A 138,115-nucleotide genomic window follows, 5' to 3' on the forward strand; every position below is an offset into this window, starting at 1 on the left:
TATTTTCCATAAAGCCCGGAGCACGCAGGCCGGGTAAATGGCTGCAGCCCCGCTCGGTGCTTCCCGGAGTCCCTCGCCGGGCTCCGCGGGTTTTGTTATTCTTATTTGTCTGCCTGACAGAAGCGAGCCGTTCCGTGCCTAAGAGCTGCCTGCGGCGGCCAGGAAAGAGGAAGCCCAAGTGCTGAGCCAGGCTTTAGTAAGCTAAGCTGGAGCGGGGCAGGCGGAGGAGTGCGCTGTAACTCTAACCCCTGTGCCACTTGAAGATGTCCTAAGCGGTTCGAGCGATTTTCTAACGCTTGCCTGCATGGTTTTTCTGTTCCAGACGTCGTTTCGCATCCCTCGGACGCGAACTCGTACAGACGTGGGAGAAAGAAACGAGTGCCTTACACAAAGGTCCAGTTAAAAGAACTCGAAAGGGAATATGCTACAAATAAATTCATAACCAAAGACAAACGGAGGAGGATATCGGCGACTACAAATCTGTCAGAGAGACAGGTCACAATCTGGTTCCAAAACAGAAGGGTCAAAGAGAAAAAAGTGATCAACAAATTGAAGACTACCAGTTAATGGATTAAAAATGGAGGAGCAACAACTCAAAAGTTTCAGAACTTTTTTTTTTTCCGTGTTCAGATTAAAATAATTATTAATAATAATTAAAAAGAGAAAAGACAATGAACCTCTTCTTTCAGAACAAGAGATCTGTATCTTTGGAATTATAGCTTTTTTTTTTTTTTAATATTGCTGTAGCAAAATGGTTAAAACTGACAGTTCTCCTGAAATCCCAAGCAGCCAGCCAGTATCACTGACAGACTGTAAAGCCCACACGCCCAGCCCCGAGAGATACACTTTCAATTGAGACACGATTTTCTGAGAAACTTGTAAGTACTTCTATGACGTTACTATTTGAGAAGACTCTTCGTGGCCATGATGCGAGAGCTGGTTAATGTGAGGAGGTCGATGTGGACACATAATCTGGTTTTCTTCCATTGCAATCCAAACTGTATGTTGAATGACTGCTCAGGTAAACCATAGTGAAAAAAAAAATGTACAATTACTGTATGTTTTTAAGCAATGCATTTAATGTCAAAAAGTAATAATAAACCTCGAAGGTACTGAATAAGGATTTCAGAGACATCAGTAATGAAGGAAGCTCTGTGGAGGATCTATCTTGATAGCAAATTTAAACCATCGCAAAGTAGTGGGGATAGAAAGGAAAATATTTGCCTGGAGATGTCTTTCGGTTTTATTTTTTATTTTCAGCAGATGATTTCTTGTCATCTGAACTGGGGGGTTTTGTTGGTTTTAAAATTTTTTCTCCTGCAGATCGTACAATAGATACTTTTTAAAGGACTCTGCCTATTATAAACCTCAAATAATCTTCAAGAATTAATATTCTAAGTCCCCGGAAGTTTTTAAATATTTGACTCTGGGTGGATACAAAAAACGTGAACATTGGCATTTCTTTACAGTAGAAAAAAAACCCCCACCATTCTGGAAAAAAAAAAATCCAAGAACTTTGAACTGAAGTACATTTTTCCCCAGAAGTATTTTGATTTATATAATCTATATTTTGATCTATAAGTAATTAGTCGTTTCTCCTTGTTTATTGTCTGTTATGAGGCCGCAGTAGAACGTTTAGGGATTCTTTTTACAGCACCTTTTAATCCAATCAGTTATTTCAACCAGCACATTATTTTGTTTTTATTCACTATAAGAAGCTATCTTGTAAATAAAAAAAAAAAAATTCAGCGCACTGTGAAAATGTACTTGTGCACCCTCATTTTTTTTTATATTTCTACTGAAAAATGAAAACCCAAGACGTGTAGATAGGTATAGTAGCATTAATACTGTTAATAAAATAGTCACTGTAATAAAACCTGAAAGAAATACTCTTTATTTTTCCATACCTACGTGCATTTCATAAGAAAAGTATAATGTATCTGTCTCGTAATTGTAATACTCTTGTCTTCCGTTGTGCAGCTTGTGTGTGTATATATGGTGCAGGTTTTTTTCTGGACGGTGTTTATCTGGGGGCAGGCACGCCTGATAACCGGCGTTCCTAAACTATAAATGTTTCAGTAATGTTAAACAGTGGTTTTGCAGCGGGGCTGGGGGCCGGGGGACGAAAAGCGGGATGATACAGCTGCAAGCGCTGCAGCCCTCGCCGGGAAATGGGAGTCCGGCCGCCGGCCCCTGGGATGGGGAGGGGACGCTGCCCAGCCTGGCCGTGCCTCGGCGGGAAGGTGCGGGGGGAGCTGTGTGGCGATGACAGGACGGGGAAGGCCTGAAACCTTGACCTTGAGGGGAAAAAAAGCCGATTTGTGACCTTGACTTTTGACAGCTCCTGGCGCCGGCGGCATCCGCGGGCCGACAGCGCCACCTCGTGGCCGCTGCCGCGCCGCGCCCGCACCTGGCCGCGCCCGCGCAGCATCCTCCCCGCGGGCGGGCGCGCACACGCGTGGGACCCGCGCCGCCACGCGCGGGGCCCGCCACATATCCTTTTAGCGGGAGAGAGAGAGATATACACGCCCCTATATAATATGTCTGAACTTGCAAGGCAGAGCGCGGGGCGGGTTGTGCTCCGCTACTTCTCTGGCGGTGGCAGGAGACAGGCGAGGCTGGCCTGGGGGCAGAAATCGGTAAAAACCGGTGCCCGTCTGGGCAATGCCGGTGCGGTGCAAGGAGCCGCCGGTGTTGTGAGCGGCGGGGCAGTTTGGTCGAGCACAAAGAGAGGTTTGCTTTCACCGCCTGTCTCCTGCGGTGGTCTGCAGCTCTAATTAGAGCTATTGGGGGACCTTTACGGTACATTTAGAGGGTATCATATACCGCCCTAGCTGTGTGCTTCTAGCCTTACATTTCTGAAATTCAAAAAGACCCACCTCTGCAGGGATCAGCGCAGAGCGCTTTTCGACCCTCAGATCTGACTGGAACGCATTGCGTGCAATAACTTATGTGAGAAGTACCTGCAGGAGCGGGATCTGTTTTCCCGGAGGCTGTCGTGTCGGGGGCTTTGCGCTCCGTGCGGGATTTTAGCTTTCCCGCCGTGTGCGGGCGCGTTCTCCGCCCGCAGCTCTCGGGGTGCGCAGGGGCCGCGGCGCGCTGTGGTTTCTCAGGACGCGGGAAACCTGCGGCCGCGGAGCGTGGGAATATGGACTCTGTCCCTTCGGAGACCAGTCAGGGACTTTCTGAGCGAGATTTCCCCCGTCCCGCTGCGAAAATAGCCGGGGAGAGGTACTTAAGTGGCAGCCGGTTTCCAGGCCGTGCAGTTGGGCTGTACTTTGGGGTGACAGCCTGTCCCCGTGAGGTGACGGGGGACAGCCCCCCTGTGACAAGGGCCCGGCCTGTCCGCGGCCTGCGGCGCCGGGCGAGGGACGACGGGCAGAGACCCGCGGGCGCAAGAGCGCCCGAGGAGGAGCAATAACCCGTCCCTGGCGGGCAGGGCCTTGGGCTGCCCACGGGCGAGGGGAACCGGGTGGGACGGCCCTCGCCGCTGGGGAGCCAGCAGGCTCCGCGACCCCCGCAGCAGCCCCGCGGCCTGGGATTTTCAGCGGGGCTGGAGCAGGCAGCAAACCCCCGTGCTGGGGCTGCCGGAGCCGCAGGCGGCCGCTCTTCCCGCTTGCACTGTGCGCGGAGGTCGGGGGCTGCGGGCTGGCTCCGGGGGCTGGTCTCCCACCGGCCGTACCTGCCGTCCGCGGGCAGATAGCCGCCGGGCTGCCTCGGCTGCAGGCACCGGCCAGTCGCCTGTCCTCCGCCTCATTGGGACGCTTTCTCCCGAAGGAGCTAAATTGCCTGCAGAAAGCCACTTGTGAATTACACTTGTTCTCGCTCCGAGTGAATAATTCTATTTATTCCGTTATATTTCGCAACCTGTATAATTATTGCATGAGACGCAGCAAATTACATGTGTTGCAGGTCGGAGATGAGGGTGATAGGCAGGATTCGAGTCCTCTGTATCTTAGGCAGAATCTTTTATTTTCACACCGTGCCCCAGAGCGATAGAATTCAGGGGCTCCTTGAAAGAAACCCACAACGAGAATATGGCCGACATTAGTAAAATAACAGCTTTTTTTTTTTTTTAAAGGTAACTCTTAATCGGAGCTAGCGTTGAAGATTATGTTTTCACACTGAACTACCTACCGTTCAAATCTGCTAAGCATTTGTAGACTGACCGTGGATTAGCGAATCTAAATTCCCACTACCGTTCAAATAGCTCTGCCGCATATATATTTCACAGGGTAAAAAGGGGAGCGTTTGACTCGCGATCGCTGGCAGGAGTAAGGTAACATTTTGGATCGGACCCCTGCTACCCTGGAAGTCAGCGTCGAGGCTCTCGCAGGCTTCAGCAGGAGCAGCAGGTCCTGTTTCCCGGCCCTGCGGCGGAGGAGAGTCCCCGGCGGGGGAGCAGGATCGGGCCCGCGGAGGACCGGCGGCGGAGCTCCCCCACCCCGCCGGGGTGTCTCCCCCGCACACCCGGGCGGGCGGCGGCGGCTCCGCGCCCGGTCCCGCGGGGCCGATGGCTCCTCTCGGACCCGCTGCCTTCTCCTCGGGCCCGGCTCCAGGCTCCGCTCGGGAAACGTCCCCCGGGGGCGAGTGGCTTGGGCAGGTGAGTAAAGGCCGGGAACTCCGTGCCTTGCTCACGCGGGCACCCCCAGGGAGGGGGGGTGCGGGCAGCGGCGGTGCCCGGCGGAGCCCTCCGCGCCGCGGCCGTGCGGCGATTCAGGGCACCGAGACGGGGGGGTCTGCGGTTTTCGAGTCGCGAAAGATTCCCCGTCCGCTGGGCTTGCGTGCCCGCCCGCCCCCGCCTCAGTCCTCCCGCGTGTCTGCCCACCCACGGCTGCACCCACGCGGCCCTCCGCGCCCCCATCCCGCCGGCCCTCCGCCGGGCAGAGGTGGCCTCGGAGCGTGCGTGTAGGTGTGTGTGCTCGTGTTATTTATTACCTTCATTTACCGTCCAAAAGCTGTTGGCACATACATTTTCAAGTACAAATTGCTGTTGTATTACATATTCCCCTCTCACCAATCTGCCGCCAGCGTCCTAAAATACATCCCTAATATGTTTTACAAGTAAATATATCACCAACGAAAATAATTAAGCAACGTGATACATTACTTCACGACGTCCGTCCCTGTACGCCGTTCGGAGAGAATGATTATTTATATTCCCCGCGTTACCGAGAATGTTTTAAAATGGTGGTGGGGAACTTATTGTGCCTGGCTTGCTGCGTAGAGTTATATGTGCGAGGAGTTTTATTTGCAGACGTTAAAAAAAAAAAAGTGCCGGAAGAAGGATTTGAAAAGAAAACAAACACAAAATTAAAAAACAAAACCTACGTAGACAAAGTAGGGTCTCTATTTTCTCAGCTCCCCTAGAAATTAAAATGTTACGTATAACATTTTAGCGGATGTGCAGAGGGACGCAAGGGACAGAGGGAGCAAGTTATTACTGTATATTTAGCGTATTTATTGAAACATTAATGTCAGAGCAGTATTTCATTCCCAGTCTAAAACGCAAAACATAATTAAAGACAAAAAAGATTAGTTCAGTTTCACTTCAAGTAATTCTTGTGGGATTCACGACATATACTTTAATTCCCAGTGTCTGGATATGTTGGTTTATAATCACCTAATTCTGGGCGTCCTTGGTCCCTCAGATTTGAAATTCCCATGGACAGAACGTGGCCTTACGTCTTTGATGCGGATAGACGGGTACAGCAAATGTTTTGTATTTTTTCCCACCAAGAAAATAATCCGGTATTTTATTTATCCCCGCCTCGAGCTCTTGGCAGTAGCAAAGGTGGTTTGCTATGGGAAATAAACCTTGACAGGAGCATATTTCCGAAAAAGAATGATGAGTAGAACTGCAAAGCTATATCTTTTTCGGCCGCATTTTGCTCAGAAAGACTCCCGCTTAAAAACCCTCGCTAGCTGTGATGGCCTCTGAAGCAAACAGAAAAAATATGGTGCTCCATATCGAAATGCTCAGAAAAGAAAATCGCCCATGGATTCCAGAGCAGAGACTTTATTTTGTATGCGTGTGAACGAACGGGTAAGCATCTCGGCCTTTAGCCTATAAATTAAAGTTATTTAGGAAAAAAAATGGCTATGGCTTAAATAAAACCCCATTTCTGGTGCATTTCAGCATTCTCCGTGGGCAGCGTTAGCAATAAAATCAAGACAGCGTTTAATACAAAAAAAATATTGGCAGGCGCTAAAAGGCCGTTTGTTGCCATTCATAACTTTTAGATGCGTTTTAATGCACTTTAATGATGATTTGAAGAGATGGCCTTGCCTGTTCTCGGCCGGTAAAGGAGTCCAAAAAGGAGGGGGGACCAGGGGGTGGCTTTTCCGCGTGGGCCGGCGGGGCCGTGGGGCGGTGGGTGCCGGCCGGGCCGATGTGCCCTGGCCGCGGGTGTTTTAACTACGCCGTGAGCCCTTCCCTGCCCCCCGGGCCCCCTCCCCCTTGAATGCAGTTGATTCATGAACTAGGGGACGAAATGCAAATGTTCATTAAGTCTTTCCTCCCTCCCTCCTCCCTCCGGCCTCCCTCCCGCCTCCGCACCCTCCTCCAAAAAAAAAAAAAAATAAAAAAAAAAAAAAATTTTTTTTTCGCCAGTGAATAGCTCCAACATGGCGTGCTGAAAGGCAGAAGCTTTGCCCGTTCCTAGATCTGAACTGTGATTAAACATCCCCAAAGAGAGCATCTCTCTTCCTCCCGCCGCTCCCCCCTCCCTTCCCTCCCTGTAGCGTAGAGGAAAGCGCCCTCTTCTACGTAGGAAAGGTCAAGTCCTACAACGCACAACCCACGGTCATTACTGTACTGTGACCCAGGGTGTACTGGGGAGGAACGGCCGGGTGTCCCGTGATCAAAAACACTGGGACTTTTTTTTTTTTTTTGCCTCCTTCTCGTGCAATGGGAATCCGTGGAATTAGACAGCATTTTAAGCCTCCTGCAATCACCTTGTGTGCAAATCGCCATCGGAAATCCTAGGGGACCAGGAGAGACAGAGAGAGAGGAAAAAAATAAATAGCAATAATAGTAGTAGTAATAACAGCAATAACCGTCATTAGCCTGTAATATTGCTGCATTTTGCCTGAAGCTGGCAGGAAGGACGATGTGCCCCAGTGGCTAGCTTTCTCTCCGTCTAAAGGCAGACCAACAACTAGAACAAAAAAAATATAAAACCCCAAATCAACAGCAACCCGAGTCACTGAAAGATCGAGAAGGAATGTTTTGTGGACCGGGTATATTTAATCTGTAAGGGAGGAAACCAAAAAATGTGCAATCCATCCTCATTGATCTGGAGGTCTACTGCCCAGCGCGGGATCCTAGCTGTCAGTCTCCGTGGGGATATATTTTTGCACAGGCGAGAGACTTCTGGATGCTGGGGTAAGATTTTCATGCTCTTCCTGGAAGCGGCTGAATGTTTCTCCTTTCCCCTTGCTCGGTGGTGAATTAAGCAAACAAGCCAACAACAAACACCCACTCTGTCCCCCCGCAAAGCCCCCTGCATGACTGGAGCAAAGTCTTTTGGAAGGCCTTTGTGGAGGGTTTCCCAGGCCCCCGCTCTACCCCCAGCCCACCCACCCACCCACCCCGCTCCCTTTCTCCCACGGTGTATGAGGCCGAAGTGCCGCTTCTGCTGCGGGGACCTGGCTAAAGGCGGCTGCCCGGGCTGATGCTAATAGAGCCGAAGAGCCAGTTGAGAAAAGTAAGAGTGCTTCTCCTAGCCTGGGTGCTGGCTCCACCTTTCCCAGAGATGCTGCTTCCCAGCCTAGCATAGGTGGAAAGCAAAGAAGGCTCTTGGCAGGAAAGTGGGCCAGGAGGGGCTGGGGTCAGAGCCCAAGACGCGGACAGGCTTGCAGATAGAGCTGCTGGTTGCTTGGCTTTGTGCTGCGCCGGGTTGTCTTGCAAAGTTGGGTCAGGCTGCATGGAAAAGCGGCTCCTGGATTTTATTGCCGGTTGGTTTATTCCCTTGTGCTTGCCTCTGAAATTATTTTAATCGTTCAAGAGCCGGGGAGGAGGGTGGACGGCTCTGTGTGGAAGAGAGCAGGGGAAGGATGTTTAACCTGCCTGCTTTTCGACGTTGCCTGCACGTATCTAGAGAGAAAAATGCCAGCCGGGCGTTGTAACCTGCCAGTTTAAATTAATCTGAACTTCGTCGTAATCGCCTTGATTTGAACGCACCAAGCAAAGTGCTTTCATTTATTCCTGATCGTATAAATCCGCCTCTCTAGTCGGCTTGGGCTAGGAGTAATGGAGAAGCAGGGGGGTTTAAGTCTGGTTTTAGCCTTCGAAATGCCCTCGGGCGGGCATAAAAAATGATAGATTTTAATACAAAGCAATCTCGGATGGGCTTCGTCTCCAGCTAGTGGTTGGTTTATGTTTAAATATGTGAGGGTTTGTAAAATGAAAATACCGTGCTGTATGGACACTTGATGGGAAAATAAAACCGAAAGAGAAAGGGCGAGTAACCCACATATCCCACCTGGTCTCATTCGGGGGATTTTGCCCAAATTCCCCCGGCCTGAGCAGTGTGGACTTGTCGTGCTGATGCGCCCCGATTTCTGTAAGAAGTGCTATTAGTATCGGCGGTTTTTGAAGAATCGGGAAAGGGAAATAAGCGGGACCGTGAGCGCGTTTCCACCCCGGCATAGGCAAAGCAGCCATATTAGGCTTAGAGGGAGAGCTATTTTTATGGGTATCTTTGCGTGCCATATGAAAGAACAGAGAAGACGGCTGAGCTGTACGTGGGCATACGATTGCATCCTCAACTGCAGCGTGTATTTGAAGCTCGTGTTAGACAAATAGCTCCCTGTAAACGTTACACAAGTTACAGGTACCTTCATTACAATGCAATTCTAAGAGTCTATCAAAATATGAAGTTGGAGCTTTGAAGTCGTTGATTTGACAGCCCCAGTATAGTGATACTTCCTGTACCCGCCCCCTAAAACAATCCTTGATGAAGAAATATCTTTACTTCGGTGGGTTTCACGGTATGTGAATAAGGCTCTCCTATAAAGTTAGCAGTGTGGTACAGTAAAATCTGATGTGTTTCTTGGCGAGTTGGGCAAAATAAAAAGAAAAACAAAAATTGAAATACCTTTATAAATCATTGTTAAAATTCAGTGCGCATTGGAGAGAACCTTATATACTGTAAAATTCAATTTAGCTTAGAATCCCAGTCGATTACCTTGACTTGAATTTCTGTGGCAAAGTGTGGATCTTGGCATCACAGGAAGAGCCTAGCTACGACGAGCTTGTCTCGGCGTTGAGGCAGTTCACTTTCTGTAGCTTTCTGCTCTTAATCTAGAGGGTACATTATATATCTCATAACTCTGGTGTGTTGTTTGCATCCTAAATTGGTAGGCAGAAAAATACTCGTTTGTCAGAGGCAACGCAGTAGGATTTTTTTCCTCCCACTGAATATATTTCCTGGATTAACAAATCTAAGGTCAAGTTCAAGGCATCATTTGTAGCAATACTTTTAAATGTAAGTCGACATGGGAATGTTTTGGCGGACTTTTTTTTAACGTGTAGGGTAAAGCGGCATTCCGGGGTTGCGGGTGAACTTTGCATGGGAACATCGCCTGAGATGTGGCCGTACGTAGTGGTAACCGCGTCGTTTAATAGCACCGCACTTTCAAGGGATTGCTGGGGATGTTCCCTAAACCACTCTGATTAACTCCACATAAAATACATCGACATGAAAGGGGACTGGTACCTACTTACTACAAACGGCGCTAACGACGCGGTTCTTCGTGGGTCTGGGTGGGAGGCAGTGGAAAGTGCCTGCTTTTCTGTACCGGCGGGTTATAACCAGGGAAATTTGCTTTCACACTCGTTTTAGAGCCCGCCGCTTGGTCTAGACACCCTTCTCCCGCACCCTATTGTTGCCAGAAGTCTCTTGCACCTGTATCTGGATAGACGGGGAGGGAAATGAATGACTGGACGTGCATTTTCGTGTGTCGGAAAAGTCTCGCAGAGCATTCAAGGGGAGAAAAAGAGACATTTATGGTAGTAGCATTGTCAGTCAATCAATTTCTGATATACTTGGCCGCCTGCGAAAATATCTCCTTATGTCCCCCTTATTGCCAAATCTGCCTCCATTCTCTTTCAGGAGCAAGATAAGAGCAGTAAATATAAACAAAATTTTAGAGGGGTTCGGCGCCCCGGAGCCTGGGACGCGCAGGGCTGGGGAACGGGGTGGGGGTGGGGGGTGCGGAGACACGGCGTTAGGAGAAACTCCCCGCGCTTGTGAAGGCGGCGGGAATTTGCTACAACAACAAATCGTTTGGCTGCAAAAGGGCAAGAACATAGTTCTCGAAAAAGAGAAGTTATCTGTCTGGAAGAAGCTTCTTCTCTTGAAAAAAGCCCTCGATATTTCGGCTTGTCGTAGCTATCGGAGTCAGGGTCTACCTTCAGATAGAGCCTTCGGATGTTCATCAGCGCAAAGGGATGTAAAATATCATGGTTGATCGCCAACGATGGTTAGATCTCTTTAGGTCCGTAGCCGTTTAAACCTAATGGTCAAACTAAACTGGAAGGTTGGGAGGAGGAAAAAAACCAACCACCCCCTGAAGTTTTTCCATCTCAGCGACTTAAAAAGATAGAGAGGGTGACAGAGGAAAGGAAAGGATTTCGGTAATTGATATTAAAAATAAATCTAAAGTATTCTATGCCCAGATGAGCGCAGCCTTTTGAGACGTTCAAGCCTGTGAAATAATGTAATGCGATTAAATACAACCAAAAAAAAGTCAGAATAACCTTGACTTGAATCCTGTTTACATCTGCCCTTTCTCCTTACACGTATTTTGCAGTTTCCTAGCAAAATCACAGCCTTACGAATAAACAGTCTGTCCCATATCACAGCACGAGGCTTCCATCTCGCCGATATCGAAAATCACCTATTATTTAAATGATTTGAAAAATCTTAGCTAACTATTGTAACACTACCTTCTATTGCAGTGTTAAGGGAACATATTTAGTTTAAAAAAAAAAAAAAACAACCCCAAAACAAAAGATGGCTATGTATAGCTCCTTTCCATAACAGACAAAAAGGCAAACAGAAAAGAAGAAACGCCAGTTAAGAACCTCTGAGCCCAAAATATTTAAAATCCAAACAATGAGCAGGCTTTCCTGAAGCTACACCCCTGGCAAATTTTGCGAAGAATTATCGCCTTCTGGCCTTATTTTCATTGGAAAAGGTGGGAAGGGGTTGCGCGTTTCGTTGGCAACAGCGTTGCGAATTCCTTAATACTACGTTTTTGTAATAAGCCTTTGTAGACTGCAGTCAACCCGCAAGTTTACAAAACACTGTCCTAATTCCCGAGATATTTTCTCTTGCTCGAGCCGTAACAGCCCTCACCCTTCCTACGCGAGAGGAGCAGCAGCGATTGAAGCCAGCGATCGTGTAATATTTTAATTAGCTCCTCTCGACGCAAATTCCTTTTAGCACACGTTTCTCCTGTTAATTACAGGCACCCACCCTACTGGCAAGGTAAATGGTCGGCTTCGAATTTTTTCAAGCAAAACCCGGTACAAAAAGACAACAATTTAGACACTATAGAACTTGACCTTTTGGAGACGAGAGGTAGTAAGTTAAACAGTTCCCTTTGCACGCCATCTGTATATATAAAAGCTAGGCTATCGAGGCGTCCCAGCTCTGTTTATACTCCTCCAAAGAAGAGATGTAGCTTTTTTCCCTCGCTTTGTTTAGCTTAGCTATGGGTAAATGTGCTCACAGTCTCCCCACCTCTTGGCCACGCTTGTCCTTTGCAAAAACGTCCTGCAGCAGAGCTCCCAAATTCAGAGCAGTTTTACCCTCTCTAAATCCGGCCGAAATACATGGGAAGGCGTAACGAATGCATTTTGCTTCTCCAAACGAAATGCCTGCCTTTGTTTATGTTGTTTTCAGAGAGGTTAGCGAGGGGAAGGCTCGATTTCCCCCCTTCCTCAACGCGGAAGTCCCAATTACTGTATTAAAAGAGCAATTCAACATTAGACCAAATAATCAACATTGATAATTGTGCTGAACACAGCAACTTAACAGCAGGCTCCCTGCAATTACCCACACATTCCGGGGCTTTAAGCGTACATTATCTCTGTTTCACTTAACAGCAAATAAAGCAGAGAACAGCCTGTGCCTTGGGTGTCTACTCGCTCCCAGACGAGCTGCGCCCCTCGCAGCCTTCCCCATCACCCTCCCCACTTGCTCTGCAGGCGGGACCGGGAGGCATTTTGGGGTCCCCTTGCGTTGCAAACATGCTGGAAGAAATAGGTTGCTTGGTTGGGGGGGGGGGGGGCACAGCTCCAGCCGTTCGAAAGCAGGCATCGGGGCTGCACGTGTGCACGCTGTGCAAGCACACATATGCCCAGCCACACGCACACCCACGCACAGGCACACACACGCCTACTGCCAGTCGCCTCCTCGCCCTTCTTGCCTTAATTTCCCTTTGTTTCCCAGAGGCAGCCCCGACCTCTGGCACGGCGGAGCCTCGCACGGCGCCCCAGCCCCGGCTGCAGAGAGGAGCGGGAAAGAGCCCCATACAAACCTGTGCCAGCTCTGCTCCCCATTTCTATCCCCGAGGTTTGAAATTTATTGAAATGCAAGGGGGGGGGGGGTGGCTGCAGTGAGTCCGAGGAGGTGGCGTCCCGCGATTAAGCGTTGGGCAGCTCTGTCATGTCTGCTCTGACACAAGCTGAAGTTGACTGCCAAAGTGCTATAAAACCGCAGGTCAGTCTAGAACTGTTTTCGGTTCTCCTAGACGCGCCGTGTTCAATTATAGCCTTAAAAGCCCTAATACAAGTGCAAGAATTTGTTTGCCATCACACAGAGGCGGGGCGAGGCTCTGCAATGGTGGCGCCTTTGTTATCTCAAAGTCACTGAAATCCTTATACATTCCTTTTTGTTTGAAGGGAGGGGTGTCTGCGTGTGTGCAGGGTGTGGGGAGAGGTTTTTCATCGGCGGAATTGAAGGGGGACACACACACACACAGGGAAAATAAACAGTGCTCGGATACCAAAAGAGAGCTTCCGACCCCTCAACCCCACCTCACACACACACACCCCCCGCAAAAGCTAGAGGGGAAAGTAAATGCGAGCAAAAGTATAGCGTTAAGGAAAAAAGCCAACCAGAGCTCTTGCACACACCTCCCCACCCCCCCCCAAGATTAAAAAAAAAGAAAAAAAAAAGAGAGGAAGAGAGAGGGAAAACCCCCAAACTCTTTTACAATCCCTAAACGACGCTGCAGTCTTCTGCTAGCGGTTTTGACGACATGCAATCTCTTTCCATCCACTTTCTAGCAAATATGTCAAGCTGGAAGATTAATTCATTAATTTCAAGTTCAGCTCGCAGACATGCAGTAAGCGTAAGAAGTTCTTGCAGCAAACCAAAATAAAGAGTTCATTACAGGGATACGTCCAGAGCATTTGATTTGTGAACGGTAACCCTTGTAAAATAAGAAAAAGGCATATAAACATTAATGCTAATAAATTAGTTTACTCCACTACAAAGTAATTACTTGATAATATTGAATTTACAGCTTGAATTCAAACGCAATAGTTAACTATAATGTAGGGAAAATACATAATGAGAATATTTTCTCTGTGCACAACATGATTAGATTTGTTATTGAGTCAGTTACGATAAGCTAAGCAATAAATAAACAAATCGATGTTGACATTTAAATACCGAAGATCTCCAGAATTTACTAGAGAACTTTCTCCGGATATATAAATACTTCCACAGCATTGCAGAGGAAGAGGGGGGAAAATCCAAATATTCTTTCCCTAACATTTTCGTTTCCCTTCCATTAGCCTCCAAAGTCCACGGGGGCATGGATCTTGAACTACGTCTAATTTCCTAAGAGCACCGACTTCACAATAGCCTTTTGCCGTTCTGTTTTTCTATTTTGATGAAATCCAGCCGGAACCCAAATATTTCTTTTCTGAAATCGAGCATCAGAATAGCAAAAAAATATTTTTTCCGAGAGCCTAGGGATGTCCGTGCCTCAAAAGGTGCTGTATTCTTTGGCGTATTTCTCTGTTTTCTTTGGCTCTGCTCATTCGGTGGGGTGTGCATTTTTATTGGCAGAGAAGTACTTTTTAGGCTCTGCCCTGTACAATCCGCTTTCTATATCATCCCTTTCATGCAACAATAGTAAAAGTTTAACCACGTTTTTGAAATAGGTCTCCCTGGGTCTCAGCCTTCAGCGACGGTATGAAGCAAAAAGGAAAGTATCTCGGTACGGCAAGTTAGTTTGTTCCTAGAGGTTAACAGTATGTCAAATAATTTTAACTAGGCTTCTGGCAATTAAACTCGGAGTATTTGTCAAGCCGGGGTAGCCCAACGTCCACTGGTTTTCCAAGCATTTAGCGGCAGCGGTGAGGCGGAGAGATCGGCAAACACTCTTTAGCTCCGTGGTCTGCAATTTAAAGGGCTTTCTGGCATTGCGAGTGAGGTAAGGGACGGTTTGGAGGGGGTGAGGAGAGAGAACCTGCGTCCTGGGAACCCGACATTGTTAACTACCTCCAGTAAAGCTTGGCTGAAGCCTCGCGGGGTATTTGAGGTTAATATGTAAGTAAGGGAAGGAAGACACTAAGCGCTTCGGAAGTGAACATGAATGCAAGCATGTAATCTATTCACCATGAAAATCAGTACAGACTTGACCCTGGCACATTCTTCCTAGTAACGTTTCCAGAAAAACCCTGCGGGGCGAGGGCTTTTTTTTTTTTTTTTTTCCCCCCCTTTTTTTTGCGAGGGGAGGGGGGAAGCCCAAACCGCACCAAAACAAACTAAAAAAAAAAAAAAAAACAAACCACAAAAAACCCCCCAACACACCAAAGCCCCAAAAAACCCCCCAAAAAGAAAAACTCCCCCAAAACCCCCAAACGCGGCCACTTTCTTCAGGAGCGTTTCCTGCTCGGAAGCAGCTTCCCAGAAGAAGCCGTGCCCGCATCTCTCCTGTGCCCTCCTTCCTTCTCGGAGCCTGCCAGCGAGCCGCCGAACGCCCCAGCAAGCCCACAAACAAACAGAAAGGTCTCACCTAACCCTGGGGGGGGATTGCTAAGCCTCTCTACTCCAGAGCCAGTGGGTGCCACGGGCCGGGCGGCTAAGTGTGGGGCAGTGGCAAGGCGGCTTTGTGGCCCCCCAGGCTACCCCCCCGGCCGACCTGCGCTCGGCTCGCCCTTAGGCGCTGGCGACGAGCTGTTGCTTCCCCCCGCGATGGCCACAAAGGGAGCGGGGCCCGGACCCGCCGCTCGTCAATGTCAACGTCGGGCCACGTGACCGCACCTCCCTGCCGCCGCCGGGGAGAGCTTTCCACGTCAGCTTACGTCTCCCCATCTCTTACTTCACGGATCTGCTTCAAAGAGGCAGCTGCGTTAGAGAATCATGTTAAGCTCAGCTAATGCGGAGAAGCCGAGGTAGCCCTAATGATGGATTTTGATGAGCGTGTTCCTTGTTCCTCTAACATGTATTTGCCAAGTTGTACTTACTACGTCTCGGGTCCTGATTTTTCCAGCCTCCCTTCTTTTTTGCCCCAGACCCCGTCTTCTCGCCCTATGACATACTCCTACTCCTCCAACCTACCCCAGGTCCAACCTGTGAGAGAAGTTACCTTCAGGGAATATGCCATTGATCCCTCCAGTAAATGGCACCCCAGGAACAATCTGCCCCACTGCTACTCCGCAGAGGAGATCATGCACAGAGACTGCTTGCCTGCCACCAACACTGCTAGCATGGGCGAGATGTTCGGCAAAAACACAGCTAACGTCTACCACCCCAGCACCAACGTCTCCTCCAATTTCTATAGCACGGTGGGCAGGAACGGGGTCCTACCCCAGGCTTTCGACCAGTTTTTCGAGACGGCTTATGGCACGGCGGAAAACCTGGCCTCGGCGGACTACCCGGTAGACAAGAGTGGCGAGAAGGCGCCCGCGGCCGCCGGGGCGGCGGCGGCGGCGGCGGCGGCGGCGGCGGCGGCAACTTCAAGTTCGGAGGGCGGCTGCGGCAGGGCGGCGGCGGCGGCGGCGGCGGCGGAGAAGGAGAGGCGGAGGCGGCCGGAGAGCAGCAGCAGCCCCGAGTCATCTTCCGGCAACAATGAGGAGAAATCCGGCAGCTCCAGTACGTATAAAGGCAGCGCCCGAGCGCTTTTAGGAAAGGCAGCTTGAAATCTAGCGCACCGCCGCTGTTAAATTTTTATATGCTGTTTTATAAGCATATAAGGTTTATGAAGGGCCTTTAGATTTCCCCCAACAAAACTTTGTTATAAAAGGCGAGATCACGTGTTTAGTGCTGAAATTGGCCGTGAAATACCCACCGGGCAATGGATGCCTTAAAAATTTTTTTTCTTTCTCCTTCCTCTCCTTTTTTTTTTTTTTTTTTAATAATAATAAAAAAGAGCTCTGTGGTCAACTCTCGAAAATATAATAACGTACGTTCGGTGCCTGTAAATTCGGCAAAAAAAGGAGATCCCGACTCCTTTGATATCAATGTAATCCAGTGATTTTATAAAAGCCATGTGTTGCACCAGAAGTCTAGTTAGGAGCTGAATTCAAAGCCTTCGCCGTTTTAACGATTGCACTAGAATAGCGTTTAACAGATAAAGTAGCCGCCTGAACTGTAGCAATATATTAAAAGAAACAAATTAACCTAAAGCTGGCCTTTTTGTCTAAAGGAAGCCATTTTACTAAGGCACTGTGGCAATTACGTGTTGCCTTCTGTCCAACAGTTTGTTACTTACAATTGTTATTCAATCTGTCAAAGTCTGATTTTTTTATGTGGACTTTTTAAAAGGCAAAGCTCGTACACGGCTCGGGGAAAAAAATACCTCGACAATGAACTGTACCAGAAAAGGAAGTTTTTAAAGGCATAGCAGCTACGTTTCGTGTAAAGAGCTCCTGAACCCTGAAACCTTTTATATTCTGCTTAATGAACTTTAAAACCGTAAGAGCTAATCGAGAGGAGAATACCTCGATGCGGTGCAGAGCGTGCTTTAAAAAAAGCCGGCGGGGGGAGGATGAGGCGCCTCAGCCCTGGGCTCAGGGGCTCTTCCTCCGCTGGGGACGTAGAGCCGGGGTTAGTCTAGGGAACGAGAGCGCGATCCGAGCGGGCAGGGGCTCGGGGAGGGCCGGGCGCTGGGTCCCCCTGCCCGATGCCGCGCTGCCTGCTGCAGGCAGCCAGGTGACGGCCGCTCCCTGGGCAGCTCCGTGTGCGTGGCGCCCGGCGGAGCAGCCTACAAAGGCTTTCCTCCAGCTCGTGAAATCCGCAGGAACCCCCCCCCCGCCACCACCCCTTCCTCCGGCCGCCCTCCCCGCGGAGGCGGCGAGGCCGGATCCCCGCGCCTCGGCGGGGGTTTCGCCCTGCCCGCTGCCCGGGGCCGCCGCGCTGCGGGAGCCGGCGGGTCCCGGCCGGTCCCGGGGGGTCCCGGTCCCAGGCTGCCCGCACCCGCCAAGGCGGAGGGCTGGCGCCCGGCCTCGGACCTGCCAACGCCGGCCCCGGCGCGGGCAAAACGCGTCTTTTTCACATTAAGGTGTTTTGCCTGAGTGCCCCCCCCCCCGCCCCCCGCCAGCCCCCGCCGCCCGCCACCGCCGGGTCTCAAACGCTTCTGCCTTTTTTCGCTCCACAGGTGGACAACGTACCCGTAAAAAGAGATGCCCGTACACCAAATATCAGATTAGAGAGTTAGAAAGGGAATTCTTCTTCAGTGTCTACATAAACAAAGAGAAACGCCTCCAGCTCTCCCGAATGCTCAATCTGACCGACCGCCAAGTGAAAATATGGTTTCAGAACAGAAGAATGAAAGAAAAAAAAATTAACAGGGACCGATTACAATATTACTCAGCTAATCCACTACTTTAAAACTCACAGCGTTTTTTCAAGACGAGATTAAATTCAGATTTCGCCCTTGACAAGGTCAAGCCACGGGGTTACGTGGAGGAAGGAGGTGTGTATCTGACGGGACTAGAAGAATCCAAGGTTTTACATACATGTAAATCTCCTCTGGAACTTCAATGATGGGTTTTTTTATATATATATATATATATACGCATATATATATATATTTACATATCAACTGGAAGCGATTTGATTTTGACACACATGGCATCCATTTCCAAACGTGCACGTCACCTCTGAGTGCAAAATCCATACCTCTTACCTTTCGAGGCACTGCGGCTCACCCTGCTACCGCTTTCGGCAGCCACAGGCGGGGACGGCACCTCTCCGTCCCCGGACTCGCCCACCCCCGGCCCTCCCTCGTCCCTGTGCTGCTGCGGAACAGCTGGCTGGAGACTGCCAGGTCGAGCTCACCCAACCAGGACCACTGCAGAATATAAACTCTGAGAAATAATCTTTTGTCCTTCCTTAGGGGGAAATGTCTAGGTTAGAGGCAGTGCTGCATTGCCCATGGGTTGGAAAGGAGAATTTAAGGGAGGGGGACACACACGCAGAATTAAAGGGAGTGTTGGGGGGGGATGACATGCCTACACCTTCCCGAGGCCAACCGCGAGCAGTTGTAATATGGATGTAGTGATGGTTACAATAGTGTTTCCTTTGGGGGTGTGGGGAGGGACGGGGTAGGGGGAAGAAAGAGAACTAAATGAAAGACTTAATTATTTACTTTAAAAAATCAGGTATAAATTCGCCATATATCGTAAAGAAACAATCACTGAAAAAAAAAGATTTAGCAAATTTTAATTAGCTCTCGTTTTATTTATGACAACTGACTAAGCGTTGCCATCTTTTCTGAGACAAATCATATTTAAATACTAAATATAAAACAGCAAAAAAAGTGTGAATTTCAGCGTTTTAAAAGAAACAACTCCATAAAGGAAACTAACCTTCTGGCTTCTGGCTCGCAAACTTTCTTCAGGAAATACCTGTGGAGAACGACAGTTTAGCAAATACCACACAACACTTAATTGAAACTTGGAGTTGTGCAATGCACTAACATTGGATCATTAAAATAACTCGATCGCATGTTCATTTAAAGGTGACTAGTGAGGAGTTTAAACAGAAGCCAAACAATGTAAATATGGTAATTTTGTTGTTGTCTACTTTAAATGTCACGAGCTCTACTTTGTCGCCCAGTCGACATATGCAAAGAATGGAGAGTTGTTCGGAGTTATTTTAAATATCTATAAATATATATATTTCCCTGCAGGAACCAAAGCGTGAAAAAAAAATGCAATTTAAAAAAAAAAAAAGAAAAGAGAAAAAAAAGGAAAATATTTAAAATTCTATATCAGTTTACAAAGGATACGGTGTTCTATCGTTAAGGTAATTTGCTGTTGAGAATATCTGAATGTATATTTCATACAGGAACGGTGTTTTACAAGACTTGTAAATAATAAAAAAAGAACCCATGACCTATTTTGTTCGAATGCCTTTTTTTTTTTCTCCTGTTTTTTTTTTTTTTTGTTCCTTTGGGGCTAAAGGGTGTGGGATTTCTTTACATGTGCAACAAAGTGGTGATAAGAATGTTTTTTGATTAATAAATTTGCCAAATGGATGTAATTTCTTTGACATGGTTCACAAAATGCAATATCTTTATATGACATCACTGTTTTCAATATGTATCATCTATATGTATATACAGTTTTCTTTTAATATGCGAAAGTATTTGGTTGCATGTATACAGTGGAGCAGCGCACAAGGAAAATAAAAAAATGGAAACTTTATATTTTTACTCTGGTGTTACGTTACTGCATGTTCTTTTATCCGATGTAACTCTGGGACCCGAAATTCCTCATGACCTTGTTCAGTCATTTGGGGTGAACTTTGCGGTTGGATCTTCTACTCTGGAGTTAACAAGTGAACCTAGGCTTGTTCAAGCATCGTTTCAGTGGGTCACAGGAAAAGGAAAATTAAGCATGTTCATAGCTCACTGTGTGTTAGGCCTTTTCCTTATCCTGCCAACGCCGGCAGGACAAGGTCCTATGCTCGAGGGTTTGATGTGACATTGCTGTTTGCTCCCCGCCACATGTGTCCAGAACTGCTCGGGAAATCTTTGTGGTGTCGGTAGCATTTGGGGCAGATTTTATAAGCCCGGCACCAAAGGGAAGGTCCAAGCCAGACGATGGATGTGGCCAGAAGCATGAGAGCCCTAAGAAAATGGTTGTCTTTGAAAAAAAATAAATTAAAAAAAAAATCCGCATGGCGGTGTGGTGGAAATGGACTGTTTGAAATTGTCCTTGATCTCCAAGGCAGGGAGGGAGTGGACTGAGGCGGGCGGGGGGGCGAGGGGGAGGAGGACTGGAGGAAGAAAGTTGGGGGGGAGGGAAGAAAACCCCAAACCCCAAACAATAGCTGAGATAGGAATGTGCTTTGGGAAGAGTGTTTGAATCTTTAATGTTGACCCTAATCCTAATTGGGAGAAGAAAGTACGTTCTGTTTTTGTATTGTTTACTGGCTTTGAACTTCTGTATTGCTTGGACATCACCCATAACCTTGAGGTGAAGGACTTGGTGACTTTGGGCCTTTGTTGACAACCGCCACCCGGCCAGACAACGGCTACCCAAAGGAAATGTTAAAAAGTGGGGGGGGGGGGGGAGGCGAATTTGTTTGTTTGTTTGTTTGTTTGTCTAGTATGCAAGGGGGAATGCCAGTTAAAAGAAGACAGACAGATGGATGGGCTGTGGGAGTGGGACAGAGGGACGGATGGAGAGCTGAATGGCAATGAAAGTTAAGCCAGCAAGCTTCCTTTCCTGGTTAAAAATTAACTGGCATTCATAGCCAATCCCAGAGACAGTTAAACCATGGAGTTTCTCTGCTCGGGGTTTTGATTTCCTAGCCCAATAAAATCGCATCCTCTGTGTTGCTGTGACAATGTGGCCGTAAAAAAGTGTCCGTGACTCGTCCGCTCGCCTGTACTGAAATGCATCCCTATAAAGGCAACGGAGCTTCGCCAGGAGGTTTCTATACCGGGAAGGTGAACGGACACTGCCCTCCCGCCGCCGTCCGCCCGCCCGCCCGCCCGCCCGCCCGCCGTCCTGCCGCGGGGCCCCGCGGCAGGACGGCGGGCGGGCGGGCGGGCGGGCGGGCGGACGGCGGCGGCGGTGGTTTTGGGGTTGCTTTGCCACAAGATGGCGATCTTCAGATCAATGTCAAAGCCGCCCGGGGCGAGGGGAGCAGCCCTGCAAAGGGAGGAAAAAAAAAAAAAAAAAATCTTGGCCTTTGTTCATTTTGCATCCCTGGAGCCGCACGGGTAATTATTGCACTTAACCGGGCTCCGCGTTACAAAAAGGCGCTCGGGTTGCCGGGGGGGGGAGCAGCTGGGGCTTGTCGGTGGAGTTAAAATTTCCTAAAAATTAGGAAATGCGCAAAGGTAAGTGTTTTATACGTCTACCCTGCGTGGAGAAGGGCGAGAAGCGTGGGGTGAGCTGAGTGGTACCTAGCGAGCTGGGGTGGCCCCTGCCCCGACCACTGAGCATGGCGGAAAAAGAACCTTAGGGAGGGGAAGCGATGCAAAAAGTTGGTGATTATGATGTGAAATAATATAGAAGGGACTTTCTAAGTTGCAGCTGACCTTTTATTTTCTCTTCGTAAAGTTTTGGCCAGCCGCGTGGAAAATCCACGTTATCTGGAAATATTTTTTCAGAGTAACTTGTAGCTTTCTTCCAGTTATAAAAAAATTGTAGCACTGGAAATATTATGAAACTTGACATTTATGTGTGGAACAGTAGGTGTCTTCAATCAAATAGATCTATGGCAACGCAGACTGCAAATGACAGACAATTCTGACGGTCTTATTGGACTTGAACCGTAGTTTAGTTGGGGTCGTTTGGTAACTTTAAAGGGTAGTCTTCTTTGCAGCTGGACACAGATTGTGGTAAACAAGTTTTGACACACTTATGCTAAAAACTATTCATGTGATTGCATATTAAGTCAATGTTCGTGCAAGACCAGATTTGGATTTCCTCTATCTATCTATCTATCTATCTATCTATTTTTCTAAAGCAGCACATGGGCTGTAAACAAACAATAGTCACACATTCTCATGTGCTCAGGGCTGGTCTGGGTTGTAGCTTTGAAACTCTATCCTCGGTACGAGTATCCCTAACTCCAGGTTACTTTTCTCGCCCATAAAAGTTTCACATGTTTTTGTTATGTCTCCATTTGAGAAGGGCGGGAGGAAAGGTGGTATTATATGGGGGAGATACTGGTTTGGCTACGTATTTTAATGCACATGTTTCTTAGGAGAGCGTATACAATTTTTAAATATCTGTCCGAGGGGGGGAAAAAAAACCGGGGATCATTTTTTCCTTGCTCTCGTATGTAAAGTAATGCAACTTGCCTGCAGTATTTTTTAAGAAAGCGCCCTTTAAAATTGTGCTTCCAGGGAACTGTTGCAAGTGTAGTTAAAAGCACATGCTCAGTCGGCAGCGAGCAGTTTTTAGATGATTATCGGAACCTATCGATTTCATCAAAGATGCTCCATTAAAAGCTCGGGGACGTTGATCTCTTTTGACCTCCCCTCGGCAACGTCAGGACGTGAGAAGCCACGTCTCGGGAAGGAGCAGGGCGATTTGAGGGTCCCTTTGCAACATTTCATTTTACACCAGTCAAGTTAAACTCAGCATATTTGATCAAATATTTATTTTTCCCCTTGTTGTTTCCCTGCCCCATTCAATACTCGGCTGAATAAATCAAAGGGACCCCAGCAGCAGTTAAAGCGCCCTCTGGTTACGAATTGTTTACTGACGTCCGCGGTCATAGGATAATATTTAAAAAAAACAAGCTTGTTTCTTACAATAACTGTTTATTATTTCACATGATTGGGGTTTGCATGTTTTGGAGGGAAGACGCGAAGCCAACTTAGTGTCTACACTGTGTTTAATTAATCGTGTACTCAACTTCAGCTCACATACCACATCCAAACCCCTGGGAGGCTTTTTCATAAGCTCTTTGGGTTTGTGTTTTGTTGGTTGTTTGGTTGGTTTTTTTTTTTTTTTTTTTTTTTTTTTGGTTGTTGTTGTCACAATCTTTTCATTAAATGCTCTGAAATCGAAACTTCAGGCCAACGTGTGTGTCTGAGAGCCAAGTTATACCGCAACCAAAAAAGATATTTGTATATGCATCCAGATCTTATTTAAAGGAAAGACAGCTACAAAAAGGGGAGAAGGGATACAGTTTCAAATGCTTAATACAGCTGTGCGGCCCATCTCTAGCAATAGAAGGGGTACACTTAAAAGACGGACTTGGGCATGTAAGATTTTCCCGACACATAGATAACCCGATACCGTTGTTGCTTCTGCACGGTGTTTGGGGCTCTGCGGACAATAGAAAGCCCCGTTGTTCTCGCCAGTGCCGGAGGAATGGCGATGAGATAAAGCCCTAATGAATTGGTTTGGGTGTATTTTGTCTTGCCGCACGCTAGAATTCGGAGCTCGTCAGAATTACTTGCAAAATATGTTCCTAATCCAAATGAGTAAAACGATACACATATACTATAAAACATAGCTAGGAGAACAAGCCTCCGGATGGCTGGAATAAAATTAAATCTCAGCCTAATTTTTAACAGGATAATCCGCCAAAACAAGCCAACCTCCCCCACCACCACCACCAGGGTGAAAGAATTTCTAGTAAAGATAAAATTAGTGGGGCCGTCATTTGTCACCTAACTTGGCACAGACGCAGTTCCTAAACCTCCTGTTTGAAATCCGCCTTCTTTGGAGCAAATCCAGAAAAAAAAAAAAAAAAAAAGAAAAAGAAAAAAAAGGAAAAGAGGAATCTGGCACACACGCACGTTCCTGACAACTGACAGTTCCAATATTAAATAACTATACCCTGATTGCATTAATTTTTGGATCTGTATAAAATGTAATCCACGGCTGTATCCTCAGACAGGCGGCACATGCACTCCTGTAACAGCCGGCAAGGCCATTTACGTTTTCACAAATTGCAGTTTGCCCGTGTCTACAAATAAAAGCATATTTTAATTAGCTCGCAAAATGCGTCTCTGGATTAACAGCGCTGATCTTTTGGGTTATACGGGCCAATAATAAAAAGATAAATCACGGTTTAACACGGTACATTTTGAGATTTCCAGTCAGAGTTTGCTTAGGCTGAGCTGTCGTTTTTTATTTATTCCCTTTTTGTTTTTAATTTTAGTCCAACCAATAAAACGGCTTAACGACGCTATTAATGCATCTATTATATTTTTCTTAGATCAATAAAGTTTTATTTTGATAGTGTTGTCTATGTACGCCGTGAATTTAGATTCTCCGCGAAAGCACCTTCTCGCCGGTTTTGATATTTATCAGAATTTTATTTGCTCGGTTTTATAGACCCTCGGATAGCTTTACTTACAGAAGTAGAATTAAAAAGAAAGTATTTCTCGTCCCCTGGCGTCCACAATATTCTTTAAAATTTCTTTTAAATAGGGGTTAAGCTCCAAGGGACACATTGTTAAGCGCTGGAAATGCAGTAGCTACACCCAGCGCATGCCAAATTAGCTCACTTTAGTCAGAATTGACCATTATCTTTTATAGTTACGAATCAAGTGAACATTATTAGTTTTACTTCACTGGGTTTGATGATGCTGGTTACTATTTGCCTTGGCCTTGTTAGCGATTAAAGAAAGCGGAGATAAGGCAACGCCGAGCTGAGTTCATGATCTAGACGGAGTCAGTGCCTTGACCATCACACCGGCATCGTTCACTGCAATCCATACAACCGCACACGGCCTCGCCGACGGCAGCTCCCGCAGGACCTGACACCGGGGGGCAAACCCCAGCCCTCTGCCGCAAAACCTACGAGGGGAGCCTAAGAGAACTTAAAACCTTCAAAATCGTCCCTGGCCTCCGCGCCTTTTGTCTGATTTCCCTGCCTTAGCTTGCAGAGAGGGAGAAGCAGCCAACTCCTGTTCCTTCCGATGCATTTCTAGTCGTTTTAGTCCGCTGGGGAGGACTGCAACGTACTTTTATAGGCCTTCCCCCCCCCCCCCCCCCCGTTTAATCCAATTTTTAAAAGGGAGCTGCTTATTTTAAAAACAGCTTTGGAAGGATTTCAAGTGTTGCTCCTCGGTTCCGTATGGCTTTTAGGTTTGCAATCCATTTCTATTTAATTTGGCAAATGCAAAATAAACATACCGCAAGAGCGGACTTCCCCGGAGTAATTTTTATACCTGACTTGTGTAGTGAAATGTATTTGGAAGGCGGCGTTGGGGCTCACGTTTCATTTTATTTAGATCTGTATTTATAAGGCTAAGCCTATTGATAATAGCCTTCCTGTACACCAGCCAATAAACCGGTGCCTTATACGGTATTAATTTTGTTAGCAGTGATATGGCCCTCACAGGAATCTGATAAGGGTTTGTCCATCGCCCATTAACACATCGCCGGGTTAGCCGGGTTGGGGAAATACAAACAATATTACAGGAGGAAACGTGGGGGGAAACAAAAAAACTCGAAGGGTTTCTATAGGCTGTGGGATCTACCCCTGTCACCGCATGCCACGGACCGGTCAGAAGGAAGCCGCACTGCGATGCTCGCCCCATCACACCGGAAAAAGTCAGACGCCTTTCCGTACAGCTTTTATGGGTATTGCGAAGTTGTAGCAGCCTCTCTGCCTGCCCCGGCGCTTCCAGCGGGCGCGGAGGGAGGCCGGGGAGGGCCCCGCCGGCTCGGCTCGCCCGCGGGAAGGGACACTCGCCTCCCGCCGCAAGGAGGGACCCCTCCGGGGGAATGTCACGCCGTGGAAAAAGCATTTCCTCGGGGCAGGCAAGGGCTGAGGGACGAGGCCACGTGGGGTTTGACAGATCCGTGGGGCGGGGGGGGAAAGGGCCTCCCCAGCCCCTGCTCCGCGCTGCTCCCCGGGACGGTTTGAACGCCAAGGGTAGGCGCCGGGGGATGCGGGGCTCCGGGGGATGCGGGGTGTCGCGCCCGCCCCTCCGCCAGCCCGCCCGGCAAGGCAGCGGTCCCGCCGCCGCCGCCAGCGCCCTCCCGGGCACGGCAGCCGGGTGCCAGGCAGCGGCTCTGGCCGGGGACGGCGCTGAGGGCCGGCAGGCAGCCGCTCTCCCCCGCCGGGCCTGCTGGAAGCGGAGCCCGGTCGGCCGCTGCTGCCCCGGGCAGCGTGGGGGAGAGGGGAGTTATCCCCGCTCCGCAGAGATGGGCAGCCAGTGCCGGGCAGCCCCAGGCTCCCCTTGGACTAAAGAGCCCTTAGCTCCGCGGGCCAGGCGGTGCGGCGACTTCAAAATGGCATGAGCGAGAGATGGTGGAAGTGAAAGCAAGCCATCATTAAGCGATTCATTAGAAAATCTATCTGTCTCTCTGCGTCCCTGTCTGTCTGCTATCTGTCTGCTACCTCCGCCACAATTGCATATTGACTGGACAGGGCTGTCTAGTATCTCAGGATTCATCTACTCACTCTTCCTTCTATTATTTAGTACATCGCTTGTGAAAGAGACGGTGCTTTTGAAGAGGCGAAAAGCGAAGGACCCAAATGGAGGGCGTGTGGGGGGGGGGAGATATAAAAATGATCGTCCAAATATAAACACATCAATAAACAGGGTGCGCAGCATCCTGCGAGGATCTATTTGAACTGCTCGCGTCTGGATTCTTTCTGTGGCATATGCCTGGCTTTATATTTTAAATGGTAATCAGACCTCGGGAAGAATCCAGAGTTAACTAAAGCATTAGGAGCTGCAACCGCACAATCAATCCTCCCGGAGTGGCATTGCTCCCTGAGAGATTCTTCAGCGCGGCAGCGAGCATTTTATCTCCAGGAAATTTAAGCCCAGCCTGGCGTCGTGGCGGTGATGTTAGGCTGGAAGCAGCCCCCTTCCTCGGTAGTTTAACGCGAGAGGCACCAGGCCCCTTTACGGTTTCCAATGATCCGTGATAAACAATAACACGTCTTTTATTTCTTAAAAAACGAGACAATCAAATAAAATGAGCAGAGCCTGAGCATAAAACACCGGGCGAGCCGTGGCTTTATTAATTTCGTGAGGCACACAGGCTGCGCAGGGAGATGAGCAGGCATTGCTGCCGGAAAGCCCAACCGCGGGGAGAGAGGAGCGACAGTAAAAGCTTCATCTGGACACCGCTTCAGCCTAGGTATAATAAACATCAGGACCGCCGGGCTATTTTATAGCGGTGCGTGCGATAAGAGGGGAGCGAAACTTGGAGTGAGTACCAGCGAAGCCCGCTCCTTCCCCTTCCCGGGAGCGCAGCTCCCGCCCAGGCGCAGGCACTCGCCCATGTGGGCGAAGCGTGCGCGCCTGTGTGTATGGAAATCCATATTACACATTAATATACATCTATCTCCCAAATTCAGAGGTCGACCTGAGAGCAGCTCGGTGCATACGAAACCAGACGGGGAGGGGTTGCTGGGGAGGCCCGGGCTTCCATTGGCTGCAAGCGTCTGCCGTGGTGCGGGGGTATCTCTAATCATATTCAGCATGTTTTGCACAAGAAATGTCAGCCAGAAAGGGCTATCTGCTCCCTTCGCCAAATTATTCCACAACAATGTCATGCTCCGAGAGCCCGGCTGCAAACTCTTTTTTGGTAGACTCCCTGATCAGCTCGGGCAGAGGGGAAGCGGCGGGAGCAGGAGGCGGAGGCGGAGGCGGAGGCGGCTACTATCCCAACAGTGGGATCTACCTGCCACAAGCGTCCGATCTGTCCTACGGGCTGCAAAGCTGCGGACTTTTCCCCGTTTTGGGCAAACGCAATGAAGGTACTTCTCAAAGCATGGTCTCCGGCTCGCACCCCTACGTGTCAGGGATGGAAGTGTGGCTAGACCCCCCCCGGTCCTGTCGCATGGAAGAGCCGGAGAGCCAGCAGGCCACCTCGTGCTCCTTCGCTCCCAGCATTAAGGAGGAGAGCTCCTACTGCCTCTATGACTCAGAGAAATGCCCCAAGGGCTCGGCCGCCACAGACCTCGCTCCCTTCCCCCGGCTGAGCGCCGAGGTCAGCCCGGCCGGCGGCGGCGGCGGCGGCGGCGGCGGGGTCCCCGTCCCGGGCTACTTCCGCCTCTCCCAGGCTTATGGCACCTCCAAGAGCTACGGCGCGGGGTCGGCCGGGGCTGCCCCCTTCGCTCCGCAGCCCCCCGGCCGCTTCCAGACGCCTCCATCTTTGCCTCCCGGCCCGGACGCGGGGAGAAAGGAGGACGAGGAGCGCTCCCCCAGCCCCTTGGCGTGCGTCTCCCAGAGGGAGGACGAGACTCAGGCTTCGTCTTCCACCGCGGAGGAGCTCTCTCCAGCTCCGTCAGAGAGCAGCAAAGCCTCTCCCGAGAAAGAGCCCGTAGGTAAGCGAATGGTGATGGTGATGGTGGTGGTGAGGATTGGAGAAAGGAGAGGAAAAAAAAAAAAAAAAAAGCGGTTGAGGATCATAGTGGCATCGCGATGCGAAAGGAGGATCCCAGCTGCCCCGCGGGGCTGCCAAGAAGCGCTGCTCAGACTGACCTTCTGAACTTTGTAATATTCGGGCATGGGGTTGCCGTAAAAATTAATGTCCGTCCTATAGTTTAAAACCCTTAGAGCCTCCGCTCTGGGCAACTTTAGCCTGCATGCTGCTTAAACGTATAGAAAAACAAGATCAATCTTTCCCCTGTGATGTGAAGGTGCCTACCAGATAACAGAGATGTTTGTAAAGCATCCAAAATAAGCAATAGGCAGTGCCAATAAATAAACCTATTAACGCGGTAAGTTATATTTTACGATCCAGAATGCTTTTCGGAATAACAGCCGCGCTGAAATGTGCCATCTATGAACTGCTATCAAATTAGACTGATGAATGCACCGCGAATATCCTTCAGCGTCTACACTAGATAATAGGGTTGTTATTTATTCATTCGCTTATTTATTTCCCTTTCGGGTCCCCGTGGCAAAAAAATAACTCCCCTTCCCTGGGCGGCAGACTTTTCAGGCTCTTCTCTCCGGCCGCATTTCAGACGCCCTGTTATTCCTTCAGGCGCCCCGTTGGAAAATAATAAGATCAAAACAAAAAACGAAAGCGGAAAACTACTAGAGAGCCAACCCCAAACCACGAACCACTCCGAGCCATCGAGGGATCGGTGTTAACCTCTTTCCCAGCCGGTTCCACTGATAGAAATAAACACCCTGCAACGGGGGATTTTTTTTCTTTCTTTTTTTTTTTCCTCCCCCGAAATGGTTGGAAAAGAGAGGGCAGGGGCGAAGCTCCCCGGGAAGGCAGGGGCTGGAGGCGGGGAGGCTCCGGCTCCCCAGCTCACCTTGTTTTCCACCTCCAGAGCACACTTAGAAAGTTCAGATCCGCAGGCTTTGGGGTTTGGGGTTTGTTTTTTGGAAGCAGGTGCCGGGGCTCGGGGGGCGAGGGAAATAAGACCCCAGGCCATTCACCAAGCCGCCCCCCAGCAACGGTGGGCTCGGAGCGGCCGAGGGGGAGCGGGTAAAAGCCTATTTTGGGGGGTCGGAGATGAACCACCCAGCGGGCCACGCTGCCCCGCCGGAGGCTGCTCGGAGCCTTGTGAGCAGAGGCAGATTTTTGCGGGCGGATCCAGGACCTTTGGGAAACCGCTTTGAAGCTCTCGGTTCCCACAAGGACACCCCACATTCCAACGCCCCGCACGCGCACACACCCGGATGCTCCTTCCACCCTCTCCCCCCCCCCCCCCAGCTCTTTGCCTCCTACCCGCTGGTAACGTCCCTTTTTTACTTTCTCAAAACTAGGCAATTCAAAAGGAGAAAATGCAGCAAACTGGCTCACGGCAAAAAGTGGCAGAAAGAAACGGTGCCCCTATACCAAGCATCAAACTCTCGAGCTGGAAAAGGAGTTTCTATTCAATATGTACCTGACTCGTGAGCGTCGCCTAGAGATCAGCCGCACAGTCCACCTCACAGACAGACAAGTTAAAATCTGGTTTCAGAACCGCAGAATGAAACTGAAGAAAATGAACAGAGAGAATAGGATTCGGGAGCTCACAGCCAACTTTAATTTCTCTTGATGAACCTATAAACACATCTTTATGGTTTAAAGAGCCAGTATCATTTTCCTAGGCTGTAGTCATCCGCACCTGTATGGATTAACGATTTTAGACGTTCTCAGTATGTCCTTAACCTCTTAAGAGCTACTTTGGGGTAGGGTGGGCTGGGGGGGGCGGACTAAAGCCACGCTAATGCACAAAATGCCGTGCGTGAACCTCCCCGCTTCCTTCAGCCTTCCCCGGGGCCGATTTGTTCCTTTAAGCTTTGAGACACAGAAATACCATTTCAGGAGCTGCAAATATCTTTCCCCCCATCTCTCTCTCTGAAAAGTAAAAAAGCTTGGTTAAAGGCGCATTCTTTTAAATTGTAAGCGGTGTAACTTGGACTGTATGTAGCTGCAGATCGAAGAATTTAAGCCTTGCCAAATTTCTATATATTGGGATCTTTCCCCCCCTCTGTTTTCCTTTTCTCCTCCCTCCCCCCTTTTTCCTTCGAAAACCAGGATTTACAATAATGAAATGCAGGCATCCTTTAAAAGGGCTTCATGGGAACGGGTGTTAAGGGCGATTCTTTTTTTGCTTTACCTTAAAAGTCAATATCACAGCTTTAAAATTGGCCAGGAAAATGAAATCTCTTCTCTTTAAAGGTATAAAAGAGTTCGTGTTGCTCATGGACTAAATTATGACACTTACCTCTGAATTTCTCTCGCTCTTTCTGGTTGTAGATATTTACTTAATGTAGTTTTGCTTAAATATGTGGAATTAGTGATTTTTTTTTGTCTATAAATAGCGTTACCGTTGGTAACGCATGACAAGCACACAGAAATTCCCCCTTGAGAAGAAAGTAGTCACTTTTTCCTCACTAATTTCACTGAAAAGTATATATCCTGAACATCAGAAGGACATTCTGAGCCAGAGTCTGAGATCGCGAGGGAGAATATGTTCGTCTTCCTTTATACTGTGAAGTTACATGCATTAAAGGGTCAAACATATAGGTGAAAAAAAAATTAAAAAGAGAAAAAAAAGAGAGAAGGGGAAAAACTATAAATACAGATATGTATAAATGTCTATTATTATTAAAATACCGATACTGTTTTAAGCAAATGCATTCTATCGTTATTATAAATGTTAGTTCTAGCTATATCTAGTTCTTACCTTAAATCGGAATAAATTAATATTGTAATGCTGCTGTGCGTGAAAAAAACGATGTTTATGTTCTCATAGAAGAATAAAAAACCGTGGAATGAATCCTTTTAATTTTACCTCTTTTTGTGACTGTTTATCCTCAGGTTCTACTTTATGTCTTCGAGAACTTTTACAACAGGAATAGTTGCCTAAACCCCCTGCAATTACTTTAGGAATCTATTTAAATATTACCTAGACGGTCGTAATTTGTCTGGGCCATATAGCGATGGTGCTCTAAGGTTTGTCGGCTTTTGTTCAGTTTTATGACTTGCTAGTATATCTGGATTGTTGCTGTCTTGAACGAGTGGTTTCAGTTGACTGAGGAGCTGCATAGACTGAGGAAGCAAATTACTATTTCTGGAGGGTAGGGAAACGATTTCTTTTTTTTTTTTTTTATCAAACACCTACAAGTGTGCGGAGATCTTTAACTCCAGAGGACGGTGACAAAATTGTAGCTTTATCTCAGGGCTGAGAAGAAATCGTAAAGGTGAGCGCATGGGGAGGGGGGGACCCCCAGCCTCGCCTCCCTGCCAGTGGGCCCCTCCAGACAAGGCTATTCCCTACCTGGCTGCATGCGGAAGAGCTTATTTCACCCAAGCTGCTTCTTTGCATCCTCCCTTCTTTGCTGCATGTTTAGCTAATGGGGTCTTGCACAAAGGGAAGGGCAAAAGGAGGGCTGGGAGAGGAGCGACAGCTAATGCTTCCGTGCAGGGTATATGTGTGCCGGGAGGAGGGGGGACAGACTTTGAACCCGGGCTTCTTGGGAGCCGTTAGCTTTTCATGATGTAACCTTGTCGTGCACGGCCTTTTTCTTCCCGATTGCATCTGCATGGAGAGGGGAAAGCTGCCCGGCTCGGGGGCGGAGGGGGGGGGGGGGGAGGATTGTTATTATATTTTTCTCTTGTTTTCATTAACCCACCCGAGGCTGGCCGGGGGGCGCGGAGGGGCGCCGGCGGGGCGGGCGGGCGGGCGGGCGAGAGGGATGTTTTAGTCACGTTTCTGGTTTTATTTTCGTAGCGGGATCCTTGCGTTAAGGACCACGGCAATGGGGAAAGTAATAATTAGCGCCTGAGAACTGCTCTGTGGTTTAGGTAGTTTCATGTTGTTGGGGCTCCACCTTTCTCTCTACAGCACGAAACTGCCTTAATTACTTCAGTTGATATCATCACCAGGTATGCTTGGTGCGAGGGTCCTTTCTGCCCGAAGAAATCTTAGCGCTGAAGTGATCTGTGGGCGTCAAGTCCCAATGCCATTGTTCCCCATCTGCAACGGAGCCTCCTTTGATTCCTCAGATAAACACGGCAGCCGAGGGGGGAAGCTTGACAAGTTCTTCAAGGTTAGCTAGCTCCTAAGCGAGTCCCTGCCTGCTTGCGGGATTTTAATATATCTCGTAGGCTGCATTCAAGGTCAGGTGCGTTTTTGCATTCTGCTCGGCCGGGGTCGAGCTCGGGGGGCGGTGGAGGGGGGGGGGTGGGTGGGTGTGCGCGAGGGGGGCTGTTTTTATTTTTCTGTCTGGATTTGTTAAAAAACAGAGACGCAAAAGCCTGCCCGGGGGAGGGGGTGGGGAGAGATCAAGTCTGCCGGCCCCGCTCCGCGCACCATCACAAACAAGGCCCCGCAGGGCAGCGCCCGCGGCCAGGCGGACCCCACTCGCGGGGGGCTCTCGCCCCCCAGTGGAGCCCCCCCCCCGACCTCCCGGCTGGTGCCCGCCGGGGCCTGTCGCAGGGCTCGGCCGGCCCCGCGCCGCCGCCCGTCGGGCCCGCTCCCCCGGGGCTGCCCGGGGGCGCCGGCTGCCCCGCGGCCCGCAAGGCCTCGGTTACGATCACGATTGCGGCGCGGGCGCGGCCGCTCTCCGCGGCGGCGGAACGGGCAACAGCGACCTCTCCGGGCCCGCCGCCGCCGCCGCCGCCTTTTGTGTCCGCAGCGCGACCGCGGGCAGGGGCGGCCTCCCGCCGGGCCCTCCGCCGGGCAGCCAGCGCCGGCACGGCGGCGGAGCGGGGCTTCCTCGGCAGCGGAAAGGCAGGCAGGGGAAAGGGCAGCAAACGCACTCGTCGGGGCTTTAGTTCTATTTATTTTTTTAGTGACCGTGGTCATTTTTGCCTAAAAATTAAGGATAATAATTTTTAAAAAGCCACCTACAAACTTTTTCGAAACTCCAGGCTGGGCTGCAGGAACTCAGAGGAATTCGGATAGCGGGTTTTAGCCAGACCCGTCCTAGCCGGTTCCTTAGAGAGGGAGATGTCCTCGGCTGGGGCAGGAGCCGAGCTCTACGTTGCAGTCAAATTTAAGTGCTTGTGTCTGCCTCTACACACACTGTGCGCCTGACGGGCTATCTGCTGCGTCCATGTACATACGGGGAGTGTATTTACAGCTTATATGTCTGTGCGTGCCTGTACGGCGTTTGTACATAGGTTTGCCTCTGCCCTTTATTTCCCACTTGAATCGCACCATCCTGATTTTGGACCGCTTCCCCCAAATTCTGAATCATTTTTTCTCTCCGCTCTGCCAAAACACCTCCGTGCATTCGTAGCACTGGCGATTCCGTGAGAGAGGTTTGCAGGGGCAGGAAGCCCTGGGGAAAGGCGATCCTGAACTTCCCGTTCAGGAAAGATCGCCAACTCCCGCGGATTCCTGCCCCGCGCCCGCGTACACTCCGCGCCTCCGCGGTGCGTGGCTGATGCAGCAGGGCTTGCGGATGCCCCTCGCTTAAAAACCGACGGGGTCATTCCCCTTGCAGCCTGGGGTAAGAGCTAGCGGAATGGGAGCCCTGCTAATCTGGTTCTATCGGGATGGAGGGCAGGGAGCATTCTTATTCAGGCACGATCGCTCCAGCGGTGCTTCGTTCCTGGGAATTCCGATTTCATATCGCAGTTTGGTGTGAACGTCTGTGTCTGCCCTGCTTGGGGTCTTCTGCCTCCGAGAGTGTAAGCCACCAAAACCTTAAGTAATTCCCAACGCCAACCGTACGAAGCCCACGCTGCCCCCAGTAGCCTTCGTGGCTCGGCTGCAAAATGTACTTTGGGGAAAAATGCGTCTAAAAGGCCGAAAAAGAGAGGCGAATGCTCCAGCGTTATGATCAGCAACGTGACCGCGTGAAAAATGTCTGTAATTATTTGCTATATTTTATCTCTTGCTTTCTGTACACCCTCTCCTGCCGCTTGGATGCCAGCAGTGAGCAAATGCAGAATTTTACAGGGAAATAAAAATGCAGGCACGTTCTTTTAAACGTTATTGTTATTGTTATTCATTTGCTATTATTTTTGGTGAGGAACCAAAAAAATGAAACCCGCTGCAAGTTGAGAACCCAAATTCGAATATAAACATCCAGGACTCCTGCAGCTAAGATTATTTTTTCTGAATGGAAAAAGGAAGTTCTACAATCACATTTCACCACAGCTGACTCTTAATAATAAATACAAATGACGTCGAGTTCCGTCTTTCCAGGAAAGAAATACAATTATTTTTTTCTATTTCGGCGTGTCTATACAATGGCCACAAAAAATAGCAGAGGAGAGCTTTATTTGCATTTTTTAAATTGTTAGAAAATAACGGGCTCCTTGTTTGTGGAGATCCTGCGACTGTTCCGTAATTTTCGAACTCTAATGGGGGATAATAGTTTCATTATGGGCCTTTGTAATCCTGAATAGGGGGAGAGCGCGTTGTTAAAATAGGATCTCTGTAAGATTTCGGATTAAACTGTTGGGAAGACATGAAAAGAAAAAGAAAGAGAGAAGGATAGAGGGGCAGAGAGAGGGGGAGAGAGAGCCCACATAGCGATGTAGAACTAATTAGAACCACACTTTCGCATGCACAATATTTACACGTGATTTTAATTATTCCTCAGGCCGTCCCTTCCATTTTCTGGGCTCTCTTTTCAATAAAAGATATTTCGGGTAAATCGAGCCTCTCGCGGAGATTTTTTGTGCCCCCTGCATCCCATTGACGGCGCTCCTTCGCCAACCAAGGGGATGAGCAGCGTGAGCGTCCGCCGGCGAAAAATCGGGGGGTCACAGGCATATTTGCAAAGCGCTCAGCCACGACTTTAATTCCTAACACTGGACTTGGATCTGGCCGCCTCTTACTTTCCCCCCGCGCACCCTCCCCTCCTTCTGCGGAGGACTGTAACCCTCCGCTCGGTTTCCGACGCCGCTAGCGTGTGTCCTCCAGTCAAAGGAGGTGCCAGCAAATAAATAACTATATTTGCACATAAATTCGATTCACCGGAATGCGGGACGGCCGACTGCGAGCGCCCCTTTGATAGCCGCCCTGAGAAGCAGGGTGCCTTTCGGCAGCGGGGCGACGGGGCTTTTTCTCCCCTTTCCCCCCGCTGACTTCCCTGCATAGTTAAAGAATTAATCGTCGTGACAAATACCGCCGCCCGGCTCTGCCCGCGCTCCTTCCCTCCCGGCCCGGACGGCGGCCCCCCTCCGCTCCCCTCCGGCCGCCGCCGCCGCCCAGCCCCGGCTCCTCTCCCCGGCCCGGCGAGGGGGTCCCCGGCCGCCGCGGCCCCGTCCAAGGGCAGGGGCGGGCGGGCGCGGCGGGGAGGACGAGGAGGGTGTTTCGGTCACTGCCGCGCTCTGCCCGGCGGGGTGGGGTGGTGAAGTGCACTTTGGTGAGGGCCAGCCTAAAGACCGAGAGCCGGCGCCTGCCCCGGTCCTCCTCCGGCCGGGCGGGGAGGGCCGGCTCGGCGGCGAGGGCTCGAAAAGGGGATGCGTTGAATTTGACTTTCCGCTGCCAGCTCGGAGCCGAACGGAACGGTATTATTTACAGTGAGCTCCCAAACTAAACACAATAGTATAATTTAACCTTTCCAAGCACTCGTAAATTTTTACTGCTGTGAAACACAGCGATGCAAATGAGCGCGCTCATAGTTACTGACTTAATAACAACCCCGTGGCTCCCGAAACAATAACTCCTTATGAAATATAATAAATATATATTTAAATACAGTATACCGCAACTGCTATTTTGCCTTTTTTTTATTGCTTCAATTATTGTCTAATTTTATGTGAAGGTCTCCGATCACAAGGGTGGCGGGTTGTGTTTTTTTTTTTTTTTTTGCGGGGAACACGACCCACTGATGGGATGATTAATTATGATATAAAATAGTCCGCTTAAACGAGGGGAAAAAAAAAAAGAGGAGCGAGAGAGAGAGAAAAAGAGGGAAGGGGGGGCCGTAATACGGAATCTGATCTTTTAATCTCAGTTGGCCGCAATTAAAACAAACCCCGCCGTATAACTCAAATATCCCTTTGCATAAAAACATATGGCCTCGCTATAAAAATTATGGCTGGAAAACACTGACCCATTAATAGCCCGCGGACTGATTTATACTTTATTGTTCTGCTCCCCCGCCACGTGACCGGGGCAGCCAATGGGCGCCCGGGCTGCCCTCAACTTATTACTGACTCTACTTCTCCGCCAGCACCAAGTTGTTACGTGAAACCCGCAGCCCCGAACCGCGGCGGGTCCGCCGCCCGCGCCCGCCATGTCGGCTCCCGGGACCCTCAGCAATTACTACGTGGACTCCTTTCTGGTGCCGGAGGGGGACGAGCTGGCGGCGCCCCGCTACGCCCCCGCCCCGCTGGGGCCGCCGCCGCCGCCGCCGCGGCCGGCGGCGCTGGCCGAGCACCCCGAGCTGGCCCCCTGCAGCTTCCAGCCCAAGGCGCCCGTCTTCGGCCCCCCCTGGAGCCCCGCGCACCCCGCCGGCGCCAGCGGCGTCCCCGCCGTCTACCACCCCTACGCGCACCACCAGGCGCCCGTGGCACCGCCCGACGGCAGGTACATGCGTTCGTGGCTTGAGCCTGTGCCGGGCTCCTTGTCTTTCCCCGGGTTACCTACCGGCAGGCATTACGGCATTAAACCTGAACCGCTGGCGGCCAGAAGGGCTGACTGTACCACGTTTGACACTCACACTTTGTCTCTCTCTGATTATGCTTGTGGTTCTCCTCCAGTTGATAGGGATAAGCAAAGCCACGAAGGCGCATTCTCTGAAAGCAATGGAGAAAGTGAGGCAAACGGAGAGAAACCGCAGATCGATCCAAGTAAGTGGGACTGCGAGGGTAATGGACTTCAGGGCACTGCGCCGGCCGCGGGGAGGTGTCGAGGCGCTGGGGCTAATTACGCGGCCGAGCACCGGCTGCTGCCGCCGCCGCCGCTCCAGCTCGCCGGGGTCTGCGATCTGCAAAAGCCAGCGGCTGCCTTTCGCAGGCTCGAGCGGCATCTAGGACGGCTCGGGCTTTCCAGGCTGAAAAGAAAACAAAAACCCACCCTACAACCGCAACTTAAGCAAAACACCCCCCCCCCCAAAAAAAAAAAAAAAAAAAAAAGAGGCAAAAGACGCCCGCCCCCGCCACCCCAGCACACTCCGCAGGACGTGCTCGCATCCTTCTGCCCCGCCGCGCTCCCCCGCGTGGGCCAACGCCGGGGAGGGAGAGGGTGCCTAGAAAGCATTGGATGTGAATCTGATCTTTTTGAGACGGCTCGCAGGCCGGGGCGGCTGTTGCGGGGCTGAGAGCAGAAACCTCGCCGTTGACTTGGTCCCCCCCTCCTCCCCCCTTCGTCTCCTCGGTGGAAAACCCCGGGCTGGATGCTCCCAGGGCTGCAGGACTAGTGGCAGAGCTCCTCGGGACTGCTATCGCGATTAACGCCGTGCGAATAAGGGTCCTAAGCGGGCGAGGTTTTAATTATGCCAGCTGTAGACTGATTCGCCAGCTCTCTGGGTCTTGCCAGCGATGACACGGGAGAAGGTCGAAATTAAAAAGTGAAACAATTTCGATGACATGTTGGTCTGGCTGGTCGCTCCCCGGGCTGGCAGTCTGGGGGGGGAGGTGGGATGTGGGGAGGCCAGGAAGGAGGGAGGGAGCTAGCAGAGAGAGAGAGAGAGGAGGAGGAGGAGGAGGAAGTATTTTAAAATTGCATCCTACAAACAATAAAAAAGGCGAGGGGAGGCGGGGGCGGCGGGGCTTTGCCGCGTGTGGTTGCGTGTGACCTCTCCATGTGTCTGTATTTTGGAGTCCATTGTGCCTCACAGTCCTCCGTGCCTGGGGGGAATGAGAGGCACGTCCTAAACCCTAATATCGGGACCCCTACGCGGCTGGTCCTGCGTGGATCCCCCTCCTCAGCCCCCTCCCTCCCCCCCGCCCCGAGCCTGAACTTCTCCTGTTGTTTTGGTTGTAGATAACCCAGCTGCAAACTGGCTCCACGCAAGGTCCACCAGGAAAAAGCGATGCCCTTACACCAAGCATCAGACGCTGGAACTGGAGAAGGAGTTTCTGTTCAATATGTATCTCACTAGGGACCGTAGATATGAGGTGGCCAGACTCCTCAATTTAACTGAGAGACAAGTGAAAATCTGGTTTCAGAACAGGAGGATGAAAATGAAGAAAATCAACAAAGATCGAGCGAAGGACGAATGATGGCGACGCGCGGGTTAAATTGAAAATGCATAAAGTAAAAAAAAAAAGAAAGAAAAAAAAGAAAAACGTTAAAAACAAACAAAAAATCCTCCCCTCGAGCCCTGCCATGCAATGCGTCTGGGTCCAGGCCTCATTTTTTTCCCATGGCAAATTCTGATTATGATTGTACCTTGATTGTCACAGTGGCCAGTTTGCCAGGAGAGGTACAGTAAGACTTTTAATTTTCTAACAGGAAAGAAAAAGGGGGCATTAGCACGAAAAGGCTGTTTAGCTGGCTTGTATAAATCTACCTGTTTCTTCACTTAAGGAAAGAAAAAAGAAAAAAAAAAGAAAGAAAAAAACTACCTTTTCATAATGCACAACTATTTACGGACTGTATAGTTTAGTCTACGTAGTTAATTTTATTCGCTCTTTGCGCGGCAGAGAGATCTCTGCCTTAATACTTGAACACTGTGTTTTATTGTGGTAATTATGTTTGTGACTCAATTTATGTGCTTGGGTGCTGTACCGGATGTAATGGTGTAAGCTAGAATTCAATTTGAACTCAGGTTGTTTATTATAAAAATTGCATAGAGTATAGCTCTGTAGTGTATTAAGTCTTTTCTGTATAATTAGACAGTTAACCTTTGATTGTAAAATATATATTATATATATATCCCAACGCAAAAAAAAAAAAAAAAAAAAAAAGTAGAAAAAAAGTTCGTCCAGGATGTCTGGGAATTACGGTTCTCGAAATATTGAAGCAAGTCATTTTAGTATGCACAGTTGATATATATATAGTACTGTCTTTGTCGGTTGTATATATAATCTATATATTAAAAAAAAGTAAATAAACAGACTAGCTTAAATATTGTTTTTGCACCAGTGAGCAGTTATCAGATTTCGGAGCTATACATATATGTGAAAAGGGTAACTACCTATGGTTTACGTTTTAATTTTAATCGAATGATTTGATGGTTATTGTAATGAAGGTTAATTTTATTGATAATAAATTATACACTATAAAAACCTACATTTGGTTATTGTAAATTTGTATCGATTTAAAAAAATAAATCTGGGAAGTTATGTTGATGCAGAACGTACACTGTCTATTTTGAAATAGTTACCTCATGGCCTACTGACCAAATCGTTGTGTTGAAATGATATTTAACTTTTTGCCAAATAAAATATATTGATTCTTTTATGTTTTGTGATGTTTTAAGATTATTAAGGAGGGGTTCCTCCACGGCACACCGAATCTCACCAGCAGACGTGGCAGGGCTAGGGCAGCTGCGGAGGCGAGGCGAGTAGCAGTAGTATCTCTGAGCCAAGGCAAACCCACGGTTCTGCAAACGCAGCCCCCAGGTGATGAAAATTTGGGCTTATTTTCCTCCGAAATGGGCAGATTCAGGTCCCAAATGCCATTGCTTCGCTGAGAGGAGGGACGGCTCCCCTCTCCCGGACATAATTTGGAAAGCTGGCGCTTAGCAGTGCGAGGAGGGACCCCTTCGGATGGCAGCGGGGGCACACGCCCGAGTTCACGCGGTTTTAATAAATTCGCCTGGCGGGGCGGGGGGATTGAGGACCAAACCAAAATGTCCGACGTTCTTTAGTGCGGACAATAATGTAAATCAGCTCAGCGACATTTAGGCTGAGATGGTTAATTAGCCTGTACCACAAAATGTCCAGCACTAAGTGTGCTTCAACAAGCTCTATGAGAAGGCTCGCCTTACCAGCGCGTTCATTTTAAATTCCCTTCTGGAGATAATTGCGCATGCAAAATATGTTATTTCAAACGTCACCCATGTTTTTCCTTCCCTTGCCTGCACGTTTGGGATTTTTTTTTTCCCCTTTAAATGTCCCGTGGCAAATAAAAACAACCCGTTGCATTTTATTAGCGCCTCAGATTATAGATGTGTGTATAGATAGATATAGATACAGATAAAATTTTACTGACAATTATGGTAGAATTTATGGTGTCAATTTTACTCGCTGATTTAGCCGAAGGAAAGAGGTGGGCTGGCAGCAGGCTAGAGCGGAGAAGACAAAATAGGATTTATTTTTAAAAATCAGAAAGAAGGTTTCTTTGGAGTGGAAGATTTCCACACACACACCCCCCCCCATTGCACCCACCCCTCCCCCGCCGCCCCAAGCCAAACCAAGCTCAGCAACAAAAGAAAATAGCGAAGTCTGTGAGCTTGCTGAAATTTACCCTTGTTTTGGGCGGACATCTTACTGCTCAGAGTAGATATCCTCCATAATAGGAGCCGCCGCACACGTCTGCGCCACACCGACCCTTGTTTGCAAGCATGTCGAATAATAATAAAAGCCTCCTTGTTTTACGGAGGTACACTTACACGTATATATGTATTTAAAGCAAAATAAGACGGAACACACTTATGGTCTTGGCAGAAGTTGTTGTTAGGAAAATTCAGAGCCATACAGTGCAATAAAAGAAAATGACTGCTGTAACCGTTTATGGGGTGTAAAACGCTGCAGGGCTAAAGACAAAACTTAGGGAGCCGGCAAGAAGTTTACAGATGTGCAGAACTGCGGGAGAAAAAAAGAAAAAAAAAAAAAAGCTTTCGCCTTCACCTTAAAAAAAAAAAAAAAAAAAAAGAAGAAATCCGGGGTAAGATTTGATGAGTTCTAATTAGCAAAAGGGAGCTCGTTCTGGTGTGCACACACACAAAAAGCCCCTAATTGATCCCTGAGCCAGTATTTGGGGATGCTGGGACGCCCTCTGTTGTTGCAGACAGAGGCAACTTCAAAGAATCAGCATTAAGAGTGTGTAATAAATGACGGGTCTGCAAACTGTCTGGAATTCGGCTCTTAATGAGTTTACAACTGTCCAGCCACAATTAAGATTTTCTACAAAAGCCTTTTCATTTGTTTTGTCTGGCTGTTTTAGATAAAGCGGGCGAGCGGAAATAACAACCTTTTATTGGCCTTCCCCTGCTTAAATCCAGGCTGGGAGGTGGACATTTATCTTCCCGAGCGCTGGCGGGCAGAGGCGCTGGCTCCGCGGGGCCGGCGCGGCGGGGCGGCGGCGGCGGCGGCGGCGGCGGCGGCGGCGGCGGCCCGGCGCCGGCAGGTGGCGCTGTGAGCCCGCGAAAGAGCGCGCGCCCGCCCGCCATCAAGCGCTCGGCCGCCTCCCCGAAAGCTCCTAAAATGTCGACTTTATGGGAGCATAAGTGGGGCTGGAACCGCTGGTTTTAACAAAGGCCGATAGATTTGAGGCGGGTTTTTGCCCCCTTATCCCGGGGGTACGGTGAGGGATGCCCCGCTGCCACCGGGCGCCGTTAGGGTGGCGTTTACCGCCTGGCCGCGGTCGGTGCTCCCGTGGCAAAAGTAGAGCTGGCTCTGCACCGACGACGTACCCTGCATTTATTATTCTCAAAACACCGAGTCATTTCCTAGCAGCTAATAGGGACGGATGGGGCCCGGGCACTGAACTGCCCGCTCCTCTTTCCCTTGCCCCAAATCTTCGCCCTTCCCTGGCGAGGCTCTGAGCCTGCGAGCGGGGTGTCCTCATCTCCCGAAGGGCTGGTGAGAAATGAAATATTTGGAGGAAAGGGGGGAATTGCAGGCTCCGGACAGGATGGAAGAGGCTCTCCCCGGATCGGCCCGGCAGGAGAGCCCCCGAAGAGCTTCACCCGAAGAACGGGGGGCGAAGCGGGGGATTTTCCAGTGCCCTTCTCCGCCCCGCGTAGCTGGAGACGCAGCCGGGTGGGGGAACGGCAGCGCCGCAAATCTCTCGTTTGAAAATTATTTACCGGCGAGTGAAATTCCTCAACAGCTGTCTTTGGTACAAATAAAAAGCCCTGCTCGCGTCCCCAGCAATTTCGGCTCTGTGGGACCCGTTGTAATTATATGATACAGATGCGAGCAGGCTGATGCTCTGCAAACTTGACGTGTCTCTCAAAGTCATTCTTAACTTCTCCTCGCCTTCTATTTTGATTTCCTCGAGTCGTTTGCGTATTTTTTTTCGTTTTGCTTTTGTTGGCTTTCGCGTCTCGAGAACGAGGCTTAGAGGGGAATTGTGGAGTGTTTTCAGATGGCACTTGCCAAAAGAGAGGGGGGAAAAGTAATTGGAAGGAAATAAAGGCAGGACGAAAGGAAGCATAAAATGTGGGCTGAAGTATGAACGGTGTATTTTTCAAGTTTAAGCCAGACAAGTAAACAAATCGCTGCATAGTACTCCGTAACAGAACTACTTTCTCTGCGTTTTATTTACATTTCCTTAAATCAAAGCCAGTCTCTCTCTATCGAAATTCAGCATCGGGAAGGAATGTCAGCGCTGAGCTATTTTTTCCACGCACTGTTTCAAAGATTCAATTCTTTCTAGGGATAAAGAGTAACAGCCACTCCCCGCTTTCTAACAAGAGCCTTCCTATCAAATGTTTGTCTACAATGGCATTGCTAAACTTATGATGATTAATTATTTTTTTTCCTTGGGCAGTAAAATTATATTGAAATTAAAAAGTGTTTATGCGTCGTCATCCTAAGTAATAACTTGGCACAGTACGCTCCATTATAATCGTGGATAAATTACGGCGCGAACAGTTTCCAAAACAAGAAAATCTTCTCTAGTATGAACCACATCAAGATACTGCTTAATACACAAGCCATAATCATGTAGTGCTCCCAGGTTGCTTATAACTTATGAGCACCGGTTTATCACTACCTTTTACTTCCCGGAAAAGCTCAGAAGGCAAAGAGAGGTAGTCCAGAGCTCACACGAAAAAAATAAATACAGTGAATCCCGCCTAGAGGATTATTTTTAAAGCGTGTGAGAATATTGCGGTGACCGAAACCTTGCAATCTGCGCCCGTTCGCCGGTTCCTCGACTGGAAAAAAATACATTCAAATGAAAAGTGCGTTTTCAGGCGCGGGGATGCAGCCCGGTTTTGTGAGCGACAAAATGAGAGATTTCAGAGGCTGTCTCAGAGGCAGCGTTATGCCTAACACGCAGAGGATGGGGGAAATAAATAAGGTGGCCGGGACCCATGTCTGGGGGTCCTTTTAAGATTAATTCAGTGAAGACTTTTTGAGAAATCTTAAGGGTTGGCAGGGAAAAAAGCTGAAAGCAAAATATAAAATAATTAAAAAAAAAGGTGGCGGCAGTAACACACACATGCAAAGGAAAATACATAAAGGTGCAAATTGTATAGAATGAGAGAGCTCGAAATACAACCACCCAGCTAATCTATACGGTCCTACGCTATCCATATTTAAGTCTAGACATTGGTTATGTTTGCTGTTTCTTTCTTCTTGCATCTTGGTATGTTGTCACCAGAGGAGCAATTTATTGGTCTAATGTCATCTACTTCAGCCTCTTTGATCTTCTTGGTCGTCGTCTTGTTTGCATCGCATTCGTTTAACTTCTTGGGCCTTTATTCCTTTCCAGCAGCCTCTTCTGCCGGCGTGTTCCCACATCGCGATTGAGACCGCAGGGATATTGTCTAATATTGGCGAATTGGAAGAAATAACCAAAGGGGGCTCTTTTGCCAGCTTCTCCCTTACGCCTGCGAATAACAACTGCGTTTTCGCTTACTTAACGCTTGGCAAATATCTACATACAGCGGCCACATTTGCGTGCTCTGAAGCACCAATATCTCAGGATCTGGCTTTAGAGAATTTACTTGCTTCTGTCAGTAACCTATATTCATGGGGCTGCAATAACCGCGCATAAAGAGTCCCAAAGGGTGCGCGCGCGCGCGCGCGCGCGCGTGTGTGTGTGTTGGAGGTGTGCGGGGCGGGGGGGGGGAGAGGGTGTCCCACGTTTACAAAACGTAAAGTTTAGGGTCCGTGCGAAATATCGCCAAGAACAATTTTAACTGGTGAGAAAGTCTTTGTACACGGGGCACCAAACTATAATTGAAAGGAGAATTTCCGGGGCAATTCCATTGTGCTCCTTCCAGTTTATGATGTGCAATACAGGCAGGCAGTAAAAGCTGTCTTTACCAGGACTCCCTGTCTGAGGGAAGGAAACTCATTTTACGATCCGTTTAAAGGAAGGGCACGGTGCAGCATCCTCAATGGAGAGCCATTCGCATTGTTGGGGAGCCCAGTGTTTAGAAAAGCAGCAACGCTCCCCGTCATCCGAGCGTACCGCTGCCGCCTCACGCTTAGGACGGTAAGGTAGGTAGGACGGAAAGGTGAAAGGGGCATTAAACGGGCGGCTGAGATTTGAAGCCATTTGCAGGCGATTTCTTCAAGTCGGGGGGGTGGTGGGTGGGTTTATTTTGCTTTTTTTCTTTCGGAGGCGCTCAGAAAGTTGGGTCCTCGCTTTTTTTTCCCCTCATTTTTGGTGTTCCCCCCCTGGGAGAGTGACCGTGGTTTTTTTTTCCTGGGGGCAGGACGGGGGACACGACGGACGGACACCGGCGGGTCTCATTCCGGGGGGCGCCTTCATTTTCAAGGCTCGGGCAGCCCTGCAGGGCCGGCGGGGGCCGGGCGTGGCGGGGCCCGGCGGCCGGGGTTTACCCCCCCCCGCGCTTATTTTCCTTGCGGAAAAGCAACGCGAGGGTGACCAGCAGCCTCCTTTAAAGTTCATTTTTTATTTTCCTTCATTTTTCGCAACACGGCCCCCCCGCTCCGTCTGAAGGACCACATGGTGTGTGCGCGTGTGTGTGTGTGTGTCCCCACGCCCCGCGGCGCCTCCGTCGGGGGGCGAGGGGGCGGCGGCGGCTGGAGGGCGCTGCCGGGCGCGGCGGCGGCGGCGGCGGCGGCGGCGGCGGCGGCGGCGTCCCCGGCCCGTCCATGGCCGGGCACCGGCGGGCCGCGGCCGGCACCACCTGTGAGGCGGGCGGGGATTGGCGGGCGGCGTCATATGACCGGTCACGTGCTCGAGGCAGCTCAGTCCAAAAGAAAATGGGGTTTGGTGTAAATCTGGGGGTGTAATGTTATCATATATCACGCTACCTCGTAAAACCGACACTGAAGCCTGCCGGACAACAAATCACAGGTCAAAATTATGAGCTCTTCGTATTATGTGAATGCGCTTTTTAGCAAATATACGGCGGGGGCTTCTCTTTTCCAAAATGCAGAGCCTACTTCTTGCTCCTTTGCAAGCAACTCCCAGAGAAGCGGCTATGGACCAGGCGCGGGTGCCTTCGCCTCCTCCATGCCCGGCTTGTACAATGTGAACAGTACCATATATCAAAGCCCGTTCTCTTCCGGATACAGCCTGGGCTCTGATGCCTACAACCTGCATTGTTCCTCTTTTGATCAGAACATTCCCGTCCTCTGCAATGAGCTAACCAAACCCAGCTGTGAGAAAGCGGAGGAAAGCAACCTGCACAACCAGGCTGAGCCTAATTTCCGGATATACCCCTGGATGAGGTCTTCAGGTAGGGGCGAGCGGAGAGGGCTCGGAGCCGTGGCAGCCAGGCAAAGCGTGTCGCCAGAATTACTGTCAGCACAGCCTTTATGGTTTTAATTATAGCCGAGGCGCCATTGCGTAGAAAGCCCGTGGCATTGTATGTAAATGAGTATCATAAAACTTTTTATTGCCCAATTAATGGGTTCTAGCCTCGTAAATTTATTTAACTCCATTTGCTATGGAATTTTAGCGTTGAGCTGATTTGCGCTGTTTGCTATAGAAATGTGGAGAGTTGGCTGCGGGCTCCCAGAGCCCCCACGGGTAAGCGTCTCCCCTGCCCTCTGCCGAAGTTGGGCAAAAAAAAAAAAAAAAAATCCCGCTCGCTGGGGAAGGCGGAGGGGAGAGGGGCGTTCAGGAGCGGGGGACGGACTGCTGAGGACTTTGCCAGCCCACGTTGCCGAGACGTGCCACTCTCGTGTCCCCCCCCTGCCCTTTCCACGGAGATAAGGATCTATAGAAATGTTCTAAACAGGAAAACGTGGCGGGGGGGGGGGGGGGGGGCGGTTCGAAAAGGGGTGCGCTGGGGGCGAGAGTGTGTGAAAAAGGAGAGCTCTCTTCTGGAGCTAAGTACGATGTATTGTTTACGATCCGGGCGGGGTGGGGTGGAGGGAGCCCCCGACATGAAAAATAAAATAAATACGGCCCAGCCTTCCAGCTTTTTATTTCCCCTTGCGAAACGCGAAAGTCTGGAAGGTTTTAGGGAAATACATGGCCTGGGGGGAAAGTTCCTCCTCCCAAAAGCAATTTCCTCCCCCACCTCCTCTCCTGAATGCTTTCTCTCCACTTTTTCTAGGTCTCGAGCAACTTAATTTTTGCCTTGCCTGAGCAGGGCAGGACGTGTGGCTGAAATGTCTTTGTTAGGGCAAAGTGGGGGGGCGGGTGGAAGTGAGAGAAGGGGATCATTCACTCTCGCTCGGCCGCTTTTTGTTTGTTTGTTCGTTTATTTAAAAATAATAATTATTATTATTTTAAAGACCCCAAAACTAAACTGAGAAAACTTTCCACCTCTCTTCTTGCCTAACTCCTGGCCGTGTGTGCCTGCTTTCAGGTCCAGATAGGAAGCGAGGGCGCCAGACCTACACCCGCTACCAGACCCTGGAGCTGGAGAAGGAATTCCACTTCAATCGTTATCTGACTCGGCGGCGGAGGATAGAGATCGCCCATGCCCTCTGCCTGACAGAGAGGCAGATCAAAATCTGGTTCCAAAACCGGAGGATGAAGTGGAAGAAGGAGCACAAGGAGGAGAGCTCCAGCACCCCGGCTCCCAACGAGCCCACATCAGCAGCAGCCTCTGTCGAGAAAGTGGAAGAAGACGAGGAGGAGGAGGACTAAGGAGTCCCACTCGAGGAAGGGATCTCTTAGTATAATGTATGCACATGACAGTTGGAAAAGCTCCCTTTAAAGGAAAAAAAAAAAAAAAGAGAGAGACTCACTGTTTTTATTTAAAAAAAAAAAATCAGTTCCCTTTAATAATCATCTTGCAAGCGAGTGTTTGCAAACATGAAAACGTTTCTTGGGGTGGTTTTCCAGCCTTCTCTCCACTCTCTCGTACTCCCCAAACCCGCCCTGTGCCGAACCTTTCGGTGATATCTCCTAAGAGCATCCTACAATCATTTGTTTTTTCGTTTACCCAAACCTGGGTGGGTTTGTCCAGGGGACATTTCAGTGGGAGAAATGCTGCTTGCACAGATAGTAAACCGTGACCTTCCGAAGTAACTACCTGACTCAATAGTCCCAATCATGTGTAAAGGGGAAAGTGCATTAGGCTCATATTAAGAAAAACTACCTAATTTTGAATAAGTGGCTCTGCACTTCTCTTTTTTTTCTTTTTTTTTTTTATTATTGTTAGAAAAGTATCATAACTAACAGCTACACTAACAAAAGGTTAAACAGCAAGTAAGGGGGAAAAAAAAGATCTTCCACAAACCACTACAATCTACAGCAATGATTTGTACTACCTATTTTCCAGACTACCTATATATCTTGCTCCGCCTACCTATCTTCGAAAGTATACTGTATTTTAGTAGTCAGAAGAAGATAACATTACTAATGTGAATCGCTAAATGCTTTTAGAAATGTAAGTGTAGTCGTTCGAAAAGCACGCATCAATAGCTTTGGTATAGAATTTGGTACCGAAAAGGCTGAATATATTTAAATTTAAAATAATATATTTATTCCAAAGCAATTATAAATGAAAACCATATGCTGCAATGTATCTTTGTTCTCGATTCTTTACTATTCCGAGTGAGGAAGCAAACACACGCCAATATTGTACAAAGCGGTTTAATATCTCGCGTTGGCTTCTACCTTCGTCTGCCTCTGCTAAAGGCCGTTTTCTTATTCTAGGCTGATCTTACTTAATATAGCGGAAAGTGTTCTTTGAAAAGTGAATTTAAATGACCATGTAACCACCTTTAAAAAATCCCTGTTTGTCCTGATTATCCGAACGTGTTAATATGTAATACCGTGACTTTTCCTACAATAGCAGATACTGTATATTTGAACGATTTTTTTTTTTGTCATTTATATTCGTCTTGGAGCTCATTTGTAAGATCATGTCATAAATTGGGAAGTATGTAATTAATTTGGAAACTTTGTAGCATGATGTACTGTTAAGAACTCTGTATAAATCCGTCTTGAAGGTTTGGCTAAAGTTTATTCAAAAATTGTATGTTACAATGTGTTTCGATGTGTTCGTTGTGAACATTTGGATATGCCGTGTAAGTATTGGAAGTGGAAAAAAAAAATGTCTGTGAACTCTCTTTGGAAGTGATACCGTGTACAAGTATCTCCCACGATAAATGTGTTTTATGTTACACAGAAAATAAATATGCTTGTTGACAATGAATTGTGTTTCTTTATTAGGGAAACAGTTCGAAGGAAGCATCAAAAAATAATTTACACAGACAAATAAAGAAATTAGACCACATAAATCTTTTTTTTTTTCTTTTTCCATAATCAGAAGGGAAAAAAATTCCAAGGTGATGAATTGATAGGAATCAGTCAATTTCTCTATCTCCACTTTGTGATTTTTTTTTTTTTTCCTTAGCGCAGTTGATTAATAAAGCGGAAAGCCATCTTTATGGGAGGGCTTCCTTCCACGGTGTTCCCGTGTCCTCTTGCAATCATAACCCCAGTCCAGGCAGCTAGCGATCAAGCCGAAATCGCATGCAGTGAAATAATATTTTGTAATGAACATAAAGTGCCATGCGAAAATTCCAAGTGTAAATGATCTGGTCGGGTACGTGTGTAGTTTGTGCGTGCGGCTTTCGGGGGCGGGGGGCATCGGAGTGGCATTAAAAACAGGAAAAGTCGCCCCGCTTTAGAAAAATGTATCATTTTTTCCAGGTACCACGTAATGTCAAGGAGATCTAATATTTTCGATCTTTTTTAAAAATAAAAAAAAAAAACAAAAACCAAAACAAAACACAAAGCACAAAGCACAAAAAAAAAAAAACCCCAAACCCAAAACCAAAAACCTCGCCTGAAATGTCCCTTTATTCGGCCGAGTAAATACAGGTAGAACCAGAGCATCATTTGCGCAGAAGTTCCCTTTTTCTACTACACTCCGTTCCTGGTCAACGTACTAATTGTAATTTTAATAAAATTAGTACAAACTCCAGGTCTTTTAAAAAACTCCAGGGCTGCCTCTGTGGTAAGATGGCGCCTCTCTAAGACCTGCCTCTTCTTAGTGATGAGGAAAAGGCCATAAATCCGTTGTTGTTTATGAAAATTTACAACTTTGCAATACAACTTTATGAGTTGTTCGGTTTTTCCATTGGTCGTTGTCGGTCATGTGGATGGTAACCGTGAACATGAACTTTTTTATAATTTCCCTTGCGAGAATAGAGCCGCATTCTTTTGCTGAGCTCTGTCCTGCTTCGGATCTCTCTGGCTTTCAATCCCCATTTCATTTGTTCTTTGTAAGGCAATAGTGAACAAAGTGTGCGGAGGTTCGGCATAAGCAGCCGCCTAGAACACAGATCCGGGGATGGCAATTTCCAGTTCCCCCGCTGGAAGGTGTGGCATATTGGATTCAAAGCACTGGCGTGGCAGATTTTCAACTTGCAACCTGGCTAATTTCCTGCTTCTTCTGGCACCAAAAGGAGGGCGATTCGTCTCCTGTGCAGCCAAAGCGACAGCTGTCAAAGTCGCAGGGGCTCCTGTGAGCCAGAACCTAAAAGGTGAGAAATGTATATGACACTACCGTAAGCAGGGAAACATGGCTTAATACGTTTAAATATTAGACATGTGCAATTAAACCAAATGGAAATGTTACCGGCCAAAAATAGAGGTGGCTGCAGCTCAGTTGATTTCGACTTAACCAGTGCATGCAATAATATGCCTAAATAAAATGTCTACTTTCTACTATTTAGCAAGGAAGCCGTGGATTTTTTTTTTTGTTTTCCACGAAGTTTATTTCTGTTTGCATTTGCCAGGGGGTTGCTGTGACATTCAGGTTATTTTCTAAGAATTGAGGTTTACAGTATCAATCCGAGGGGATTTTTTTTTTTTTTCCAGCGCGAGGGGAAAAAAAAATTTGAAACCCCCAACATTAATTTATTTCGCAGCATTAATTTAAAGTTCATTTGCGGCCGCTGAAATGCAGAATTAGCTTATTTTTTACTATTTCAGAAAAAAAAAAAAACCAAAAACCAAAAACCAAACCAAAAACCACCAGTCAGCACAACGTCTCCTGGCTCCCCTGGCATGTCCAGGAGGAAGGTTATTTCTAGCCGGGGGGAAAACAGCGCGAATGTGGCTTTGATTTTCTTTATCAGATCAAGCGCTGCCTGCAAAATCCCCATGCCCCGCGCCGTGGGTCCCTCGGAACAGCGTTGTTCCCGGCGCTTTCCGGCGTGGGTAGCTTGCGCGCCCCGGCTGCGCGGGGTGGGCTTGGCGACTGCGAAACCGATTTCAGCGCCGGAGACGGAGCTTTTTTCCACCCTTTCTCTTCTCGTTGCGACTGTTACGGTGCGGCGCTGGGGCGGGGGGAGCGGCGGCTGGCGGGCCGGTGCCCCGCGGTGTGTGCCGGCGAGGCGGGGAGGGGGTGGTGGTGATGTGGGGGGTGGGGGTGATGGGGGGGGAGCGGGGCCCCGGGGACGGTGCCCCCGAGACCCCCCGCCGCCGCCCGGCTTCGCTCCCGCCTCCTCATTGCGAATGAGCGGCTCGGAGCGCGTTAAGCGTTGGCCCCGGCTCTGGTTGTGCTGCCGGGCTGATAAAGCATTGCATTTGCATTGCATTGCGGTATCCTCCGGACTGGAGCTGCAGCGAGCGCCGGATTATTTATTGCGGAGCGGCGGGTGCTCAGTGCTGCCACGGCGTGGCGGAACGGCGGAGGCGGGCGCGGAGCGGCCCCCGCAGCCCCCGGGAAGGGCAGCGCCGGGAGCCTGCCATGCTCGGGGCAACCCCCCAAAAAAGACACCCCCGCACACACCCAAAAAAGGGAAAAAAAAAAAAAAGACGAAGAAAATAAATCCGGCCTACCTTTTTCTACGGGAGCATCCGAGCTCGCCCCCGGGCAAGATATTCCGGCAGGACGGGCTCTGCCCCCTCCCCTTCCCCTCCGCTTGTACCTCGGTGTGTGTCAACTGTAAAATATCACAGTGGGAGCTGGCTGGGGAGGACCCGCCCGCGTCCCCCCGGCCAGGCTCCCCATACCCCGCCAGTCTAAACAACGGTTCGCCTTGCCCAAACTGTTTGGATTAGGAGCTATTAGTTAAAGGCTGGTTTTGGTGACGCTGCCGAGCACGAGAAGGATTTGTAAGTGGTTTTATATAGGAGGAGAAGGAGGCTTTTAAGCTTAAGAGGGGAACTGCCCCCGCACCTGCATCCGAGGGTGGCTGGGGTTGCCGGCCGGGTGTTCGGCGGGAGGAGGAAGGCGAAGTGTTTGGTGGAGGAGGTGCTGAGGGTGCGGGGAATTCCGAAAACAAATAAAAGGCGGATGAAATACACGGGTATCGCAAAGTGTGACCTTGTTGCGGTGGCAAAATGCAGCGGCTGGCTTTTCTGCTTTCCGGGCGGGGGGGGGGAAGGAGGGAGGGAGGGAATGGTGAAGGGAAACTGCTGCGAAATGTGTCCGGGCAGGGCATTTCCCCGGCAGAGCTGGGGGGTAACAGATTATTGTAATTCGGGTTTTTCTGGGGGTAGGGGGAGGAGCGGAGAGGACGCCTGAATGTGACTGAAGCGGAGATTGCAGTGCAGATTGTTTAGCTGTCACTGTAACTACTCTAACACGACCCAGCCAGGCAAACGTGCATGTTTCATTCCTTTTAATAGCGTGGGATCAACGAAGAAATGTTTTCGCTGCCTGCGGTCGGGCTTTCGACAGTTCGGTTTGGACGCGAACAATAACTTGAAAAAGAGGAAAGAAACAAAAAGAAAAAGAGAGGAAAAAAGAAATCAGTCTGTAACCGATGCTATAAAATGTAAATATAACTAAGCCTGGTGCGATGTTTTTATTTTGGTCTCTGTGTGATGGATTCAAACAAAAGACCGTCTGGCCACAACTTTTTAAAGTAAGGCCGGTGGGTTTCGCTTGCCCCGAGTATTCATTTTTCACGGTGCGTTTTCGTTCTGACCTATGTTGGCGAAAATCTGCTCTTTTCAAAACCTCTTTGTATTTAGCGTGCTGTGTGCTTGTTTGCTGGCGTTCCCTCCTTTTTTAACTCTATTCGCACTGAGTAAAAAAAAACTTTTTTCTGGAGAAGGCTGGCTTTCAAGAAATACACGTTTCTGAAATGACCTCCCAAAGCATGCAGCTAGCGAGCTGTAATTCTACCAGGTGTGTTTATGGATTAGCCGGGCTGAAGCGGTTAAGGAAGTTGGGGGGGGGGGAAAATTGGAGGCAATCAACATCTGAATGTGAAAGTCCAGCTGAGACTGTGAACAATACAAAGTATTGTGGAGCGATGTTTTAACTCACTACTGTTTTATAGGTATCGTAATCTGCCCCCGGAAATGAGACAAATAGTCTCCCAACAACAACAAAACTCTCCTTTGAAAGCTACTTTAGGAAACGGGGCTCGTACGCATGTCACTTTCCGTCAGAGCGCGTTTAAAATTAGGCTATTCAATCTGTTGTAATGGGCACGGATTATGAGTAAACACAGCTCGGAATGAACAACCTCATGTTATCTCCAGGAACTGCAGGGTTACGGCTGAATTAAAAGCGCCTCAGCGAATTTCATCAGCATTGTTACTGTCCCTGCCCTGGGCCAAGAATTATATTTCCGCTATAGGGTAACTGCCATGTTGAAAAATGAAGGTGGAAATGTTTCGTGTATTATTTTTTTCCCCTCTTAGAGACACACATCCGCGTTCAATCAAATTATTCGGAGCAACAACGAAACCGATTGGCTTCTGCTGACTCATTAGCGGGGCTGTATTAATTAGGAATAGTCCTACTGGCTCGTTTTTGAATTTGAATGTTTGATTCCCTCGGCTCGACTCTGGCGGGGGGGACCCGGGGAGAAGAGACACGTGGAACTTTCTCTGGGCTGCTCGGGGGGCGCCCGGAGCCCGCCCAGCCCTGCCCGGGGCCTTCTCGGGCACTTGGTGCAAGCCGAAAATCCCCCCTCCCCAGAAGGCCACCGTTTCCTGCCCCAGCCACAACCTCCGCCTTAATTAGGGGGGTGTTCATTAAGATACGAGACCTCTTCCACGCAGGACGCATTAGCCTCTCTCACAAAAGCCGGGTTCGGCGCCGAGGCCGGCTCCCCGAGCTCCGAAGGGAAGCCTCAGCGGAGGGGCGATTTCCGAAAAAAAAAAAAAACCCAACCCCAAGAAACCAAAAAACCAAACCCCAACAAAAAAACCCCAAAACAAAATCGCCTAAAAACCCCTGGATGCGGTTGTGGCATCGCGGTGGGAAAACGGAGAGAGGCCGGGCCGTGCCCCCCCTCCCGGCACTGCGCGGCCCTCCGCTCCCCCCTTTCACGTGCTGCCTCCGCTCCAAACTTTCCCCCCCCGCAGCACCCACCGCCGCCGCCGCCACCTCCCTCCTCCTCCTCCTCCTCCTCCGCGGCCGAGCCGGGGGCTGCTGGCCCACCCCGCCAGCGGGGCTGCGCGGCTCCCTCGGGGGCGACGCGCCTGTCGTGGGGCCGCCAACTTTTAAAGGCGCCCCCCCCCGTCCCCCCCGCAGCCGCGGGGGGGGGGTGCGGGGGGTGTCCCCCTGTCCGCCGCTGTCGCGCTGCCCGCTCCTGCCGGGAATTATTACTATTACTGTTATTATTGGGATATTTTTTCCTCCGGAGGGGCGGCGCCGCCCCGGGGGCGCGGCCGGTCCCCGCGGCGTGGCGTTGCGCGGCGCGGCGTTGCGCGGGGCTGCGCGGGGCGGCGCGGCGGGGCCGGGGCTGCCGGTAAGTTGGCGGCGCGGTGGCGGCGGCCCCGGGGGAGCGGGCGCCGCGCGCGCTCCCATTGGCCGCCCCGCCGTCAGCTGCTCCTATTTTCTGCTGTCGCTTTTGGCGCTCGGCCATCCAGAAACAAACCACTTCGATGACTCCTAATAGTTATCGCCAGATGTACTAATACACAACAAATCACGGTCCGGGAGAGGGGGAGAGCAAATGAGTTCCTATTTCGTGAATCCCACTTTCCCGGGGAGCCTGCCCGGGGGCCAGGACTCTTTCCTCGGGCAGATCCCCCTTTACCCGGCGGGCTATGATGCTCTCAGGCATTTTCCGGCTTCGTACGGGGCAAGCAGCCTGCAGGACAAGACTTACACCTCACCTTGTTTCTACCAACAGTCCAACACCGTCATTGCTTGCAATCGGGCTTCCTATGAGTACGGAGCCTCTTGTTTTTATTCGGACAAGGAAATTAGTAGCGCCTCTCCCTCCGGCAGCGGCAAACAGAGGGGGCCCGGGGACTACCTGCACTTTTCTCCCGATCAACAGTACAAATCCAGCGGCGTGCAAGCCAAAATTGTAAATGACGAAGGCACCGACCGGAAGTACACGAGCCCTGTTTACCCCTGGATGCAGCGGATGAACTCCTGCGCTGGTAAGGCATTTCGATGCAATCGGGGGGTGGGGGGTGGGCATTGAAGGAAAAGTTTTTTTCCCCAGGATTTTTTTTTTTTTTTTCTTTTTTTTTGGTTCTTAGATAAAGTCCAGACTGCCGGAGAGACGCGGTTCCTGCAGGGCAGTGCGTAACACGAAACCTTCCCAGGTTATTTTAGACCTGGCACGTTGGCACCCTGGGAACGGTGGCCGAGAGCCCAGCTTGTGGGTTCACTGGCGAAAGTTACCGGGGAATCCTTAAGAAGCAGGCAAAAAAAAAAAAAAAAAAAAAAAAAAAAGAAAGAAAAAAGGAGAAAAAACCCAGCAGAGCAGCTTTCCCACTCTCCTAAAGCCACCCCAAAGCCTCTGCTCTGCTTCTTCATTGTCACAGGGCGATGCAGGGAATATGCCCTCTGTACGGGGGATCCAATGCATTTGTGGCACATTCCTCCTCGCCCCCCTCCCCCAGCTCATTAGCCTGTGAGTATTGGATATTGAGAGCACGTTTCTGGGGCCGTGGGCGCACTTCCATGGCATCGGGGATTTTCGCTGACTTACGAGTGAACTTCACGTAATTGAACTATTCTGTCCAGGAGTGGTGCTGGGGGGGGAGGGTTGTGTTGGGGTGGCACTTCTTTTTAATAATCCCATATTAAGACGTTTACTTCCAATGTTTGCTAACGACTCCTCTCCTCTCCCCTCCTCCCGAGTTTATGTTTGCTGGACTGTGGGTCGCATTTCTTTTTCGGAAAGTTAAACTTTTAGCAAGACCATTCTGATGCTGCTTTGCATTCCAAGGCAATAAATTCCGGAGCAAATGGCAAAGGCTATTCTATGATCTTTAGCTGATGTCTATAATTATAGTTAAATTACAGACCCTCTGTAGTCACGGCCATGGCAATAGAACGTGTTTGTGTCAACACACCCGCATATGCGTGCACACACACACGCACACACACACGCGTGCAGCTCCCCGGATAGCACACGTGTGTGTGTGTGTGTGTGTGTGTGTGAGCGTGTGTGTGTGTGTGTGCGCGCGTGTGTGTGTGTGCGCGCAGAGGCTCTCAGCACGCCGAGGGCAGACTCTGCTCAGCGATTCACACGGGTGCTACCTACTCCGCTTTCCCTAGGTCCACCTTAAAGCCTCTTCGTACCCCAGTTACCCCACCACCGTAAGCACGCTGCACATCCGCATTTACAGCTGGTCAGGCAGGAGAAAAGGAAAAGAGGGACACACACACACACACACACACAAAAAAAGCCTCCAGGAAACCAGAGCAGGCTCCCCCCCGCCGCCCCTTCCCCCCCCCCCCCCTCCCCCCCATCCCGTGATTGTGCCTGCAAAAAGAGGCAGAATATACTAACCGCTCTTTCTGGTCTGAAATCACTGGGCCCTGTCCAATGCGATCGTTTTGTCTTTACTTCTACAGGTACAGTATATGGAACTCATGGGAGACGAGGGAGGCAAACTTACACCAGATACCAAACGCTAGAGTTAGAGAAGGAATTTCATTTTAACAGATACTTAACCCGAAGACGACGTATTGAGATTGCAAACGCTCTCTGCCTTACTGAACGCCAGATTAAAATATGGTTTCAAAACAGGCGGATGAAATGGAAAAAGGAAAACAAATTCATAAATTCCACACAGCCCAGCAGCGAAGAAACAGAGGAAAAGTCAGGGGAGTAGAACCACGTTTAATAAACGCTACCAGGCCTTTCCTTAGCGCTTACTATTACTATTATTATTTACCTTGTGTTCCTTCTGCTACAAAAATCCTATAGGTTTGTCACAGTCTATTAATTCCCAAAAGGCTTGGTTAAAAGATGTACATTTGCAATCATCTGTGGCTTGCTTTAATATATGTGGAAGTCCTAGCTTTCGAGCTACAGGCATGTATGTATATAACCACCTTTCCAAAGCATAGATGGCATTGCTTAAAGTGTTAGAGAAATGGCCCAGATTTTTAAATATTTGAGGTGAGCATCTGTGTGTGGGTGAGTGTCCCTGGCGTGCCTGTGTGAGAAGAGATAAGCGAGTGATTTTTTTTTTTTTTTTTAATTAGGAAGGTTCATATTGTAGAAATACGAGAGATTTTAGAAAATCCTGGGTTTGTGTTTTTGCTAACTCCCGCTACGTCGGGCCGTCTCATTATGCTGTGTTTGGGAGCTTACAGTCTGCAGGGGAGAAAAAAAAGTTTTACGCATGTATAAGATATTTAAATAGCAAAAAGAGGAAAAATCCTTTTAAAAAATCGTTGTATAAAACCCCGGGTATAAACTTGCAGTTAAAAAGAAGATGAATTGCAGGGAGATTTTTTTAAATGCCGCTGAACTGCTTAATCTGCACTACTAGTATTAAAGTAAAAACTCGGCGTTAAACTTAAGGGGAAGCGAGGGAAGAGGTTTCGGAGCGGGTGAATTTCTGTGGTTCCCGTTGAGCTTACACTGAGGTTTCAGTGAGCTCAGCTCTACACTGAAGGGGCTTTGAATTATGGACTACATTTCTTGGGGCTTGGGTCGATCTTTCTTTCTTTTTTTTTCCCTTTCCTTTCCTTTTCTTTTCTTTTTACCTTTTTTTTTTTTTTTTTTTTTAATATTAAAAGAACAGTGTCTGTCACATTAACTCGGGGACCTTCTTCCCCGCTTTTGTGGTATCTTAATTCACATTCGCATTTCTTAGCACTGGAAAAAAAATGAATAGATTCTCTAAAGGAAAGTAGCTGCCAAAAAGTGCTTCCACTTCGAGTTCTGTGTAAGTAAAATAAGCGCAGCGAAAATATTGATTAATATATACGCTCTGTCTCCCTGTATTATATTGTGTGTGCGTGAGTGTGCGTGTGAAGCTGTGTACAAATACACTTGTATACGCATCCAGGCTCTTTTGTTTGGAAGGCAGCGCATTTTGGGCTACCGCGCTAGAGATTTTAAAAGCCAAATCTGGAAAATACTAATGCAAAATGGCCACCGCCGCATTTAGAGTTTTGTTGTTTTGGGTTTTTGTCCGAGAGGCGGAAAAATAACGGCGGCCGTGAAGCCGCCTGGAATTTGACCCCCTAGTTGGGCAAACGCTGCACGATATTTATCTTTCCTAGGTACCTGCCATTTCACATCGGCAGGACCCGGGTGCCTCTCGAAACCTCCGGCACGGGAAAAAGGCGGGGGGGGGGGGGGGAAATTACATGTGCATATAGATATATATGCATATGTATACACGTAGAAGGGGCACAAGCGTGGCCGGCGTGCGAGGATGGGTCACGCAGGATCTGTGACCTGGCGTGAATAAGCCTCGCTCGGAGGAGAAAGCGGGCACAAAGCGGAGCGCTCGCTGCACGCAAGGCTCCCCGGCGGCCGCGGCGGGGGAGCAAGCCCCGCCGGCCCGGCGGCCTGGCCGCTCGCTCCCGGGGCCGCCGGCGGCGGCGGGCGCGGCGGCGGCGCGCCCGCTCCGCGCCGCGCCTCTCCGCGCCTCTCCGCGCCGCTCCGCGCCGCCGTCGGGGGCCGTCACCCCGGGCCGACCCCGCGGAGCCGCCGCCATCCCCCGCGCCGCCAGCGGGTGGCGCTGGAGGCCGGCGGACGGGCGGGCGGCGGCGGCGGCGGCGCGCGGCGGCGGCGCGCCCCGGGCCGCCCGCGCCCTCCCAGCTCCCCCACCAGTGCACGAGTTTACCTCTAGAGGTCATCAGGCAGGATTTACGACTGGACAACAAAAGCACGTGATGTGAAGCCGTACCCCATATTTGGGTGCCTACGTAGGAGGGAACCAAGTACATGTCCCAGTCATTTCCATAATTCATCATAAATTGTGCAAGGGTGCTATAGACGCACAAAACGACCAAGAGCCACAAATCAAGCACACATATCAAAAAACAAATGAGCTCTTATTTTGTAAACTCATTTTGCGGTCGCTATCCAAATGGCCCGGACTACCAGTTACATAATTATGGAGATCACAGCTCGGTGAGCGAGCAATACAGGGACTCCGCCAGCATGCACTCCGGCAGGTACGGATACGGCTACAATGGCATGGACCTCAGCGTCGGGCGCTCTGCTTCCACCCACTTTGGTGCCAATGAGAGACCCCGCAGTTACCCGGCCAACACCACCTCTGCCTCGACAGAGCCCAGGTACAACCAGCCCGCGACGTCTTCCCACTCGCCTCCCCCTGACCCTCTGCCCTGCACCGCCGTGGCCGGTTCGCCTGTCAGCGAGAGTCACCACGGGGTGAAAAACTCCCTCGCCAACTCCACCAGCACTTCGTCCAATTCCAGCAGCAACACGCACATCAGCAGGGACGGGGTTGGCACCTCGTCTGGGACTGAGGAAGACACTCCAGCAAGCAGCGAGCAGGCAAGTGCCCCGACCGACCAAAGCACAGCCCAGCCTTCACAGCCCCAGATCTACCCCTGGATGCGAAAACTGCACATAAGTCATGGTAAAGCAAATACCCTCTTCTTTCTTTTATTTCTCTGGAGGAAAAGGAGGATTTAATGTAAACCGGGTGGCTGCGCCGAGCAAGGTCGGGGAGAGGGGGAGAGGAGGGCGTGAGAGCGGGCAGCCTCCGCGCACAGCGTAACTCTGCTCGCAGGGAAGCACGCTCCCTTCTCCGGGCGAGTCCCCCCCGAAAGCAAAAACCGCCCGGCCCCAAAAACACAGCCCGCCCGGCTCCCAGCGCCGGCCCCGGCGGGCAGCGGGGGAGCAGAAAGCGCCTTCCCGAAGGGGGATCGGGAGCAGAGGCTGCTCCCGGCTCTCCTCTGCGAGGGGGATCCTCCAGTGGGAACGGCGCGGCTGAGCCCATTTATTTTGCCGAGCCGTATTAAAAAGAGAATAGGAGAGGGCGAGGAGGGCAGTTTTCACTGCTGGGAAGCCGGGGGGGAGGCGCGGGGGGGGGGCGAGTCGCCCCAAACTCCGGGGAGAGGGCTTGAGGGGCGCGGGGAAGCGGAGCAACTTTCAGCCCCCGGTACCTGCCCTGCCCTCGCTGCTGGGGGAGCAGCCGGGGGCTCGCTGCCTCCCAGAGCCTTCCCCAGCTCAGCCGTGGGAAAGGGCTGCACGCTTCAGCTTTGCTCTCCCAGCGCTCAAAACCCAGCTAACAGCAGAGGCATCCTCCACACCAGCTTCTCTGGGGGAGGCGGGGGGGGGGGGGGGGGCATATCAGCCTTCCAAAAAAAAAAAAAAAATAAAATTTCAATTTAAAAAAATCGAACCCCAAATCCAAGCGAAAACTTACCGAGATCACCAAATCCCCCTCCCCCAAGCCTTTCCTAAAAGGGGCTGGAGGGAGAAACTTGTTGAGCGTTTATCCAAACCAGAAACAAAACCAAGCAGGACTGAGAATAACGGTCCTGGTCGCTGGTAGCTGCAATAAGACACGAAGGCTCCGAGTGGCTGCTGAGAATCTAAATCATGTACTTTTCTCTTCCAGACAACATAGGGGGACCAGAAGGGAAAAGGGCTCGGACTGCTTACACCCGCTATCAGACCTTGGAGCTGGAAAAGGAATTTCACTTCAATAGATACCTGACCCGCAGAAGAAGGATTGAAATAGCACATGCTCTTTGCCTCTCAGAGAGACAAATAAAGATCTGGTTCCAAAACAGGAGAATGAAATGGAAAAAGGATAATAAGCTGAAAAGTATGAGCATGGCAGCTGCAGGAGGGGCATTCCGTCCCTAAGCGTTTGATCAATTAAAAGTACTGAGCAGTATTAGCTGACCCTGCGTCTCATGTCAGTACTAAGTTGACTTTCTAAAACTTCCTTGTGTTACTTCTGTGAAGAAACCCTGTTCTTGTCGCCCTTATTCATCTTTTAATCATGAGCCTGTTTATTACCATTCTCTCGCGTGTATAAGTAGATCTGCTTTTATCGTACATTTCTTTGTCTTGAATGGCTTTGTCTTGAAAAAAATAATAGATGTTTTAACTTATTTATATGAAGCGAGCTGTGTTACTTGAAGTAACTGTTAAAACAAAACAAAACTGAACAAAAAAGGACAAAAAAAAAGAAGGTAAAAAAAAAAGGAGAGAGAGAAAGAAACCCTCCCCCGGTTTAGTACAAATGTTATGTGTTGCACTCAACCTGCTTAACTGTGCATGTGTGGTCAAGTGTTAATGTCTGTATAGCTCCAAGCTGTTAAAAATATTTTTATTCAAACTACCTATATAATTCCTGTGTAATTAATGCTGTTGTAGAGGTGAAATGATGAAATCAACTGAACTTGTCCTACGTGTAGTGAATAGTGAATCTGTGACGAAAACTGTGATTCCAAGCAGTATGTCCTTGCTGTGCCTTTGTATATGACTCTTTGCACGAACTCTTAGAAGTGGCTCTTATTAAGCGCAGCTTCTGTGATGTATGTTTTTTGTGAACAAAGTTACAAATATAGTCAAAGTCTGGCTGTTTGAGCAAACTGTGATCAGCTTTTTTTTTTTTTTTGTATTTGTTTTTAAAAAAAAACTGACTGGAAATCAACAAAAAAAAATAAACTTTCTATTGTAAAGTTTTCGTGACCTGGTTTGTGCAAAGCAAGAAGTTGAGCTTCCTGATTTGCCTCTGAAAAAAATATTAAGCCGTGCAGAGTTTTTAATAATATTTTACCTGGCTCCTGCTGCACGTTGCAAATGGTAGATGCTGCGATTGTCCGCTACCAGTATTTTTAATTGAAAGTTTGACCGTAAGTTCCTCCTTACTGGTTTCTCGCTAGGTGCAAAGCTGCATCGCAGGACCACAATCAACACCCTTTGTGGGTGAATCAACTGTTAGTTGTTTGCTGATGGTTGGGAAGTAAAAAAAAAAAAAAAAAAAAAAAAAAAAAAAGTGCTTTGTTAAAACACGCTGCTAACTCCAAGACGTGTTTGCATCGCTCTAGAATTTCTCCTGTGGTTTCATTAAGTATATTTGCAGGACAGCCACGTCCGAGCCCTCTGTGTCTATTAGTAACCCTCACTAGCCACATTCCCACTTTTCAGCCTTTAAAGATTTTTGGGTTTCTTCGCTACGATTAGTTTGCTATAAACGTAATGTTACTTACCCCATCAGAGCTTGAATGGTTAACTCTTCTGAGCTTCTAAGAGCAACTAAAGATTTGCACATTTACTCACTGGTTACATTGATGCCTTCCCTTAAAAGTTATAAAACAGTAAACTTTATAAGCCCCAGTTCCGGCTATATGACATTTGGGTGCCAAATGAATAGGGTTTTGTCTATGAATTAGATCGTAAAATCATCCATAGCACAGACAGATAGGCTCACTGGCTATAAAAAGTCACGTGGTGCCATTAAAGTAAGTTTTATGGTTTTGGGGAGTTGACATCCAACATTATATACCACATAACATATAATCTCACTGACGCTGGACTTCATTTGACTCTTTTGCAGGCTACGTGTGCCTCCTGGCCATTCAAATTGTCAGGTTTAGGGACAGAAGTATCCAAACCACAAGTTCTCAATACTGTATGAAAAATGGCTCCTTGCAAGTCAAAGGTAAGTTTTGTGCACAAGTTCCTTAAAGTTTATTTGTACAGTGGGGAAGCTGAGGCTCCCGCTCGCTCTCGCTGCCTCTCGCCTCTCTCTTTCTTTCTCTTTCTCTTTCCCTTCCTCTCGGCCTGGAGCTTTTCAGGACGGTCCCACCGAGCCCAAGAGGCAGGATCAACCCCTAATGATCCAGGTTGCACTGCAAATCCCCCCCATCCCTTCACTCCTAGCAGCTAGCTCTCTATTTTAACGATCAAATCAAAGTAAACCACAATAAGCGACTTTGGCAGAGATGGATTTTGGGGCCTAGCTTTAATCACTTTGACTACCGCAGAAGATAATTACTTCCTTTGCTCCAATAGACTCTTCAAGTTTGGAGAGGTTTTGTTTAGCAAAGAGTAGTTACTGCAGGCGATTAAAAAAAGGAGAAACAAAATAGATAGGGCTTGATATTATCTGGGCAGTGTCTTATGTAGGCATGATAGAGTTGGAGGCGTGCTGATATGGTAATAATCTTTGGATTGGTGAAATATGTTGCACATCAGAGCTAGTAGTAAAATGGCACAGATTGTACTGCAGCGCTTAAGATTCTTATATTCTGCATCGGGTTGTGCAGAAAGCTTTAGCTATGTATATAGGTCCATCTGCGAGCGTGTAGTGTGTTTCGGGGATGCGCATTTATAACGTTGCTGTAACTTTTTCCAGATCCTATATGTAACTGCATAAATATAAATATATTTAAATTATGTGCGTGTGTGCATGCACATACAAATCGATGTATATGCCTGCATAAAGCCGTGCACATGCATACGTGTGTCTAATATCGTTGTATTTATGTATACAAAGGGTGTGTACGCGTGTATAGATATATATGTTCCTGTGACTTTTTTTTTAAAGCGAACCAATTGACTGTAACTTGTAGCATTAATACAGGAGACTACAGGTCATTAGAGTGCTGCAAATTATGAAATACGGGCTTGGTTTATTGAAGATTGTAAATATCCCCCTAGCTTTGCTCTCTCCCTCTCTGCCTTATATTGCTGGCTGCCATTGTGGGGTAGGCCCCAGCTGCGTGTTTACTTCAACATTCTTTTTATTTAAGTGGACTGTTCTCACTAGAGTGTGATTACTCAGCAATAAACTTTATGGCCGGATTTCACTTTAGTCTTTGAATTTCCAGGACTTGAATGAAAGGGTGAAAGGAACTCTGTCTTTCTCTTGGTAGCATTAAGGCCTGATCCTTACCCTCAGAGCTGTTATTTAGGCAAGTGATCTTGGGGGGTGCAGACCGACTAGTTGGGGGCTAGGGAAGAGATTTGAGAATTGCCTCCAAAAAAACCATACACACACACACACACACACATATATATAAAATCTCCAAACCAGCTGTGAGTATCTCTTTCTTTGCTCAGGTTTGGAGTGGTAGGGATACAGCAGACTGCATTGTTTTCCTTCATGTGTCATAAAGTCGGGTTTGCAAAAGAATGAGGTGGTTTGATGCGAGCTGGGAGATGGGCTTTGTTTTATTTCGCTAGTGCTATCCCGTTTGAATATTGTGATTTAGGCTGTATCTGTTACTGTGAGCAAAAATGAGAGAAAGGCACAGGGGTACAGGAGGGTAAGGTTGTTGTGTACCTCTGCAAGGTCTGCACATTGCCGACTGATCCCTATTTTTAATTAATTTGCCTTTAATATTAAAGAAATGGTAGCACGTAAGGTTGTCTCAGATCAAGGATCTCACAGTTTTACAAATATTTAACATTTAGAGTCAACCCCCTGTGTAAGATAAATGGAGTCCGAAGCCTTTGTGTCTCTTTATCCTTCCTATGAACACTAAACAAACACATATGCATGTACTTTATATTAAAAAAAATGGGAAAGGCTTTAAAAGTGCATATCCAAACGTACATTTGAAAATCATTTCCGTAATAAACAGCTGGAGATTTTATAGTACACTAGCTGTCACATTTTCGTCAACAGGAATACCAGAAAGTTATATATGATAGGTGTGTATTATATTATATTATATGCCATAAAATTTTATAGTTTGAGGCAAAGGCATGAAAACCCTTTAAAAGTTTGGGCTTCATTTATATACGGGTCCTTTTCCAAGGAAAATCCTTCTCTTGTAAACGTGAATGATACTAGACACAAACCATTCACAATTACTCAATATTCAACAACACTGCGTTATTTGAATTATCTGGTGAATATACAAACACGCACACCCGTTTGACTAATATTTTAGGAACCTGGATATCATCGCGGATTGTAATTTTTCATTGTCTAGAGCGAAAAGGTTTGCTACTACATATTTTCACATTTTTTAATGTGGCTTCTGGAGCACTTTCCACGTAAAGCAGTGCACAGAGATTCAAGAACTATGGAAAAGAAAAATATCCCCCAACCCACAAGCATATAAACCACCCGTACTGCAAGAAACTCTCTAACAACAAAAGAAAGTTAGCTAGAAATGACAACTTCTCCATATTTCTGGCCCTGCCCTGTCCTAAGCAGGAGAGTTGAAGCCATTCAAATCCAGAAATGCATTAAGATTTTCTAATCCGCTTTGAAATTTGAAATTCAAACAACCCCAGACTGCCGAACTCTACCAAAATATTCCCAGGTCCTAATTGTTTTCTGAGGGAAAATGTCATGGAGAATAATCGCTGGGAATCAGGAGAGAGGTCTTATCTGCGCACATTATTTTTTCTGCTGTGTTTGGGGGATTAATGCATGCGAGTTTGTTTTACTTTCGGCATGGCAAGTGGCGTTCTGCGCATTGAAATACAGTTTACCTAATCGTTTGAAAGGAATACTTGAGTGTAGTGTGTCATGTCTAAGCGTGAGGCCAATTAAAGATCAGGCAACTCTCTTAATGTGTGTAAGCAGTGACTTTGCAAGGCATAACTTTCTCTAAACCAGAAGTGTAACAATCCGATGGAAAGTCATCCGTAAATTACAGCTCTGCAGCCTTGTCTAAACCCTGCAAACGCCCTAATTGCAGAACATTACGGGGAAATTATTATTCTGCCATTTCCTTACATTTAATAAGTGTGTATCTGTGGAAGGGTGACAATAGAGTGGTTTGCAATCTGCTCCATGGGAAATTGAATGGAACAGATCATGAGAGGCGGATCAGGAGGTTTCGATTTCAAACTCTGGATACTGGAGCAATGCCTTTTCCCTCCCCGCAAATACAGATTTAACGCATTAAATGCAGACATAAGTAAATCTCCTGACCAAGTTAAGGCATCGCTTTGCTTTCTTAGCTCTTTCTCTTTCCTGCCCTTAAAATCTCCCCGATTTGTTGCAAGAGTTGCTAGCCAGAGCGCAGAAACACAGCTCCCACAGCCGCCTGCTCATCTCTGAAAATATTATCCCTTTCAAATTAAAGCATCCTCACTAATGTCTCTCTGGAAGGCAAATACTCATGGACCATCACAGTCACATGTTCCTGTAGCTACACGCACAAACAATATCAAATCTGACATAAAGAGCGTGTAAAATTTGCAAGGATTTCGCCTTATAGCACGCATAAGGAATCTTTCCTATATCCCCTCCCCAAAAAAATGTCTTTTCAATAATAATATTTGCTATGAAGGTTATTGGGTAATTATTGCAATTTTGTGGAACAGTCCTTGCTTGAGGTGAAGTCTGTCTCTGGATAACAAATGGCAGCCCGTGCAGTTCACTGCCAGGTTAAGTAAATGCAGAAAAGATAAATCTGCACACCCTAGGAATCACCAGCAGAGCTCGCTTTAGACCAAGTTCACAGTCAACTCGTTTGCCTAGACAAGGCTTCGCAAACAATTAGAGTTGTTTCTTTATGTTAAAATCAAGGAGAAATTACTAAGACCCTCGCAGCAGAGAGCTGCAGCTTTTCCCGCAACGCTCGTCGCTACATTCCTTCCAACCTCACGCCCAGAACTTACCCAGCATTTCACCTGCAATTGTAACCATATAGCGCCTTTGAGTAACAGGCTTCCCTCCAACGCTGCCGAAAGGCTGTGCAAACTGATCTAACAGCACTTTACAAAGCTGCGAGATTAAAGAAAAGAAAAGAAAAGGGGAACAACAACAAAAAAAAGCAATAATTAAAAATGCAAAAGTATCCGATTTCTCAACAGCAAGAAGGAAAAAGAAAAAAAAAAAAAGCCCTTAGAAAGCTGGGGGAAACGGCAGAACTATTGAAACAAACAGTGCGAGTGTCTTACTCCTAAAAGAAGCTGCATAGCTTTTGTATATCTTTGTGGTTAAGGGCGTTACAACTGCAGGTCAAAAAGTTGAGGGTCAAAAGTTTACGTTTTGCACCACTCTTAGTCATTCGCCCAGACGGAGTTTGATGTCAATGTTATAGCCGAGATCTTGACTATCAGCACAAAAGATAAAATAGCTTTGAGTTACGTGTGTATCACAGTATGGACTCCAGGTGAACCCTACTGGCTGAATGACCTCAATTACCGAGGAAAGGATAGAAAATTCCTCTTTTCAAGAGTAATACACGTTGTATTTCATCTTGAATTATCGGCCACATTTGTGTCTGAATATCTCGGGTTCAGCCGCGGCAGGTAAACACGCGTGTTACCCCCACAGCAGCCGCCGATGCTGCCTCCTCCGAGAGCCAGGTAGCAAAATGTTTCACCCTTGTTTATTATATAATAACCCGCTTTAAGAGCTTTAACGTTAAGCCTTCTCACTTTGCAAAATGGCAGGGAGATAAGATAGGGGCGAAGCTATTAACGCGTGTATCGATCCTAGCCGCGTCTTTGTTTTTGCTCTCATTTCTGTAGCGACCGCTAAACTGTGCTTAAACAGGACATGCTGGAGATAATACGGGCTATACGTTTGGTCCGAAGGAGCTCCTTTAAAATGCGGAGCGGTGGGGCTGTGTTGTGCTACCCATGTGTTGTGCGCCCCGCGCCGCTCCGTGATTTGGAGGGTCTTCACAACCCTCTGGAATTACCCGAGGCAGCAGATCCCAGCAAAGTGGGGAGCAGGGAGGCTTGTTTTCCCTCCCTCCAGCCACCCGCCTCCCCCTCCCCCCAAGGAAAAGTTTAGTGGAATTTCTTTGCGCAGAGAGTTATTCCCACAACGCTGGGATTTTTTTTTGTTGTTTGTTCCCAGTGCCCCCTCGGCGTTGAAGCTTTAGCTCCTCGGTTAGGCGTGTGTGTAGGGACAACTGGCCAATATTGCACAGGGAATTTCATTCTGGGGGAGATCACTGCAAACCGGATTCACCCTGGAATAATGAGAATGAGGGGTGGATGGAAGAAGGAAAGGATATTCCCAAATATTCATAAGCAGATATGAAAGGTGTGGAGGAGGGGACAGGGCGACGAGGGAGTCCGAGAAAGAGCGCACCTCCACCCATCCATGCGTTGCTGCCTTTCCACCCCCAAGGCAGGAGCCTACACCGGCCTCTGTGTAGCTGGTACGCGTGAATTATTTGCCAGAGACACAGCTGGATCGTGGCAGGCGAGCGCTATTTCTTGGGAACAAATATGCGAGAGGTTACATTTCAGATTAGCCAAAGTGATTATTGGAGATTTTGCCTAAAGTTCCTGCTGAAGCCTGGAAAGTATATAATGCAAGTGTTTGCTCGGCGTGTGGACGTAGTTCCCAAGTTGCTGCTGTTGCTCGCTTGTAGCGAGCCCTGGCATTGCACGTTTGGGGAGCCTGCCCTCGCTGGAGATAGTCTACAACCTTTCACATTCAGAGTATTTATTTGGTGTAAGAGCGAAGCCTGATAACAAGCTAAAAACCGTAGCCAAATATCTATTTTGTTAGAGAATAGCAGGCGGATTGTTTCCAAGAATAACAATGCGTCTTTGATATACCCAGAACCAAAGCTGCTACTATAACTGGCTTACTCAAGAGTAGGTGACTGAAATCCATTTGCTTCCTCAACAAAACAATTAGTGGCTCAAATTCCATATTTTCAATCTGGCTTAGACTAAAAATATCAATAAGAATGTCTTCAAAGAAGTTGAAAGTGCGACTTCAATAAATATTGACTCTTCTGAATTCTTGTTGAAGTTATTCCTTAAAAAAAAAAAAAAAAAAAAAAAAAAAAAGGCAACAACCTGGAGCGGAACAGTTAAGAATCTGAGACGAACTCTTTCTGTCCCTTCACTCTCTGCATTCAGCACACCGCGCTCTGGCGTGGAAGGTCTGCTGAAAAGACCATTCATTTAAAATCTGGGCACAAATCACATTTTACGTGTGTTTATTTAACTGCGCCAGGACAGAGCGAGCAAATCCCGCCAACCATCCCGTTGTTACGAAGGGCCCCGGTGCCCGAGGAATCAGCGCTTTTACCAAATGCTGAACTTGGGGCAAAACTGCGAGCATTGCCCCGGCAGCGAGCGTAGGAAAGGAGCGCTCCCGCCCGCGGAGGCAGGAGCAGCCTCGGGGGCTGTATCATTCCCAGGAACAAAGGAGCGAATACAGTCGATACATTCCATAACGTTTACATTTTCCCGCGATTTTTTCTTAATTTCCCCTTAGAAGTAGTGACCTGGGCAAAGCACCCCGCTATCTAAAAGACACTGTTATAGACCTTTTAGAAAAACTAAGTCCAAGGCCGAGGTGAACTTCAGGTCACTGCGTCTAACAAATATGAAAATGTCGCCTGGTGAAGGGCACGCCTTGTTATTTAACAAAGACTGTCAATGTGTAAGATTAATAAGAAACAAAATGCACACGGTGTCACTTTTCGGTCACTTTGAAACTTGGGACAGCCTCGCATTCAAGAGGGGAAAGCTGGGGCTAAATATATTCAAAATGGTTCAAATCAAATTCAAACCAGGCTGCTAGTGCGATTCTTCCTCCTCCTACCGCTCGCGGTGGAGGATGCCCGGGCACGGCGAAAGGTTGACTTGAATTATTATTATTGCTATTACTATTCTTGCTGTTATTATGATTTTTCTCTTTCGGGGTAATTACGTTTTAGCCGCGCGTGTGGAGGGTGGCAGGAGTGCTTGCCTGTTTCACAAGAAAAAGGGGGATCCCCCTTTCTGCCCTCTTTGGGTATGTATGAGGTTGCCTCTTCTTGGTGCATGAAAATTGACTCTCTCCCTCTCAACTTAATTCCGGTGGGGTCCCCATCTCCTCTTCGGCCAGCCTTGGCCAGGAAACTCTCGCTCCTTTATTAACTGATTAAAGTCTCCTTCGCCAGTGAAAGCGAGCCTTTAGTCCTTTTGGAAAAAATAAGGGAGCTGGCCTATTTTTTTCCTCTCCCCTCCTCTCCTTTCTTTGAGAAGCTTAGGGTGATGCTACAAGTTTGTTAAAGGGAAGTACCGGGGAAAAAAAGGGTTTCTGAGATTGTTTATTACAGCCATAAATCTTGCAGTAAAATGTCGAAATGGCCGTGTGCAAGATAACACTTGGTGGTCTTGGCTGGGTTCTTGTTTATGATAACAAAACCACAAAGACATGGAACAGGCCTTTTGGAGGTCCTGCCTCAGCACATCTTCGCAGACTAATAGAACCACACGAAAAAAACAGACTTCAGCTGAGCGGCTCAGGTCACCTTGCAGATTTACAGTCGTACACAAAATTGCATCCTTCTCTCTGTAACCCAGCGCCAGAGCCCCACGGTAGAACGAGGCGCAGTGAAACAAGTATACTTTGAGATCTAATCACAGTAAATAATACGAAACAGAGCCCGGTCAGCTCGCCCAATGTAGCGCTGAGCTTACAAACCGAGACACCACTTTTCGTTGTGTTTCACCGTGGCTCGGGAGCACGGCAGCCTGCTGTACTGCCCTGGTCGTAGTGTCTCAGGACTTATGCCGAGGATAATATTTACCATAAGCCAGTGTAATTCATCTGGTGCTGTCCGGCAGGTATTTGTACGTATGTGTCTGTATGTGTGCGTGTACCTCTTTACACCGGGAAAACACTCTCTGCTCGTGGTGGACTTTGGCAATCTTTTATTTTTCACAGTCATGTAGGTGGGATCTTTATTCTTTTACAACACGGGTTGCTGGTGTTTTCTGGGTTTTTTTTTCTGTTGTGGTTTTTTTTTTAAAGATAAATAAAACAATCTCCTCTTTCCTGTCAAATGCGTGCTGTTGAACAGTTGCGGCTGTCTCTGTGTGCGTGTGTGTAACCGCATTTCCTCTTCACGCAGAGTAAATAGAGAAACTTATCTATTACCCCAGTTAAAGAGTTCCATAGATGTGCTGTTGGAAGTGAGTAAGTAAATGTGTTTTAACTCTCTTTACAAATTAGACATTCGCTAGGAGGAGGAAATGAGTGATTGTTTAGATAAGTACCCCAGTATACCCAAGTGCTGGAAATGTTCTAACATATTACAAGCCGTCTGCAATGTGCGTGCGTGCGTGCGTGTGTGTGTATAAAATATAAATCGATACGATGTGTGTCTCGTTAGATAGAATATATATTCAAATAGAATTTTATTGCATGTATCCATTATCTATAAAACTGCGAAAGACAATAATCTGAATTTAAACCAGGGTAACTGTTAATGTAATATCTTTAGGGGGGCAAGATCTAAACCGTATCGTATTTACCCTTGATATATTAGCTGTATTTTCCCACACCAGCAGATGAGATTACCCACTCAGCAATTATATTCTCGAAGGGTGCGGTAAACATTTCTACGTGTTTATATGCTTTCCTAAAAAAAGAGGGGAAAAAAATCCGAAAAGTTCGCTTCTGACTCCGAACGTACCAGACTAGCTGACGTTCAATAAGCATTTTTTTTTTCCCCTTAGAATAAGAGCGTAATTAGTTTAACCATCAAATTTCAATTACCTAAGGTCAGGGCGGTTGCCTCTTTTCCCTCTGAGCTGCAAATATCGTTAACAGTCTCAGTTTTAGCAACGCAGAAGTGCCCGAGTGCCCTCTCCCTCCTACGCCAGGGTTTGCGAGTTACTTCTGCGAAGGCGCTAGCGATTTCCCGTGGAACAGAAAATCAAGAAATAAACCCAAGACGAGGCATACCAAACCGACGGACTTAAATTCGTAGTTTGGAAGCCGCTCCTCCGCGGGGAGGGATGCTCGCAGTGAGCCCTGCGGTCGCCGGTAGGAAGTATTTGATACCGTCGTGTCCGCCTTCCCCTCTCTCCCTTCCCCCTCTCCTCCCCGTTATTTTCAGGCTCGCTGGATCCCTCACACCCCGCAAGCCACTCGAGGACTCTCCTCGGCCTCCCCGCCACCTTCATACTAACTTTTGCCTCTATTCCTCCAGTTAGCACGGCTTCAAAGGCGCAAAGGGCTAGCCCCGGAGCTCCCGGCCGCCCGCGGTCCGCAGCGGCGGGGCGCGGGGGGCAGAGCCCGGAGGGCTGCCGGTGGCCTGTGCCCGGCAGCCGCTGCCGCCCTCTGCCTGCGCGCAGCCCCCACTCCAGGCATGTGGAGATGGGCTCGTTTAAAAGGATTGTGCAACGCCTTGTGCAATGCCTGCCTCCCTCTGGATCGCGCAGCTGGGCTGCGCTCCGCTTCCTCGCCCCGCTTCCTACGCTCTCCCGCGGGGGAATGTAGGAACAAAAAGTGCTGGGGTGGGGGGTGGGGGGTTGGGGAAGACTGTCAGAGCTGGATTAGTTGTATCTCGCTTGACACCGCGAGTGCCGGACGCGGCCCCGGTCGGCGGGCGGGAGGAGCCGGGGTGCCGGTGAGGAGCGGACGCGGGGGTCCGGCAGCCCCCGGCGGGCCGCTCCCTCGGGCGGGCAGCCGCCGCCCGGGGAGGGGGCGCGGCGGCAGCGGCCCCCGCCAGCGGCCCCCGCGGTAGGTCCGCGGGCGCGGAGCTGCCCCGCGGCCCGCTCGCCCTCCTTCCATTTCCTGATCCGGGGTCCGCGGCCCCGCGCGGTAATTGGCGCTGGCGGTCAGGTGGTGATGGGGTGGCGGGGGGTGCGGGGGGGGGTGTGTGTGCGCGGGTGTGTGTTGTGTGTGTTGTAGGCGCTCCAGGGGTGGGAAGAGAGGAAGGGAGGGGAGTGCGGCGGGGAAGGGGGGGGGGAAGCTGGAGGCCCAAACTTTGGCAGCGGCGAGCACTTGACAGCAGCGGGAGGGGGAGAGGGAGGGAGGGGAGGGAGGGGGGGAAGGGGAGGGGCCTCGCCGAGCCCAGAAAAACGACAACGCGAGAAAAATTAGTATTTTTGCACTTCACAAATTAATGACCATGAGTTCGTTTTTGATAAACTCCAACTACATCGAGCCCAAATTCCCTCCCTGCGAGGAGTACACGCAGCACAGCGGCAGCGCCGGCAGCTCCGCCGGCTACCACCCGCACCACCCGCACCCGCACGCCCCGCCGCCGCCGCCGCCGCCGCCGCACCTGCACGCCGCGCACCCGGGCCCGGCGCTGCCCGAGTACTTCCCGCGGCCGCGCCGGGAACCGGGCTACCAGGCTCCTGCGGCGCCGCCGGGGCCGCCGCCGGGGCCGCCTCCCGAGGCGCTCTACCCCGCGCAGGCACCCTCCTACCCCCAGGCGCCCTACAGCTACAGCAGCGCCGGCAGCGCCGCCCCGGGCCCCGAGCAGCCGCCCCCGGGCGCCTCGCCGCCGCCGCCGCCGCCGCCGCCGCCCGCCAAGGGCCACCCCGGCCCGCCCCAGCCCCTGCTCCCAGGCCATGCCCTGCAGCGCCGCTGCGAAGCGGCCCCCGCCGCCGGGGCCGGCACCGGGCCTGGCTGCCCGCTGCTGCCCGACAAGAGCCTGCCCGGGCTGAAGGGGAAGGAGCCGGTGGTCTACCCCTGGATGAAGAAGATCCATGTGAGCACGGGTGAGTTGCCCTTGCCAGGGGGAGGTGGGGATGCGCCTGCAGAGGAGGGAAGGGGGGAGGGTGCTCCCGGGGCCGGGATGGGTGGTTGCGTGTGTGGCTTTTTTTTTCCCCCTCCTGCTCCCTCCGTGTTTCCTAATAAAAAAAAAAAGTGAGAAACCTTTTGTATCCGGGGTCCTTTATCAAAAGATTTACGAGACGCCAAACTGTTAGGGCAGTAATTATAGCCCCCATAAATTTAATTGCCCTGCAGTGGCTCTGGGCCATGTGTCTTTGAAGCTTTTCTTCTAACCCAAATGCCCATCACCATTTTTTATTGCTCCTCGATTGTCCCCACTGTCGATAGGCTGTGAAACAATTTTTCTTGCCGTTTATGTATCTTATGTGAACCTGATGTCAAGTTATTATATAATGATTATGTCCCATCGCTTCCCCCCCCTTTCTTTCTCCTCCGCGTGTGTGTGTGTGCCCGTGTGTGCACGTTTCAGTCAATCCCAATTACAACGGAGGGGAGCCCAAGAGGTCTCGCACTGCCTACACCAGACAGCAGGTCCTGGAGCTGGAGAAGGAGTTCCATTTCAACCGCTACCTGACCAGGAGGCGACGCATCGAGATCGCGCACACCCTCTGCCTCTCCGAGCGCCAGGTCAAGATCTGGTTCCAGAACAGGCGCATGAAGTGGAAGAAAGACCATAAACTGCCTAACACAAAGATGCGCTCCTCAAACCAGTCCACACTGAGCCAGCAGTCCAAAGCACAGACACAGGGCCACCCCCATCCGCTCGATGGGGCTACACCCAACGCAGCCGCGCTATAAATACGTTTTTGTTTGTTTGTTTGGGTTTTTTTTAATATATATATATATTTACCTATCTATTGGGGTTTTCCAGCTGCCCCGTGGTGGAGGCTGGCCGTTTGGACCAAACAACTGTGTAAAACAAAACAGGAGCAGGAAAGGAAGACGAGACGTGCCCAAGAACGGGCACATGTTTAAACCAAAACCCGGACGATTGTCTACATTGTATATAGATAATGGTTCCATGCCCATCATTTTTTTTCTATTTATGGAAATGCTCTCTTGCCCTCGGTGTAAAGAGAGGGCTGGATGCTGTCACGGACGAATTCGCTGTACCTAAGACGGACTCTTTTTTCTCTTTTTTTTTTTTTTTTTTTTTTGAGAACACTTTAAAAATAAAAGACGGTTAAAACAAAGCAAAGACCTCGTGAGACACTTGTATAAGGCATTGACTTGAATAGCGCTGTTTCGTGGCGTGTTCGTGGATTCCCGTGTGAGTGTTTGAGAGTGCACACGCACGTGTGCACATACACCAACACGGGACAGAGAACGAACACGTCCACGGGAGGTTAAAGACTTATGAAAAATGTCTCCTCACGCTGTCTAAAGGAAAATGTTTTATGTATCAAAGGTAACTTAACTGGTTTTAAGTGTAGCCCCCGCAGTAGCTGTGATCTATTAGTTTTTCTCCACATTCCCTATTGCATTTATTTAAAGAAATATTGCTATAAAGGCTGTTGCTGTCTTCATATTTGGCACCGTCTAAATCGTTTGGGTCCATGTACAATTTGTGGATTTTTGGTGTAATGTATAACAGTGCCAAATGCTGGTAATAAAGATTATTCTGTACAAAAGAATTAAACGCTTGAAACACAAGTCCACTCAGTGCTGTTTCATCCACCTTGTGCTTGGCTGGTGCTGGCACCAGAAATGGAAAACGGTTTAATGTCTCTTTTTAACTTGGATTCATCTTGTCAATAAGGTAATGGTTGCTTTAAATTTAGTGAAAAACGTCCTGACTCCGAATTGCCTGGCTGGTAAAAAGAGCCCTGTAGGAAGAGGAAAGGTCTTGCTTCATTGTATAGGTGAGTGGTATTCTCTTCAGCGGACTTAGGGCAGAATTAGCCCGGCTCTCCATCGCTGTCTGTACGACTATTTTCAGCTGCGTTACAGAGAAACTGTGCTTCTGCTGGGAGCCAATAAGCTCCCATGACGGGTTTTGCTGGAGGAGAAGTCACACATGCTCCCCATGATAACACTTTAAATCTTTAGCCAGTCGTGATTTATTCGTTCATTTTCGCCCTATTGTAATTTCTCAATTGGCTAGCACTTTTGAAGGGGAATACATGGGCGGTAACCTAAAGTTACTCTAAGCTGCCTTTTCTGTTTCTGTTTCCTTTTATTTTCTTTTTAAGACTATTTTGAAATGTGTTGAGAAAGCCTCGGCAGAAACATGAATTTGGGTACAATTCAAGAGGTTTGTTTGATCGAGATTGTAGAAACGATTGTGACAAAATGGGCTTCAAGTGGTTCCAGCTCAGGCTGCACATCTCGCTGCTTCCAGGCAGCTAAGGAGGGCAGGCAAAGCGGAGCTGCTAACGGGGAGCCTTGCTCAGGGCTTCCACAACAGAGAGTAGGACTGAGCCGGGTAGGAAAAGGCTTGGAAAGGAGCTCAAGTGCTAGTAAAGCTTCCAGGGAAGGCCTGGAGGCCAAGACTTACTTACTTACTTACTTACCCAAATACATCCGAGAGGGATTTTTGGAATCAGTGCTTCTCTTCGCACGAGTGAGGCTGCCAGGACCGGGTGCATCATCACCCCCTGGGTAGGTAGCACCAGGCCCCAACAATATTGCCAGCATCCCTGCCTGGCCATGGAACACGGATCATCCCGGAGAAAAATGTTAACGTGCCACTGGCAGAGCACGTTCAGCATCAGAGAGGTAGCAGCTGTAAATACCCTCAGCAAACACTGCTATCTCCAACCCTGACCAAGGAGCAGGCCTGAAAAACGCACTTCCAGTCACATATTGCCGTTTACTAAATCCTGAATTGCCAGCTGCCTCCTTATAAAGGGAGAAAAATATAGCTGTAAGTGAGGTAGCTACTACCCACAAGCATGTAAGCTTGAGAATCCCTCAATATATTGAGAGGCAAAATTAGCACAACCGCGCAAAATTCCGGCTGAAACGTATTAACTGGCGAGGCAGGATTTCTTTAGTGTGTAGCCTATGTCTATAAACCTGGTTTGCTCCCATTGTAAAGAGAAATGAAATCACGCTGCAAATAGCAATTTTAGCGAGAATCATTAATCACCTCCTACAATAAATACTTCTTTGTAATTCAACAGCGGTTCTGAAAGGCATTCTCTTGGAAAAGTCTGTGAAGACGCAAAGGATTTTCCCGGGAAAAAAAAAAAAAAAAAAAGCGGTCATGTGTAAAGACACAGCATCTTGGCTGTCTGCTAAAAAAATGTACACTCTCTTGCTGGAGATTGAACCGCGGACTGCAAAATACCCCCATGGCAGATTATCGTCGTTTAAGGTAAATTTTCCTTTTTCCCCCCTTCCCCCCTGTGCTGGGAGCGGGACGCTGCTCCCGGGCTGGGAGCCCTCTGCTCCCCATCCCATACCGCCCGTCTTTACAATAACTGCGAAAATTACATCGTCCAGTTTAAATTCTCGCATTGTGCTCCCTTTGCTAAGGCAACCGGGAGTTCACCGAGAGGACAAATTTTCTATCCCATTAATTGTTTTTTTTGGAGGAGCAGACTGACCCTTCAAACCCTTGACCTTTAAAGACAGTATTCTTTTTAATCCGGCACTTGGACCTAAATGTCTCTTCCCCCCCCCCCCTCTCTCCCGCTCTCCCGGTGTCTCTCACACACGGATTTATCTGCTCTGGCCACAAAGGCGAGCGCGGCCCAAAACGCTGGAAGTGGAAGTTTGTCAATATTTCAAAGAAAGACCAAATCACCTCGGAGTCAATTTGCTGGCCGCAGGGAACGCCACGCCGTTAACCCCGGTACCCACCTCCCCTCCACCCACCAAGAAAAATGCTCCTTTTCCAAGATCCCCCTCCTCGTTTCTCCTGCAAGCTCTTGCTATACCTGGTGTTTTATTACACAGGGAACTCAGCTGTGACAAGCGCCTTGTGGTATTTAATAACTAGAGCCATCCTGCATTGGAGGCTTACCCAATGGTGAGACTTCTTTTTTTCTTTCTTTCTTTCTTTTTTTTTTTTTAATTTTTTTTTTCCTTCAGGGTGCTTGCCGTCCCGTGGCCTTCTTGTCCAGTGTTTGTAAACACGGAAGGGGTGGGGGGAGCCCTCACACAGGCAGAGATCCCGACAGGCTTGCCACGAAACTCCAGCCCCCCCGGTTCCCACCCTTTCCCCGCGCTGAGGCCCGATCCGGGCAGCCTCGGGCCCGCCCGCCGTTCCCACACCTCCGCCGGAGCCGGCCGGGCGGCGGGGCCCTGGGGGCCCCCGCACGTCGCTGCCCCGGGGAGGCGGAGGCTCTTGCCGGGTCCGGAGCCTCACGGCCTGGCCGCCCTGCGACGTGCGGGGGGGGTCGCCCAGGGCCGTCCCCTCGGGCGCGGCCCTGCGTGGGCGCCCAAGCCCGGCCCACGCAGGGTGCCGGTGGGGTCGGGGCTGCCGGCGTGGGCCGGGGAAGCTCCGCGGCCGACTCCCCCCGGCCCCGGGCAGCCCTCCTGGCTCCGCCCGGGCCGGCGGACGGGCAGTACTGACCGGCGGAGGGCAGCCCGGGGCATGCCACCGCCCCTGATGCTCCCCTGTCCCCCTGCCAGCAGCGCTCAGACCCCCTCCCACTCCCCCCCTGCAGGCAATGAGGATCGGGGTTCAACTGGTTAATTTGGGGGGGGGGGTGTGTAAAGCTGCCCCATCTCGCTGTACGGAGCGGGACAAACCCATGTCATTAATGCCCAAGCACGCTCCCTAGAAACTGAGGAGCTGTCAAAGCCAGCAGAGATTAGGGGACCCAAGTACGAGGATCCCTGCGCTCGCAGATAAAGGTGTTGCGTCTGTTCTGGAGGAGATATTGAAATTTTAATCTTTAGGGTCACGTGACTCATTAAATAATTAATGCAGATAGTCAGGAATGGATCTGTGGCCGTCAGTCCTCACTAGGAGTGATTCTCTCAGAAGTGAAACTCAACTCCTTATTACTGGAGTTTGTTTTTCTTTCTTTTCTTTTTTTTTTTTTTTTTTTCCCTTTAAAAAAAACCCCACCTGATTTATCTTGAAAGATTCTAAACTTCTTAAGCAAGCAGTAGGGTCTGTGTTGGTAAGTAGGTAGTGTGTATTTCTAGCTTGATGACTTTAATTGTTTGTGCTTGCTTTGTCTGCTGAGCATTTGCTTAACAAGTTTAATATTTAGAAATGTTAAATCTTTGTTTTAGCTGCCTTGTGGTCACATTACGGCTTTTGGTGATTAAGTGTTACCGAGGCAAACACATTTGATAATGTTCTAATTCACACTGTGGAAGGCTGGGTGCCACAGTGCAGGAGGACCTGCTTTGTTCAATTTTCCTGGCGTTAATAAATCACCGGCTCCTAATGCAGGGCCAAAAAAGCAATGGAAAGGCAGTGAGCATTGCAAAGGAAAAGTCATGGGCGAATTTCTCTATGACTCATTAGTCTGAACGATTTATGTACGAACTTAAAGTGCCGCAATGAATATTAGAGTTTGAGATAACAACAAATTAAAAAAAAAAAGTCATAGCGTTTGTAAAGTGCTTTATTGCTACTTAGCAACTCTTTCAAGAAGCAGCATATCTTAAAGGACTGTGGCAGCGTAAAATATGGTGGCGTGACTTAATAGCTCCAAAATAAATAACAGAAAGTCGCTGGCACCATTTTCAGATACACGCTTCATATTTAACGCGAGTGGGGCAACCCAGTCACGACACGCTTGATCGATGGTTATTGCCGTTTGTAACATGACTATTGATTAGGGATCAAAACCGCTAAGGTATGAGTTTGAGCCTAAAATGCCAGGGGGTTCCCCCGGCGCTGGAGCCGAGTGGAGGGAAAGGTAGAGCTAAGAATAACCCCAGGCAGCAGCGCCCGGGCTCTGCGATTGCAGATTGAACTTTCCATTTTCTTTTGTGTTTGCCAGTAGATTTTAACAGTCAGCGCTCTCAAATTTATGAGACGGCAATAAACAGCTTAGTAGGCTATTATTGCATGATTTTATGTAGGCTGGAGTTCAACACCAAATTTAAAATTATTAGCGTAATTATGGAACTACTAAATTACCAAAGCAAAGTCTCTGCTCGAAAAGTTCTCCCAAGACAGACTTAATATTTCCAAGGTTCAGATGACACCCTTCCGCAAGAACTGTGTTATTTAATTATTAACATTTACATTTACTGACAATTTTAAGATGCGTTAGATGGCTTTTATTAGCGAGAGTGAATACGGGGGGTACATTATTATATCTGACAAATTCATATGTAAACGTGATTCAGTAAGTGGCATGCGAATAATCTGACTATTGTCTTTTTGGATTGTGCAATAGTGTTTATTTTAGGGGAAGAGAAGCCGTCCAGTTTGGTTTTTTTTTCCCCCTTTCCCTGCTTCAATGGCTTTCAGTGTGTCTAAAAAAAAAAAAAAATGTTTTGGGCCCGATCCCGCTTCAGTGAGGTCAATTGTTAGTCTCTTATTGCACTAGTGGTGGCAGGATCGGGCCCCGGCTAACCGTTTGAATAAAAGCCCAACCACAATACGCCCCGCATTTAAACTGGAACCCTTTCCGCGTTTTATTCAGCAGAGATGAACACCACGACTTGTGTTTAATGTCTGTTCTTGATTAAATGATCCTAAACAAAGGTTTCCCAGAGGAAAATAAAGCAGACATTCATGTAACAAGAGTTTGGAATGACAATATTTCCAAACACTTGGAGACAGAAGGCATAGCTGTCTACGGGAAAAAAAAAAAAAAAAAAAAAAAAAAGAAAGGAAAAAAAAAAACCCAAACCGCACGCTTTTATTTCTCAGCTCCCCGTGCTCTTCACCCGGGTGGGAACCCACGCTCCACGCTGGGAGCCCGCGCCCTCTCCATCCCTGCCCGCCCCGCTCCGGGGCTCTCCCAGCGCACCCGGCAACCCGTGTATTGCCTCTGAAGGAGCAAAATACCTCCCCCCGCACTCCCCGGTAAGGCACTGTTTGTCGCTTGTTTACAGGGAGCCCCGAAAAGAAGCCGCTCGGCTGGGGCGGTGGAAGCTGGGAGCGCTTCAGCCCAACTCCGCGCAGCTGGAGGAGGTAAGAGCCGCCGCTGCTTTTGCGCCGGTGGCAGCTGTAAGAAAGCCATTTGCCTAGTACCTGCATGCAGAACAAGCCTGCTGGAATGAGATTGTGTTGTTGTTGTTGTGATAAATATTTAACCTAGCTGGAATTTTTTTCTGGAGTGGCTCTATTCATCTTCCGTGGGTAGTGAATGCGCGTGTCTGGGCAGACAAAGAAGTGTACAGGACCTGAGTGATCGCCATCCTTATAAAGGCATTGGGGACAGGAAGGATGCAAAGTCACTTGAAGAGCGAAAGAGGCTGAGAATTTCTTTGTCCATTCTTAGCTCCTTCCCAAATCAAAGGCGTGAGGCGAGGGAGAGCGGGTTGGAGCCGTTTCGGTGTTGAATGGCTTATCGCGGCTTGTCTGTTTGCCTCCTCCTCGAGGAGTTCCCCAGCCAGTCCTGCAAACGTGGAGTGAGTGTGGGGATGGTAGAAAACCTGATTTCTCTCAGAGTGCATGCACCAGAATGGATAGCGGATAAGTTTCGGGTGTTTGTCTGTCCTGGCCTGCTTTGCAGCGGGCGGAGGTCGGTGTTTGGTGGTTCAGAGTTGCTAGAGTCCTTGATGCGCTTGGTCCTTTGGCAGGAGAAACGTAATGCTTTTCGTAGTGACCGTTTTCTTATGCCGGCCGCCGAGAGGGTAGGATTACATAGAATTAGCTCAAATTCCTGCCAGATTTACCTGCTTATTTTTGGACGCTGATGTACAATTAGTATATTTTACTACCTTTTAAAAGCGGCCATAAATTACATGACTACAAGGGCTCTTTGTGTTGGCTTAATGGGCTGCTTAAATCTTAACTACAAAAAGGCGCTGCAAATGTCTGTTCACGCTTGTGTTAGGAAATTAAAAGCGAAAATACGGTACGAAGGAACCTTCCTCCGGTGGCATGTACCCACAGCATTGCCTGCAGAGATACTTGGGATTCCTTAACGGACCCAACACTCGCAGACCCAGCTGACTCTGAGCAGAACTTCTCCCGCAAGGGCACAGCCGATAGCTCTGTTCTTTTTATCTGCTTGGAAATTATCAAAGGCCAACTTTATCAGACGCACAGATGTAGGTAAACAGCTCTGCGTCCCAGCAGATTTCAAATCTTGCAAGGAAGCGAGGAAATAAATACTTATATCATACGGTGATTCCCATTTCTTCTCCACATGGGAGTGATAGGCTTACCTCTTAACAACTGGCATAAAAGTAAACTTGAAAGACAGTAAAAATTCTAAATCTAATTATATTGAAGGTAACTTTAAATAGCACTAATGCTAAGAGGGGCTATTAATGCCAGAGCTGGCACAAAGGGTCTCTCTTAATGAAGGCACGTTATGAACTCAGATCTGTTTGTTGTTACTGAGCATGGAATTTCAGCTCAGCTCGAAGCCATGTGTATAAAGCACAGAAAAATCAGTAGCAGACGCACTGATAAATTCCACGTTTTTCTGCTAGAAACCGTGTTTCAGGTCTCCAAATCACCGAGGTAATAAAACACAATGTTGAATGTCCAGGAACAGGAACAAAGCAATATATGGGGTGGCGGGGGAAATCTAGCGTCTGCGACTCGCAAGATCATTTGAATTTGTATTTGAAAACTCGTAATCACGATACTAGAGCAAAGAAAGCTTTCTCCAAAATCGGCAGAAGGGAATAATTTTCAGCTGCGATCCAGGACAGCAGAAAGTTAGGCAGACTCCCCCTTCTGCCCTCCCAAAGCACACCCTGTGGAAGGTATTCACACGTCAAGGAGTTACTTTTCTTAAGAATTAATTAGTTTCCCCACTACATACACGAAGTTAATTGTTAAACAGTAGTTTTAGGATTAACTTGACCATTAATACTAATAAAGATGTTCATAGAAACAGGGTTTTGAAGCCAATAGCCATAGCTAGCGTTAAGGCATTTAAGCTGACTTATGATTGTGATTTATTGCTTTTGTAGTTTCTATTTGCTCAGGACTGTAACTTCTAAAGCCATCTTTCTGCTTTTGACGCAAAGCAGTCGATAACTTTTTACAACAGCCCCAAGAAAGACTTGCTCTGCTTTTTTCAACATCTGCTCCGTTCCCCATTAATTCCAGTTTCATTGTTGCAGAAGAACTTCTCTTGTCTGCTTCTTTTATGGGATCTAAACGCACCACATTTAAAAGAGCCGTGAATCCATCTCGAGTAAATATCAGCCTCGGTTTACGTTGGGTACGAGGGCTGTGGAGTTACCAGTCGTGCTGATAGTTACAGACTTGGTCATGTCGTGTGTGCCTAAGGCTCCCTCGTTTTCAAACGTATAGAGTTTTTATTCCAGTTCTTAGTGAGGGATAATATATGTATACCCTGCGACTAGCTTAGTCACTTCCATATGAAATATTGCAAATTCTTCCTCTATTGTAAGGTCACGCTGACTTTGCTGCAAAGTCCACTACTATACACTGTTACTGATGGGTTTAAATTCCAGTGGCCCACTTTTACAATCCAAGTGAGAGTATGTAAGGCTTGTCCATAACACTAAACATCACCTTTCAAAAGAAAACTCCTTCCATTCTGTTCAGTGAAGTGCAGGTGAAACAGTAAGAGGGGATATGTAGCTAGCTGAAGGTTTTCGAGCTCATGGGAGATGGTGGAAAGATTTAGGCAAGGGTATATACATCGTGAAGCGAAATGCTGGAGTCACAGAACTGGACCAGGAACATGCTAAAAGCGTGAATTTTCTGATTTTCTTTCACTCCTTCCAGAAAAGTTATGCGAGTTGAGGGTTTCTTTTGTTTGTTTAGCTTATTGTGTCAATAGCACAAGTCAAGCAATCTTACAGGGAAGATGTGGTGTGTTCAAACACAGGCGAAGCTGCCTGGCTCGGGGGCCGCATACAACTTTGCTCCTTTTTTTTGCTCTTAATTGTTTTTTCCCCTTTAGGCAGAGAGCTCCCCCTCCCCATTTCTTTTTTTTTTTTTCCATCGTTAGAAACCTATAATTTTGTGCATCACTCAAACTAGCTGTATAGGAAATGCGTAAGCACAGGTTTAACAGCAAGGTCCCAAAAGGTTTTGCAAAATTCTGAGCCACGCCAGTGAAGGAAGGTGTATTCTTCATAGTGTGTTACAAGGACAAAAATCAACTAGCCTCTTAGAAGAGACTCTTTTTTGCCTTTGTCAGGTAATTATAGGTCTTTTTAGTTTCTACAGAAGCCCTGATGTAGCGTGTGGGAGTTGAGCAAGCCGTGTACAATGGCAGGGTAGAGGCGGCTGGGGGTGGGGGGAAGGCTGGTAATCGTCCCATTTAGAAGGGGGCTGGAAATAATAGTATTAAGATTTGGGCTTTCTTCGGGGGTTGCAGAAGACATGCGACGTGGAGCAGGGTGGCGGGCCTGGAGAGCAAATGCCGCTTAATTAGGCTAAGTATCAAAGTGCAGCGTAATCCTATATTATAAGAATTCCTCTTACCTTCCAATGGGCTTTGTGTAAAGAAATATTGGTGTGGGAGGAAAAAGAATCAAACCAACCCCCCCCCCCCCCCGACGCCAGTCATCTGCATCTCTTGGATTCCCCCCCTCCCTTAAAACTCTTCTTTAACATATTGGGTTAAGGCTTTGAAAAGCAAAGGCTCGCGCTAAGAAACCCTGTTCCTTCAATGATTCCCTATTTCAAATAAAAGGATTTAAGTTGACGTATGACCACGTGAGCACATAATACAGCGCATTATTGTGGCATTTGGAGTGGAGACCCGGTCTGGCTCCGTCTGCGATTACGCTTTTCCAGTTTCTGTTCAGAGCAAGCACTGCTTTCTATTATTTTTTTTTTTCCTCCTGCCCCCATCACCGTCCCCGCAAGAGCTGGCCATTTCGCTGACAGCTTTCGTTCCTTATGGAAAGGTTATTGTCGAGCCGAGAGGACGAAATGCTTCGTTAGAAAGGATGGATTTTATTTTAAGGTATTTCCGTTGATTGTTCATTTATGTGGTGAGTTATTGCTGTTCGAGGCAAAGGTCAGTAGCAGAGGCTGGAGTGAGTGCGTGTGTGTGCGTGCGGGTGTGTGTGCACCCGGAGCCAGGCTGCTTCCCCCTTTGTTTCAATTTGCTGCGGTAAATATTCAACTCTCCCCTCGCAGCGAGCAGAGCAGGGAGAGTTTGCTTCTTTATTTATTTTTCTCCATAGAGATCCCACACTGCTGTTGATGGCCAGCTGCCTCAGCTCCAGCCCCTCGATTGCCATCTTATCATTATTTATGATCGGCTAGAGATGGGAAGCCTCTTTTATTGCCGCGTTTGGATTTTCCCCCCTTAATTTTATTTTATTATTTTATTTGTGTGTTTGTGTGTTTACTTATTTACGTATTTGGGGAAGTCGGAGAAAACGGTGCGGGGGCGGGGGCGGGGGGGGGGATGCTCCTCGGTCGGGGTCGTGCTCGAGTGTGCGGCGACGGCGGCGGTTGTTGTTTTATGGCTGTTTGTTCGGCCGCTGCCGCTCCGTAAATCGATGACTATGCGATCGTGCTGCCATTTTATTTATGATGCTTTAGTGGTACTTTGTTTACCGTGCGCGGAGGGCTGCATGGGCGCTCAGCTCTGTAGCAAAGCTTCCCCTTCCCAAATGAGCCAAGGGGCTCTTTACTTCTCCGCCGTGAGAAGGAGCTGAACCAAGAGCCAGCCATGGCTTCTAACAATAAATCAGCCTTGGAAATGTGGTGGGTTTTTTTCCTCTCTCTCTCTGAATGGGGATCTGGAAAGCGAGAATAAAAAGGGGAGGAGTGGAAATTATCTTCTAGGAGAACATATACCATTCCTAAATTCATATCCATACCGTCGTTTACATAAATATAGATATGTACGTACGTATAAATATGTAAGTCTTTGCGTATACTTATAAATATGTGTGAGTAGCTATATCTAAAGAACGCAGTTTAAATGACGAACGTGAAAGATTACTTGGCTACCCAAGGAGGGCAAAATGCGTTATAAAACGACATTTCCCCGGTGTGTCCCGGCTTTGGGAAAGGTCGGAGCGCTGGGGTTCGCTTTCCTCCAGTTCGCTCCGTGCCTCTCGCCTATTCCTGCTGCACCATTTTGTGCCCAGTTACCGGCTGCTTGTAATTACTCATCTTCCAAGAGGTCAGAAAGAGAGGGAGAGGGGAAGAAAAGGGAACGCTGATAAAAACTCCGCTGAAAACAAAACAAAACAAAACAAAGGTTATTTCCACTCGGAGCTATTCGCGGCCGTTCTGCAGAGACCTGCGGGGCAAAGGTGCTGGGGCTGGTTTCTTGCTTTCCTGCTCTTTAAGCCGCGCTCAGAGCAGAACTGACCCAAAGAAATGCTATTTCCCCTTCTCGCCGTACTGAAGCACGTTGGTCCTTTCTTAGACCCGGCGTCTCTCTCTTTTCGGCGAGGGGAGGAGAGCAGTTTCGCTCCCAGCTGGGTGTCTAAAAGCCAAGGTTGGCTTTGCCGTATTTTGAAACGGGCCAAAACGCGCCTCAAAAAAATAAAGTGCAAGCTTTAATTGCAGCTCCATTACTTGGCAGCGTTTCTTCTGATTTATGACCCAGTTCGGATGCATATTGACCCAGTTAAAACATTCATAAATAATACATTCTTGCTCTAGAGCAAAAGAAAGCAAGAAGAGTTTGGGAGGAGAGGGACATTTCGGCGAGTTGTGTAAATAACCTCAGTCTGCTGAGCAAATAGCAAGCAAAGAGTCCGTTGCCTTTCTTTAGTGCTAGAGAATATAAACAGCAATTCAGATTAACCACGGCTTGCTTCGATAGTCCAGTCCTTCCCTAAGGCAGCTAATGTCCCCTCCCAACTCTCTACCGACTTGGACAGGCACCACTTCCAGAACTGGTCCCCTTCTCCAGCAACTCCCCGCCTTGCTATTTCATCCCTATGAGATCTCCCCAAATCAGCCTTGAATTATGGTGCTGCCTCCTTCCATTTCAGAGCATCCGAGGACAAAGTGCTTTACAGGCATTATTTTATTCGGGAACTGAGAGTAATTCCATGAAAGGGGGGGGGGGGGGGGGAGTCCCTCAGAGTGGGACCCTTCGGGAAGAAAAGGCAGCTCATTTCTGACCCGGGAATGAGCCCCAAACGCTGCCGGTCCCTCCCCGAGCTGAGCCCTATCACTCTCCGCGGAATGGAGCAGAAAGAAAATATTCGGCCTCTGGGAGGGAAAGACAGATAAAAGCAGCGGGGATCTGTGCGTTGAGACACTTATCCCGACATCATAAGAGACATTAAAAAAAAAAATCATCTTCTCATGTTTAAAATGACCTCTTTGGGGAGAGAGGGGGCGTGGGGAAACGGCACTAATAGGCGAAATCTCGCAAAATACTCTTTGCAGGCAGTAAGACGAATGGAGGAAACACTTCAGTATTCCTACGACCCACTTCGGTTCTCACGATTGGAGTCCCTTGCAAATCCCTTCAGTTTTAAAAAGACCCCCTCCCCCCTCCCCGTCCCCGCTCTTAAATACAGACATGTAGTGAGAATATCCCGCTGGAGATCGCTCCAAAGTTTAAACGCGCTCCTCGGAAAAGATCGCCCAGGCTTTCGGCAGGGCTCCCCAAACCGGCAGGCTCCCCGGCGTCCGCAGGTTTCTGCAGTCCCCAGTTCTCTCTCCCTTGCCAAATCCTCCTCTCCAGTCCGGGGGGCTCCGTCGGGGCGCAGCGCTGCCTCTCGCTATTTGGTCGGGCAAGAGGGCGAATGGCAGATCAGCAGTTTCAGAAGAAAGTGTGGGGTTGATTATTGACTAAAAAGACTTTTTTCTTCCGATGCAACATTCAAGGGATTGTTTGAAGCAAAACGCATACGCGGGATTTTTGCTTCTCCTCTCCTCCTACGCTGCCCGCTTCCCCTTTCATGTGGTGCCTTCTCACTTATGCCATAAGGAGCAAGTGTTTTCTGTTTTAGTGCTCTGTTTACAGCTTTGGTGCATGAAGTCATAAATCTTGCATAGCCATAAATGACAAAAACCATTGGTATGCGTAAGAGGCCACCCCAGCCTTATAGTGCTTTTTATTTCTCGCTTCCCCCTCGCTTTGTTTGTGCTTTAAGATGACGCCGGGCTCCCTCGTGCTTTAAACGGACTAGTTATATTTTTAATGCCTTAATTAATGAAGTAAAGTCAGATTTACACCTAGGCATTATTCGGAGCCTCCGCTTAATGCACGGAGCCCATAGTCCAGCTACCGCCTGCCAGAGGGGCAGGGGCTGCAACTTTATTTAAGTTCTCGTTTGCACTGTCACTGCCGTGTTTCTGTTGCAGGGAAAGGGGGGGGAACACCCCCACCCCAAAACCCGGGGCGCTGGAGAAAAAGGCGAGCGCCTTCCCCAGCGCTGCCGAGGAGCAGGAGGCGAAGGCGGGCTGTGCGGGCCCGCGTCCACGCGGGACTGCCGCCCACGCGTCCCCACCGGGGGCGGCGGGCACCCCGACCCGCCTGTGTAGCACGTGTGTGTGTGTGTGTGTGAGTGAGAGCCTCTGTGCCCGTCCCGGGCGCTGGGGATATTTGGGGGCCGGCGGTGGTGTCTGTGTGTACATCTGTGTGTGTGTGTGCGCTCACGCATGCATGAGTTAATAATTAGTAACTCTAATGATTTCCAGCGTGGCTCTGAAAGCATTGCCCAGAGCGGGGATCCTGGTGGGCTTCGGCTGGCTCTCCGGACCCAGCCCCGGCTCTCCGGGCTTTGCTCCCCTCCCCGGGACTCAGCCGGGGCTTTGCGGAGCTCCCGGCGGCGGGGAGCGGCAGAGGGGCTATTCCGCAGCCGCCCCCCAAGCCCACCGGTAAGAGGGACAAACCCAAGCCCCCCCCAGCAGCACCCCCGGAGGCTGGTGAGAGCGACCCTTTGTGAGCGCCGTTTGTCTTCATTAGCATAATTTTCCTGGACTTTGGTGACGCCCGGGTGCGGGGGGGGGCCCGCACTCCTTCACTGCCGCACTCCTCCGCTCCCTCCCCAGCCCCCACCCTGCCCCAGGCTTCCCCAGGCGGCCGCCTTTCTTTCTTCCTTCCTTTTTTTTTTTTTCGTTTTTCCTTCTCCCCCCCCCCTCCACTCCCCCCAACCCCCTTTCTCTTCTCCTCTCTCTCCTTCCCTTCCCTTCCCTTCCCAGAGCAGCCCTGGGAAACATCCCCGTCCTCCGTGCCCCGCGCAGGGGGAGCCTGGCACGCCGGGGACCGTCTCGGGACAGGGTGGGCAGCCTGAAGCGGGAGGGGACCGGGGGAGGCGGGTGTCCGGAGCTACCGTCCCCATCCCGTGCGGGGCAGGGCTCGCCCCTCCCGGCCGGGGGTGCCGGGTGCGGAGGAACTGAGCCGGTGCCCACCCCGCGGCCGCAGGGACCGGGCTGGGGCAGACAGCCCCTGCTCCCTGGGTTGTGTCGCCTCCAAAAAAAAAAAAAAAAAAAAAAAGAGAGAGAGCGCGAGCATGCTGGCTTCCGCCTCAGTCGTCAGAAGTTAAGGTAAGCAGGCCACAAATACGCTGCTATCAGTCGTGAATGGCGGAGTTTATGTCCCAGTGATTTATGACCGTAGACTTAAATGTCGGTTCAAGAAGAGTTCACAAGCTGGGGCTTCCTTCCAGGCAGTGACTGATACCCTTACACTTCGTGTTCAGGCAGCTCTCTCTCCTCTCCCCCCCCCCTTCTCTCAACTTTGTCTTTATCTTTCAGGAAATCTTTCAGGGGGGCTGCCTGATTTTTCATCCTAGAGTCAGAGTTTGGGGCTCGGCGGGGCAAAGATCTGGTGTGCTTGGGAAGGGGGGAGGCGGAGGGAAGGAGAGGGTAGGGGAGAGCTGAAGTGGGGAGTGGGGGAAACGGGGGGGACTAGCCTCCCCCAAGCAGCTTTCATTTGCTGTCTCCGGGCTGTCTGGGTGGGGGGAGAGAAGTTGGTAAAGGGCAGAGAGGTGTATTGCACAAATGGAGATGGAGCCGATGAAATGGGCGCTGGAAAAATGGGGGGCCCATCTGTGTTTGTGAGACCTGGCCTTTTGTCTCCGAGGCGGAGAGGAGAGCTCTTCCCATCCCAGGCACCGGCTGGGGTCGCAAACTTTCTCCCCCCCCTCTCTCGTTAGGGAGCTGTTATTATCGTGATCGTTGTCGCTCTTAATCCCGCTATTCCCGCTTTCGCCAGGAATGGCCGGGCGCTCCTCAGGTTACCCCCGCGTCTCTATAACTTTGTAGGAAGTGATTAACTTGGCGAAGCCAAAGGCGGGAGCTGATTTTTTTTTTTTTTCCTTCCCTTGCTGGCAGGCGGCCGAAGCTTCAATAATATTTTGCCTTCTGACTAAAGTTGCCTATTGTCTGCGGGCGGGCGGCTGCGGGAGCAGCGCGCTCCGCATCCCCGCTCGGCGCTGCCCGCCCTGCCTGCGCCAGCAAACTTCCCAGCGGCCAGGGGAAGGCGAAATATTTGATGTCGCGATCATGAAAGGCGGGTGCCTTTGTAAAATTACCGCTGGCTCATTATTTCCTTTTTCTCCTCTGGTAGTGGTGTCTATATTCTCTCTTTCAAAGGAATTGAGAAAAATCACACCAGGCCTCGATAGCATCAGGAAGGAGAGGCGAGGAGCTGGAAACTGTGTGCGCGCCTCAGATCTCCATCGGCTTATTAGCTTAATAACATCCAAAAGAGCTTGATTAGTGCAATAACAGGGTAGCCGCCCTGCTGTAGGTGTGTTACCTTCATTTTGTTACGATCTAACAAAGGGAATACTGTTTTCTAAGAACTTGTATAACTTGAAAGGCATAGAATGAGCTCGTTTGGTGCATGTGTTGTGTAAGGCTTTTCGCCCCTAAGCATTTGTCCTCGTTAGATGTTTGGGGGGAAAATATCCAGCTGCTTAAGTACAGGGAAAGTGGCAAAAGAAACGAGAGCTCTTCTGATCCGAAAAGACGTGGTTGTTTGTCAGCAAGGGGGTAGGGGGACGGTGAGGAACGCGCTTTAATTTCTGAGAACAATGTGAATGCGTGTGGAAAGAACTCCCAGATCAGAGATCACTCACAGGTCTCCTTTCGTTAATGCGGGCAATTCCTTAACTGGTTATTTTCGGGCAGGTGACCAGTAGACTTTAATCTGGGGGGGGGGGGGGGGGGGCGGAATCCCAGAAAGAAAGAAGGACAGGGGACAAAAAGGCGGAGGGGAGAAAGGGATTCGCCCGGGCAGGAGAAACATTCTCTGGGTTTGTGTCCACCCTCTCCCCAGCCAAGTGACCCTCATACATCAAATTACATAGCAGTTTCCAAGACAGAACCTATTATCACTAAGTTGGAAGGAAAGTTCAAGCCGTGGTCATGGAGATGAACGCTGGTTTTTCAGGTTGCTGGTGTGTTTTTTCCCCCAATCCATCATGTTTTAACAGGTAGGATCTGGCTGATTCCACGAAAAGTTAGTGTCTTGAAAATAACTGCTGGAAAAACCAAACCAACAACGGCCAGAGCGCCCAGCTTGCCCCTCCTGGCCTCGCTGACGGGGCTTCACGCGGCGCCGGGGGCAGCTGAGGCTCCAGACCCACTCGCGGGTGGGAGGCGGGTGCGGGGGCTGCGTGGGGCGGCCCCAGCCCCGCTCCGGGGGCCGAGCGGGAGCCGCGGCGGGCAGAAACGGCTGCTGCCGGGGTGCGTGACTGGGGCGGCTGGGGGTGGTGTGCGAGCACGGAGGGGAGAAGGCGCTGGCTTTGTTTATTTTCCTATCGAGCATTTCATAGACAAGCCAAAATCCGTCACTGGGGATCGGGGTGTGTAAATATCCCAGGCTAGGAAACCTTTCCACCCCGCTCCTGCCCCCTGCCACACGTAGGCAGGAACAATCTCGTGTATTTCTTTGAAGTTGTATGGAGAGCTGTAACCTGGAGAGAAAAGCTAAAAATAAAACAACGCCGGTTACAGGAGAGGGTTTGATCCTAGAGCTGGAATGAAGGAACAGCCCAGCCCCTTTGCATTACTGATTCCTCGATCACCCTTATCTCAGAGACTGGTATTAAAACAGCGTCTCGGTGATAAACGATCAACCCCCTCTCCATGTGGTGCCCTGCACTGTTTCTTAAGAAGAAAGAAAGAAAAAACCCTAGAAAGCCCCTATCCCGGTGCAGCAAAGCACATATTTGTAGCTGCCAGTAAATCCAGGCAGCTTTTATATCGAAATGCTCTGCGCCTGAGGCCAAGTCATGCTGCTAAATATTGCTGACCACTTTTTCTTTTATGGCTTTCATGTCACTTAGCTATTGAAAGTAAGATGGATTTGTACCATTTCTTCACCCTGCTCTGCTCTCCCCACACCCCAGGTCTGCCCGGAGAGGCCATTGGAGGAAGAGCGCCACGTGACAGAGGGGTGCCAATGTTATTCTCCAAGGGTGTCAAGACCCTGTCAGTTTGCGAAATAAATATTGGGAAACAACGAAATGCAAAAAGCGACCTACTACGACAGCTCTGCAATCTATGGTGCCTACCCCTACCAAGGAGCAAATGGTTTCACTTATAATGCGAGTCAGCAGCAATATCCTCCATCTTCATCACTTGTGGAAACTGAGTACCACCGCCCCGCGTGCTCCCTCCAGTCCCCCGGCAGCTCCGTGTCCCACCACAAGGCCAATGACATCAGTGAGAGTTGCATGAGGACCCTCCCCAGCCAGCCTCTCCAGCCCCCTGGCCTCGCTGACCCGCAGGCCCCACCACAGCCGCCTCCGGCCCAGCAGGCACAACCTCCACCTCCGTCCTCCACCTCACCATCTCAAAATGCCAGCAGCAACCCTGCCCCGGCCAACCCCACCAAGAGCCCGGCTCTTAACTCGCCCACTATGTCCAAACAGATATTCCCGTGGATGAAAGAATCTCGGCAAAACACAAAGCAGAAAAACAGCAGTTCCAGTTCAGGTATGAAACACGCTCCCCTCTCTCCCTGGGTACCCCTGGGCTGGCCATGCATCCGGCAGGGAGGAGGGCAGCCTTGCCCACCTTCACTTCGGGGAGGGGAGGAAGGGGGCTTTTTTTCCTCTCCCAGCTGACCCCCTTGAGCTTTTGGAAAGGGGTTGCCACCACTCGCAAGGGGAGCTCAGTGAACGAACCACCCCCTGCAGAACTTTCCCAGCCTTGCAGGATGGGTCTGAAGTGATTTTGTTTCCTAGTGGCTAAACCACTCGTGCCCTCCTGCATCTGTCACATTTCCTAGGTAATCCCCCCTCCAGTAAATCATGTCAGTGCGGAGCAGCCCAGGCCTTAAGCCAGAAGCCTGTCCCGAGTACTTTGTTGGCACAGTGCTGTTAGATTAATAAGACAGTGACCTATCTCTGCTGAAGTGTAACAGGAATAAAATAGCTCATAATCACGTGCAGGCAGGATCAATGCCCTGCATGCAGTCAGAACCTCTTCCTATTTTAACAAGCTGATTGGCAAAGTTACAAGCCCAGTAAACAAAAATCATTCTGGAGTGCCATAAACTTCAGCCCATAAAATATTATTTGGGGGATGGAAGTGTATATTAACGCTTTTACTACTTGAGGAAACTCGAGTCGATAACACCACTGCTAGCTCCAGTGCCCAGGATTTGGGCTTATATTAACATCTTCCTCTTTTTCTTTTAAATGTGCCTTGGAAAGAGAGTCCAAAACTTTAGCAAATGTCTTCACCGGTCTGCTTTTTAAAGCCCTGGTAACATTGCTGTTTACAGTCTCCCATAACATGTATTTGTTTTATTAAAAAGCAGTAACATTTAAATATGTCTATATGCCTATATGCAAGCCTAGCCACCGTATGTTCTTCTTATGTATATTATACTTCCCAATCGCTACCATATGTTTATGCTATATGCTAGATGTGACAGAAACGCTATACTGTCAATTCTATGCTTATATGTTATAATGTTTTATTGTAGATACCTAACTTTCAGGCATCTCTAGCTGATGTGTATATATCAGGTTTTTCAGAAAAAGAGGGCTGCGGGTCTCTACAGCAATGGAGAACTGCTAGCTCTTGAAGACCCTGATCCCACTACATTAGCAGAGCCATAGGTTCACCTTCAGAGTTTCTAAACCACACCGTGTTTCCCTGAATGTTTCTTCCTTCTTTATGCAAAGCTCAAGATATGTTGTATGCGGTCATTCTTAAAGGAAGCAAGTGTAGTCCTATAGTGACGCTAATGAGGTGAAGGAAGTCTATTGAGGCTTGTAGCTTGGCACGGCTGAGCTCATGCCAGGGGCGAGTACTCGTTGCACATGTAGGCGTCCATCTCGGGTCCGAGAGCTGGAGTCTCCAGGTGCTGGTGTTGTTGGCCGTTGTCTCTGGTTGCCGTGTCTGGGTTCGCCATGCTGATTGTGTTCTTTGTGTGATTTACATAGGTGAGAGTTGTGCTGGTGATAAAAGCCCTCCGGGGCAAGCCTCCTCTAAGCGAGCCCGTACAGCTTACACAAGTGCCCAGCTGGTAGAACTGGAAAAGGAGTTCCACTTCAATAGGTACCTTTGCAGGCCACGAAGGGTAGAGATGGCTAATTTGCTCAATCTCACAGAAAGACAGATCAAAATCTGGTTTCAGAACCGCAGAATGAAATACAAAAAGGATCAAAAGGGCAAGGGCATGATGACCTCTTCAGGAGGACAGTCCCCAAGCAGAAGCCCTGTCCCTCCAGCTGCTGGGGGATATCTAAACTCTATGCATTCTTTAGTAAACAGTGTCCCCTACGAGCCCCAGTCGCCTCCGCCATTTAACAAGCCTCATCAAAACACCTATGGCATCCCTGCATCGTATACCGCTCCTCTTAATAATTGCCCACCTCCTCAAAAGAGATACACGGGGACGGCAGCTGTGACACCTGAATATGATACTCATCCTCTTCAAGGCAACGGTTATGGGAATCCACATATACAGGGAAGCCCCGTCTATGTAGGGGGCAACTATGTGGAGACCATGACCAATTCCGGGCCTTCCATCTTTGGTCTAACTCATCTCCCTCATCCTCCCTCTGCCAACATGGACTACAGCGGGGCTGGGCCAATGGCCAACAATCACCACCATGGACCTTGCGATCCGCACCCAACATACACAGACCTTACCGCTCACCATCCTTCTCAGGGAAGAATTCAGGAAGCGCCCAAACTCACCCATCTGTAAGAGACAGGAGTCACTAAATGGAACACCAAGCCCCCAGCTTTTGGAAAGTACTCACCCCTCCCCTTCTCTCTTTCCTCCCCCCACCATGTGCCCTCCCCTCTCCTTCTCGTTTCTTTTGTTCGTTTTGGTTTGTTTTGTTTCCTTTGGTAAAAGCGTTTTCTAGTTTATGTGACGTAGCAATATTTGTTGCTTGAATTGCTCTATAGTTTCACTAGTGGATATTTATCTTCTTGAACTGTAGCCTTGTGTCTCACTTTGGGAGTATGCAGAGGCTTTATACTTTACCTTCTACACTTTTATCAAAACAGGGTATATGAACAAATTTTCTATAAAAGGAATTCTTAAATGTGAATTTGTTCGTACATGATTGATCCCACGGGGAAGCAATTTTTTTTATTGCACTTCTTTTAAATAGCGAGAAAGACATCAAAAGCGCTTGGACAGGGACTCCCTGGACAATTATTAATACGTGTAAGTCTTTCAATGTGTGTATGCTGGTGAACATTCAGATTTATTTATATTTTTTTTTGCAAACATTGAATAATCTAAGTGTTTAAAATTTTATTTATCCCCATTTGTTCATATTTATATATATATAAAAAATCTGTACCCTGAATATTCAGGAAGTATTTACCTGGCCATATGTTAGATGGCATATCGGCACGCATAGGAGATATCATTTGAAAGGAAACTATAACTCCTTTTATTAAAAATGGTGATAACAATGATGATGATGACGCAATAAAATCTGGGAAAAAGATCACGGTTTGAATACTTTATGCTTGTAACATCCAGCTAGGCAGAAAGCGTGTGAAGCTGAAAAGGCTAGATTTGTTTTGAAAGTTATACATTCCTTGCTGCTCACGTTCTGAAAAAAAAAAAATAAAATAAAGTTTTTATTCTGAATAATAAAGAGTTAAGAACATGTTCTTCACAGCGCAAGGGAAAGGAGAGCCCTTCATGACGTGGGGAGTTGGGAAACTCATCTGTAAACTCACACGAGGATCCACTCGCCCACCCGAGGGCCCCGCGACGCCTTTTCAGCGTTTCATAGGCAGGGAGAGGGATTTTTCACTTTTTTTTTTTTTTTTTCTTTCTTTTTCTTTTTCTTTCCCCCCAGCGGGGTTTTAGGGCCCTCGGCGGCTGCGGCCGCCTCCTCCCGCGCCCGCTGCGCGGTGCCCGCCCGGCGCCGAGGGCAGGCGGGCGCGGATCGCCCCCTCCCCGCCCCGGGGCTCCGCGGGGGGACCGGCCGCGGAGCAGCGCGGGGAGGGTCCCCTGCCTCCCGGGCAGGCCAGCCGGGTGTGTGTGTGGGGGAGTGTGTGTACGAGTGTGTGCGTGGAGCACATGGGAGCAGAGCTCAGGATAAAGGCACGCGTGGGCGTGGAGGGGCCGCCTCGTCCCCGGGCTCGCCGGCTGGGCAAGCGGAGGAGAGCCGGGCGGCGGAGCCCCGCCGGCCCTTGGGAGCAAGGCTGGTAGAACGGGCCCCCGGCCAAACCCCAAACGCGACTGGGGGGTGGATGCCGAGTACTGCTGCCTCTGGACACGGCTCCTTCCACCCGCCACCCCCGCCGCCGTTTTTTGCCTTCAAGAAGTGGATTTTGTCTTTTTTTTTTTTAAATTTTTAAAATTTTATTTTATTTTGCTGTTGTTCCATTTTTGCTGAGCCGCCTTCCCTCCCCACTGCAGCCCGAAGCTGTGGGGGAGGGGAGCTGTGTGTTCCTCTCTTCCCGCGGGGGTGTGGATGTGTGTGCGTGTGTGTGTGTTTGTTTGGGGGGGGGGGGGGGGGGGGCATACCGTACTGCAGAAGGGTGACTGTCCTGGCCCCAAACGGGCACTCGCGGGGGTCTCCAGTCCGAATAGGCTCGAGGTGGAAGGCAGAAACCCACAAGCGTGTGCTTAAATCCGATTTTTTTTCCTTTCAGGTGAAATGCCCGTAATTTTTAGATTGAAACTTGAAAGATAAATCAAAATGGACCTTAATAGACTGGGTAAAATATACCCCTGCACGTTTATAAAGACATATTCCTATGCTGTGTAGATAATAACGCACGCTGTTCACCATCTGTATCTTTTAGAGCACAAAAAAAAATGTCGCCATTTTGGTCTCATGCTGAAATATTATTAATCTTTGGGCTTTATCTTGTTCCCAGAACCATCCTTGCCTGATGCTGAAACATTGTCATGCATCCATGAATCTATATAGAGCTTTTCTGCATAAATAGATAAAGCATGCTCAGTCAAAGAAAGGGACTGCAAATATATTTACACCGTGCTATTTATTGTATATATAGATATGTACCCGTGGAAGGAAATGTTATGTAGTCTGATATTTTTCATTGAAACCTGATTATTACCCAATACGGACCAACGACTGATTATTATTTTGTAGGCGAAGGAAGCATTTTTGCAACATTGCAAGACATTGCTCGTTTCAAATGAGCTCCCGTATAAAATTCAAGCCAGCCCCCCACCCCTCGGAGCAGTTAGGTTAGATACAACAAAAGGTAACGGTACAGTCGGTGGTTCTTACTGCGTGGCTCCTTTAGCACCACGAATTACATTTAGGAAAATGTTCAAAGAGAAGGAATTTGGCGTTTCACCCCCCTCCCACTCCGAAGAAAGAAAAATACAGGCGATTTTGCCCCCTTCTTTCCAGAAAACGTACTCAACCCCTTCTTCGGAGCCTGTAGGTTGCAAATAAGAATTTGTATTTTTGCATTTAAGATTCGCCCGATTAAAAGTTCCCCCTGGAAGCAGGAGTAATTGATTTGCCCAAGAATTTCGCGTCCTCTCTCCAAAGGTTTTGTTCCAGGTGGTTTTTGTATTAGACTGACCACAAGAAACAAATGTGCAGAATAGAGACACCCACACAGGTTTTACTCACAAAGCCTGGTTAAAGTCCAAACCTCTCTCTTTATTATTTGTCATCCTGCTGTTAATCCCAATATTTTCCAGAGAGGAAAAAAAAAAAATTAAAGAAAAGAAAAAGAAAAGCCCGACCCCAAGGTAGGCACTGAGAAGCAAAATAAAAACGGACTTTTCCCACAAGCAGCCCAGTCCTCTGCCAGCATATTTTAAAAGCAGTTTTTTCCTTGTTTACTTGCGTTTCTTGCTCTGCCTCTTTTCTCGGCCACATTTGATCTTGGAAAGAGCAAGAAGCTTTAAATGTGTTCTTAAGGGCCAGTAGCTGTCAAACCTTTTGGCGGCCAAGATTGATCGCGCGCAGACACCACCAGAGCTTTGTTTGGACTAAAAGCAAGAAAATTAAACCCCTTGCATTTTCCAACAGCATCGATATTTGTAAGGCATCCCTTTTGAGGGATTAAATGACAAGTCCCGTTCTATATTTTATTTAAACAAGCAACCACCAAAAAACCCATTTAAAGCCTCCCGGCCCCTCCCCTCCCCCTCTCTCCAATGCCTTCGCAGATATGCTACATCTTGTGGGTGCATTAACTTAAAACCGATTTTTTAAATGCACTTCGTGCAGTCTGGACGCAGACTGATCCGCTGAGTGTTTCGGGTCTTGTTTTCTCTCCCCCCCCCCCCCCCCCCTTCTTCTTCTTCTTCTTCTTTTTTTTTTTTTTTTTTTTTTAATTACGAAGACGCTTGCCGACCTCTTTTTGGCAACTCCGAAAATAAAGCGAGAGGGCACCGCATCGCGCTGGCGCTGGTCCCTGGCTCCTGGAGGACGCGGAGAGCGGCTCGGAAGCGCCTTTCCCCTCCCCGGCCCCCCCGGCGCACCCCACCCCGCCGGGCACCCCGGGCTCCGCGGGAAGGCAAGCCCCGTCCGGGCTGCCCGGGGCGGCTGAGACCATAGGATTCATCAGGCTGGTGACTGTGGCCATCATTGTCATCGCTCTCCCTTTCGCCTCAGCCTGGTTGGAAAATTGTGCCCAAAGCATCCAAATTCGGGACTTGCCTCGACCTAGCAGAGGCGACTGGAGGCGGCGGCGGCGAGAGCCAAGCGTCGGAGGCGAGTGCCGTCTCTCAAGTCATAAGCCCGCAGCATTTTCGCTCTGCCTGGCCCCGTGAAAACAAACCCGCTACCAGCCCATATATTTCCTGGTAATCGAAAATACTCACCAGACCCAGCCTACTACGGTTATTAAGCAAATTATGCCAGCAGACGGGAGTATCGTTTGCAAGCTAAGGCACAGGATTTGGGTTTTTTTTTAAAGAGGCAACAGCCAGACGCGTTTGCAGCCTCGCGATTTAGCTCGCCCAGAGAGGTACTCCTAGGGTTATGTTTTACGGTCCAATCCCGGGAAGCCAACTGGAGAGGGAAGTCGTGAAGCACAAGGGCTGCTGCCTATGTGACTCTTCCCCTAGAAGCAAGGTTGCTGAGGAAGATCCTGTTAAACAATGGCTCGGCACCGGCGGCCAATTGTTCTCCTTACTGTACACCCGATAGCTGTACACCAAAAAAAAAAAAAAAAAAAAAGGGGGGAGAAAAAAAAGGAAAAAAGAAGAGAAAAAAGAAAAAAGAACAAACAAGAAAAAAAAAAAGGGAAAGAAAAAGGAGCCCATCGAGGCTGAGTCGGGAAGGAGAAAGTAGTTTTGGAGGAAGTGCTATTCCCTAGGAAAAAATCAAGACCCTCTGCTTCAGACTCCTGCCTGGGTGCAACTTCTTATGCGGGGGCCTGGCGGTGTCAAAACTTTGAAGATTAATGGATTACTTTGTTAATGACTCAAGGCGTCAGATTGAGGTGCTTAAATGATTTGTGAGGTGCAAAGCGTTTTCCTGACAGTCCCAAACAATGAGAGGAGAGTGTGCGGGTGGAGGCGAGGGAGGCAGCAGGCTGCAGGACAAGCAGCCACACACACACACACTCACACACTCTCGCGCACACACACACACACTCGCAGCCTCTCACACAAACATATCCACGCACACGCACCCTCCCCCCCACCGCCGATCATTTCAGATTAGGACGCCAAGGGGATAGATACTCGAGATATCATTTCCCTCTTTAAAAAAAGTGTAAATAAAGCCTTTCTGGCCCCCAATGAGGCGTTCCTTCCCGACTTTTTTGGATCAATCAAACAGACAGTGGCTTCTTTTGATTAAAGCCCAAATTGTCATTGGGCAGAGGCAATCATGTGACAGCCAATTCGGTCCAATTTCAACCTTGTCTCCATGAATTCAATAGTTTAATAGTAGCACGGTCCCCATACGGCTGTAATCAGTGAATTAGAAAAAAAACACCCCACCAGCGATCTTCTATGCTATATTTTTTTCTCCTCTCTCACCTTTTTCCTGGGCCTTCCCCCCCCCGAGCCCCCTGAATTCGAGGGAACTTTTTCTCCGCGGGGGCTGCCAGTTGAAGGCCATGAATTTCGCATTTGAGCGAGAGATCGGTTTTATCAATAGCCAGCCATCGCTTGCTGAGTGCCTGACATCTTTTCCCCCTGTCGGTGATACATTTCAAAGTTCATCAATCAAGAACTCGACGCTTTCACACTCGACACTGATTCCTCCTCCTTTCGAGCAGACCATCCCCAGCCTGAACCCCGGCAGCCACCCTCGCCATAGCGGCGGCGGTCGCCCCAAGGCGAGCCCCCGCGGCCGCAGCGGCAGCCCGGGCCCCGCCGGCGCCCCGCCGCCCCCGGAGTACCCCTGGATGAAAGAGAAAAAGGCGTCCAAGCGATCCGCGCTGCCGCCCCGCCTCGGCCTCCGCCTCAGCCGCTGGACCAGCCTGCCTCAGCCACAAAGGTCAGTCCAAAGATTTGCCGCCGGCCCCGCTTTTTTTGGCTCCCCGCATCCCCCCGGCTTCGCGGGGGGACGAGGCGGAGGGGCGGGCGGGCTGGGGAGGACGGAGCTGGCCGGGCTCTCTGGAAACCCAAACTTTCCCCGAACTTGCTTAATGCGGGATGATTTATTTGAGTTGGAGCTGACCTCTCTTGTCTCGCCGTCCTAGAGTTAGGATATTTGACAGTAATGAAGAGTGATAGATTGCTCCCGCTCAGCTAAGCAGCTGATGCATTAATTATAAATTGCGGTATGGCTAATATAAAGTTTGCTCTGGTGTGGGGAGGTTGGGGAGCTGGAGGCGCTAATTTTGCGAAGGTGGCCGAGGGGCACGCAGCACCAGGCGCTCAGCAGTGCAACACAATGGGTTTACTGCATCCAAAGGCGGCCATTTTGTTGCAGTTGCTATTTTATGCTATGTGGACATATAGATATAGACACATATGTGCAAAGAGAGCACTGCCCCCCCCCCCCCGGGATGCGATGTGCTCGGGTGCTGAAATTCAATCCGTGCATTTATCTGTTTTGTGTGTGCGTGCGTGTGTTTTTGCTTTCGCTCTTCTGGCGGTGGTGCTTTGGGGTGCGTGTGCGTGTGGTGGTGGTGTTTTTCTTTTTCTTTTTTTCTTTTTTAACAGACCCCCTTGAAATCCCCGATAGCGGTAGCGGTGGATCTAGGCGGCTGAGGACGGCTTACACCAACACCCCAGCTTTTGGAGCTAGAGAAAGAATTTCATTTCAACAAGTATCTCTGTAGACCAAGGAGGGTTGAGATTGCAGCCTTGCTGGATCTGACTGAAAGACAAGTCAAAGTCTGGTTCCAGAACAGAAGGATGAAGCACAAGAGACAGACCCAGTGCAAGGAGAACCAAAACAGCGAAGGAAAATTTAAGAGCCTAGAGGACCCCGAGAAAGCGGCGGAGGAGGAGGAGGAGGAGGAGAAATCCCTCTTCGAGCAAGCCCTCAGCAACGTCTCCGGCGCTCTCTTGGAGCGGGAAGGCTACGCTTTCCAGCAGAATGCCCTCTCCCAGCAGCAGGCGCAGAATGCGCACAATGGCGAGTCCCAAACTTTCCCCGTTTCGCCTTTAACGAGCAATGAGAAAAATCTGAAACATTTTCAACATCAGTCACCCACTGTTCAAAACTGCCTCTCAACAATGGCCCAGAACTGTGCAGCTGGCCTGAACAATGACAGTCCTGAGGCCCTAGATGTCCCTTCTTTACAGGACTTTAACGTTTTCTCCACAGATTCCTGCCTACAGCTTTCAGATGCAGTTTCCCCCAGTTTGCCAGGATCTCTGGACAGTCCCGTAGATATTTCTGCTGACAGTTTTGACTTTTTTACAGACACACTCACTACAATTGACTTGCAGCATCTGAATTACTGAGAAATTAAAGACGTCCTCCCCAAGGGTCCTGCTTTCTCCTCCTTATTCTTCTTTGTTTTTTCCCGTGAATTAATTTTATTCTCCCTCCCCCCCCACCTTTTCCTGGTCAGTATTTTCTGTTTATTCCCTCCCTCTGCTGTGCCATTTTGCCGTTTCTTACGAAGTTTTAGTTGTGTTCAATTTTAATCTAGCCACATTCTAGGTCCTTCTATGAAAGCAATATATGAGGTCTGTAAGAAAGTGATCATATAGGAATTGTATCTTCACTTTCTTTTTATTTTTGTATTGCATTAGGATGCGTTGTCATAAGTATTTTTGGTAGAATAAATTCTTGTTTGCTACAAGGAGCTTTCTCTTTTTTCTTTCTCTTTCTCCCTCTCCCTCTCTCTCTCCTTTCAAGACTGATAACAGACGGGTATTTCTCCCCCTCCCTTCTACTTTTAATTTACTAATAATCTAAATCCAACATTCTGACTACAAGCTCTCCCCTTTTGGTAATTTAGGACATTTATTAGAGAGGAAAAACACGTTCAAATTCTTTATTGCAAGGGTTCTCACAAGTTAAAAAAAAACAACAAACCAACAAACCAAAGAAACTAAAACCATTCACAGCTTTGATGGAGACCTCTTCCTTTGAATGTATAAATGTAGCATCTTATCTCTGTGAGGATACAAAGCTTGGAAATGCTGAGCTGTAACAAAAGCGTGAACGAGCACTTTCTCTGCTACAGGCAAAATGTAAGAGAGGCTCAGTAGGATAAGTGTCTCCTGCAGAAACTAGCCTGTTACGTACACGAAAGGCGTTTTTTGGGAAATAATCCTGTTTTTCTAGAAAGTAGTGCTTAGCACCCAGCAAGCTGTTTCAGGAAACGTATCTTAAAAAATATGAGAGCCCACAGAGAATGCGCTTGGTTACTTCTCATGTGCTGAGCCGTCCAAGAAATCAGCCCTAGAAGGAGAGGAAATGGAGAAGTTAGTGCCTGTAAAATCAAAAGGGTGGCAGAAACGCAGGGGGACAAAAAAGCACTCAAGAGAGGAATCAGCCCCTCCGCTCGGTCCTTTTGAGGGGCGGTGCGGGGAGCACAGCCGAAGATATTTTTCTGTTTAAACCTTCTTGCTGGGCGAAGGACTGATAACGAAAAGGGGAAACTCTGACTTACAAGTTACAATTTCCTCGGGGCTCCCCACTCTCTGCTGGCGGGAGTAAAGATGGGCTTTCGGAAATCTCCACCAAATTGCCTGCCACCCGGCTAGCGGCGTTGCCGGGCCCCAAAGCGAAGGAGGGTGAGCCCCGTCCTTCGGGCTAAAACCAAGCAACAGATGCCAGCGGGGCTCTGCCGCTCCGGGGCCAGGGGATCCCGGGCGGGTGCGATCGCGGCTCCCTCTGTGCGTGTGAGTGCGTGTGAGTGCGTGTGAACGCGTGTGAGTGCGTGTGGTTACAGTACACAGGCGAGTAGGTCTTGAGCGGGGGTTTGTGGACGGGGCTCTGCTACCGCCCGTCCATGCAAGGAGTGTTGTCTCCCAGCCCTGCAACACGTTGTGGAGCTGGGATGCGCGGGTTATAGCTGGAAGGGCTGAACGCAATTCTTCCGAAAGTCATAAATCAAACTCTTTCTATGAATGAGAATGTCATCAAAGAGATCAATTGCAGGAACACATGCACAAATAAAAATCCTCTTACGTATTTGCCGGGGCTGGGGATCCCCGTCTAAAACCATTAAGTGAGAAGGCGTTTAGTCATAATTCATTTTTATTGCTCTTTTAAAACAACAGCTTGGCTGAGCTGCGGACGCGACGAAACCTCGGCCCTGCTTCTTCTCCTTCCCTCCGCTCCAGCCCTGTCCCCGCGGAAAGCGAGCAGCCTCACCGGCATTTTAACTCCTCTGCCACTGGGTTAAATTGGACCGCAACGTGCACCTATGGGTTGGGGTTTCTTTTGTGCCCTGATTTCTGGATGCTGGCAACGCTTAAAAAAAAAAACAGAAAGGAAAGGAAAATACACTACAAGATTTAAACTTCTCTCGAACTCCATTTAAATAAATGCGGGGATTCAGCGAGCAGAAGTGGCCTCCGGGCCTCCCGGTGAGCCCTGGGGCCACAGCGGGGGCACACTCCCACGGAAAAGCCTAAAGCGCCGGGATCGCCCCCTCGGCCCCAGTCCCGGGGCAGGAAACGCGGAGCGGAGCCGCGGAGGGGCGCGGAGGGGCCGGGCCGGCCTGCGGGCAGAGGGAAGGGGCGGCAGCTCCCTCTCGGCGGGCCGCGGAGGGGGCGGGTTCCCCTCTGCTCCGGCCCTTCTCATGATGTTGCCCCCACGCACAGTACAGGCAGCAAACCCCCAAAGCCCCGCCAGAGAGACAATGCAACAAAAGAGACAATGGCACGAAAAAGGGAGAGAAAAAAGGATTTCAGGATGCTGGAGGCTGTAAGAGAGGTGCTGTGATTCGGAGAAATTTACGGGTAAAACGGATCTATTTATAGTAAAACATACGTTTTTTTCTTGGCTGGCTGAAAAAGCACTGAAAAGATGCCAGCCCTTTTATTAGTAAACAGTCCCAGCGGCCTGCCTTTTTTCTCTGTCTTATGCAGTATTTATCACAACTGGTTTACAAGAATGAAATAAATGTGTTTACAGCTGTAACCATAGCCAAAATTGGTGCAGTTTAATGCCATAAATGCCTCTGGAGTGTTGTTGCTCTTGTCCTCCACCCTGCCCCCCTGGAGTTTAAGAAACTGAACCTTTCCAGAGGGCCCTTAACCATCCGTGCCTGCGTAGTAAATCAGAACAAATAGAAGTACTGAGGGCATACAGATAGACGCGTGGCAGAGAGAGCAGCCCTTCGGTTTTGGCTGTTAGAGAGGCCATGGAGGTGGTATGGGATAAGGGCTGACCTAATAGCAGTAGGAGAGCTTTGCACCTAGGAGAGGATGTTGTAGTTCATGTGGGAGGGAGGAGCTTGAGGGTTTGTGTGTGTGTGTGTGCGCGCGTTTGCGAGCAGGGAGAGGTGGTGGGGTAGAAGAACCTTTTGGATTTCAAAACAAGCAAGAACCGAGCGTGAGAACGGAGGGGCGTAGGCGCCGGCTGGAAATGCACCTGCAGAAATAGAGGGGGCAGCCCCTCCTGGGGCTGATGGCAGGGACATGACTTTCCATCCATCTATCCCCGAGGTTAACGTTTCGCAGGACGTCCCTTTGAAGCGTGTTGGTGCCGTCCCCTCTCCCTGCAGACGGCTGGGTGCCCCGGGACGGACGGATGCCCGGCCTTTGCCTCCCCTTTCCTTTTCCGCATACGTAAACCGAGTATGAGGTCGCAACCCACATCCCACCGCCCTCCCTCCTTCTCTATCCACGGACCTTTTTTTTTTCCCGTGGGGGTGGGGAGGGGTAGCTTTGAGTCGATGCTCAGCGCGGTTCCCAAGGGTCCTGGGGCCGCCTCTGCCACTGGCCATCTGCCACCTCCCGCCACTGCCGGCCCGGGTGGCGGAGCGCAGGGACAAAGGGGCCGGGGCGGCGGGCCCTGCGCCTCCCGTTGCTCCTCTGCCCCTGCCCCGGGCCGCCGGGCTGCGACCCGCGGCACCCCGGGCAGCCTTCCCCCCGCCCGGTCCCAGGGCGGGTGGGCGGCAGCGGCGCCGCGGGGACCCAGCAGATGGGCTGCGGAGCCCGCGGGCCCCCGCCCAATCACCCGTCCCCCTGCCCTCGGGTCCTCCTCCCCTACCCCAGCCCCGGGCTGGCGCGGGTGAGCCCGGCGGAGGTGCGGGGGGAGCAGGGATGCCGGCCAGGGGGAGGCCGGTGGGCCAGAGAGCGCACAATGGCCGTCAGTCCCAAAAGCGGCTCATTTCCATGCTAATATCCGCGGCCGCCTGGTGATGTGGCTGGACAAGCCCCTTTAACTCTTGGCGTCGCGTCGCGCTGGGACTGCGGCGGGGCAGGAGCAGCAAGATCCCTCGGCCCCATCCCCACCCCCATCCCATCCCATCCCCATCCCCATGCCCATCCCCATCTATCCCCTCGGCCCCATCCCTATTCTGCGCCTTACCCTCATCCCCGTCCCTATCTCCATCCCCGTCCCCAACCACAGCAGTCCCCAACCACATCCACGGTCCCATCCTCATCCCCGTTCCCAGGGCTGATGCCCTCAGCGCTGCCCCCGCCGCCCTCCCCCCCCCAGCCCCCGCCCCGTACCGCGGATCCAGCCCGCCCCCCCCGCGGCCCCGGCCGGGGGATGGGGGGCGGGGGGCCGGCGGCGGAGGTGCCCAGCGCCGGCCTGACAGCGCCGACAGCAGGGGAGGCGCCGGGGCACCCTCGCTGCGGCAGCACTCACCCTGGAGGGGACGGCCGGTGGGCTCCGCGGGCCGGGCGCAGCCGCCGGGTCTCTCCTGCCTTCCCCTCTCAGCCGGCGGGCGGGACCCCGGCGGCGGCGGCGGCAGCGGCGGGGCGGCAGCCCGGCCCGGCCCGGCCCCCCCCTTCCCCCCCCCCCCGGGGGGCCGCCGCCGCCGCCCTGCCCCGCGGTGCCGCGCCGCGCCGCGCCGTGCCGCGCCGTCGGAGCGCTCGGCGTTTAAATGCCCCCGACGCGGCGATCTATCAGCGGCAGGAGCCGGGAAAGTCCCGCAGGCGCCACAGCCATTGGCTGCCGCCCCCCACGTGCCTGCCCGCTGCCTGTACCTTCGTGTCATTTTCCTGCCGGCCCCATGGAGGAAGTGGGAAAGTTGGCGCGGCCCCGCCGGACGCTGAAGACCCGGTGGCGGCGTGACAGAGGGACGCGGCGAGGATGAGCTCCTTCCTCGAGTACCCCGTCCTCGGCGGCGAGGCGGGGGGCTGCGCCGCCCGCGCCTACCACCCCGACCACGGGATTACAACTTTCCAGCCCTGCGCCGTCAGCGCCGGCAGCTGCAGCGGGGAGGACCGCTTCCTCGCGGGCCGCGGGGTGCCCATCAGCCCCCACCGCCACCACCACCACCCCCCGGCCCAGCCCGCCGCCTACCAGCACCACGGCGGCCTGGGGGTGTCCTACGCGCACCCCGGCTGCGGCCCGACCTACGGCGCGCAGGGCTTCGGACCGGCGTACGGCCCCTACCCCCTCGGGCAGGACGCGGAGCTGGGCGGCGGCTTCCCCCCCTGCGCCCCCGCCGTGTACTCGGGGAGCATCTCCTCCTCCGCCGCCGCGCAGCACCCGCACCAGGGCTACGCGGGGGGTCCCGCTCAGTACGTGCCTCCCCCCTACGGGCAGGAGCAGCAGAGCCTGCCCCTGGGTACCTACAACCATGCCCTGTCTCCCCTCCACGCCGGCCACCGGGAAAACGCCCGCTCCCCCTCCGCCGAGACCTCGCCGCCGGCGCAAACCTTCGACTGGATGAAAGTGAAAAGAAACCCACCCAAAACAGGTCAGTGGCCGGCGGGAGGGCAGGGCCGGGGCCGCTCCTCTCTCTCTCTCTCTCTCTCTCTCTCGTGGGTGCGGGGGAAGCGGCGCGGTGCCCCGCGGGGCGCTGGGCAGGTAGGGCGGCCCGCACCTCTGGGAGCAGCCGCAGCCGTCTGCCCGCGGCGCTGAAAGCCAGCGCCGCTTATTCCTGCCCCCCCCCCCCTCCGCCTCTCCCGCGGTCATATTTCTTGTAATTCATAAACCACTTATCAAGTTTCCTCCGACACTAGAGGCTGACTCCGGTTTAGCACCTCGCACTCCATCACTCACGCTGCCGGGGCTTCCCTCTTATCCTAAGAAGTTCTTGCTCCCTATCGCTTGGCCGGTGTGGACATATTGATTACGTCGCCTATAAATCATTTGCGCTTACTTAACCGCTGCGTGTCCCCTCGCAGGCAAGGCTGGCGAGTACGGCTTCGTGGGGCAGCCCAACACCGTCAGAACTAACTTCACCACCAAGCAGCTCACCGAGCTGGAGAAGGAGTTTCATTTCAACAAGTACCTGACCAGGGCCAGGCGGGTGGAAATCGCCGCCTCCCTCCAGCTCAACGAGACGCAGGTGAAGATCTGGTTCCAGAACCGGCGGATGAAGCAAAAGAAACGGGAGAAAGAGGGGCTGCTGCCCATCTCCCCCGCTACCCCCACGGGCTGCGAGGAGAAGGCGGAGGAGTCCTCGGAGAAGTCCTGCTCCTCGCCCTGCAGCGCCTCGCCCGCCTCCTCCGCCTCGGACACGCTCGCTGCCTCCAACTGAGACCCGTGGCGCCCCGACGGCCAGCGCAGCTCCCGTCCGTTCACCGCGGTTATGTCGGTCCCTCGCTCGGTCCCTCGCTCGCTCGGTCTCCCCGAGAGGTCCCGGCGCGCCGGAGCCCCCCCCACCCCCGCCGCCGCCGCCCGGCCCCGGGGGTGCCGGCTCCGCCGCCCGCTCGCCTCCCAGCCTCCAGGTCCCGGCGTCTTAGTGCCAGGGGATCTTCTTTCGTCCCCCCCCGTCCCCCCCCGCCCCCTTTCTGCTGGAGGAGCTGTGTTGGCACACGCGTAAGGGTCTCCCTCCTTCTCTGCAAGGACGCTCCTCTGAGTTTCCCTGCATGAAAGACAGGTTATCTAGGGTACATAACCTCACGAAGAGATGCACTATTGCAAGTGTTTACACGACTTCTAGGACTTTCATCCCCTTAATTTAATGTATTCTTTGTTCGTGTCTATGAGTTTGTTGCTTGTAAATACTTTGTCCGAGAGATTTATCTTTTTACAGATTTTTCTAGAAATGACGTTTCGATTATCAGGTTAAGCAGGGTGAGCGCATTCGCCAAACTGGATCCACTTTTATATTGGTAAAGCTGACGACCGTGTCAAGTAAACGTCTTAAGCTCAAGCAGATACCTCAAAAAAGTAGCGCTATTTCTTTAAATGTGACAAACAAGGCTTCAATTGCACTAGGTTTTGTAAACCTTACCCGGTGTGCTTGCCCCCCTCCCCCCCAAGCTGTGCTGGATTGTACTCAACCGAAGGGTATAACCATCCAAAAGACCTCACCTCTTCCTATTTTCATATTAACCTTCCTTTAGACTCGATGTCTTTTCAACCTACTCGTGAATGTGACGAATGGCCAAATGAATGTATAATTTCTGTGGTTGGTGTCCGGACCATTGCATGACGCACCGTGCTTTGCTGTACTGCGGGTACACTGAGTTCTATCAGTTGTCGTGTGTGAGCGAAATGTCCTCCTGATTTTCTGTACAATCATGAAAGGCTCTGGGATTCCGCCGGTGATGGAAGCCAGGGCAGGATTTACGGGTCCTTATAATGTCTGTAATAAATATATTCCACTTTCAGGTAGCCCTCGTCTGCCTACCTCTGTGTGACGTCAGCGCTGAGTCACAGGCTGGGCTCAGCACTTTGGTTTCCCTTATTTTCCACTGCTGGGGCCTTGCCAAGGGGGAAAGGGAGGAAGAGTCTCCCAACATTACTCCTCATGCGTTGTTTTGCCGGGGTCAGAGCTCTGGCTGCCCGGCCTGACTCATAACACTAAGCTTCTTCCTTTCCTCTGCTCAAATAATACTATTATTAGAAAATATAAGGCCGTCCCTTCCCTCCTCCATAACTGGGAGGAATTTATGATCCTGATCTATTTCTGAAGCGCAAACATGAGAACTTCCTGGGTCAAGTGCTAACCTTTTCACCTTGGGATGGATGCTGACGCTTACATAAACAGAGCACCCTTCAAAAGCAGAAACTGTCTTCAGTCAGTCTTTCCTCACGCTGCAGGCCCCTCGCCAAGGGCTGCACATTTAATTAGCCCGGGCACTAAGCTGGTCCGGGTTCTGTCTCCCTCCTTCTCCCACCCCAGGCTGCCATCCCCGGCGGCTGATGGGTGCCAAGGTGAGAGATGGCTCCCAGGTGCTCGACAGTGTGCTTCTGCCATTAACCCCAGCCTATTCCCCGCCACCCCCCCCCCCCCCTTTTTTTTATTTTCGGGAAAAAGAGCAAGTCCTCACAGGTAAATATCGTAAGATTTCCAAGAGGTGTCAAATGAGCAGCGGGTCGGGGAGGGAGCAGGGAGGGGGGACCGTGCGTGGGGAGAAACCGAGTGGCAGGACGGAGCAGAGACATGCTCAGCTGGACGGAGGCTGTCTCAAGTCACTGACACCTCTTGAATTTCAGCGCAAACACGCGTAACGTCTCCTTCACCTGGCCCAGCTGCGGGGGAGCGCTCCCGGGCTTCTCCCGGGGCCGGACTGCCCACGCAGGCTTTGCTTTGCGGGATCCGCAGAGAGTCAGGGAAATTTTCTTCACTTCGGTGTCAAAAGAGACAAGCCCTGATTTGCAAGGCGCGGCGGCCATATCAAGAGCCGAGCTATCTGCAAGGGAGCAGGGCTGTCTCCAAAGGCTCCCGCCGATGCCTCTATTTCTTTCATTTCCCCGCCTGCCATATACTTTACCTTTTGTTTATTAGTGTAAAGCCACAAAGCAAAACAGATGGCCTGTTTCCAGACACTTGGATGTGTTAAAGTGGCATTTGCATGCCAATGAGGGCATTTCAATATCGAAATCTGGATCTAAACATTGCTGGAATCCGGATCTGCAACCCGGCTCCCCCGGTGTTGACTTAATGTGTTAGAAAGAGCGGCCATAAATTATAGCCTAAATGCGAGAGACAAGACACTTGTCAGTGTGTCAATCTGCGGTGAGCGATTCATCGGCAAAGAATCCCATATCCTTCCAAGCCCAAACCCCGGGTTATCTTTTTTTTTTTTTTATCCCCCCCCAGACCTGATCGATTTCAAGCAAAGACACCCCAAAACTCCCGATCCTGGCTCATTTTGTTAGCGTTATTATTATTTCGATACCATCAGCCTTTCGGGTCAGGGGGCGTGGGGAAGAGAAATTAAAATCTCTAGCTTAGAGTTTCTACCACAGAAATATCGCTAAAAAAAATCACAGCGCGCTTTGGCCTGAGAAGACACTAATTTGCCCTTCAGGTCTTAGGGATTCTTTTGTTTTTACACCTTTAAAAATTTATTTTAATTTTTCTCCCTAGACTCTCGGGGAAAAAATGAAGGAAAAAAAAAAAACCAAACCACCACCAAAAAAACCCATCCCAAACGTCAAACGGAGTTTAGCATCTTCCTATGATACTTAAGGCCATTTCTGCTGTTCACCTTTAAAGTTTACTTTTGGAGGCTATTGAGATGCTTTGGTGTTTTCCTCTGGGGCAATCAGATTGAAACCGATCAATATTTACTCAGTCTGAAAGGGCTGTTGAAAAGGCAGCTAACAACAAACTGCTTAGCTGCTCTCCCCGCTTTAATCTCAGGTTCACCGAAAGTTCAAGCAGAAATGAATTCGGTGATGGGTCACTTTAGAATAAGTCCCAGTGGTTAATCTCACAGCCTTGGTAAAGGCAACAATTACAGAGTCATCCCTCTCCTTCTCTCCCTCTCGCTGTCCTCGGCAGCGGCAACTTTCCTCTCATTTTTGCCCCGCAGTTTTACTAAATCTTAACCGCTTTCCGCTCTTTTGCGGACAGCAACCCCCCAGCATCTCCCCCGCGCTGCAGCCGGCGTAAAGGCGGGTACCCCCTGCGAGAGGTACCGGGGGTGCGGGAAACAAACCCTCCCGCAAGGGATCCGGCATTTTCAAGCGGGGGGGGGGGGGGGTCCGGGGGTAAAAGGGGGGGGGGGGATGCTTGGGGCTTTCTCCCCGGCAGCGACGGGGGGTGGCGGGGGGCGGCTGGAGACGCGCCCGGCAGCTGGAGGCGCTGGCGGAGCCGCGGGGCTGTGCTCCCCTCTCCATCCTTTATGGGAAAAGAGTAGAGAGAAATCTGGGCGAAACGCGATGGACGTAGCTGCTAATTGCAGGGACTCTTCAGAGGCCAAAGTTCACGTAATCACTGCATAAATGAATGCTTAATAGGGATTTATTAGTACCTCTCTAATGGCAGCTCACGTTTGGGCTATAGACTCGAGCGGGTTTTCACCGGCAAATTGCTTCTCAGGAGCTACCCCCCTCCCACCGAGGCATTGCCGGGGGGCCCCGGGCACGAACGGCGATGCGCTCCCGGCCGGGCCCCCGGGCCGCCCGCCGGAGAGCCCGGGCGGCAGCGGCGCGACGGGGAGGGTGCCTGGGGGAGGCCGCTCCTCGCCCGCGGCACGGCGGGGGCCCTGGACGCGGCGGGGAGGGTGTCTGTAATTTTTTTTGGGGAAAAGGATCGTTTCGGAATATTTTTCCGCGTAAGCTTAGGAGCAGGATCTCTTGTTTGTTTTCCCTTAGCGATTAGTTCTGTGAGATCGCGGTAAACTGGTAACCACAAAAAGGGAATACATAAATAATTAAATGAATAAATAGCAACATCGTATCTTTAAAAAAAAAATCTTTCTTCCTTTTCTTTCCTTCTTCTTTCCTTCTTTCTGTCTTTTTCTCTTTCTTTCTTCCTCTCTCACTTGTCCTCTCTTTCTCTCCCTCTTTCTCTCCCCCTTTTCCCTTTCTCCTTTTCCAAGGCAAACATTCCTTTTCTCCCCCAGGCACGCTACTTGGCCGACTTTCACTGTTAACATTATTCTTTTATGGTTTATGTGTCATAAAATATTACAGGTCACAGTTACTCCTGTTTCAAGCTCAGAAAGACCATTGAAATCAATGTGAGCTCTGGGGAAAAGAAGTCTTCCCTTGTGCCTAAGGATTTGGGGGCAAACTTTGTTGATTTTGATCATGGGAGGAGTCCTCATTGCCATATAACTTCAAAAGGATTACACATTTCAGTAATACGAGCAGAAATTGGCCCGGACAATGCTTCCGCGCTATTTTTTATAGGGCAGTGACATATTTCAAGCATCTGTTCCACACGGGGAATGTTTCAGCCATTACTTTTACAATTATTTTGGCTTTTCCGATCTACTTTCCTTGAAAGCGTGTATCTCGTAAAGTTAAATCGGGACTATTGATTCTTATAAAAATGTGGCCGAATAATGAATCATCAGCCTCGATTACGATGAACCCAATAGCCAGCTCATGACTTTTCCGGGTGCTCAGTTTATAAATACAAACTCAACGTATTGCAAAAATTCTCCCCGTTCAAGAAAGGAGAAGTAGCAAAAAGAAAAAAAATCAAATAAAACCAAATACAAGCCCAGTTGAGGGACGGCGAGAGGACAGAAGCCAATCTCACCACAGACTCTTTTGCCTATGTTCACACCGGTCTAAGATGCGGTGTAGCCAGCGGGAAGCGGAGGGATTAGGACAAGTACAGGGACTCATGGAGCGTTTCGCTCGCAACAGTTGTAGGAAGTGTCCGAGCGGTCGGGAGCCGGGGGACCCGCCCGCCCTGCCCCGGTGCCTGCCCCGGTGCCCGCCCGCTTTCCCGGCGCTGCGCAGCGCTTTGTTCTTTCCATCCGATACGCTTAGCTTTGCGCATAAGTATTTATACGTTTTCTAATTCCAACCTACGCGGGGTTTTAATTCGGCGGGCCCCCAGGGGAAAAAAAGAATAAAAAAGAAAGCAATACGCTATCGAGTATTAAAAAATAAAAAAGAAATAAATCCAAGGAAATATCTACTTTGATTGAACGGTTCGCTAACGCATTTTCTAGGGATCGATTGCATTCGCAGCTGTCTTCGGGTTTGATCTTCGGCAAATGACTAATACGAGGAAAATTCGTTGTGTGCATTGTAATAACGAGGAAGCGGGGCCGTGGCCGCCGGGCCGCTCCGCGCCTCTCCGCGCTACTCCGCGCCTCGCCCGGGGCGGCGGGGGGGGCGGCAGGGTCGCCGTGCCGGGGGGCCGCCCTCCCCCGCACCCAGCTCCGCGGGTGCCTCCTGAGGGCCCCCGGCTGCAGGGAGGGCAAAGACCGAGCTCAGCCGAGGGGTGCCCCGGCAGCCCCCCCGTCCCCGGCCCGTCCCGGCCCGTCCCGTTCCGTCCCTGCCGGCTGGCTGCTGGGTGGGAGGCTGCGGGCCGGCTGGCCGCGCCTGGGGTGGCATCGCCGCGCTGAGCCGGGGGTATGGCTTCTGATCTCCTTTGTCTATTAATACAGCCATCACCAAATCCCGGATGACCTCCCTTTCCCTCTGTCAACACCCCTCCAGCCCGTGCTGGGGGAAGAGGGATGGGACCTGCCATCGGGGCCCTGTAGCAAGGGGGTGCCCCTTTTAGGGGTAACTTGGTGACAGATGTTGACGTTTTTAGGGAGTTCGGTAAACAGAAAGTTGGACTGGACTTCTTCATAGCCCATGTGGTTTTCATCATTCCCCGTCAGGCTCAGACCAAAGGCAGAAGCTTCCCTCTTCACACTCCTCATCCCCTCTCATCTTCAGCAGTCACTCAGCCCCAGTGACATGGAATAAAGAGCAGAGAAAACACAGGAGACCAGGTTCATTAAGTAATGAAAAGAGATGGGGGTGAGGATGAGGCTGGCGGTGGAAATGGGGGGCAGGGGGGAGTGGGAATCTCTCCTCCACTGCACACCAGTGAGCCTTCAGGTGCAAAGCACATCTGTAAATCACAGACTCCATCTGGGGACAGATTGTGGGGAGCACATCGGAGGAGTGTCAGAGAATAACCCCTTGTCCAGACTTCTCACTGCCTTCATAAGAAGGTGAAGGTTATGGAAGGGGCTAAGCCACAGAGGTGGGGATTTCTACACTTTTAATTGAAACTCTTCTGTACCAATAAAACAAAGCTTTTTCTTGACTTTTGCAACAGGTCTACTACCGCAACTAACTCCTGTGCAAAACATCCATTGCAGTGGAAATGCCATCCAAGCCTCAATTTATTTTCTTAGTGTAGTTGTAAAATATTCCTGCTAGCACCCAGCAAAGGTGGAGACTTTAACCGGACTAGTCTATTTTGCAAGAAATAAAATCCCTGCAGCACTGCTCCGTGTATTAGTGGATTTAACATCCGTGCATGGTTCTGATGACAGATGGATCATAAAACAAAATGCATTGGTTGGGGTAGTGTTGTGTTCCTCATGCTGTGCTGGGAAAAAAAAAGAAAGTTAAAAAAAAATAACACTGTCTAGAAACTGAAAGGTGATCCCATCTGAGCTGAGCCATCGAAAAGCCACGCATATTTCACTGTACAAAAATGCTATCTTGGAGGAACACTCCTTCCAGCAAACAGTATTAGCATGAACAATATGTTTAGACATGGAAGTGGGTATTGCAGACAGGCAGGACCCCATGGAGCTTTGCAGTTTATTACATCCCCCCCACATATTTTATTTTTTGTATTTCTGACAGTGCTAGGAGGCAAGGCAATGATCATGAAAATAGAGGGTGAAGCAAAAAGGGTCTGAGAAGACCTAGCCTCAGCGACACACCTCAGCTCACACTGCACAGGAAACATGCAGTGTCTTTATCCATAAGAACATGTATGTTCCCCGAGAGCTTAGATTCATTTAAAGAGGCATTCACCGAGCTTCTTTCAAGTCAGCTCACAAACTGAAAGATTTGAATGTTAGCAGAGAAGCTTGTACCCGAGTCCATGCATACATCGGCTTTGAGTGGGACTTGCTATGGCTCATTGCCTAGAGATTCAGCTGATCTGAGACCCACAGGTCTGCAAATCAAAAGATTAGGCTCATTGAACCTGGTAATCCACCAGTAAAGATAACTTTTCTCTCTTCAGATCACACTTTTCTCACCCCAGGGTTTCAATGGCATCGTGAAGCATTTAAGGAACATAGACAAAAAGCACTGCAAATTCTGCTGAGGCTCCTCTGACAAAATGGTTTGATTGCAAATCAGACGAGAGACTCTAGAAATCCAGATAATCTCCATGTAATCCCCTTTTTGAACACGGTGATGTGTTTCGAGACCAGTCAACCATACAGGTTGACTCCTACTTTCACTGGAGCTGAAACAGAAGACGACACACCCATTACCCTGGGCTCTGGATCAGGCCCTAACTGCAAACTCCGTATTCAACAATGGGCAAAAATTTCCCCTCTCCTTTTCACTGAGAAGATAGCAGGGCAGACTGTGCACTGAAAGCAGTGGAAACCTAACAAGAAATCTGGTCAGATGTTCAAGGTTTTTTTGTATCGTATATGTAAACAACCACAGGGGAATTCTGCTTGTGGAGGGGGAAGATGATGCATTTAAAATATTTGCTGCTATCATGAGGAACAATTTTGCTCACCCTGTCCAGTAGGTGTGAATCAAAATAAATGCAAATCTCACTGAGGTTTAAATACAAATCTTAGCTGCAACCTCAACTATGATCCTGTTCAAAATACAGGAATGGAGAAGACCCTTTAGTAACTCGTCTTAACCAGGATTAAATACAGAACACATAATGGGACCCTCTTCTGCAGACCTTTTTCATTAAAATCACTGGAGTTTTGCCTTAGAAAATACTGCAGACTGGATTTTTTGAGCCACTAACTATTTTTCAATGTGACATTTTACAATTTAAAATAATAAGTGAAAATTAGTTACTACAAATGCAGCATTTAAAGCAACAGTGAGCCCATGTTAACATTGATTTCTCTCTGTGTGTCTCCTCTCTTTCTTTATAAAACTTATGTGCTCTGTCAATACAATACTACCCTCTTTGATAATAAATCTGTTGTTTCAAGCTAGGATGCTACCGTTTCCTTTTCCATGTAATTTATAGTTATATTGATTCTAAAGCTGTGGTTCTCTATTTCCCCCCCTGTTGTATTAAAAATGAGTTCTAATTGCAAGGCAAATGATCTTTGGTTGAAGCACCTCACAGAGTACTTTAACTGTGGCTAAGGAGATTTGATCTGATTAATAGAGAAATGAAAGCCTTGAACATTTAAAATGATAATTTTCAGTTTAGGGAAAAAAGAGAGACAGAGAAAGAAGGGAGGTTAATGGAGCCAGGGAAAGCGTTCATAGATCAGCACGAGCAGATGTTCTTTTGCTTTTCTGTCAACATTTCTGGTTTGTTGTGGATATAGAAAAACAAGCTTTTCAACTCTCACCATGATTTCAGCCTGTTGCCAGCTTTGCTTGCCTGCAGGATATCTGCTTATCTAGCACGGGAGCAGGATCAGGCCTCCTCCCCTTTGGCCTAGAAGCAAAACAACCTTTCGCATGGGCTGCAAGGTTTGTCACACTTCCCCCCCTCCTCTGCACACACACTTTCAACCCTTAGATCTTTATTTCATAAAATTCCTTTCCTCTTAGAGACTGAAAAACTGGCCAGGAGATGAACGGAAGAGCTGAGCAATATTAACTGCATTCAGGTGTGTGTTGGCTGAGAGGAGACGAAAGGAACCCGGCCCCTTCCTTGAGGGGCAGCGTGTGTGTTCAGCCACGGGGGACGGCAGTCGCCGCCACGCAGCTGTACAGGGTCCCCCGCACCCCTGGTGCCTGCGCTCCGCGTGTAACCCCAGAGCGAGAAGGGTGCTCGTACTTCAGAGGAAATTCAAATAGCCGTTTTCCTCAGTGAAGCACCTTTGAGAGCTGCCTTGCGTGCTAACATGTCTGAAGTGTCCATGTTGAAGGGAGAGAGTGATCTACGGGTGCATGGGTGTGTCCTTTAGGATTCATGAGAATAAGGCACGTTTTTTCATGTTTTTAATCCTTAAAGCAGGTCTTTTGTTTTGTGCAATTCCACATCAGTTCGGAGCAGCAGCACTAAAGGTGATGGAGTCCAGCCTGAGCCTTAAAATTAGGTTTGTTTGTCTCTAAGTATGCTCCAGGGCAAGGAATATATATCAGCCTTTGGAAAAAAAGCAATCTGCATTTAAGTGAAGATTAAATAATCTAAGATTTATGGTTCACATCTCAGAGGGTAGGACTTTTTTTTTATTGTAGTAAAATGTTTAAAGTAAAAAAATGCCAGCAGGCATCAAATAGAAAATTCCCTTTCATCACAAAAGGTTAACTCCTGCTGTATTTGTGCTATATAAAACGGCCTAGCCGTTTCGATGGGAGTTATCAGAAAAAGGACTGTGGAAGTGGCCCTGAAAGTTGTTGTGGTCAACACTATCTCAGCTCAAAGAGAAGAGGGAGAAAGGAATGAAGTCTGTCAGCAGCCTTGCCTTGGGACATACCTGCTTGATGTGAGTTTGTCCGAAGGCAGGCACCGCACTCTGCTCCAGAGATCCTGTCAGCTCGATCTGATCTGAAGGACATTCCTTGAGCTGTCACGTGTGAACATCCCTTTAATTGTGAGTAGGAGTATGTGTGCTTAGCCACAATGTCACTGCTGAATATACTGCTTTTTCTTGACCAGCAAAATGAATTCTGGGTGCACTCAAAAGGTGAAGAGCTGCAAAAGTTCTTATTAGGAAAACAGGGAAGAGAGCTTACTCTCTTATTTAAAAGAATTTTAAAAGTCAAACTTTATCTAGATGTTTCCCAGATGCTTATCCACACCTATGAGACAAGCTCTTCAAGATCTGTTCACTGTTGCTCCAAGCCTTTCCAGTTTTCCAGACCTCATGAGCTTATGTTCTCCAGCCCTTGGTGCAGCGCTGCCATTGCTTTAATCCAGGTTAGGGTGAGGGTGGTCAAAAGGGCAAGGCTGATGTGAAGAGAGAAGAGGGACAACCGTGCAGGGGCTCTGCTGGCCGTTGTTGCTACTGTCCCCAAGGATATTGGCATAGGGCAGTGGAGTGGTCGGAGGGAGAGACTGCTGCCCAGGCTGAGCAGGAGCAGGGGGACAGCATAGAGCAGAGAGGCTTTGGTGGTGGTATCTCTTCCTTTCCCAGGCACGATGTGAAATTGCTATAATGCATGGAGAGGTATTCCAAGTTGCACTTCATATGACCACCCAACAGGGCTGCTGTTCCTTAATGTATTTTTTAATTCCTCTAGGTTCTTTCTTCCAGGTTTCTGCACTGTTTACTCTAGCTTGGATCCTATCACCCACAGTTTTGTGCTTTTGGGTGTAGCACAAAAGCTTGCTTTTCTTTAAAATATATGTGGGTCACGTGATAGAAAATGAATGAGTTGAAAATTCTTTTATCAATTTTTTACAAAAGCAAACATGTCTGTCCTTCCTTCCTTCCTTCCTTCCTTCCTTCCTTCCTTCCTTCCTTCCTTCCTTCCTCTAATTCAGACAATCTGAAAATATTACCCTTGTCAGCCAGGTGTGACAGTAAGATATATGTACCTCCATTTTCCTTCTGGAATGCCCCACAAGATTTATACTGGGGTATGTGGGAAGGAAAAGAGGATGAACGGTTTCCCAAGATTTCTATCTGCCTTTTCAGTGTGAGGTTGTAAACTGAGGCTTTGATCTGATCATCCTTGCTGAGGGTAAGGATGGTGTTTTACTCTCATTTGATAATCATTTGTGGTTTGCTGATGATTTCAAGTCTTCCCCCAATTTCTTCAGTCTGGAATTCACAGACTCAGACTCCTGCTGCAGGGAAAACATGGAAATTATTTTTTCCCTTGCCACAAAGTTTTTTCTGATAGTTGCCTCCTTTGCTGCCGTCTTTTCTTCTGCTTTAATATCTTTAATAAGTGTTACCATCTGCTTGGGTGCCTGGTATTACACATTGTGAACAAGACCAAGAGTTTCGAGGGGCTGGGATGGTGTTGTTTACCATTAGGCATAATGAAGATCGTTGTCTTTGCCTGGGGCAGGTGGGCTGGGGCTGGAGCACACATAGAAATGCAGAACATGTGCTGGGGTTGAGCTATCTACAGTTCTCTTAAAAGGAGGTTTGGCTGTTGAGCTAGAGGCGCTTACTTAGTATGCAGGGACTCTTTTCTCCTGCCATTCTCTGGCCCCTAACATGCTTAACCTTAGAGAGAAAGACACAACATATTTTGATGATACTAACTGGTCGAAAGGCACTATCAATTTTAGATGTGATAGGTACATGTCAGAATCAGCATAATTAACTGGAATGACAATCCTGTTAAATGTGTTCATGCCATTGCACTGGCAATAAAGCATGTGTAAATTTACAATTAAGGCCTGCTTTTCTTCTATACCTTGGAGACTAGTGACAAACATTAAGAAGTTGTATAGCATCAGGAGCTGAAGGGAGGTATTTATCACAATAAAAACATCAGGTGATGCATTTCCCAGATTATCTGTCCTTCTTATGCAAATACTCTTTTTGCTGGAAATTTCAGGCAAAGTAATAATTATATTTCTGATCTGAAAGGTGATATTTCACCCTCTGAATTTTTGTTTTCATTTGCAGGATGGATGAGAACCATATTGTTTAGCTACCTTGCATAAAGGTATTTGAAATAGTTCTCATTTCACATTATACATCAAGCTGTACTTTCTTTATATTGGGTACATTGCACATTGCATATCCACTGAGAAATTTTCAGGGATGCTACAAGACATTTCACTACATTGTACATAGACGCTACAGCTCCTGCTACAGTGATGGCTGGAAAGCATCAGCACAAGTAAGATAAAGGTGATTTAAAGTGCGTCTGTGAGTCAGGCAGTGAACTGACAGCCATCTTTAACCAGCCTGACCCTGGGATGACCCTGAGCTCAGCTGGTTGTGAGATAGTTGGGTCTATTATGGGACAAAGGATCATATGTCTGACAGGATGCAGAGAACACATTATAGGATCACAGCTGAGTAACAGTGCAAGACATAATGTACATTCATTTGATGAACAACACAAGCAAATCTTGCCAAGAAAATTTAATTTCAACTATTTTGTTTATTTCAAGTCAATCTCTTTCTGCTGCCTATTTAAAGAAATTCATATTTGCTAGCTTTTTCTCTTCTAGGAATGAAACAGATGATTATGCTAGTGAAATTTATAAAGCATGCAGAATGTACACTGATGAATTCATATAATGGAGTTGCACATTCCTATTGTATTTCCTGCTTCCCATGTGGGCTCAATCTGCATCTATTCAACATTAAATTTCGAACATCTTCGCCTAAAACCACATATAATTTGGTCAAGTGAGGCTGGAAATGTCAGAACGAGCGCAGCAGTGGTTAGAGAGAAAGCCATGGGCTTGAAACTGCATACGGCCTTGTATGTGAGTAACTGCACTGTCTGACGTGAACAGCACCAGGAGACCAAAATTTGGCGTGACAGGGTTCTCAAGAAGGGAGAGAAATACCTTGGTACCCTTCCAGGCTGAACTTCCTTCCCATCTAGTCTTAGGGATAACACTGTCCAAGGGATCTGATATCCTCAATTTCAGCACAGGGAAAAAGGCTGATCAAGATACAGATAATCTCTACAACCTTGGGTATCAAAAATTAGATCAGCTCTAGCGTCTCCTCCGCGGAGCTCATCGTATGCCACGGAAGGGAACGATTGCCAGGCTGAAGATGTGGAAGCTGAGGCTGGGGAGGGAAGGGGCTTGCCCGAGCCACTTGGCTGGTCAGTCACCAGCCACTGTGCCCTGGCCCTGCTGCTGACCACACCAGGTCTCTGGTGGTGAGGAAAGGTGAGGGAGGATGGGTGTCTCATTGCCCCAGAGACAGCGCTCAGCACTGAGGGGGAGTGCAGTGCTGCACGGTCCCCACCAGGCCCCTTGGTTGGACCCAGGAGCTCTGGCAATGGTGAGAAACCCGTTGCAAGCAAGGGAACGGTCCTGTTGGCCTCAATGGGCTTCACATCATGTCTCGTCACCTGAAAAAAAACCAAACGAAAAGAAGAGTGGTTAGTAACGCTCCCCCCAGCCTCCAGCAGTTAAGCTGCTGGTGTGGTGGGCAGGAGAGGTGGAGAGATGGGGAAGGGGGGCTGCATGTTTGTCAGAGGACAAGTCTCTTGTCCCCCTGTGAGGAAGGCAGGACCACATCTGCCACAGCTCCTGGCAGTGCCGTGCCCCGATCCCTCTGCTGCCCCAAAGCTGCCTTGGGGTCTGGCACCACCAGGCGGGAGGCAAAATCTTCAATCAGCAGAAGGAAAATCGAGAGTTAACCCCCTGCCTTGCCTGCTGGCCCCACGGCCGATGTGGCGGGGTGATGAGAGAGGCGGGATGAAGTACCGCACCACAGGCAAAGCCGAGAGCAGCGCTTTACCTCAGCCAGCTTTCGAGGGGACGGGGGGTTAATCTGCTTCCCAGGCCCTGTTGTCAGTAGCTGCATGTCCTATTGCTCCGGGTAGGCTTGGATCTGGCTCGGAGTCCTATACAAACAGCTCACTCTTTACAGAGCTACTGCGCTGGGTGACCTCTTCTAATGTATTACTGGTTTATATTTGGGCTGATTGCTTCCAAAGGGGAAATGACACAAAGTGAATCACTGTGACCTCATTAGCGTGGCTCACACTGGTAAATGGATGACCACCATTAGGAAGGCTCTGTTGTGGCAGTGCTTCCATCGTGTTACCTGTGGATAGTATCATCATCTCGCTATAACCTGCTGCAAAGATTTATGCACTATGCTAACTTGCGTACTACAGCTGCTTTCTGTCTTATAAATATTGACTTCTGTGCCAAAAACAACAACTTGGTACAACAGGAATTAATCTTCTGCTTGACTGATGCATCTTTACAGACCAGTTTGTCTTTAGCAAATAGAGCTCAAGAGAGTTTTATGATTTAGAAAAATACTTTATAAGTTGATCTAAAATATAGGCTGTGATAAGCAGAGGCATCATTAAAGTGACATGGGGGCTATATTTTGCCTTCTAGATTTTCCTAACTGTGCCATCTGTTTATCATCTCGACTTGTGTGAAATTTTAAAGAAATTGCCAGACTCTGAGTCCTGAATCTTTTCTGTATGTTGCAGTTTCTCTGATAATTTATCTATCACACTATCCAAATGGTTTTAATTCACTTGATTTTTTTTAATAAAAAAAATCTTTAGCCAATCTGATTTATCAAAACACTTGCAGATGTTATACCTTTTGTCCTCAGCTATAGCATTACAATGCCAGGGGAGCAAAGCACATCCCCCACCTGATATTAGACACTAAGATGAAGTCACAATATTGCAGGATTCTAGAGTTGACAGTAAATAGCAACATACACAGTCAGGGTGCTAAAAGATTAAAAGAAAGAACATCAGCTTATCTTAACCGAGATCCTTCTAGGAAGACTTGTGCACTATAATGCCTAAACAAAGATATTTTACTGTGCAAAGGAACCATTTAGGATATTAGATCTACAGTAGGATATTTAGGATATTAGATCTGCAGTATTTTGACAATTGCCCTTTATTGAAGTTTAGGTGTTCAGGGCTCCAGTTAGAGTCATTTTTTGTAAGCCTGTCCATACCATGCATGAGAGTGAGAGAAAGTGAGTACTCCTTGCTGTGATGGAATTTTTGACTTGACTATGCTTTTATGGATCATGTAAAAATCAGGAAGGTGTTGTGGTTTAGGACAATATTGACTCAGATACATTACCATGTATTATGGTCTTATAGTCCATAGGCCAGACCTGACTGACTTGCAACTGAATTTTTGTTTGGATGGAGATGTCAGTGCTGGTTCTTTAATGATTTGAATGACGCTCATTGCCATGCATCCCTGAATAAGCAGGCTGGTGGCAGAACTTCCACTCCTGGGGTGAAATTCATGCCTCCGAAATGGAGCCAGTCACTGGGTTTTCTCACAGCCCCCATCCAGGCAGCTGTTTGGTTTGTGCAATGCCATGGTGATGCCTTCAGAGCCACTAGCTCATGCTCTCCCCACTGAAATTCTCCTCTAGGTCACTAAAATCTGTGGTAAAATACCAATAACCACTATGGGGTGGAATCATGCATTGAGACAGCTGATCTGGCTGAGGCTGTCACTGATACGAGGTTTGAGAAATCCTGGACCACAACCCCTGTGAAGGCTGAAGTAATCTGAATGGCTCATTAGTTATTCCACACCACTGCTTAATTTTGCCATAAGTATAAGGTTTATACAACTCAGAAAAAAAGAACAATGGAAAATACTACAGGTGCATAATATAAACAAATCAATAGTCTTTTAGAAAGCTAACTTGTTATGTAGTGAAATTAAGCATTTGGGTTTTACATTTGATAAACCATTAGCTTTCATTTTTTACTGTTGATTCCCATGCTTGCTCAGTGCTTAAGAACTCAAGCAAGTAGATGTTTGAACAAGCTGAGCTGTATGGGAGTCTCAGAAATGGAATGTAAAAAATTTTCTGACGTCTTATCCATAGGAGATGGATATGCCCATGCATTTAAAATTATGGTGCTGAGTGTCTTAAAACAAGAACTGTTTTTCTTTTTTCAGGGAAGACAGCTAGGCAAGGTAAACCAACACTGAATTTTAAGCTTCACCCCTGTATGGGTCCTAGTAATGCAAATATTCTCATACGGGAAAAGAGTATTTATTTTGTGGTCAATCCTCTAAAAAAACAACTGAACTGATTAAGATCACTTTCAATCAATAGGAATCGTAATCAGTAAGAATCTTCATCAATAGGACTTTGAAAATGCTAACTGAGAATCCAATTTCTGTTGTGATTATAAGCTCTACAGCTATTTAATTACTTCAGGTGCAATGCTGTTATTAGAAAAAGGTTCATTCATAGTGAAACACACATAATTTTTAATATAGCATTCCAAATAGTGGTATAATAGTAGATTAGTTTACACACACACACACAAAAAAGGAAGTTACATGGCTGGAATCCTTAAGTGGGTCACAGCCAGATACACATCTTCTGTAACTGCTTGATAAACCATGCATCTAATTATAAATATGCCAAAGCACAGATGTGATCTTCAGTAAATACATGTTCATACAGCACATTAATGGATTCATATTAAACAAATCAACATATTTTGAACTCCAGGAATGACTAACATGTGGAAAGTAACATGAGCTGTAGTTTAGATATGTTAAGTTCCAGATTTTGGATTCCAAGGCAGGAAACCTTATGATAGCTTAGTTTTATTTCTGAATTCAAATCTATAAAGCAAAGGTTCTTTAGTTCTTTTTTCAACAACTTCCACAAATGGGATACTGATCAACAGCACAGTAATAATTGCTATTGTTTTTCATTTACAGAAAGTAAAACCAGACACTGGCACTAAGTATTCCTGATCTGGGGTATACGCGTCGTCAGCAGGAGCTGTGACTGAAGGCCCAGAACTGGCCAGATTCACGTGAATCCTTACGTTGTCTACAAAAGCTGCCCACTCTCTCCGTGTAGCTGTCTGTGCTCCTGTAGGGTGGGTTGCTCTGACACTTTATGTTATTTCAGGAAGTTGTGATTTCATTTCGTACTGGGCAGAATAATCTCTTTGTTTCTGAGAAAGTGAAGGTTTTGTGGAAAGGGTTTTCTCCCTTATCCAGCTTTGATCTTGAGATCCTAATCAAACAAGCAGATCACAGTCAGTGATATACGGACAGTGTTTTGGGTTTTCATGGCTCTCTTGAGGCACAGTCCACTAATATTTCAATCCCTGACAGCACTGGGAAGCGGCTTTTGGTGTGCTACCCGATATTACTGATTTGCTTAGGCTCTGACATTGCATGCACTTGTGATTCTGTCCCAGATGTATAAAGATAAGCATAGGCATTACTCTGGATTTCTAGGATCAGAGCAAAGCTATGAACAGTCATCCTGCTGCTTCAGTGCCAGCTGAGTCCTCAGGTGGCAGCTGAGCTCAGCTCCAGGCCAGCACAACTGCAAGAGAAAAAGTTTTCAGACAGAGACTGTGTGCATGGGGTGTTGTGAACCCCTCAAGTTTCTTGAAAAGTCCCCTTTGACTATGAGTTGTCCATCAGAGTGCATGAGGAGAGCATTTCTGGGTTGGAGGTTCAGCATGGTCATTCACTTACATTTAGGAGAGGAAGGAGAGATCTTTCCTTTTTCTATGTCTCCCTCCTCGTTTTCCTTCTCTTGTATTAAGGTGAACCTGAATGAGGCAGCTAGCAGAATGCCAGCAAAAAGTGAGTGGAAGATCTAGCCTTGAGCCCTACTCATGTTGCTCTGAAAAAGTTGAAGTTTGATTTAACCGGAGGCCATGGCAGGAAGAGAGGCAGGAACTTCATTTCCCTATGTGTCAGGGAAGTTACTCTTGGCATGTTTGGTTTTTTTTCCTCAATTTCAAATACTTGTAAATCCCTCCCAAGCTTTTCTAGGGCTGAAAGCTTTCATGCTTGATCTCAGCTCATAAAAGACCTTTTTTTCTGCTGAAATTTGGAAGAAAATTCTTTGATCCAACTTTGAGTCACAGAAGAGTGAGACAATGAACCTTCTTACAGGCTATGACTAAAAACAAGCAAGCAAGCAAGCAAGCAAACAAACAAACAAAAATATCCCAGAGAAAATGATATCTAATTTTGATGTCTGGATGTTCTGTAAAGGCCAATGTCCTAGCCCAGCTGCAGACCCACAAAATTCAAGGGATGCCATGTACAGAAGACTCCCGGGTAAAATCTCAAGTTTGGAAAACAGAGTGTTGAGAAACAATTTCTAAGTGTGCATGGGAAAAATATTCCTTTGAGAAAGACAAAGGAAAACTCTCTAGCATGACAACCTGGGAAGTGGAGAAGAGCTATCTATTTGGCTGGAATACCACGCTGTGGCCAGGCTGCTGTGTGGGATTTGGAAATGCCTTCAGATGTACCCATCTCAGCACAGTGAGGAATTGCCCATCCCATGCAACTACCGGCCTTTTTGAAAACCAGTTCAAGCACTGAATTTTAATAACTGGCTTATGCACTCAAAATATTCCAAGCAACGCACTTGCTAATGGTGTTTGTAGCATTTAAATAGTAAGTTTGCAGTAAATATCCTACTGTTGCATTTCACATTTATTTTAAAATACGTTGATAATGGCCTTAAAATCGGTTTAAATCTTCTAACAAGTTAAAGAGATGGTTGAATGAAGAGGTGGTGGGAGTATCTCAATTGTCAATATGGATCCATAGACATAGATGAATTTAGGCTTTGCAGTGGTAATCATCCCTCTCCGATCCAGTAGTGAGTAGATGCCTGCTTAACGGGACTATGGGATGTCCAAGCATATAGACGTGCTGTTAACCATAACACTCCCTTGTGTGCTATTAGCTGTAGAAATTTGGTGAGCTTTAACCTTTTTCATCTGATGGGCCATCTAGAACTGGGCAGATACTGATATGGATACACAGATTCTATTTGAAATTCAAGTACTTATCCATCATAAATCACCAAGTTGATTTGTTTTTTAAGCTGCGAAGTGCTAAGCATGTTCTGTTGGCCTGATTTTGTATGATGACAATAAAAGCCTGTAAAATAGCTGATGCCATGAAATAATATCAGCAGGAATATGTAATGAAAGCAAAGTAATAGTGTTTACAAAATCAAGGCTTATCACACTGTGTAAAGCAAGGCACTTATTTCAGCTGCATTCAGATTTGGGCTCTTCTCACTGGTTTTGTCTTAATAAAGAGCACACATCTCATACTGGCAAATAGAGCAATCCCTATTGAGAATAATATGCCCGTTGTTGTCATGATGGATCTCCACTGACACATTTAACAGCTTGAAGGTATACACTTCGACACTATAACTTACACTAATTAATCTTTATTACATCATTAGTGCCTTGTAAAAAAAAAAGCAGAACCTCTGCAAGAACGTGTCATTGACAATAATGAATATGCCTGATGTTAGTAAAGTTAAAGATAAACTTTATTTTGAAACAGTGGTGCTCTAAGAACCTTATGCAAACAGTCAGGGGATAAACCCAGCCAACTGAAACTCTGTTCTCCAATACTGTAGAGTATAACCGCAGCATATTCTTATCTGATTATGAGTTACGGGTTTCTGCATTTAGAATTCAGAGGATTACTAAAGAGATTATCTGATCTGTCAATCAAACTGATATCTTGATGGCTTGGAATACTGCTACAGATTTAGCAAAGTGTCTTTGCTCTAACGCTCGTTCTGGGTGTCATGGTTAACCAACATCTTAATTATATATAATGAATAATCTCTCCAATGGCTTATTATTGTAATACAAGTCTCAGTAGCAGCATATAAGCAGAGTCCATAGCTGGGAGTCACTTCAAGCTTCAGGGTCCCACTGAAGGACCGCTATAATAAAGAATTCAGAAAGCCTTACCCATATTGAGTTGAATGAATTTGACTGTGGCCTGCTTTGGAAAATAAGCAGCTTCTAGCCTGTCCAGGGGACTCAGATGACCATATAGAAAGTCCAGGTACAGCAAGCACAAGCTTCATCATGGCCAAACAGCTGGCCACATAAACTAAACAACTGAACTTGAAATAATCCACTCATATCTACTGCTGCTACTATACTGATTCTTATGGTGAAGAGAAGAAGCCACAGTGCAGTCAGCTGAAAACAACTTTTCTCATTAAGTAGTGAGCTGCATCCAGGTGTCTAGTAGGACCTGGAGGCTTTGCAATGCCCTATTGGCCTCTGGGCTAATAGAACAATGCATTGGCACATTCACCTGTCGTCTTTACTTCACCCTCTCTGCTTTCCCAGATCAACTTTTTGTTCTCATCCCTCCATCTGTCTGCTTCTCTCACACACGAGGAGGGACATTTTGGTGAGGAAGAGAGGGTTTCCTAGGTAGTGATGGACACATCACTGCATGCTGCCTGAGCACACATGGTGTGGAATAAATGGTATTTTGCACTAACAGCTATGTAAGATTGCTTGGCGATAAGGGCTGGAGGCGCAGACAGGTAACAATGCCACGCACCAGAGAAGGGATATACAGATACTCCCCAAAATCCAGTAAAAAACCCCTGGTAAGTGGGAACAGTTTCAGCACAGTGCTTCTTAATTTACCTGCCTTAGATTTCTCTGGCATGTTATCACTGCTGTTCAGGCCACCCTGGGTATAACTGCTGAAAGATCTAACATGATTCAAACATGAAAGCTTATCCAGGTGGCAGCTGCCAGGGCTGACTGTTCTCCATCACGGCCTAAAGTGAAATTGTAGCTGGATAGTGACAGTGGGCTATCACTGCCCCCTCGTAGCTCTGCAGAGGAAGGGAATGTCGCTAACATAGCTGGATCCCTTAAGACAGGGCATTGCTGAAGGAAGTTGGTTTCACTGAAAATTGTTATTATAGGATACAGCTAGATATATAAGCTTTTGTCATTATAGAAGGTCAGGGATGAGTTTCAAAGGGATGCTCTAAAATGGCTGAGTGCTCATTCTCACAATGATGCAAACTCATTTATGTTGTGCAGTGTACCCTCATCTAAAATGTAGATACCTAAAAATCAATGCCATTAATTCTCTGTCTGGGTACTGAAAACAAACACAACAGTTATGGTGGTTAATATATATGACAGATTCCTCTGATCTGCAGGTGAACACAAAGCAGTTAAGTATTGGTCATGTTTTCCGTGACTTTCTGTCATAGCTGAATACAAACAGTACAAAAAGGACCAGATTCTCAGGTAGTGTAAGCTGATATAGTGCCCCAAACTCATAGCTAGGCTAGCTGGTGGGAGATAAAATGTTTCTTTCAGGAAGATCTAGGAAAAGACCTGAAAGGATGAACAAATATGAATTCCAGTAAACTGCATTTTCTTTGTCATGATCAGGCTCTATTTATAGCCATTTTCCATGGAAGTTCTTGTGTTCCTGTCTCTAGATACAACTATCCATATGAAGTACGCTTCAGGATTGCTCACATGTTTATCCCAATAGGAAATGGAAATGATCTGAAATGATCAGCTACAACAAAGCTGCATGGACTAACATGAGAATAGTCATAGCCAGGCAATGGAAAAGTTCATAAGTGATTAGCTGAATAAGATTTAGAACGACATATGGCCAAAATGAGCCAAATTATTCACAGTTAGCATTATATTAAATTTTTGGTGCATTGTTATAGGCTATCTTAATGTGTGTCTAATTGAACTTTTGCCAGCTGTGCCTGGTATGTGTAACAGGTCCTCTGTAACTGAGACAGAAAGCAATGATCTGCAACTACTAACTGTGCCCTGTAGCAGTTATGACTTAAATGAGAGGAATAGAGGAGAGAGCTACAAGTTTGTTTTACCTCATTGATGCTTCCCTGGCATAGGACAATGACTGGTGAAAGCTGCATGATCCTTATGGTGGCGTGGACCACCTTGCTTTGCCATTTGCACATGGGGACAGATCTGCTGCTGCCATAGGGTCATTGACTTCCACCTATCAAAAGACACTCCTCAACCGGAGAGGAAAAAATTCCCCATGTTTCTTACTTTGGGCTCAATCACATCAAATGAACAAAGTGACCTTGCATACACATTATCCAAAATGATGTGCATGCCGTGTTGTTCCCAGTTCAAAGAAACAGCACTCTGCTTTAAAAATAAAATGGTAGAAATCGGTAATTTGACGGCATGTAGCAAGCAGTTTTCATCTTTCCCTGCTGTGAATCAAGTCCATGGCTTCCTCTCTTAATCAGGATTTTATTTAAATAAGTTTCATTGTACCAGAAGAAACAAAATTGGCAACTCATTCTCTTGCAATGAGTCACATTGTCTGCAGGGCCAGTTCAAAGCTTCTCAGCAGTGTTGGCAGGATTGAATTTTGCAGCCCTAAGGTTGGAGGACTGGGCTCGTCCTGCTGCTGGATGGGGAAGGACGAAGGAAGGGCTGGAATGGAGGTGAGTCCTGGAGAGCCAGGCTTGCTACTCCCGCGCCACTGGGGTGGGACATCTGCCACATCCCCTTACTTGACTTTCCAGGCTCTGCTGGTAGGTAACGCAAAAGCTATTTTGCCATTCCTACCAGTCATCTGCTTGAGGTAACTGCTGACTTTGCCAGCGGCAGTGCCAGCTGTGGTTATTAGTTTGTCATGTTGAATGCAATGTGGAAGGCAGAGCGAATACTGGGGCCACTCTGAGCCACAGTGGGATAGAGGTTTCAATTGGCAATGTGCCTGTAAAACTGTCTTTCCCCCAGTGAAAGGCTGGCTGTTCTTGTTTACTACTTTATGCAGGTATTATTTCCACCTCCCGCAGCACCGCTGTGAAATGTGTGTCTTGCCTTTGAACTCAAAGATCAGGATAAATTCTCCCCTTCACCAGAGTTTGACTTAGGTTGGGCAGGGTGAAAGGGACAGAGGCAGCCTTAGTTTGATTCTGGATGTAATTTAGATGTATTGAGAAATGTTAAACCCTGGGTCTGTCCTGCCTTCTCCTTGCATTGCTACTGCACCAAGGCCAGCCCTGCCTCCTTCATCTCTGCTTGCCTGTAGGACTCTCCCTTCTTGGAGGGAACTCTCCATTGCCCATTGCTCAGCATAAATGGTGTGGCCGGATGGAAATAAAGAATTTGAATTCAGGGAGTTACCTAATTTACCCAAACCCAAGGAACATGGGATTGTGTAATCTTTTATTGGTTCTAACTCTCACAACTCGCTGTTTTCAGGTGTCAGGAACAAAAACCTGTCCTGGTGCTAAATTGGTTTGAAGGAGTTTTGTTAGGATAGGACTGCAGTGGCTTAACAAACAAGATGGCCTAATCTTAAATCTAATTACAAATTCTCAATTGAAATACAGAAACTGCAGTAACTTTGGGGCCAGGTGTGCCTGTATTACCAGAGAGGGGTAACATTACTTCCTTGGGGCCAACATAGCCTGCATACACAGGTGCAACCTTCTGGTGGCTTCTGTGGCACCTCCTGCGGGAGATGTTTTGACTGCTTCAGATTAATCTCTGGCCTCCAAATATCCCATCAGCCCTGTCTGGAGTGATTTAAGGCAACAAAGATGACTCAAGGTCGGTCTTGCACATGGATCCCTGCTAAAAGGTCTGATATCACTTGCAATCAGCAGAGGCAAGATGTAGGCTGCCTACCCTTAGGCTAGCGAGTGCTGTGTCTTAAACTGGGGGTCAAAACGTTTTTGGAAGCACCCTCTCTGGGGTTGCTGCTGCTCTGGGGACAGTCAGCTGGGAACCGCTGGTCCTTCCTGTAAGAACACTTATCCAGCTCATAAGGTATCCTATGATGAATATTTGAAACACTTAGTTATGGCCTTAAATACTTTGGTTAAAGCAGTAATTGTAGCTAATCACTCAAGGGAATAATGAGACACTTCTAGATATCAGATGACCTTAACACAGTAATACCTGTCTTGTCACGTTTTATTGTCTAGCGACATGATGAAGGTTTTGAAGATAATTGAATGGCAGGCATTCACGAGTGCAGCGGGTGATTAAAGGAGCAAATAGCCTAACAAGCATGGTCAGGTACTGCATGCATTTCAGCTGTTCATTTTGCTGAAGGCCAACAATTTATGCTATACCCAGTGGCTACCGACTCTCTTCAGACCAGGTACATGCAATAAAACTGGAATGTTAATTGGGGCCGACTGCAAGGCCTTAAAGGGACAGTGTCCTTGCAGGTACTGGTGATACCTTATTCTAAGTTGTTTCGCTCTTGAATTTTAAACCATGGTCGTTGAAATGCTTATGGGAACGAATTAATAAAAGAGGCAACATGTTTTGACACATATTGGACATCCTCATTTCAAAGAGAAATCCAGGGCTCATTTTTTTCCTGCAGGCGAGATGACATAGCAAACGTTTTAAAGTAATGTCTGTGGTATATGAGAGGCACTGTACTAATAAATGTGGAAAAATGCCAGTGTTGTGGAATTATTGACAGGTCTGATATAAAATTCAGTTTCTCCAATACGATTCCAGCTAAATAGAATGAATGGGGTATTAGACTCTCAGGGTCTGTGACTGCAGGTATATCACTCACTAAACAGCTTCCCAGCTATGCAGTTAAGGGGGAAAGGCCAATGTTATGATTAAAAGTATAAGCTTGCCAGTACTTTTTCTACAGCAGATAGCTGTCTTGCTACTTGCAGGATTATTGACTCACTATGTGAATGCTGTTATAATCTGTGTCCCCCCCTCCAGCTTTATAACTGAAGTAGGGATCCTTGAAACTTGGGAAGAGCTCAAGAAGTAACTCCCCAAGAAATTGTTTAAACTTCAGCTGTCTAGGCTCAGTTTCCCAAAGGTATTTAAGGTCTAACTCTCCAGTGGCTAAATTCCCACCAAGGCCAGAGGGAAGTCAAGTACCCCTATAGGATTTAGGTTTTCAGATATCATTGTGAATTTGACCTCTAGCATCCTTAAAGCCTCCTGTTGAGTGGCATAAAATGTTTCCTGCTCTCCAGAGGTTAAGCATATTGGCTAGCTACACTAATCCCCATCTGTCACTGAAAAAAAAAAAAAAAAAAAAGCAGAACTGAGATCAGTAGCTGGAAAGCAAGTGTCTCTCCAGTATAACACTGACTTGCTGGACCATCAGGCCAAGCTATGCTTGGACGTTTGCCACATCTTCTGTTTTCTCATGGACTGGACGTTGACAGCAAATGCGATCCTCATATTGCCCAGACTCTCCTGACATGAGAACTGTACAGTGATTACAGATGAAGGGTGTTGGTTACATCTGTTTCAGGGCTGCTCCACTCTCTCTGCTAACAAGCTGAACTGCCTCAGGCCAGTTCCCTGTTGTTTGTGGCTCTCCTACCTTTTCTCACACTTGCTCATGAGGCAACGCACTGATATTTATTCTGTGTGGAGCTTGGCTGCCAAGCATGTCCTTAGCAACTCGTGTCATGAGCTGGATCAGCTGGACAGCAGGCTATGAGGGACAGATACAGTTGTGGTGAGTTTTGAATATGATTAAATGCAGAAAGGCTTAGGTGGTTTTAGCTTTGTAGCTCTAAAGATCATATAACTTGTAAAGGTATAGTGATTCCTCCTTAAGGAGATTTCCAAGTATTTCCTCTTTGAAGAACTGGCCATATTCTATCCTGTGGAAAAGCTATGCCATGTTTTGACAGTTTTTGCCTTGATTTTTAGACTCCCTTGAACATGATAGGTTTATATTTTCACTCAAATGCCACAAACTTCTTGTACATATCCTCCTTTTAAATTCAAATCAGTAAAGAGGGATCAAAAGTCTACACCCGCACCCTCATCGAATGAGGGCATGTAGCAAAAAAATAGAACAGAAATAATAGGGGAAACTATGGAGAAAAAGTAATTTGTGGAAGCTAATGATAAGCATCTTGGCTTATTCTTATGTGAACCACTTTTTCTTTTTCGATACCTTTTTCTTAACTTTCAGGGAAGACAAAGATTGAGCTCATGGCACAGTGCAAAGGAGAGCTGAGCCAGTGTAGGAGGATGCTGAGCTGCTGGGATCTCTGCTTCTCAGAAATGGCTAATCTTCGGGCTCCAGTCAGGTTTTCTTGTTGTGCCAGCTCCTTTCTGCCTCCTCTTGTTGTGTCAGCTCCCTTCTGTCTCCTCTTATTGTTGTGTTCAGATAGCACCTCCTGCAGTGAGGGGGAAGCGTGCTGGTCAAGGAGGTGCTCACATGCCTCCTGTGGCCTCAGCTTCTCAGAGTACATTGTCCTTGTGGGCCATTTGTCACCTAGCCTTACATTTGGGATGAAAGAAATGAGCCTTTGAACTGAACTTTCCTGTCTTTTCAACTCTCACTTTATTCCCAGCCATCACAGTCAGGCAATATTGAGTCCTACACTCCGGAATATAGGCTGCAGCAATCTCCGGTCTGATGGCAGGGCCAGGGTATCTCAGTTGGGGCTTAATTTTGGGAACTCACTAGGTCCCAGCTTATTTCAGCCTTGTTGTCTTCTGCATGGGATTAGAGTGCCTCTGCTGTCAAAATTACTAATAGACCCCTGAGGCAGAAAATGTTTCTTCTGTAATGATATGTACTGTGCTACTTCACATCTGGAGTGCTGCAGGGCCGCTCTTTTGGCTACTTCTCACTTTTCTGGGGAGAGAGATGGAAAAATGACTGTCTTTCCTGGTACACCTTTAACATGCTTTAGTTCAGTTTACATTAAATACCCAGGAGTGAGGACAGAATGACAGCTACTGTACTGTGTGAGCTGCCCAAAGGTAGACTCTGTTAATACAGAAGTTAGACAGTGTGACAGATAGATGGGAGATAAGCAAAAGGCTATTATCCCAAGGTAAAGTTATTTCAACATACTGCCAATAACCCCTACATATAATTTGGATGAGAGGTGGGAGAGGCATGATTTCAGCTGAGATCCTTTGACTGCCATCTACACCTTTCAGTGAGGCTCTGACACTTTATCAAAGACGGGGCGGGGGGGGGGGGGGGAAGAAAGATCAGTCTTTATATTCTGGGCAGATGTCCAATAAGAAACTCCAGCAGAAGATTAAAGTCTTTAACATGAAAGAGAGATCTAGTGCAATGTGTAATATCTAGCAGTTCTAAAAATAAGCATGTTTGTCAAGTCTGCAACAATCAGGCTGATTGCTAGCCTTGACAGCATGACATACAGCTCGCAATCTGGCACAGGGGAAAAATGTTATTCAAATATCTTCACAGGCAAGCTGGCCTTTGCATTTACGGGAGAGGGACTGCACAACAGCTCTAGCCTGGCATGCCTCATCTTTCTCCCCAGCTGTGACACCCCAGTTCCTGAGGAGCTGGGGAGGAGCTGGAAAGACAGTTTCTGAGGAGCATTCGACAAAGACCCCTGCCTGATCTTGAAGGTCTGACCAAACCCTTCTAATGGTCTTGCCACAGAGAGGGAGTCCCTGGCACGTCTGCTAGAGTGTCGTATGTTGTGACTGAGTTGTTCAGACTGCCATCAGGAGAAGGGGAAGATAAGCGCAGAGAGGTGATGACTCTTCAGCAAGCAGTGGCAGAGCTGGGGCTAGGCTCTCTCTCCACCTCAGAACACTGAGAACAGATAACTGACCAGAGAAAGTGCTGTACACATTGGATGGGTGCTTTTGTGCTGATTGATTTCACAGTGTACTTCCTTTTGAACATCAAGTCCTCCTCTGGGAGCAGGAAAGGAGCACTATACCACATCCAATGACCAGGGAGTGTTTTGGGGGAGGAAGAAAACTGGGGTGGAAAAGCCGCATAACTTGACCGTAGCCATAGAGGAAGCTGATGTTCAGAGTAGGATTCACATATGGAATTGCTCTCTTTCCCCTTCTACACATGCTGAAGGAGCACTAAATATAAGTTCAGGATATGGGACAACCTACCAGTCCATGCTCAGAAAGCTGCCCAGTATTTATGGCCAGGAATCCGAACAATGGCACACAGAGGAATTCAGTTTGCTTCCTGGGAGGGAGCTGCTGTGTTTGGGCTGCAAGTGGTACCTCTGTAGCAGTGCTCTGCTCCTGGGCTGACACAGTGCTTCTCCAAGGGAGGCACCAATGTGCAGGCAGCCTTTTTGTAAGGACTGAGCTCCAGTCGGAGCTGGACTGGGACCAAGAGCCAACTACATGCCCTAATAAAGAACCCCCCAGACAGTAAGCATTTGTTCTTTCTAAGAAGTATGATTGACCTGATTTACTCTTGAAAGGGAAAAGGTTTTAAAAACTCCAGCTTTTGTCTATTCCTAACTGGGGATGAAGTAGGACACTCAGTGCTTTCTGTGAGTCTGAGACCTGCAATGAAGTCTCCGGGTATGAAACTCTAACACTCTGTCCCTTGTCTCTCCTGGCTAACCTTCCTCTGCACTCCATGAGCTCCACATTTGCAAACCACTCCTTTCATTTCCAAGTGTCCTTCTGATCCCCTTATCCTGCATAGGATTTTTTTTTTTGCTTATTTTTTCTTTCCGGGAAGCCAAACACTAAAATCTGAACGTGAACATAACGTTAACCTTGCTAAACCCTGTTATAGGCCAAAAGAGCAGCCACATGAATTACATAGCTAATGTTCTTCACCACCTCATTAAAATCCAGGACAGCTGAATGCAGATGCTCACATGACCAGAACTGTAGGCATTTGCAACCCTTCACATTAATAAAATTCCAGAGTACTTTATTAAAACATTGCAGCTCCACCCACTCCCCAAGACACCTCTGGGGTTTGTGAGCCTGAGGAAAGAAAGCGTCAGGCAACAGAACTATTTCTGGTTCTGGCAGGCGTCCTCTGTTCACAAATAAAGTCTTTGATTCCCGTAGCTTTTTTTCTTCTTTTAAATGCAGAACTTATGACTTCATACTTTCTTCCTGGGGCTAAGTAGTGCTGGTTCATACCCGTTATGGCACATCACCTTTTAGAGTAAATAACTTCTGATGCTCTGTTCCTGTGAAAATAAAATACAAGCTCCTGACTCCTGTCATCTGGGGCAGGTCCTATTTTTATGGTAATTCGCTAGGTTTGGAAAAATACAAATGTTTTAGGGAAATACAGCCACAGAAAGCTGGCTTAGTGTCTCACAGTTTGTCCCCAGGGTTGGACTGGATGGGGAACACCCAGTTTCACTTACTGGAGGTCAGACCAGAGTTCGTGCATGTGCTCCTTAACTGTTCCTATGCCAGTCCACAAAGCTGTTGCCTGTGCTGTTGAGAGCCTGCTGCACCTCTGAGGCAACTGAAGGGAATTGTACTATCCTTGCTATAGAGAGAGGCATTGGATATACTGGGTCCATTAAACAGGTTGAAATAGTTCAGAAATTTTAGGTAATGAGAAATGACCTTGTGGTAGCATTTTGAGTGAGGACTGGGAAAGTGTTCCCATATACAAACACGTCCAAAATGTCTCTGGTTTCTGGGAAAGCCTTGTCCAATTCATCTTTGTAAAGTAAGGAATTAGTTAAATAGCTATAATTTATGTGCTCACTCACCCGTAAGTGTGAATCGCAATTCCTTGTCTCCTTGACCCTAAAGAGATATGTCTGGGTTTAATGACTCTAATTCAGATGGCATTTTACCCACAGACACTGTTGGCGACGTCAGCATTTCTTGCATGACAGGGTAAGGGTTCATTACCTGGGGAGAGCAAATCCAAGCCCATACCTAGGAACAGATCCAATGCTAGTCTAACCATGCTCCAGCAACCCGTTTCTGAGTGCCCAACAACCTGAGCACTGCTGACTGAATCTACCATCAGCAATGCGTTTTTCGAGATCCCAGCTGTTACCCTGAGCTCACCAGGAGGACTGGCATGTGAAGCTTTCAGGAAGGAAAGACAGATCCTGTTCTCTGCCGGTTTCAACACTGCTGTGTGATGTGTAGGAGGCAGCAAAGCATGTCCAGAGACCAGCTAAGCTGGAAGAACAGCCAAACCTTTTGTGAGTGGGGTTCCCACTTTCAGCTGAGCAAATGCACTAATGTTTCCTGAATGCATTATTTCTGACATTTAAAAATGCCTGGTTTTATAAAAGTTCAGTAAAACTTGGCTTTATTACAGTTGGTATGAATTTTATGATTGATTTCAGCAGAGCTAGAATTTTACCTTGGACATACAGATCCACAAATCATCTATAAAAATCCACCTACTTAAACTTAGTCCCAAACATTTTTGTAGTCAGGTTTATGATATAAGATGGAAGATCACACTGCCAGTTTAAGTTGAGTCAGATGCTGAAAACCCTTTCACATTTAAGGCATGATACTTGGGAATAGGATGACAGCCCATACCATTTCACTCTTTAGCAGCACATAATAGAGCAAGTGCCACCTGTTACAAAAGCTGTCAGCACTGTCTTTGGTGGACGGGTGATCGAACAATGAAAAACACTTGTCTGATCCAATCAGGATTTACGATGATATACTGCTGAGTACATTTTGGGTTTTAACCGTAAGAAAACATACAAATATGAATGCATCTATCTACATCACTGACCTTTGCCCCTGAGATGGTGAATTTCTTTATTCCTCCTTTTGCCTTTTACATATTTTGCTTGCAAATGTTTTATTCCATACCTACTTGCAAAGTTGCTTCATAACATTTCCCTTGATCACCTCTTTCATACCCCCCATTACTGAGTTGCCCCAAATCTATACAACACAACATCTGCCCAAACTCACCAGGATGAAGTTAGGTTTATAATTTTTTTCCCACTTCTTCCTCTCCTCCCCTGTTGTTTAAGTTTAAGAGAACCAGCTTCCAGCCAGGCTGTGTGGGCAGGAGACCCGGTAGGGAATGGAGGCCATTCTGCAGAAGTGCCTAGGAGGATGACTCTCTG

The 138,115-nt window shown here is 48.6% G+C and overlaps 11 protein-coding genes and 3 long non-coding RNA genes across 23 annotated transcripts in view; 12 read left to right on the forward strand and 2 right to left on the reverse strand.

Annotated features, from left to right (window-relative positions):
- Positions 1 to 830, forward strand: part of HOXA13 (homeobox A13) — a 1,824-nt gene extending 994 nt beyond the window's left edge. Inside the window, exon 2 of the mRNA XM_030009853.1 lies at positions 323 to 830. Coding sequence (XP_029865713.1) covers positions 323 to 567 — 245 coding nt within the window. The 3' untranslated portion in view covers positions 568 to 830. The remainder of the gene's footprint in view (positions 1 to 322) is intronic.
- A 14,570-nt stretch (positions 831 to 15,400) lies between these two features.
- On the forward strand, positions 15,401 to 17,953 carry HOXA11 (homeobox A11). The gene is made up of 2 exons (XM_030009452.2): positions 15,401 to 16,124; positions 17,629 to 17,953. Exons 1-2 carry the CDS (start codon positions 15,434 to 15,436, stop codon positions 17,859 to 17,861), a joined length of 924 nt encoding a protein of 307 aa, XP_029865312.1. The 5' UTR covers positions 15,401 to 15,433; the 3' UTR covers positions 17,862 to 17,953.
- Positions 17,954 to 27,418: 9,465 nt separating this feature from the next.
- Positions 27,419 to 31,154, forward strand: HOXA10 (homeobox A10). Its single transcript, XM_030009236.1, has 2 exons — positions 27,419 to 28,250; positions 29,653 to 31,154. Exons 1-2 carry the CDS (start codon positions 27,419 to 27,421, stop codon positions 29,925 to 29,927), a joined length of 1,107 nt encoding a protein of 368 aa, XP_029865096.1. The 3' UTR covers positions 29,928 to 31,154.
- Positions 31,155 to 36,510: 5,356 nt separating this feature from the next.
- On the forward strand, positions 36,511 to 39,692 carry HOXA9 (homeobox A9). The gene is made up of 2 exons (XM_030010674.1): positions 36,511 to 37,135; positions 38,271 to 39,692. Exons 1-2 carry the CDS (start codon positions 36,580 to 36,582, stop codon positions 38,507 to 38,509), a joined length of 795 nt encoding a protein of 264 aa, XP_029866534.1. The 5' UTR covers positions 36,511 to 36,579; the 3' UTR covers positions 38,510 to 39,692.
- A 5,642-nt stretch (positions 39,693 to 45,334) lies between these two features.
- Positions 45,335 to 48,723, forward strand: HOXA7 (homeobox A7). The gene is made up of 2 exons (XM_030008043.1): positions 45,335 to 45,843; positions 46,924 to 48,723. The coding sequence occupies exons 1-2, from the start codon at positions 45,468 to 45,470 to the stop codon at positions 47,205 to 47,207; spliced, it is 660 nt and encodes a 219-aa protein (XP_029863903.1). The 5' UTR covers positions 45,335 to 45,467; the 3' UTR covers positions 47,208 to 48,723.
- Positions 48,724 to 49,517: 794 nt separating this feature from the next.
- On the forward strand, positions 49,518 to 95,255 carry HOXA3 (homeobox A3). Of its 9 annotated transcripts, XM_030008026.2 has the most exons (5): positions 62,245 to 62,351; positions 76,226 to 76,419; positions 80,079 to 80,157; positions 91,422 to 92,010; positions 93,471 to 95,255. In XM_030008026.2, exons 4-5 carry the CDS (start codon positions 91,539 to 91,541, stop codon positions 94,238 to 94,240), a joined length of 1,242 nt encoding a protein of 413 aa, XP_029863886.1. In that variant the 5' UTR covers positions 62,245 to 62,351; positions 76,226 to 76,419; positions 80,079 to 80,157; positions 91,422 to 91,538; the 3' UTR covers positions 94,241 to 95,255. The 9 variants fall into 9 exon arrangements, with proteins under 9 accessions (XP_029863895.1, XP_029863888.1, XP_029863886.1 ...); XM_030008028.2 differs by lacking the exons at positions 62,245 to 62,351; positions 76,226 to 76,419 and adding an exon at positions 49,849 to 50,059; XM_030008027.2 differs by lacking the exon at positions 62,245 to 62,351 and having other exon boundaries at positions 75,445 to 76,419.
- On the reverse strand, positions 49,969 to 52,198 carry LOC115338936. The gene is made up of 3 exons (XR_003922572.2): positions 51,703 to 52,198; positions 51,363 to 51,466; positions 49,969 to 50,052 (listed from the first exon to the last, which is right to left on the reverse strand). It is a non-coding gene; the product is annotated as an uncharacterized LOC115338936 (long non-coding RNA).
- Positions 51,399 to 52,238, forward strand: LOC115338934. Its single transcript, XR_003922570.2, has 2 exons — positions 51,399 to 51,638; positions 52,155 to 52,238. It is a non-coding gene; the product is annotated as an uncharacterized LOC115338934 (long non-coding RNA).
- On the forward strand, positions 54,324 to 56,599 carry HOXA6 (homeobox A6). 2 transcript variants are annotated; one of them, XM_030008040.2, is made up of 2 exons: positions 54,324 to 54,878; positions 56,308 to 56,599. In XM_030008040.2, exons 1-2 carry the CDS (start codon positions 54,443 to 54,445, stop codon positions 56,565 to 56,567), a joined length of 696 nt encoding a protein of 231 aa, XP_029863900.1. In that variant the 5' UTR covers positions 54,324 to 54,442; the 3' UTR covers positions 56,568 to 56,599. The 2 variants fall into 2 exon arrangements, with proteins under 2 accessions (XP_029863900.1, XP_029863901.1); XM_030008041.2 differs by lacking the exon at positions 56,308 to 56,599 and adding an exon at positions 54,981 to 55,203.
- On the forward strand, positions 58,570 to 61,273 carry HOXA5 (homeobox A5). Its single transcript, XM_030008039.2, has 2 exons — positions 58,570 to 59,306; positions 60,294 to 61,273. Exons 1-2 carry the CDS (start codon positions 58,745 to 58,747, stop codon positions 60,542 to 60,544), a joined length of 813 nt encoding a protein of 270 aa, XP_029863899.1. The 5' UTR covers positions 58,570 to 58,744; the 3' UTR covers positions 60,545 to 61,273.
- On the forward strand, positions 72,416 to 74,734 carry HOXA4 (homeobox A4). The gene is made up of 2 exons (XM_030008038.2): positions 72,416 to 73,084; positions 73,570 to 74,734. Exons 1-2 carry the CDS (start codon positions 72,481 to 72,483, stop codon positions 73,896 to 73,898), a joined length of 933 nt encoding a protein of 310 aa, XP_029863898.1. The 5' UTR covers positions 72,416 to 72,480; the 3' UTR covers positions 73,899 to 74,734.
- Positions 95,256 to 96,827: 1,572 nt separating the features above from the next.
- On the forward strand, positions 96,828 to 101,713 carry HOXA2 (homeobox A2). The gene is given in 4 exon segments (XM_030008036.2): positions 96,828 to 99,905; positions 99,907 to 99,956; positions 100,628 to 100,695; positions 100,697 to 101,713. Coding segments are annotated over 4 exon segments (1,131 nt in total). The 5' UTR covers positions 96,828 to 99,573; the 3' UTR covers positions 101,378 to 101,713.
- A 189-nt stretch (positions 101,714 to 101,902) lies between these two features.
- LOC115338935 lies at positions 101,903 to 106,013 on the reverse strand. The gene is made up of 2 exons (XR_003922571.2): positions 105,696 to 106,013; positions 101,903 to 103,343 (listed from the first exon to the last, which is right to left on the reverse strand). It is a non-coding gene; the product is annotated as an uncharacterized LOC115338935 (long non-coding RNA).
- Positions 106,014 to 106,070: 57 nt separating this feature from the next.
- Positions 106,071 to 108,576, forward strand: HOXA1 (homeobox A1). Its single transcript, XM_030008037.1, has 2 exons — positions 106,071 to 106,755; positions 107,186 to 108,576. The coding sequence occupies exons 1-2, from the start codon at positions 106,143 to 106,145 to the stop codon at positions 107,539 to 107,541; spliced, it is 969 nt and encodes a 322-aa protein (XP_029863897.1). The 5' UTR covers positions 106,071 to 106,142; the 3' UTR covers positions 107,542 to 108,576.
- Positions 108,577 to 138,115: the final 29,539 nt, after the last annotated feature.

The sequence above is a fragment of the Aquila chrysaetos genome, chromosome 3 (genome assembly GCF_900496995.4).
Source record: "Aquila chrysaetos chrysaetos chromosome 3, bAquChr1.4, whole genome shotgun sequence".
Classification (NCBI taxonomy): Eukaryota; Metazoa; Chordata; class Aves; order Accipitriformes; family Accipitridae; genus Aquila; species Aquila chrysaetos.

What these genes read in the sequence shown, in the direction of transcription:
- HOXA11 (XM_030009452.2), top strand. Translation starts at nt 15,434, where the DNA reads ATGATGGATTTTGATGAGCGTGTTCCTTGTTCCTCTAACATGTATTTG. An exon ending in GGAGAAATCCGGCAGCTCCA is followed by an intron (nt 16,125 to 17,628) that starts GTACGTATAAAG and finishes TTCGCTCCACAG; the next exon opens with GTGGACAACGTACCCGTAAA.
- HOXA10 (XM_030009236.1), top strand. Translation starts at nt 27,419, where the DNA reads ATGTCAGCCAGAAAGGGCTATCTGCTCCCTTCGCCAAATTATTCCACA. An exon ending in TCCCGAGAAAGAGCCCGTAG is followed by an intron (nt 28,251 to 29,652) that starts GTAAGCGAATGG and finishes TCTCAAAACTAG; the next exon opens with GCAATTCAAAAGGAGAAAAT.
- HOXA9 (XM_030010674.1), top strand. Translation starts at nt 36,580, where the DNA reads ATGTCGGCTCCCGGGACCCTCAGCAATTACTACGTGGACTCCTTTCTG. An exon ending in GAAACCGCAGATCGATCCAA is followed by an intron (nt 37,136 to 38,270) that starts GTAAGTGGGACT and finishes TTTTGGTTGTAG; the next exon opens with ATAACCCAGCTGCAAACTGG.
- HOXA7 (XM_030008043.1), top strand. Translation starts at nt 45,468, where the DNA reads ATGAGCTCTTCGTATTATGTGAATGCGCTTTTTAGCAAATATACGGCG. An exon ending in CCCCTGGATGAGGTCTTCAG is followed by an intron (nt 45,844 to 46,923) that starts GTAGGGGCGAGC and finishes GCCTGCTTTCAG; the next exon opens with GTCCAGATAGGAAGCGAGGG.
- HOXA6 (XM_030008040.2), top strand. Translation starts at nt 54,443, where the DNA reads ATGAGTTCCTATTTCGTGAATCCCACTTTCCCGGGGAGCCTGCCCGGG. An exon ending in GCGGATGAACTCCTGCGCTG is followed by an intron (nt 54,879 to 56,307) that starts GTAAGGCATTTC and finishes TTACTTCTACAG; the next exon opens with GTACAGTATATGGAACTCAT.
- HOXA5 (XM_030008039.2), top strand. Translation starts at nt 58,745, where the DNA reads ATGAGCTCTTATTTTGTAAACTCATTTTGCGGTCGCTATCCAAATGGC. An exon ending in AAAACTGCACATAAGTCATG is followed by an intron (nt 59,307 to 60,293) that starts GTAAAGCAAATA and finishes TTTCTCTTCCAG; the next exon opens with ACAACATAGGGGGACCAGAA.
- HOXA4 (XM_030008038.2), top strand. Translation starts at nt 72,481, where the DNA reads ATGACCATGAGTTCGTTTTTGATAAACTCCAACTACATCGAGCCCAAA. An exon ending in GAAGATCCATGTGAGCACGG is followed by an intron (nt 73,085 to 73,569) that starts GTGAGTTGCCCT and finishes TGCACGTTTCAG; the next exon opens with TCAATCCCAATTACAACGGA.
- HOXA3 (XM_030008028.2), top strand. Translation starts at nt 91,539, where the DNA reads ATGCAAAAAGCGACCTACTACGACAGCTCTGCAATCTATGGTGCCTAC. An exon ending in AAACAGCAGTTCCAGTTCAG is followed by an intron (nt 92,011 to 93,470) that starts GTATGAAACACG and finishes TGATTTACATAG; the next exon opens with GTGAGAGTTGTGCTGGTGAT.
- HOXA1 (XM_030008037.1), top strand. Translation starts at nt 106,143, where the DNA reads ATGAGCTCCTTCCTCGAGTACCCCGTCCTCGGCGGCGAGGCGGGGGGC. An exon ending in AAGAAACCCACCCAAAACAG is followed by an intron (nt 106,756 to 107,185) that starts GTCAGTGGCCGG and finishes GTCCCCTCGCAG; the next exon opens with GCAAGGCTGGCGAGTACGGC.